The 117,551-nt window shown below is 43.3% G+C and overlaps 5 protein-coding genes, 3 long non-coding RNA genes and 3 pseudogenes across 15 annotated transcripts; 5 read left to right on the forward strand and 6 right to left on the reverse strand.

Annotated features, from left to right (window-relative positions):
* The first annotated feature begins 5,716 nt into the window (after positions 1-5,716).
* LOC146712181 (uncharacterized) lies at positions 5,717-15,900 on the forward strand. Its single transcript, XR_014919008.1, has 3 exons — positions 5,717-5,871; positions 15,243-15,296; positions 15,412-15,900. It is a non-coding gene; the product is annotated as an uncharacterized LOC146712181 (long non-coding RNA).
* On the forward strand, positions 6,376-11,506 carry LOC146712182 (uncharacterized). Its single transcript, XM_085452587.1, has one exon. It carries the CDS (start codon positions 6,376-6,378, stop codon positions 11,239-11,241), a length of 4,866 nt encoding a protein of 1,621 aa, XP_085308713.1. The 3' UTR covers positions 11,242-11,506.
* A 1,831-nt stretch (positions 15,901-17,731) lies between the features above and the next one.
* LOC146712183 (CST complex subunit CTC1-like) lies at positions 17,732-38,789 on the forward strand. Of its 6 annotated transcripts, none has more exons than XM_085451912.1 (25): positions 17,732-18,018; positions 22,467-22,551; positions 22,931-23,030; positions 23,106-23,328; positions 24,310-24,539; positions 24,616-24,745; positions 24,817-25,113; positions 25,194-25,316; positions 25,403-25,632; positions 25,753-25,897; positions 25,971-26,173; positions 26,246-26,415; positions 26,496-26,610; positions 26,711-27,116; positions 27,206-27,295; positions 27,611-27,748; positions 28,769-28,815; positions 28,948-29,033; positions 29,205-29,340; positions 29,617-29,685; positions 29,759-29,921; positions 30,124-30,179; positions 30,286-30,442; positions 31,150-31,270; positions 37,250-37,471. In XM_085451912.1, exons 1-25 carry the CDS (start codon positions 17,833-17,835, stop codon positions 37,399-37,401), a joined length of 3,858 nt encoding a protein of 1,285 aa, XP_085308038.1. In that variant the 5' UTR covers positions 17,732-17,832; the 3' UTR covers positions 37,402-37,471. The 6 variants fall into 6 exon arrangements, with proteins under 6 accessions (XP_085308038.1, XP_085308039.1, XP_085308036.1 ...); XM_085451913.1 differs by lacking the exon at positions 37,250-37,471 and adding an exon at positions 31,341-32,019; XM_085451908.1 differs by lacking the exons at positions 17,732-18,018; positions 37,250-37,471 and adding an exon at positions 22,664-22,820 and having other exon boundaries at positions 21,905-22,551; positions 31,150-32,019.
* Positions 32,885-34,089, reverse strand: LOC146712184 (uncharacterized). The gene is made up of 2 exons (XR_014919021.1): positions 33,292-34,089; positions 32,885-33,208 (listed from the first exon to the last, which is right to left on the reverse strand). It is a non-coding gene; the product is annotated as an uncharacterized LOC146712184 (long non-coding RNA).
* Positions 34,680-36,612, reverse strand: LOC146712185 (E3 ubiquitin-protein ligase TRIM21-like; annotated as a pseudogene).
* Positions 38,790-49,076: 10,287 nt separating the features above from the next.
* On the forward strand, positions 49,077-54,196 carry LOC146712186 (uncharacterized; annotated as a pseudogene).
* Positions 54,197-55,269: 1,073 nt separating this feature from the next.
* Positions 55,270-56,299, forward strand: LOC146712187 (uncharacterized; annotated as a pseudogene). Its single transcript, XR_014919003.1, has 6 exons — positions 55,270-55,277; positions 55,375-55,425; positions 55,514-55,559; positions 55,644-55,708; positions 55,785-55,887; positions 56,002-56,299. The product of XR_014919003.1 is annotated as an uncharacterized LOC146712187 (transcript).
* A 2,647-nt stretch (positions 56,300-58,946) lies between these two features.
* LOC146712188 (uncharacterized) lies at positions 58,947-60,425 on the reverse strand. The gene is made up of 2 exons (XR_014919014.1): positions 59,298-60,425; positions 58,947-58,982 (listed from the first exon to the last, which is right to left on the reverse strand). It is a non-coding gene; the product is annotated as an uncharacterized LOC146712188 (long non-coding RNA).
* A 1,996-nt stretch (positions 60,426-62,421) lies between these two features.
* On the reverse strand, positions 62,422-63,681 carry LOC146712189 (uncharacterized). Its single transcript, XM_085451953.1, has 2 exons — positions 62,628-63,681; positions 62,422-62,561 (listed from the first exon to the last, which is right to left on the reverse strand). The coding sequence occupies exons 1-2, from the start codon at positions 63,630-63,632 to the stop codon at positions 62,448-62,450; spliced, it is 1,119 nt and encodes a 372-aa protein (XP_085308079.1). The 5' UTR covers positions 63,633-63,681; the 3' UTR covers positions 62,422-62,447.
* A 7,565-nt stretch (positions 63,682-71,246) lies between these two features.
* Positions 71,247-75,931, reverse strand: LOC146712190 (uncharacterized). Its single transcript, XM_085451957.1, has 5 exons — positions 75,895-75,931; positions 74,286-74,630; positions 74,070-74,195; positions 72,249-72,566; positions 71,247-71,578 (listed from the first exon to the last, which is right to left on the reverse strand). Exons 1-5 carry the CDS (start codon positions 75,929-75,931, stop codon positions 71,247-71,249), a joined length of 1,158 nt encoding a protein of 385 aa, XP_085308083.1.
* A 7,893-nt stretch (positions 75,932-83,824) lies between these two features.
* LOC146712191 (protein NLRC3-like) lies at positions 83,825-107,078 on the reverse strand. Of its 2 annotated transcripts, XM_085451922.1 has the most exons (11): positions 107,033-107,078; positions 105,298-105,413; positions 105,094-105,213; positions 104,876-104,995; positions 97,443-97,521; positions 96,540-96,765; positions 94,535-96,341; positions 93,412-93,585; positions 90,344-90,514; positions 86,204-86,250; positions 83,825-86,046 (listed from the first exon to the last, which is right to left on the reverse strand). In XM_085451922.1, the coding sequence occupies exons 1-11, from the start codon at positions 107,045-107,047 to the stop codon at positions 85,517-85,519; spliced, it is 3,405 nt and encodes a 1,134-aa protein (XP_085308048.1). In that variant the 5' UTR covers positions 107,048-107,078; the 3' UTR covers positions 83,825-85,516. The 2 variants fall into 2 exon arrangements, with proteins under 2 accessions (XP_085308048.1, XP_085308049.1); XM_085451923.1 differs by lacking the exon at positions 105,094-105,213.
* Positions 107,079-117,551: the final 10,473 nt, after the last annotated feature.

A 117,551-nucleotide genomic window follows, 5' to 3' on the forward strand; every position in this document is an offset into this window, starting at 1 on the left:
AATGTTTGGCCACAGCTGTAGAAAACACTGTGAGTGTTGGTCAGTAATTACATTTAATTTCTCTTTGTGCAGGTGAACACTGTCCAATCTTCTATCTAAATGACTGCTTTGTCTTTAAAAAGGTGAAGAGCCTGAGGCCGGTGACCTTTCCCCGAGTACATCCTCACAGCGGCTCACAGGACCAGGCCTCACTCCTGTCCTGCCAGAGGAGAAGCTTCAGACATCTGATCAGTGGAGTATTAGTAACACAGAAAACTAAAGAGGACGTGTTACTTTCATCTTTATTTATTTTATACATCTGTCATTGTTAGACATGAGGTTCACTGAAATCATTAGTTTTGTCAGATTTCTCTCCCTCTTCCATGTGACTGTGTCAGCTCGTCAGCATCTGTTTGGGACGAGAATGCACCAGGAAGTAATGAAAAGTAGCATTAAAAGCAGGAGAGGTTCTTATATTACAGAAGAAGAGATTATTTAAAAAACTATCTCAGTGCCATCAATGATTTATGGCACTGAGATAGTCCCGTTCTACCTTTAAATACTCGAGAAACAACAAGTAGGCCTGCAGTGCGAGAGCGAAGAGACCTGAACACTGAACAGAATCAGAATACTTTATTAATCTCTTGACTACGTCATGATCCACCTGATCGCTCCGTACAGACAGAGGCTGAAGCTCTCCAAACCTGTCATGAGGACTAAAAAACTGTGGAGCAACAAGTTGCTGGAGGACCTTGGCACATGTTTACAGATGAGGATGAGTTCATGGACGCTGTCACCTCCTATATCCACTTCTGCGAGGACAGCATCGTGCCATCACGCACCAGGGTGAGTTATAACAGTGACAAACCCTGGTTTACTCTTAAACTCAAACAGCTGTGGCTGGAAAAGAGACAGGGACAGAGAGGCCAAGTACAGGTTCAGTAAAGAAGTGGACATAAACACCAGCACTCTGACAAGATGCAGCAGCAGATCTCAGAGAACGACTCTGCCGACAACTTCTTCTTGGCCAACACCGTCAACGACTTTTACTGCCCTTTTTATGAGCCATCAAGCAGCCTTCATACCTCCACCAGCCCCAACAATAGAGACACTTTGGACACTAATTTTTGATTAAAGTGTTGTCTTGCAGTATGTTTCGCACTAAGTACCACAGCAATTCCCTAATGTTGTAAATCCGCTCAATGTTTGGCAATAAAACCCTTTTCTGATTCTGATCTCGAAGGAAATTATGTAACAGCTGTTGACAGAGGAAGATCAAAGCTTCTTTAAACTGCGTGAACCTCAAAAAGCTAGCAGAGGGTCTGCTCTTCATCCACCAGCTCCTCTTCACCATGTTTTACCACCAGAGGAATTTGGGTTTTTATTTTTTCCTTTCTGTGGAACTCGTCAGACGTCCTGTAGGAGCAGACAGAGGAGCATCAGATGTATCCAGTCTGGTCTCATATTGACACACATGTAACATCACATGGTCCAGTTTCACAAAGAGAAGTGAACAATCAGCTGCATGGGAGATGTTTGGTAAATTTCATGTTTTTTAGGGTGCTGAATCCAAAAGTTATGTCAATTTCTCTCCATCATGTACAGTGTTTTTGCAAAACATGAGGAGTTTCCATCAAAAAAAGTACAGCAACGATAAAATAAAGGACCCATATTTTATTACAATTAACTATGTATCATTGTTCTGCGATTCCTCAACTCCTGCTATGAACAAAATAAACCTGTTGAGACATGATCATTGCTCATCTGATCATCCTTACACTTTCTATTTTTATGTCTCTTGAGTCTCTATCTTAGAAATACTTGAATTAATGTAAGAAATCATTATTGGATATGGTTTTCTGACTCAAATATAGAACAGCAGATTTCAGCTTGAAAAAACTTTATTACACTAAAAACATGAGTTTTGCCAGACAACCTGATGAGATGGCATTTTTAAATACTTTTTCCCAGTTTCAGTGAGAAAAAATCTATAAGAAACAGTAAATCAGTCCAGCAGTACTGGAGGAGGTCCAGAGGTGCACAAGGAGGCCACCTTAAAGATCTGACACATTTAAATCAGGTCTGGTTTTATTTCCATCATCCTTTAAGGAAGGTTTGGATTTGTTATGTCACTGTGATATTCACATCATGTCAGTCACCTCCACACTGAACACTTCACACCAGCTTTAACAACAGACAAAGAACAAGAGGAACAGAGAGAAGGAGGGAGGAAGAGGACATGATTCAGAGGAAGGACAAAGGAGAAGGGAAGGGACAAAATGCATAGAATTAAGGCCGCAGTTAGCCTGCGACTTTTGCATCCCCCAATTTTGGGGCAGGAATTGGCCGGGGTTTAGTAGTCTGTTGGGGCATTACGTGGGGATGCGCGTACTGCCCCAGGGGTGGAGAGTGGGTCATGCCATTCAAGGCAGCATTTTTGCAGGAGAAGAAAGCTCTCTGTGGGGAGCCATTGCTCCCCACTCCTAACTTTTCACTCCCATTTGTCCTGCAGACTTCGAGGGCTAGGGGCCGTTTCGTCCCAGCCAGTGCTCTATATTAGCCTTTCTCTCACATATGTAGCATGAGAGAAGGTATAACACTGTAGAAAAGGAGTGCCTGGCTATTCAGTGGGTGGTGCCGGGGAGACAGGTAAGGCCACAGGTGGAGGCATTTAGACTTCTCACAGTCTCTTCTTTTTATAGTGAAGCAAGAGAATATACAGTGGGGCAAAAAAGGTTCTGTGTTATTGTTTGCCATCAGTCTGACTGTGGCATATTCAGTGTTGTGTTATCAGGGGTTCTTCCAAAAGTGCAGTATTCATTCCTTGGTTCTGTCCGTGTTGAGGATGAGGTGAAGAAGCTTCTGTGATGAAAAGAAACTCAAAGAAGTCCAGACGCTTTTCTCTCCAAGCTCCTCAGACTACTGACGCTTGTTTCTCTCTTTGTAAAATGAAATTTAAAGTGAATTTTGAATCAAATGTTTCTCTTCTTTCTCCCTCAGAGTGCAGACATGTCTGCTGCCAGCAATCTGCGATCTGAAGATCAGTTTCTGTGCTCCATCTGTCTGGATGTGTTCACTGATCCAGTCTCTACACCATGTGGACACAACTTCTGCAAAATCTGCATCAGTCAGCACTGGGACATGAATCAGAGCTGTCAGTGTCCCATGTGTAAAGAGACTTTCTACACTCGACCTCAGCTGAGGGTCAACACCTTCATCTCTGAGATGGTTGCTCAGTTCAGACGTGAAGCTCAGCAGAAAGCCAGCAGCAGCAGCTCAGAGCAACAAGCTGCCAAACCAGGAGAAGTTCCCTGTGGACTTTTTGGTCGACTCCTTTGCTGTCTTTTACTTACTTACTTAATTAATTAAGAACTAATTTGTGCTGTATGTGTGTGTGTGTGTGTGTGTGTGTGTGTGTGTGTGTGTGTGTGTGTGTGTGTGTGTGTGTGTGTGTACGTGTGTGTGTGTGTGTGTGTGTGTGTGTGTGTGTGTGTGTGCGTGCTGTCATTCACTTGCAGGTGTTTGTACCATTAAGCTGTAATAACAAGAACAATAAATAAGAGATTAGGAACAATATTGAATCTATATATATATAATATAATAAATAATATATATAATTATATATATTATATATAACAATAAAAAATGCTATGATTCACATAAATAAAAATAAAATGGATGATGGATGAAACCTTATCAAGGCTCTCAGCGCCTCCTTTGTTCTTGTTGTAGTCCTGGATCATCAGAGGCTTCCTGTCCTCTGTGGTGCTGACAGCGGCGTCTTTGTGTAGGACGACAAGATGTCAGGATGACATTTCTATTCTTCTTGGGAACTTATGACACAAGAGTGTGTGTGTCAGTGAAAGCACATTTGGATGAGAGTCCTTCCTCTGGTTGATACCAGCTGAGGGGGAAGTTCAGGCTTGTTCTTCCTCACTGTCCCTACCATGGTGAGCTTTCTTTTCAGCAGCTCCTGACCACCTGTCTCCTGAAGCACCGTGCACTTGTGGATTACCAGCTTCTGCAGTCTTTTCCTCAACACTAACCCTCATATAGTGTGAATGATGTTGTGAAGCTGGTTAGGGTTTAGAATGTACGTGGTTAATGATGTGCTTTTGAACACACCATGTGTGAAATAGTCCCATGTGACCCCGTGGGGAGCTGTTTATCTTGTGCCTTGTTTCTCTCCTGTTCCCACCTGTGTTTTTCCCTCTGAAGAACTGGTAACCAGTGTGAAACGTCAGGGATGCTCGATCAGACCAGTGAGAGCAAACAAACCCAGCCCTCCCAGCTTATGGTTTAATCTTTATTGGGGGAGAAAACTTTTTAAGCCCTAATTTTGACAGGGAGTAGAGTCTTTGAAGCCTTTTCTGGATCCTCAGAGGGGATGAAGGAGGCAGAGGAGGAAGCAGAGATCGGTCTGTGTTTCATTGTAAGATAGAGACCTGGACTATTCTGGGAATGACAGCCGACTTTGGCCCATCGGTGGAGGATCTCATGAAGAGAGACGGCAGGGAGAAGGACAGTGTTTCATCGATAACAGCTCCAACACCTACAGTGTATATAATATATACATCAAAGTATATTTGCTATACTTAATGTATATAACATCATGTTCTTCTGTCCCCTTCACAGTGCAGGAGCGTGTCAGGATAGATTTCACTGCGTGTTGTATTTGTATAACTGTGCATGTGACAAATAAAGAAACTTGACTCTAATCAGCACAAACGAGGCTCTGACACATGGATTGTTTTTATAGTTTATTTAAAAGGATTAACCCCAAAATGTGAAAACAAGACCATCAACAGGCAAGACAGAGCTGACAATGTTACTGATGTCTGTCTGTAAATAAAGGGTGAGTGGAAACTAAAACTGGGGTTGGGAAACTTGCTGTGATCACTAACAGCTGCACGAGTTCTGGAGTCACCAATAAAACAAAAAGTATAAAAAAGGTTTAGCAAGCTCAGCATTACATAGATAAGGGATTAGGTGGGGATACTTTCAATGCAAACCCAGGATGAGAGCACGAGGTGAGGCAGAGGAGGAGCAGGGAAGTGATGAAGGAGGACCAAAAGGATTCTTCTGTATCTTTGGGTTTGCAGCAATAAGCAGGTGGATTTTTAATGTTTCTAACTGTTTGCACAGTTTCCATGCTGTTATTCTTTAGCTTTGGGGCCGTTTTATAATAGTTTTGTCTGAGGTGTTTAAGCTTCTATTTGTTCATCCACAATATTGTTTAGCTGATTCTATACGAGCTCGTTCCAGTTCTTTCAGTCAGTCTGTTGCTTCTCTCCCGATCATTTTCCCTGTTCCTCATAAATCCCAAGGGTGGGGCCCGTGGGTCCATGTTAGAGTCTGGACACATTTCCACCCTGAAAAGAAGAAATGACATTCAGTTACCTTTGTGTGCAGCAGAAATGCCTCCTGGGTGCACTGGAGATAGAAAAGCACATTCCTCACTTATTTTAAAGCTAAGCTCGGGTAATTTTATATGTGACTTTTTCTATCAGGTGAACAAAGTGTGCATGCATATTCACGCTAAAGTTAAATGCAGAGAAAGCGCAGAGTCTCTGCTTTCAGAAACAATTGGATTAGTTTCAATTGAGCGAACGGTTCAAACGTTACAGTGATTTAAAAACGTTGCAGAAACCTGTTGGATTGTGAGTTTCAGGCATTAAATGCAATTCTACATCCGGACACTAGAGGGCGCAGAGCGCGATGGTGGTACCGAGCAGTGTTTTGGGGCGCAGAAGAAGAATTTCGCAGAAAGAACTTCCTGTTGTGAAGCTAACCCCAGCACAGCATGTGTGTCGTTTGTGTTCACGGTTTAAAGAAGATTATTGTGTTTTCGTCTACTTGTTACCCAGGCTGACAGCAGCTTCACTGCCTCAGGTTAGTAAACATTACAATGAATGTGCACGGCGCACCTCACAGTACAGGATGTTGTTCGGTCATTCGCACATCAGGATGCGGGTCATTGTGTGTACACTGTGGCTTTAGGCTTTTATAACCAACACTCAGACGAAAACACCACCTGTAAATAGAGAAAGGAAACAGGAGCAAACAGTGAACACTGGTGTAGTCGACACGTACTGGTCCAACTCCACAAAGCACACCCCCAACCTTAACAACTGTGTACCTGAATCAAGTGAAATGCAACAGTTTACAAAATACCTAATTCGCAAAGAACTAGTCAGCACAGGTCTTTTGCAATTTGATGACAAACCTGAAAACTATTGGGCATGGAAAACCTCATTCATCAGCGCAACCAAAGACCTAAATTTGTCTCCAAGAGAGGAATTAGACTTGCTAACAAAATGGTTGGGTCCAACATCATCCGAACAGGCTAAGCGCATTCGTGCTGTACACACCCTCAATCCTGCTGCAGGTGCGAAGATGGTCTGGCAACGCCTTGAAGAGTGCTACGGCTCACCTGAGGCTATTGAGGACGCACTCTTAAAAAAGGTAGAGGACTTTCCCAAACTCACAAACAAAGACAATGTTAAGCTGCAGGAACTTAGTGACATCTTATTGGAGCTACAGTGTGCTAAACAAGATGGCGCGCTCCCAGGACTTGCTTACCTGGACACAGCTAGAGGAGTCAGGCAAATAGTGGAAAAACTTCCCTTCAACCTACAGGAAAAGTGGACAACTGTAGGAACACAGTACAAGGAGACTCATAGTGTGTCATTTCCTCCTTTCTCAGTTTTCACACAATTTGTCCAGCGGCAAGCGAAAATGAGGAATGACCCAAGCTTTGCTATGTCCAAGGCCAACACCCATGTCCCTTCTCCCACAGAAAAACTGAGGTCATATAGTCGCAAACCTACTGTGTCAGCACACAAAATGGACATTACGGCAGAGCCGGACCAGAATAATCTCAGTCCAAAGAAAATGGAGGAACCGGATCGCCAGTGCCCAATCCACAAAAAACCAAATCCACTCAAAAAGTGTAAGCTCTTTAGAGACAAACCTATTGAAGAAAGACAAGCCTATCTCAAAGAGCACCACATATGCTACAGATGCTGTGGGTCTGTCCAACACATTGCAAAAAACTGTAAAGCAATGGTTAAGTGTATTGAATGTGACAGCCTCAAACACTTATCTGCAATGCATCCTGGTCCTACTCTTGCCCCTAAGAGTACTACACCAGGAAACAACGACAATGAAGAGCAAATCGAGAGCTCACCTTCAGTCGAGTCGAAGTGCACAGAGGTATGTGGCCAAGGTGATAGCCCACGTTCATGTTCTAAGATCAGTTTGGTCAAAGTGTATCCCGCAGGCCAAAAAGAGAGAGCTATAAAAATGTATGCAGTAATAGATGATCAGTCCAACAGGTCACTGGTTAAGTCAGAGTTTTTCAGCCTTTTCAAAATCAATGCCAAACCCACTCCATACACCTTAAAGACTTGCTCTGGCAGAGAACAAACCTCAGGTAGGAGAGCTGTAAACTTCTTCCTCGAGTCTTTGGATGGAGAAGTCAACATCCAGCTACCCCCTTTAATTGAATGTGACTCTGTGCCGGACAATAGATCTGAAATACCCTCTCCAGAGATTGCCCAGCATCACCCACATCTTCTTCCAGTGACAGATAACATCCCACCTGTCGACCACCACGCCCCAATCCTTTTACTCCTTGGAAGGGACGTCATCAGGGTCCATAAGGTACGTGAGCAAATCAACGGACCCAATGATGCACCATACGCCCAAAGGCTAGACCTGGGTTGGGTTATTGTGGGGGAGGTGTGTCTAGGAAAAGTGCACAGTCAGTCAGAGGTCAATGTCTATAAAACACACACCTTAGATAATGGACGTGCATCCTATTTTGAGCCTTGCCCAAACACAATTCACGTTAAAGAGAATTATGGGGTCACTATGAATGCAACCTGCATCACAGACGATTTGGGACACTCTGTGTTTGTTAGATCTGAGGGTGATAACAAACAAGCCATGTCTATCGACGACAGAGCATTCCTGACAATAATGGACAGTGAAGTTTATCAAAACCAAGAGAACAGCTGGGTTGCACCTTTACCCTTTCGCTCACAGAGAAGGAGGCTCCCTGACAACAGAGAACAAGCCCTAAAACGCCTCTGCTCTCTCCGAAAGACTTTGGAAAAGAGACCAGAAATGAAAGATCACTACATCCAATTCATGCAGAAAATGTTGGATAACGACCAAGCCGAGCCTGCCCCTCCTCTGCCACTAAATAAAGAACATTGGTATCTGCCCACGTTTGGTGTATACCACCCACAGAAGCCACAACAAATACGAGTCGTGTTTGATTCAAGTGCAGAATGTGATGGAATTTCGCTCAATCAAGTGCTTCTTGGCGGACCTGATTTGAACAACTCCCTATTGGGAGTGCTGTTGCGCTTCCGCAAAGAGCCCATAGCCCTGACAGCCGATGTGCAGCAAATGTTTTACTGCTTCGTTGTGCGCGAAGACCACAGAGATTATCTGCGTTATCTGTGGTATGAGGACAATGACATTACAAAGAGCATAGTTGAGTTTAGAATGAAGGTCCACGTGTTTGGAAACAGCCCGTCACCCGCTGTTGCCATCTACTGCATGAGACAGGCAGCACAGCAGGGAGAACGAGAACACGGATCTGAGGCAAGACAGTTTGTTGAGCGTCAGTTTTATGTTGACGATGGTCTCACATCAGTCGCCACGCCAGAGGAAGCAATCAACCTGCTCACAAGAACACAAAACATGTTGGCAGAGTCTAACTTGCGCCTCCACAAGGTGGCATCAAACTGCAGTCAAGTCATGGAAGCTTTCCCTGTTGAGGATCGTGCAAAGGACCTGAAAGATTTAGACCTAGGAGTAGACCCTCTTCCAGTTCAGAGAAGCTTGGGACTCTGTTGGAACCTACAATCTGACAGCTTCACTTACCAGGTGTCAAATGAGAGCAAACCATTCACACGGAGGGGAGTATTGTCGACAGTTAATAGCCTCTATGACCCTTTGGGATTTGCTGCTCCCATAATAATGCAGGGCAAAGCATTACTCAGGGAACTGTCATCTGATGGAAAAGACTGGGACACACTCTTACCCCCTGAGAAACAGGAGAGGTGGGACTTATGGAAAGACTCTTTGCAAGCCCTTGAGAACCTCCAAATACCAAGGTGCTACAGCCCAGGTACGTTAAGCACAACGAAAGTGAAAGAACTTTGCATTTTCTGTGATGCCTCCACTGTCGCTATAGGTGCAGTAGTCTATCTGCGTACAGTTGACAGTGAAGGACAGTGTCATACTGGGTTTGTGATGGGGAAGTCTAAACTCGCACCCCGCCCCGCACACACTGTACCACGCCTGGAACTATGTGCTGCTGTGCTCGCAGTGGAAATGTTTGAGCTCATCAGAGACGAGTTAGACATTAAAGTAGACAATGTGACTTTTTACACAGACAGTAGGATTGTGTTGGGGTACATACACAACACCTCCAGACGATTCTACATGTATGTTGCCAACAGGGTTACGCGCATTAGAGCATCCACCCATCCGAGTCAATGGCATTATGTACCAAGTGAGTTAAATCCAGCTGACCAGGCCACTCGGTTCATTCCAGCAGCAGACCTGCAGAACAGTACCTGGTTCTCAGGTCCACCCTTTCTGTACTCTGACCCACACACAGAACCACACACTGGTCCTTTCACGCTCATCGAACCTGAAAAAGACAGAGAGATACATCCGGAAATAAAAGTAATGAAAACTACTGTAGCAGAGCCACAGTTGGGTTCTGACCGTTTCAAAAAGTACTCAAACTGGATCACTCTTTGCAGAGTCATAGCCAGACTCATTCATGTAGTTACATCCTTTGCACAAAAGACAAGTGGGCAAAGGGGATGGAAAGGTTTCAGTGAGACACCGAGCGTCCAAGAACTCACCCGAGCCCAAGCAGTCATTATTCGAGCCGTCCAACAAGAAGCTTACAAAGGGACGCTTGAAAACATTAAAGAAGGAAGGAAGGTCAGTGGCATATTTGATGCACTCAAAAAGCTCAATCCTGTAGTGGACAAAGACAGTCTCTTACGAGTCGGTGGACGTCTTTCCGCTGCCGATCTCACAGAGAATGAAAAGCACCCTCTGATTATCCCATCTACCAGCCACATCGCCATGCTAATTGTAACTCACTATCATGAACGAGTGGCTCATCAAGGAAGACACATAACTGAAGGAGCTATCCGTGGTGCTGGGTACTGGATAATTGGAGGGAAGCGGCTTGTGTCATCTGTCATTCATCGGTGTGTCACATGTCGCAAGTTGCGAGGCAAAATGCAGATCCAGAAAATGGCAGACTTGCCTGCAGACCGAGTCACCCCTGAACCACCCTTTACCACTGTAGGCCTAGATGTATTTGGGCCATGGACTATTGTGACGCGTCGTACAAGAGGTGGTTGTTCCCAGAACAAACGTTGGGCTGTGTTATTCACATGCATGTCAACTAGGGCTGTGCATATCGAACTGATAGAGACTATGTCTGCTGATAGTTTTATCAATGCATTAAGAAGGCTCTTCTCTATTCGGGGCCCGGCCAAGTTTCTGCGCTCGGACAGAGGCACGAATTTTGTGGGCGCTTGTAAGGAATTAGACCTAAACTCAGGAAACAAAGCAGTAGGAAAGTACCTGCAAGAGAGAGGGTGTGTTTGGACTTTCAATCCCCCTCATGCGTCTCATATGGGAGGCTCGTGGGAGCGCCTTATAGGCGTTGCCAGGCGCATTCTGGATGCAATGTTGTTACGAACTGAACAAACACGTCTTACTCATGAAGTGTTGTGCACCTTCATGGCCGAGGTGATGGCAATTATTAATGCAAGGCCTCTTGTTCCCATATCCACCGACCCTGACAGTCCTGCAGTACTCACTCCAGCAGTGCTACTAACGCAGAAGATGAGTGCTGTGTCCGCCCCACTTGGGAACTTCTCATCAGGGCAGCTGTTTGGGAAACAATGGAAACATGTTCAACTCCTCGCTGACACTTTTTGGAAAAGGTGGAAGGGAGAGTATTTATCCACCTTACAAGGTCGTGCAAAATGGACAGAGACTAGACCTAATGTCAAAATAGGAGATGTGGTCCTGCTAAAGGACCTCCAAGCCAGCAGGAACGAATGGCCCATGGGACTAATAGTAAAAACATTCCCCAGCAGCGACAAGAAGGTCCGAAAAGTGGAAGTGCGGACTGTAAAAGATGGGACTGTTAAAATGTTTCTCAGACCAGTTTCAGAGATTGTTGTTTTGCTTGCAGAGACTGAATGAATATTCTTCAATGCTAGATGATGTTTGAATATGTTGTATTGATGTTTATTGTGATATAATGTGTGTATATCAAGCGGGGAGTGTTATGCCCTTGAGTCAAAAGTCAGCGGTTGGTGTGTGTGCTGATTGAGCCACATAAGCAGAGTGATAAATAAGCTCAGAGTGAGACATCATTGCCACAAGAGATCTTTGTATCCTATGTGCGGAAATGGAGCGAGGGAGCGCTCTGTTCACTAACCTATCTTTGATGTACCCTTTCGTTTATGATGTCGTGAAAAAGTGCTCCGGCAGTTATTAAATAGGGACTAGTTCATGTTCACGCTAAGAGTGCTCTACACGTTCGCACCTCGGAAAACGTTCGTCTTTGTGAGTATTGACATGTGTAGAGACAGTCGTTATGTGTGTTTACATGGAGCGAACTGTATGCTGATGTAATGTACATGTTAAGCTAGGCTAATCGGCAAATTGTTATTAAGATGTGTGTTAACCAGCAATTCATTTTCATTTTTTCTCATGTTCTAGTTACATAAAAACAAGAAAGTCAAGCCTTGTGTGGAAGACCTCTTCTATTTGTTCGCTAGCTGTCTAACCTCACAGGGTCACGTGTCGTGAGGGCAGCATAATTATCACTAAATCAAATTTAACACACGTTTGTAATGACGCTAATTCAGTTTACAATAGGGTTCATTCGCTCAGTCAGCAGGTGGCGGTATCCTCGTACACTGGGGAGTACACTGCCATTAAAGGAACAGAAGAAGAAGAAAACCCCTGCACATGCGCGGTACGGATCGGGTAGAACCGATTTGTACGGTCTGACTTTGCACATGCGCAGTAAGGATCGGGAGTCCCGATCCGTCACTATCTTTTAATTTTTTTATTTTTGTCTACATTATATTAAATGTTTCATTAGCGGAAACATGTTAAGAGATACTTGTTATTCTTAACATCTTAACAGATACTCTGACCTGTAACTATCGTAAAATGCTTCGACCGGAAGTAGACACCTTTCGCGCATGCGGGGTACCGATCGGGTTTCCGGTACGGATCGGGTAGTGACACCTGCGCTTCGCTGTTCCACTTGAACCACGCAGCTAGCAAAATGAAGCGTAAAGTAGGGCTGGGTATCGTCACTGATTTCTAGAATCGATTCAATTCCGATTCACAAGGTCCCGAATCGATTCGATTTAGTTCGATTCGATTTAAATCTGGGAAATTTTGACAGTCAGAAATATAATTCAGATCAGTACATTTACATATTTTTGTATCAATAAAAAGGAAGCTGACACACGCAAGACTTTATCACAGGTGTGAGCGTCACAGCAGAGGCCTTTGTGTCAAAGTAGCTGAGGATAAAACACAGAAAAACATGAAGGAGGTTTTCCTGGCCTGGGATTTTATAAAAATATTCTGCAGTACGTCAAAAACGAAAGAAAACCATTAATCAACATATGAACATTACCTCTGACGTTACAGCGGTTTTATTAGAGACACGGCTAAGCGTTTTGCATTTTGAATAATTTTAAAAAGTTTAAATTTGTTCAGTATTGAACGGCAGAAATGAGGTTTTCTTTTCGGAAGAATGTAAAAGGGAAAAAAACAGCGGCCGACAGCGCTGTAAGCAACAGTAGACTTGTGCATAACAAGCAAGCGAATAATGAAGAAAGGGAAACTGTTCTTGAAGTACAGAGAGAGAGAGAGAGAGAGAGAGAGAGAGAGAGAGCTGCGCATCGCGATGGAAGCAAAACAGTAAAAGTGAATTCATGACGATGTTTATGTGAAGCGTTTGGATCTTCTTTTGCTGCTGGTTCGGTCAATATTGTTTGGAGAGAGATCAAACTAACAGCTTTAGAATCAGCGCATAAAGGGCGTGAACACAAAGCGCCGACCCGCCGACAGATCAGAATCAGCGAGCTGTCGGCTTTCAGCCCCGACCGTGAGAAAGGCGCCATCTAACTGATTCTGATCCGCGGGTCGCGCTGTGTGTTTAAGTCTATGTGCAGAATCCCTGTACCTGCTCTCATTTACTGTCTTAGCTGTTTGGTGGTTCTTGAAATTTTGTGAGATGTCACCTGAGATTCTGGCATTTCGGGCAAAATAAATTTATATTAAAAATCGATTCAGGATTTTAATGAATCGATTTTACGTTATCCAAGCCAGAATCGATTTTAATCGATGAATCGATTATAAAAACCCAGCCCTAGCGTAAAGTACTGTCGATGAAAACAAAGAGAGAAATTATTGATAAATATGAGCGAGGTGGGAAACTTAGTGCTATTGCACGCGAGTATGGCCGAAATCCTTCGACCATAGGAACAATTCTAAAACAAAAAGAAGTCATCAAAGCAGGTAAACCTTCAAAGGGCACCACCATCATGTCCAAAAGGAGGACCCCCATACACGACGAGATGGAAAGGCTTCTCCTTGTTTGGATTAAAGACAAGGGAGAGACTGGCAATACCCTCACAGAGACTGTCATTTGCGAGAAGGCGTCCTCAATTTATAATGATTTAGTAAGTAAGGCAGCTTCCGATGAGCAGCCAACGGCATCGACGTCCTCGCAGGAGGCACCCCTAACCTCCCCAGAGTTCAGGGCATCGCATGGGTGGTTTTATCGGTTCAAGAAGAGGACTGGCAACCACTCCGTTGTGCGTCACGGCGAGGCAGCAAGTTCCAATCACAAGGCTGCCGAAGAATTTGTTAAAAAATTTGAACTTATAAATCAAGAAGGCTACATCCCCCAGCAGGTATTCAACTGTGACGAGACTGGCCTCTTCTGAAAAAAGATGCCGCGGCGTACGTACATCACCGCGGAGGAAATAAAGATGCCAGGCCACAAGCCCATGAAGGACCGTCTCCACCCTCGCCCTGTGTGCTAATGCCAGTGGGACTATAAGGTCAAGCCACTCCTAGTGTACCACTCAGAAAATCCGCGTGCCTTCAAGAAACACAAAAACTTTAAAGGAGAGGCTCGAGGTTATGTGGAGGTCCAACCCCAAGGCCTGGGTGACCCGACAGTTCTTTGTCGAATGGGTCAACTTGGTTTTTGGCCCTGCTGTCAAGAAGTTCCTCGAGGAGAATGAGCTCCCCATGAAGTGCCCTCTGATCATCGATAACGCCCACCCCTCTGGCCTCGAGGACGATATCCTGGAGGAGTTCTCGTTCATCAAGGTTCTCTTCCTCCCTCCCAACACGACCCCTCTCCTCCAGCCCATGGACCAGCAAGTGACCTCTAATTTAAAGAGACTGTACACGAAACACATGTTCAAACGGTGTTCGGACATAACAGAGAGTACGCAGCTCAGCCTCAGGGAGTTTTGGAAAAATCATTTCGACACCAAGAACTCCGTCTCCAGCCAGCATCTTCTCACTCAAAAGGCGCGATGGCTGCTTCGATTTACGAAAAACCGTCGGGAACAGATTAATTTCGTAAGTCGGGGTTCCACTGCAGTGTGTTGCTGTGACATTTGTGAGGTTCCCTCAGACACACTCCGCCAGTCTTGTTGCTGTTAACAACAAAATATTAAAAAATCCACCATCTGTTCCACCGTCACCAGTTAATCTGGAACACCGGGTGATTTAACGCTACTCTGTGTTCATACTTGGAATTATTAGCATGTTATTGACTTGGATACTATATTGTTTTAAGCCTTTGTGAATGTTTGTTCATTTTAAAGTGAAAACGCCATCTGCTTTTGGCACAAAACTATCGAATTTGCAGCTTCGGTTAAGTGGGATGGTTTGTCAGACATCACTGTAACATCATCCTACAGTAGGACCGTTTGTCAAACAGTGGTTACATGATGTCTGGAGACTTTCTGGTTCAGTTTTGTTTGTTTAGCAACTTCTGCTCATTTACGTAACTGCTGTTTTAGTCATGGCTTGTTTTCTTTGCGTTTGCTGGTTGTAGAAATGGTTTCTATGAAGCGTTTCTTTTAGCTGAACGAACTGCTCGTGTGCGTGCATGTTTTATACATGTGCTAAAGTTAAATGTCTTTGTGCAGAACATTGTGTGCTTTGGAGAAACAGCAGAGGATCAACAAAGGTTCAGTTTTAAAGTAGGTACTGCTCTGTGTCCAGTGTAGCGACATAGCTAGCTTTGCATCATACCGAGACACGCTACTGGTGCTATAAAGTGATGTGCAGAGTTTGTCTCTCTCTTTGTATTTGCAGTCCAAACAACATGGATAGAAACATTGTGTACTGCCTGCTGTGCAACAAGCCCCAGCTGTTCATTTGGAATCACCTGAGCGGAGTGTGCCTGAAACACGGCACAGCACAGGAGAGGGAGCAAGAAGCTTCCAGAGCTAAAGCCTCCCAGAAGCTGTTTTCCAGGGAAGGTCGACTCTGGAGCTTCTCGGAGCTGCAGGAGTTTTGCAAGGACGCAACATCTTGCACCAAACTCTGCAGTCGCCTTCAGAGTCGTGGCTTTATCATCACAGACACTCCCCAAACCTGCCCAACACAGAGGTCTGATGAGCTTGTTGCCACTCTGGCCAGTCCAGCTGTGGCTCCGGTTGACTCGATCCATCCCTGATGGAGTCTCCCATAAATCCTTTGGCTGGACATTTGACTTGTCTTTATTTTTCCTTTGTTTGATGCTTTGCTTGGCTTTTGTTGTGTCTGACCTTTTCTGATTAAAAACAAATTGAGCTCACAGGACACCATGTTGCCTCAGCTGATGCAGTCCTCTTTGCAATAATGTTTATTTCCAAAGGAATTTCTAGAAATTCAGAACAGTAAAATTCACAGAATGAATTAGAAGATAACTCTGATGTAGTTAAACTAAAATCCTCTGTGGGGGTTAGTATATAAACTCTTAACACCTAGTTAGCATGAATAAGTGTTGAATGATCAACTCCAGACAGATTTGGTATTCAACACTAAGTCAGAGTTAACGTTCCAACTCTCCAATAAGAGTTAAATTAACTTATAAAGACACTTTAAAAGAGCTGAAATCAAATCTGACAGTCTTCATTTGGACATGTTGGATTTGCTGTGTGGTAAGGCACCTGGGCCAGATGGCTTTCTGACTTTACAAAACCTTCCCAGAAGAAAGAATAATTCCACTTTTTAACATGTATGTAGAAGCATATCACACAGAGGCTCTCCACCCACTGTGAGACAGGCAGTGAGTACTGAGAAACCTGCTAAACCTGCAGAACACTCATCATTTAGAGTCTGACGGGGGTTGACACTAAAATACTTTAAATGTTTAGCATGAAGATCAGAGCCTTGGATCCCACATTTGATTCGCTTTGTACCAAAGCATCAAGGGTTTCACAATATAAGAAGGGTTCTCATATAATTCATGAGAGATGTGATGCTAACGATGCAGCTTTATTATCACTGGACGCTCGTCAGGCCTCGGACAGAATAGACTGGTCAGATTTATTTAACCTTCTCCCAAGATATGGATTTGGAAATCATTTTCTCAGATGGGTTCAACTTAACCCGTCACATTGGAGCGTTCCACTCATCAGGGGTGCCCGTTATCTCCAATGCTATTCATTCTGACTATGGAACCTCTGGTGATGACACTTACAATGAGAGCTGTACTATTTGGTTTCCAGTTAGGAGATCGAGAGCAGAGATTGGCCCTAGGCCCTAGACTGGCTGTCTGTTAGCCAAGTTGCAAAATTAATGCTACAAATGGAGCTATTTAGACGATTTTCTGGCTATAAATGATTCAAAATCCTCCTCCGTCCTATTCCTGAACAAGGATGAAAGGTTATGCAAAGTTTTTATATTGAGTCACGTCCTCTGCCTCCTCCAAAAGAATCCTTTCAGAAGTTAAACGATATCTTTAATTGGTTAATTTGGAATAACAAAGGTCCTAGATGAAGACTTGGCTTGTTGTACCTGCCATATCAAAGAGGGGGTTACAATTCTCTGATCTTAAACTGTATCACTGGTCTGCACAGGTGCGCTCAGCCACGCTCTATTTTTCCACTGAGACACCTGCAGCCTGGATAAAAAGTGAACAAAAAACAGTGACAAACCTTCAGTTTGATCTGCATCTATGCTCTGCAAGCTGAATATATATAATTTTATTTTATTTTAAAGTTTCCACTTGACAGAAATGTGTTTTTGTTGGAGATTGCCGAGGTTCGCACGGTGTCATCCTCCTGAAAAGGAAACACCTTGTGGCGTCAGGTGAGCTGCAAAAGGTGCTGTCAGTCACATGACCCTGAGCCTCAGCAGGAAGTCTGACCCCTTCATAATAAAAGCATGTTCTTCACCTGCACTAATCAGGCTGAGAACACGCTGGGCTGGAGTCACGTGATCGACTTGTAGTTCAAACACAGCTGTTTCCTTTCCTGAGTTCTTATCACATCTCCTAAACACATTTCCTCCACCTCACAACGTTTCTATCAAGGAAAAGTGCTTAGGAAAGGAGGTAGGAGACCACTGAGTGTATGTGAACGTGAAGGGCTTTTATTGTGAAATGCGGGGTAGGGAAAAGTTGTTCCGCACATGCGCGGTAGAGATCCTGCCTGAGCAGAGACTAGTCAGTTTAATAAGTTTGATGATTTGTTTAAAATACAGAACAAAAGTAAACAAAGTAGGACGGTAGGGCATCATGGCGGCTTTATGAACGGTAAGAGGCGGGAACACGGGGGCGACGGTCAGAGGGAGGACATCAACAGGAGGAGGACCGGAAGCTGTTTGAAAGCCGTGAGCGGGAGTTTGTCAGCAGGGGGAGAAACCGGCACCCGGAGCGAAGACATGGACCCCCTGCAGGAGCTCCTGGACCGGGTCAAGCCCAGCACCGAGGCGGTGAGTCCCAGTCTGACCCTGTTTGCCCGAACTGAGCGATAAATAACAGTCTACGTACACGCACAGCCCTGCGTACGTAGACTGTCTGCGTCATGACGTAGGCAGAGTTCAGTTCAGTTCATTTTTATTTCAAACATTTCAAACATGTGCCTTCACAATCATTACAAAATATCATTCCAGTATTTGTTTGAAAAGGAGTAGGCTGAAGTATTTACTTATTTGTCCCTACCCCTTCAAGTTTTACCTCTCATTCATTTAATTTTTTTTTGTCTTAAATTAAACAAACAACATATGAAACATATGAAGTAAAACAAAACATAACATACATAAATCAAAAACAAGAAATTAGCAAGCCCCACCACAGTATAGTTTCTTTCATATGAAAAATACAGAATGTGTATATTTGCAGATACACAAGTTATGGAAAAACAACAAACCAAAACAAAACAAAAAAACAAAAAAGAACCACAACACCATTACCAGCTACATTACCGTCCTGGGTTAACCCCGTTTTCTTCATTCTTATACTTATTTAAAATTAGGTTTTTATATTTTACTTTAAACTGTTTTATGTTTTGACTGTCTTTCATTTCTTCTGTTAGACTGTTCCATAATTTAACTCCTGCAATTGACATAGTTCTTAAAGTTGTTCTAGCACTTTGTATTTTTAAATTCCATTTCCCTCTTAAGTTATACCCACCTTCTCTTTCTATGAACAATTTACAGATTTCTTTGGGAAGCAATTTATTTCTGACTTTATACATTATTTGCGCTGTTTTAAGCTTCACCAAGTCTTGGAATTTAATAGCTTGCATTTTGACAAAGAGTGCATTTGTATGGTCCCTGTACCCTACATTATTTATTAATCTAATGGCCCTTTTCTGTATTATAGTTATTGTTTGTGTGTTACTTTTGTATGTGTTTCCCCAGACCTCTACACAGTAGCTCATATATGGCAGTAGTAAAGCACAGTATAAAATGTGCAGTGCTTTCTGATCCAACATATGCTTTGCTTTCCCCAGGACGGCAATGCCCCGTGCCAATTTCCCCCAAACATAAGTAATGTGTGGCTTCCAACAGAGCTTGTGGTCAATGATCACCCCAAGAAATTTTATTTCATTTACTCTTTCTAAATATACATTGTCAACACATATTTCTACTTCGATGTTTTTCTTTTGGTTTCCAAACAACATGAATTTGGTTTTATCTAGATTCAATGATAATTTATTTATATCAAACCACTTCTTTAATATCGTTAATTCCTGTGTGATCATCTCCAAAACCTGTGGCAATTCCTCTCCTGAACACAGTATGTTTGTGTCATCTGCAAATATTACAAACTTTAAAATCTCCGATACTCTGCAGATATCATTTAAGTACATAATAAACATTTTTGGACCCAGTACTGAACCTTGAGGTACTCCACAAGCTATATCCATCAAATTAGATTTATATTCATTTATTTGTACATATTGTTGCCTATTCCCTACATAGCTTTTTAACCATTCCAAAACCACTCCCCTAAACCCGTACTTTTCCAGTTTTTTTAATAGAATTTCATGATTAACAGTATCAAACGCCTTCTTTAGATCTAAGAAAACTCCGAGCGCATACCTCTTATTATCCATACATTCCGTTATCTTTTCCATTAAATCTATCAGTGCCAAAGCTGTTGATCTGTTGCTTCTGAACCCATACTGACTATCTGTCATTAATTCATATTTTTCCACAAAACTGTCAAATCTTTTTATGAAGAGTTTTTCCAGTATCTTAGAGAACTGGGAGAGTATTGACACTGGTCTATAGTTTGTAAAATGATGTCTTTCACCGGTTTTGTAAATGGGAATAACTTTAGCAACTTTCATTTTTTGTGGAAAAACTCCTTTTTGAAACGACAAGTTGAATATATATTTTAATGGTTTTACGATACCATCAATAACTGTCTTTACTGTTACCATATCAATATCATTCCAGTCTGTACTGGTTTTGTTCTTAAGTCCTCTAACCATGTCATAAATCTCTTTCTCTTCCACTGCTCTTAAAAACATTGAGCTACTATTCCTTTCAATATTTTCACCAGTGTCCCTTTCTATTCCATCAACCTTTATTTCTTCTGCCAGTTTTGGCCCTATGTTTACGAAGAATTCATTAAAGCCATTTACTATCTCCTCCATGTTATTAATACTTCTTGTCCCTTCTATAAAGTACCCAGGGTAATCATTATTCCTTGATTCATTTTTGATTATTCTGTTTAATACATTCCATATATCTCTTGTGTTATCTTTATTGTGTTCTAACCTTTTAATGTAATACTCTCTTTTACAGGATCTCATTATATTAGTTAATTTATTTTTGTAAGTTTTATACTTCATTTCAGTTTCTATTGTTCTCTTTTTTTATGAATTCTCGATATAGGGTATTCTTTTTTTTGCTGGCATTTTGTAGTCCTTTTGTCATCCATGGTCTTCCTGCATAGTTGTGTTTCCTATTGATTTCAATTACTGGGCAGTTTTTATCAAGTAATGTGTTAAATGTTCTTAAAAATCCTTCGTAAGCTTTATTAACTTCTGTTTGTTCATATACAATATTCCAATCTTGCTTTAAAAGTTCATTTCTAAGACAATTTAAGGTCTTCTCTGTTCTTATTCTTTTGTAAATAATCTTATGTCCATCGTTGTTCACTTTATAATGGCATTTATAAGATGCAAAGACTGGTAAATGGTCACTTATATCATTGATTAACAGCCCACTTTTTATCTTTCCTTCTATTATATTTGTAAATATATTATCTAATAGAGTTGCACAATGAGATGTTATTCTGGTCGGTCTTGTTATCAGTGGAAATAAACCGATGCTGTACATGGAATCAATAAATTCTTCTGTACTCTTATTATGATTTGGATTCAATAAGTCAATATTAAAGTCCCCACAAATAAACATTCTTTTCTGATTTATATTTGTAAATAAGTCCTCCATATTATCCTTAAATATCTCAATCTTAGATCCTGGTGTTCTATATATACAACTGACAATTAGGTTTTTCCTTTTTTCTATACTTATTTCCACTGATAAACATTCCATCACTCCATCAATAACAGTCGTCATTCTTCCCATTCTTTTGTACTTTAGGTTTTTATCAATGTAAAGTGCCACCCCACCTCCTTTCTTGTTGATCCTGTCTACATGAAGGAATTCATATCCATTTATTTTAAAGTCTTCTTCTTTTCCAGGAGTTATCCAGGTCTCCGATATGGCTATCACATTGAATGGCTGTTCAAACTGTTATGTAGTCTTTGATGGATTGAAAGTTTGCATATAAGCTTCGACTATTAAAGTGAACCATTGTTATACCCTGTTCTACCTTGAATTCCTTTTTAAGTTGCTCATTTGTATAATAATTGCATTCATTTGTCTTATTGTTAAAGAAATTACAATCAGGATCTATGTTGCTGTCATACATCAATGTCTTATTTTCAATATCTATATGAGTTGTTAGTTGAAAATTGTCAGACATCTGCGTTGGTTGTGCACTTGGACGGTCACATCATATTTAGCACTGCTTTGCATTTATCAGTTATATTTTTCTAGTTCCGTCATCTCTTTGATGACTAGAACCTTAGCCTGCTCTGGTGTTCCATTTAACTTAATGAATATTTTACAGTCTGACGTCCAAGTTGACTGTATTTTCTTCTGTTTTCTTAATATTCTTGCTTGTCTTGCAATGTCTGCATTTTTCTTGATTAGGTGTTCATTTAAATAAACATTTGTACCTTTTAGCTTTCTTCCTTGCTTGAGCAGTTCTTTTTTCTGTTTTCTATTAACAAAATGAATGATAATGGCAGGAAGAGGATGGCATCCCTCAATATTTTTACTGTCCATTTTGATACCTTTGCTTTTAAAGAAGGCCATTACCTGCTCTTCCAAAGAGCGTAGCTCTTGCTCGGGTGGCTCCCCTCTCTCTGATGCTGCTACCCGTGCGTATGTCTGATGCTTGGTTTCCAGTCCTGTCACTATCACATCATTTACTCTTGAATATTGTTCCAGATCTGACACCCGTCCTTCCAGCATAGCAATCTTCTTGTCCTTTTCCTCGCTCTGCCTTCTTAGTTCTTTAATATCATCCATTAAATTGAGTATCAGATTTTGTTGTTTTGAAATTGTTGTTATTTCTTCAGACATAAAGTTTAGGGATTTCTTTATGTCCTCCAGTTCCTCCTCATTAACGTTGCTCCTCTTAGGCGGCATCTTAACGGCGTTAAGGCCCGCTGGTTGCGAAGCACCCTTGAGGGTTGCCGAAACCCGGCCTGTCCTGGCAATTAAGAGCAGCAGCCGATCGCTGTTTCGAGCTAATTCTATAGCAGAAATCCACACAGAAAAGAGAATATAAGGATGTGAGCCTGTTCTACATTTATTATTGTGACCTCCGACCTGCTGCTTTGTTTCTTTAGGAGTCCCTGTGGTTAAAGAACATCTTCACCTCCATCTCTGAACACCTGAGTCCTGTGGTGTGTAGCTCCGCCCCCTCGCAGACAGGTGAGTTCCTGTTTGTTTGAAACAGCTGGCTGATAAATCAGCTGTACTTTAAATCCTTAATGACGATGTTCACTTATGAAACCAAATACTATTTAAACCATTATTTAAACAGTGAAAGCAGGGCTCACCTGCCCTCACAGGTGTCATCAGAGCAGTCCAGTGTGTAGATGTGAGTGTGGTTCAAAGGTCAGAGCCATGAAGGTGACCGACTGTCAGTGAGGAACAGGGAGGACTAAGAGTCTGAGGATGAAGAGCAGCTGCTTCCTCAGGTGGTCCCACCTGTTGACACACCAGCTCTGGTGTCCACTTCAGGTGTTCTCAGTGGGCGGGGCTTCAGTTGTTTATGTTTGTGTTTACCCTTTAAACTTTGTTTTCCCAGGTAACCACGGTGACCTCAGCCTCTTCGATCTGAGCATGTGTGCGGTGCAGGCGATCCAGCAGCAGATGTGTGTGGCCCACAGCTTACCTGTCAGCTACAGGTAACGCCCGCTGACATCATCGCTGTAGCAGGTCACGTGACCTGGCCTTACCGCTGTCCTCCCGTCTGTCCGCAGGCTGCTGTCCGTCTCCCAGCTCGTCTCCCAGCAGCACCTGGCCTGCGTCAGCAGCCTGTCCTGGAGCACCAATCAGCAGAGAGCCTGGGCCAGGGAGGCGGAGCTCGCCGTGCCGGGTCAGAGGGCGCTGCCGAGGGTCAACCTGCTGCTGATTGGCTGTCTGAGAGAAGGCCCTGACGGAGAGTACAGGCTGACGGACGCCAGCGGCAGCGTCATGTGTGAGGTGAGTCAGAGGGGGAGGAGCCTAACCTTAACCCATGGTCCATCAGCTGGTTAGTTCTCAGGAGCTTCTTCACAGCAGCGTCACTAAACCGGATCTGGTCAGAACTGATGGTAACGAGGTCACAACAAACTGCAGGTGTTCATGTGCAACGTGAATGAAATCGAATTCCTCTTTAATTCAGCTCATTCTCTGTGCAGGGACACAAGTGCTGATAGAGTCTGGTCATCACACGCTTCTCTGCTGATGTTTACATCAGCATGAAACAAGCAAACAAGCTCAACAGCTGACTTTCATTTCTGTAACTCAGAAACATCAGGACTTGTTAAATGTGAGCTGTGTTTATATGGATTCACTTAGCTGATCGATAAGTAAGGATGTAAAGACAGAGTCTGTCAGCAAGTGAGTAACTGTGCTGGCACAGACGTGATGACAGCAGAGCTTTATAAAGATGTGGAGCCTCCTCCTCACATAAAGTATACAGATAGCATCACCTGCAGTAACCTGACAGATTACAGTCAGACAGCTGCAGCAGGCTCAGTGTGGTCCTAGCATCACCGCACGGATTAATGACTCACAGTACTTGAAATGTGCAGTTCTCTTGTGTTCTTATTGCTATTTATTCTATTCTTCCCTTTTCTATACTCTGTATTTGTATATGTGTATATTTCTGCTCACCTTCTGTAACTTCTGTCGGTGCTGGGCTGTTGGAAACCGAATTTCCTGGAGGAACGCAGCCGAGGGATCAATAAAGTTTCATCTAATCAGATCAGATCAGATTAGATTAGATTAGATCAGATCTAATCCAATCTAATCTAATCTGATCTGATCTAATCTAATCTGATCTGATCTACTGCAGCTATTAAACAAACGGCATCACTGCAGATCAGAGCTGATGAAGCTGTCATCATCAGTACAGGCTTCCAGCATCCACCCAGGACACACTCCGCCACTCTCTCACCCGCGTCTCTCTCTCTCATCCAGTGCCTGTCTCTCTCGCCCCTGTGGCTCGATCGTCCCGTTTTCCTCCCTCACTGGAACTACATCCCCCACAATGCATCGGGCCAGGAAGAGGCCGCAGGCTTCTTGGAGCTGATTGGCTCCCCTGTCCTGTTGTGTCCTGGTGCTGAGCAGGGATTGGCTGTTGCTCCTGGAAGGGTGGAGCTAAGCGGAGCGGTGGGAGTCGGAGAGGCCGGCAGGCTGCTGAGGCACAGGTGGGTCACATGACCTCTGAACTGCAGCGGAGTTTCTGAGCAGTGTGTGTGACAGATGTGTGTGTGTGTGCTCCAGGGTCAAAGGTCAGCGGCTGAGCGTGTTCGGAGAGGTGGGCTCAGTCTGCCCTCTGCTGGCCGTGGCAGGAACGACCTTCTTTTGCTTCACGCTGACGGATGAGTCGCGCTCGCTGCCCGTGCTCGTACAGGTACCAGCTCTCTGAGGATGATGATGGTGAGGAGGGACGATGAAGCTCAGTGTGTGTGTGTGTGTGTGCAGGACAGCAGCCGGCTCAGCTGGATCCAGCGTGTGTGTGTCGGGCAGAGCGTGTGTGTGACAGCTCTACGTGTGTGTGCGCTACGAGGCTGGAGAGGAGACAACATCCTGTGTGTGACGAAGCGCTCCGAGCTGCACGCCGACTACACGCACACACAGGAACACACACAGGAACACACACACTCTGAGTCCCTGCTGTCACAGCCTGCTGAGGACGACTGTGAGGAGGCGGAGCATGAGGAGGTGGAGCTGGACCAATCAGCTGTGAGGATAAAGCAATCCAAAGTCATCAGCTACCAGGTGAGAGTGCTGTGAGCTCTGATTGGCTACCACAGGTTTGTACCTGTGTGCTGATTACTAAGCCTCCTCTGCTGTGATAGGGCACGGTGACTGAGGTTGTGAGTGAGGGGGCGGGGCTCTACGTGCTGGATGGGAAGGTGGGTCTGTGCGTGGCCTATCAGCCGGCGGCGAAGAGGAAGCTGAGGGCGGGAGACAGAGTGGAGGTGAGTCACATGATGTGACATCATCATGCCCGTTTGTGTTCGTGGCAGCCACGACTAATAAAGTTTGATGGTTCCTCCTCCTGCAGTTGCATCACGCCCACTTCCTGTACCGGCCCTGCCCGGACTTCCCTCCCAGCATGCTTTGCACCTGCCTGCGCTCCAGCCTGAGGGTGACGGCCTTCAGCAGGGCGGGAGGCTCGCCACCCGACAACCGCTGCCCGGGAGATGGGGCGTTACCACGGTTACTTCTGCAGAGAAACACAGATGTGTCCGATTACCTGTGGACCTGTCACCTAAGCTCGCAGCTGGCACACAGGTGAGGCTCCACCCACCACCACCTGTCCACAGTCAGAGACAGCAGAGCCTAACCTTTGTCCTCCTGTCCTCCGCTGGCTCTGGCTTGTTTCCTGGTCCTGGTTCTGGTCTTGGTCCTCAGTCTGGTCCAAGGTGTGTGGAGGCAGCAGTGTGTGTGCTTGCTGTCCTGGAGGCTGATGGAGACTCTGAGCAGAGCTGGAGGACGAGGACGCAGAGACATCTACGCTGAGATGCTGGACGAGCCTCACACCTGTCCTGTGACGCAGGTAGGTCCCACTCTCACCTGTCTTCCTTACAGGTGAGAGTGGAGCATGCTCAGTGTGCTCTGTGTCCCTGCAGTACAGCGTGTCCTCGGCGGTCCGGCAGTACCTCGGTGTGTCGGAGCTCCTGGAGTCCCTGCAGACTGGCTGCTGGTCTTCGGCCCCTCTGAGCTCTCTGCTGCCCCCTGATGGCTCCAACTTGACCTACGCCCAGATCAACGGGTTCCTGTCCTGGTCTTGCAGGACTCTGTCCTCCGAGCCTCGGGGTGGAGACGCTGTCAGGTAAGGTGACAGCAGCTCCCACATGAAGTCGTGTGATTACGTACCAATGGTTTTTGCCGGTTTGTGTGTCAGGCAGCGCCCCCTGCTGCTGGTCGGCGTGCTGGAGCTGCCGTCACAGACGTCTGAGTTCAAACACTCGATGCAGCTCAGAGACGCCGCGGGAGCTGCAGCCTGCGTGCTGACGGAGAGCAGCGAGGAGGAGGAGGGAGCGCAGAGGGCGGTCTTTAACAGCGCCTGGATCGGTACAATGCACGCACACAGACACACACACAGGGACACACAGCTTTATTCTTTAATGTGTGTGTGTGTGTGTGTGCTGCAGGTTGTCTGGTGGGTGTGGTGCAGTTCACCATGGTGACAGAGAGATTCCTCCAATCAGATTTCCCCTCCTACCAACACCTGGACCAGGACAGGTTCATCACACACAAACACTGCAGGTACACACACACACAACCTGCAGCATGCTGACTGCTCATTGGTCCACTCTCTGTGATGTAAGAGGGCGTCTGATTGGTTCAAGGTGTGAGCTTCCTGCAGGGTTTACCTGCAGTTCTCTCTGGACCACCTGCACATCCTGAGTCCATCTGTTGCCATGGAGACACACCTGAGACACAAGGGGGAGGAGCCAGGAGGGGATGTCACTGCCAGGAAGCAGACAGTAGAAGAAGAAGAAGAGACTGCTGGGAGTAAGAGGAGGAGAAGAGGAGAAGAAGAAGCCAACTCCGGCAACCCCTGGCCCTGTGTCTCCATGGTGATCAGGGTGGAGCAGAAGGAGGGTGTGTCCTGGAGGAATACAGGGGCGGAGGCAGAGGATCAGGAGGCAGGGCTGAGACTGTGCTTCTCAGTGAAAGCTGCTGTGATTGGTCCAGTGGTCAGCTGGAGGCGGGACCCAAAGAATGAGCCAATGACAGAGAAAGAAAGTGAACAAAAGCAGGAGAGAAAGGTGAGAGACGCACCTGTGTGTGTTTACCTGAGCTCACCTGGATACACAGTTACATGTGTGTGTGTGTGTGTGTGTGTGTGTGTGCGCAGGTGGTGCTGGTGTTCTCAGGTGTGTGTACGCGGTGGTTTCCTGTCCTCCAGCCTGGATGTTTCTACAGACTCATCGCCGCTAACACTCAGGTATCAACCCAGCTTTGATGATGTCATTAAGGGGCGTGGCCAGAGGTCGGTCTCTGCTCTCTGATATTAGTACACATGAACACGTTTTTCAGCTTTAACTGTAGTTGTTCACACACTGAGGTTAATTATGGAGTTCCACAGGGTTCAGTGCTTGGACCAGTTCTGTTTACATTATACATGCTTCCCTTAGGCAGCATCATCAAAACACAGCTTACACTTTTACTGCTATGCAGATGACTCCCACCATTCCTGTTTGTGGGGAGTTGATCTGACCTGAATCCTTGCAGCTGATTGGCCCATGTGTCTGTCAATCAGGATCCCAGTGTTCTGATTGGCTGTGGAGTTTCTGAGCGCAGTGGGGTGGATCTCCACGTTGAGTCAACCCTACAAGTCAGACGTGGTTGGAGATTCCACACTCTGACACGCCCACTGCTGCTGCCCACCTGCAGACAGGTAACACTCGGTTTGCTCCCCGTCTTCCTCCAGGACCCTTAAACTTTTTTTTTAGAGATTGACAGACCATGTGACTTTCACGCATTGCATTGTGGGTACAAGTGGCAACAAAATCAAAACACTGCATTAAGCGCTAGCATTTCCAGCACTTTGGGGTCCTTCGGGACTAAGTAAAGAATACAAATACAGGCCATTTACCGTTTATTTAGCTGTTGTTAAATATTTTATCTCCTGTACAGGCCAACACAATCTGTTTGTTGTTTCAGGTTGTAGTGTTACACAACATTTTCAGATCTAATATAAATAAAATGAGTGTTTCGTAATTCATTCAATTTATTGTCTTTATTTATAACTGGCATCATTGTTTCATTCTATTATAGAATCTTACAAGAAAGAGGCAACATTGTAAAAATCCATCATTATTAGCTGCTTCCTGAAAAACAAATCAACAATGCAAAGAAAAAAAACTTTGCTAACAACAAACTGGAAAACAGTCATTCATCACTTGCTTGCTTCAGTACAACCCTTGGGCACATATATGCGGACGTTTCGTGGCTGTTTCGATATCGCTCTCTCTCTTAACCAATCAGATCTGGCTGTGGTAGCAGCTTTAAACTCGGTATGACCCAGGCTGATAGAGGGGCCAGTCTGGATCACATTCCTGCATTTTGTTTCTGGTTTTCCTACAAAACACAACAAACATTAGCCCGCAAAGCCACAGTGAACAAAGCAGCATAGCAACGAATTCAATTCAAATCAATATAAGACTTATTTGTAACCTACATCATCAATCATGTTGTGATAAATTACGTAATAACTCCAACAGAAGACTTAATAATACAACACAGTTAATAATACAGCAGCTTCTTGCCATTTTTGTGTTTCTTTTTATTACTGTGTGACTGTTTTCGTGTGAAAGCCTGCGTGCGCTAGTACCGCTTGCCACTCGTTCCCACAATCCTTTGCGGTTTTACCCCTGAATGACGTCACATTTTCCATCTCTATTCTCTGTGTTTTCAGGCCGTCCCACCCACAGTCTTGTCCGTCTCAGAGGTCTTAGACTGCAGGTAAACTGCTCGTCCCTCACTGAGTCGCCCCCTGTGGCCATCTGAGGAACTGCAGCTGCAGCCTGCTTTAAACTCTTACTGGTGTGTGTGTGTGTGTGTGTGTGTGTGTGTGTGTGTGTGTGTGTGTTTCAGCTCAGAGCTGGTGTGTTTTCAGGGTGTGGTGTCTGAAAGGATCAGTGTGAACAACAGGACCGCCCACTCTGGACACACACACTCAGGTACAAACACACAGGTGGTTTGTGTATCAGGCTTTTCTGCTGTGAAGTTGTAACATGGGGATCTATGGAGGTGACTCACTGCTGCCTCTGCTGGACACTAGAGGAACTGCAGGCATCAGTGCTTCAGGTCTGAGTCTCAGGTCTGACTGTTAGCTGAATGTGTGTGTGCAGGTGTGCGTCTCACTCTTTGTGACCAAGCTGGGAGGAGTCTGCAGGTGTACCTGGACCTAAGCCACACCCCCTACCCACCTGGCCTGTTGCCGGGTAACACTCTGCTGTTGTCTGGTTTCCAGAGGAGGCTGTCCAGGTGAGACACACATAGACAGGCTTATAAATGTTTGGACTCTTTATTTGGACTCATTTCCAACAATGTCAGCCCCAATAAAGTTCTGGATCATCTTGCATCAATAGGCTGCTGGTTTTCTTTACTGGTTTCAGGTGTTACCAGCAAAATAGTTGTTTGATCATCTGGAAATGTACCCAGATTTATTTATTTAGACAGAGATCTTGACCCCCCAATGTTCAATACAAAGTCACGCCCATGGTTACGTACCTGTGCGGTTTACCTGTGTGTGTGTTTCAGGACAGGAAGTGTGTACTGCACGTACTTACCTGTCAGCTCCATAACTGTGGTCTCCCTGGGAGACACCAGGTAAGTTTACAGGTAAAGTCTGGTTCACGTGTTTGTCGTGCTGTTGTTTATTTGTTTGTTTGGTTTCTATCAGCTCGGCCCAGCCTCCTCCTCCTGCTCCCATCATGCACCTGGGTGAGTGGGCTCTGAGCAGCAAGCAGAGGTGCGCTGTGGGACAGGTCAAAGGTCACGTGGTGTGTTTCCTGTTCCTGCAACTGCAGTGGAGCTGCTCGCTGTGTGGCAGCGTGTACACACAGGTACTGCATAAAATACACACAGTGTGTACAGGATGTGTTTAGTGTCAGTTTCTCGGGTGCAGTGAAAGTACTCAGAGTGCTTCATGTGTTGTTAGCGTGTTGGTGGCGTGTTAGTGTTGGTGCAGTAAGTAAAGTGTCGTTTTGGAGGAAACTGCTCACGATTTCAGGTGTGTGTGTTTACCTGTTGCTCTCTCTCTCTCAGGGCTGCAGCAGCTCTCAGTGTCACTCGACCTCGTCAGTGTTTCAGTCCAAAGCAAAGTAAGAGCAGCTTCCTGTTGAGCTCACCTGCTGATACGTGTTAATCACCTGGATGAGTCAGGTGACAGTCACATGATCAAACCATGTGGCTCTGCTCTTCGATCAGGCTGGTGATCGATGACGGGACAGGTGAGGCTCACGTCTGGTTCTCAGCTGCTCTGGTTCCTGCTCTGCTGGGATTGGCTGATGCTCAGTGGGAGGGGCTTCAGAGAGCTCTCAGGGTCAGAGGTCACATCAGAGTCTTCCCTCGTGGGCAGAGCCAGGTCAGTAGCACCTGTCAGGTGTATGTGTTTACCTGTCACAGGTGAGTCACGTGCTCATCGTCGTCTTTAGACTTTATTTTGTCTTTAAAATTTAAGATGAGGCTTTAACTGTGAAAGGGCACATCCTGTTTGCATCCTGGTAACAGCTCCGTCTGCTCACACCTTACTGCTGAACTGGTTTGGGGGCGTGGCCACTTCCACCTTTAAAAGTCTGTAGGTGTGACGGACCCACGCTGGGCTCACGTGAACAGGAGGGAGGGGCCTTACAGCCGTGTGTTTCAGCGAGACTCAGGTCGTGCCCCTGACTCCACCCACTCGACCTGATGAAGCAGCAGGTGGTGTAGTTCTGAGGGTAATCAGGGCTGACTGTGAATGCCACACCTCCCACATGGAGGGTGGAGACCACAGGGGAGGGGCAGGACAGCGAGAGGCATTTAGGACTCGGGTCACACCAGGAGAACCCACAGGGCCCCTCCACCCACAGGTGGAGCTGTGTTAAAAGACCCTGCAGACTGAAACGTCCTATGGTCAGAGGAGGTGAAACGAGAAGAAGATGCAGCTACAACCCAAAGAACAGCGTCCACACAGTGAAGCACGGTGGGGACGCTGTGGGGGGGCCACCACAGAGAGAAACAGGCGTCCTGCAGGACGTTTCCACAGGGCCGAGCCGTGAGTCTGCAGAGACATAACCTCTGTGTCTGTCTCAGGTGTGTGACGGGGACGCTGACGACTTCCTCCTCCACTTCCTGTTGTGTCTGTGCAGCAGCGATGTCATGATTCGGCCGCTCAGCCTCACCTGCAGGAAACACACCAACCAGAGACCAGAAGGTAACCCCACCCTCACACACCACCCTCACCACCCTGACTGCAACCTTCAGAGTGTGTGTGTGTGTTTCAGAGGTGAGGAGGTTCACTCGAGGAGACAGAGAGTTCCTGACCAGACTGGCTCCTCCCCTTCAGCTCACCTGTCTGCACCTCCACCCTGACTGAGCTCCACCTGCTTCGTTCTGACTTCATCTGTTCTACGTGTTCGTACAAATAAAACTTTATAGTTCCTCCTCCTGTCACACGGTATCTCACCTTCACTGACCCTGACGCTGGTGATCAGGGTCAGAGGTCACACGAAGCTCTCTGGGTTTAACAGATCATGTGACCCTTCTACAGGAAGTGATCCCTGTGAGTGGCGCCCACATCGGAGACGTTCTCAGATGGTGATTCATGAAACCTAATTGGTAAAACTAAACACTGAACGTGTTTCGGTTTGTTTACAGAGGTCAGACGGTGAAAGCTTCAGCCTGACCAGGAAAGAATCAGTCCTCTTTAAATCACACTTACTTTAAATGAATTCCTCCTCACCTTCATGTGTTTTGTATTATTGCATCTTATACTGAAAGAGTTCATCCATCGACACATTTGAATCCTGCAACATTTCACCGTGTCAGTTTGTCATGAATTGGACTATTTTAGGATTTCAGTTCATCTTTCCAATAAAGCTGGCAGCTCTGAAACAGCTGTTCTCTCTGAGGCTGTTTTGCATGTAAATAAAAGTGAAATAATTAAATGTTCTGTGAACAGACCGTCCAGTGGAGCTCCTCAGGGCTCTGTGCTTGCACCACTTTGTTTTCTATGCTAATGAGTGTCAGAGCACGTCAGCATCAGTCCTTCAACATGGTCACAGCCTCTGATGAAGGTGTTCAAATGTGGCTTTTAATCCAGGTTTACACTTAAACAGTCTCCATGAAACGGGCCTCTGCCCTCATTCATCCTGGAGATCACTCGTCTAAACCAACCAACATAAAGAACGTGATGTTTTCAAAGCGAACACGTACACACAGTTGTTATGGAGACGATTAAATGTAGGAGCGATGATTCGTGAAATCCTACATGTGTGTTCTAACATGCTTTAATGATGGCACGAGCTGACAATGAATAACATAAAGTTAATAGTTAATCTGCAACAAAACTTTTTCACCGCTTCAGTTTTTGGTCTTTTCCACATACGGTTGTTGTTGTCATGGAAACAGAAACCAATCGGGCCTTGGATGGACGTCGGGAGTTCTTAACAGCAGCTCGTTGTTCATTCTGATGTTGTTTTTTAATTATATTTTATATTTAATATCATATATTGGCCTTTTTCAGCTTTATCTGAAGGGCCACAGGTCAGACTCCAGCTGGGCCTGCTGCTCTCAGCCTCACTCTGAGGAAGCCCACAGTCTGTCACAGTGGAAACTACACCGGGGGACCCCATCCTTGGGGTGGACCCATTTTTGTTGTAGCGTGTTTTGGGGTTTAAAAGCCACAGAGACGCGGTGCTTAGAAAAAATGCATTTCAGCTGTGCTGATGCTCCTGACACGTTGGAACGTTGGGTTGTGTTGCGTGGTTGAGAGGAGGCGGCAAAACACCTAGCAGGCTAGTCGGAAGAACACACACCCACGCTGGTATCGGTAATCCACGGTGGTTCTTTAATACGCCTTCTTCAACAACCATATAAAAGCCCGGCTGAACGGCTGCGGCTCAACAACATAACGCCCAGCGTTCATACAACCCAAGCGTTGCAAACAAAACAAGAAGAAAACGTAAATCCGTCCCTCGTTAAGCAGAAGCGTGCAGGCACGTGTCCTCATAATCCCAGAGAGAGAGAGCAGCGGCACAAACTGATGACACCATCAACCCTCGACTTGGGTGTCTTAAAGGGACACCACACCATAGTGGCTGTCACAACGTATAAGACCTGGAAACCTGCATTCAGCTGGACCTGAAAAACACTATGTCCAGATAAACACAATCAACTTTTGGAGAAAAATAAAAGATTCTTCATCAGACTAACAACTAAAAACATGACACTTACCTTAACAGTATGGGCTACATCAAATATATTCAAGACCGACAACAACACTTCTCACTGCTGCTAATTTTAACAAAACTAAACAAAAAGTAGAAAAAGGCAATTCACCAAGTCTTGAAAAGTAAAACTGAAAAATAGAAACACAGAATAAAACATCCATCCAGATCTTTACCACCAACAACATAAAATCTATCTTAATTAAATGGCCAAATTCTCCAATAAATGAGCAATAATAAAGTAAGAAAAAATAAGACATTCAATTTATGGACGCTCAAATTAACAGAGCGACATTAAACGCACCTCATTGCCTGCCGTAGCGTTCTTCGCAGCTGCACTTCACCTCAAAGGTCGGTTAATACATCGGATTGAACTTAACCAAAGTCCAATTAAAGGAAAATAAATGTTTCTAACAAATACAATGAAGAAGATTAAAATAATTCACTGTCAGTTACTGTCGCTGTGAGTTTGACGAGGTCAGCTGCTTCATTTGGTTCTGCCTAAAGTTCTCTCAGTGATCCAGTGTTTATATGATAAGATACGTGTTTAATGCAGAGAGTTGGAATTACAAGTTGGTAAGAAGCTTTTTAACAAAGGTTTGATTTAAGCTTTAAGTTCAAAGGTGAAAGAAATTTCACGTTTGATGAAGGAAGATCAAGGCTAACAAGGACATAGGTCAAAGGTCAAAATAAGGTGAGAAAATATAATAGATATATATAATCAATCAATAAGGTGAAAATATCAGATAAAAGGGTTTTTTTGGTTATAAGGAATAAAGAGGTCAAAGGTCAAAACAAGAGACACTGGTAGAGGCCTCAAATCATTGTTACTGAAGAAGGAGGAGTTCTTTAACAGTACGACATTGATAGAGTTTGTTTGTGTGTTTGAGAGTTCAGACTGAAAGGGAGCGCACAATCGTGTGTGTGTCTGCAGCTGTTGTGTTGTTGCTGCATCGTTGCCTCAGGGGGAAAGTTGTGTGTGTGTTATGCAGACTAGCAGAGACTGCAGCTGTCAGCAGCCACACACACTTTCTATTCTTCAAATCAAATCACAGTGAAACATGTTCACTGACAGCTCAGCTTCAGCATCGTCTTCATGCTGTGACTGCAGCCGTTCAACTCTGTTTGTCTTTAACCCAAATCATCACAACATGCAAATATAATCATCAAAATGATGTGACTGGAAGGATGCAGCAGTCTGTGCTCCACCTTTCTCCTCCACACCTGCAGGTGGAGAACATGGATGCATGAATCTCTACAGAGTTCTTTGAATATTATCCGTCTCATCAGTTTTCAGTGAACAAAACTCCTCACAGAGCCAAAATAAGCAGTTTGTATCCAACATAACTCAGCTGGACTCTGATGCTCCGTATAACAGCCACACATGAGTCTGGATTCACTCAAAGCATTGAACAAACTTTATTGGAAATGAAGCTTTTGGACATTTGTTCTCTGATATTTGCTCTTCAGCTCGAGTCTCCATCAGTGGGAACATTTCCTGATTCAACTTTTCTTCTGTTCAAATCAAACTCCATGAGAATCAAAGTGTGAATCAGAGTCCTGATGATCAGATTCTATAGAAACATGGAGACTGTAGAGGATTTACACTCAATATGTTCATTTGTTCCCTTCAAGAAAAATCAATCATTCATCCAATAAAATCAGTAGTTGATCAGTTTGATTGACAGGACAGATGATCAGAGGTGCAGAGTTTTTACCTCCATGATTCATATAGGGACTGAAGTATGGGTGGAGTTTGTGAGTGAAGGAGCAGCCAGTAAAGGAGTAGATCAGAGCTGCAGCACCTCCTCATAATCCACAAACACCCCCACCTTCTCAGGACCAGGATGGAGACAGAGGGGGACTGAAGGACCAGCAGCAGCTTTGTACTCATTTCCATTTCTCAGCACTACAGTCCAGAAACCATCCTGAGGACTCGCTGTGATTTCTCCCTTCCTGTTGATCGACTCTGTGGCCACTCCTAAATCCCACTCAGTCTTTCCTTTAACCTGAACCTCAAAGTAAAATCTGCCTGAAGAGAAACTCTGCTCTCCTAAAACCATAACACAGTCAGAAAATCTCTCTGGGTTGTCTGGAAGATTCTTCTCCACATCAGTATCATACACTTGTTTTCCATCATCAGACAGGATGAGGTCAGGATGAGCTGTATCAGGATCCAGAGTCACATCCACCTCATGCTGCTGCACCCTCTGCAGCTCAGCCTCAAACAGCTTCTTCTTCATGGGTTTCCAGACTGTCTCCTCCAGCTGAGCCACAGCTCTCCCCACAGTCCCCTCATATGATGGTGGATGAACTCTGACCTCTGTCCAGTCCTTGCTGGGTGGAGCTTTCAGGGAGGAGAAGCTTTGGAGGAGGTGGAGGTGGTCTTCAGAGCGTGAGAGCTGCTCCACCTCAGAGCTTCTCTCCATCAGCTCAGAGATTTCCTGTTCCAGATCTTTGATGAGACCTTCAGCCTGTTTCTCTGTAGCTTCCTGTTTGTCTTCGATCTCCTTCATGAGCTCCTTCAGGCGTCTCTCAACAGACTCCATCAGAGCCGTGAGGACCTGAACACCTTCTGCTTTCTGTCTGTCTGCAGCATCTTTACTCATCTTCACCGACTCTGTGATCTCCTGAATCTTCAGTCGTCTCTTCTGGATCATCTGCTGAATCTCAGCCTCTGTCTTCTCCAGCTCTGCCTTCTTTCCTTCATATTCTTCTCTCAGAGGAACAAACTCGTGGTTCTTGTGGTCTAAAACAGGGCAGAGCATGCAGACACATGTCTGGTCGGTCTTACAGAACAGCTCCAGGAGTTTATCGTGCTTCGTGCACATCCTGCCTTCCAGGTTCTCCACAGCATCAACCAGCTGATGTCTTTTCAGACCTTTCAGTGTCAGATGAGGCTCCAGGTGAGTCTGACAGTAGGAGGTCTGACACACCAGGCAGGACTTCAGGGCCTTCAGTCTGGTTCCAGTGCAGACGTCACAGGGAACTTCTCCTGGTTTGGCAGCTTGTTGGTCTGAGCTGCTGCTGCTGGCTTTCTGCTGAGCTTCACGTCTGAACTGAGCAACCATCTCAGAGATGAAGGTGTTGATCTTCAGCTGAGGTCGAGTGTAGAAAGTCTCTTTACACATGGGACACTGACAGCTCTGACTCATGTCCCAGTGCTGACTGATGCAGGTTTTGCAGAAGTTGTGTCCACATGGTGTAGAGACTGGATCAGTGAACACATCCAGACAGATGGAGCACAGAAACTGATCTTCAGATCGCAGATTGCTGGCAGCAGACATGTCTGCACTCTGAGGGAGAAAGAAGAGAAACATTTGATTCAAAATTCACTTTAAATTTCATTTTACAAAGAGAGAAACAAGCGTCAGTAGTCTGAGGAGCTTGGAGAGAAAAGCGTCTGGACTTCTTTGAGTTTCTTGAAGACGTTTCATCAGAGAAGCTTCTTCAGTTCTCAGAGTAACTGGTGGAGACCCAGCAACACACTCAGACACAAACTGGTTCATCCAAACACAAACCTAACATCGTAGTGTCTGCTGTACAGTGCAGCGTCCAGATGGACAGGATCAACGTTTGGGGATGAAGATAAATACAGTCGTTACAAAGATGTGAAATTGTTTCTCTGTTTTACAGAAGGTCCAAGATTCATCCAGATCATTTGTATACTTGAATAAATCAGTTTGTTGGATATTTTCCATCAATCACTGTGAAGTAAACTTCGACCTTGTTGGTGACTGAATACTTCTTATTGTACGTCCAGATCAACGAGCCATTAATATTAAACAGTGACTGTTCCAGTAGAGCTGACAGTGAGGAGGACGATGAATCACAAACCTCAGAAATGTGTTATTAACTGTTGATCCAGTATTTTAATGGCATTGATGAGAACATGTTTATTCAGAGGTGTCTGTATATTTGGTCCATTTGTGCGTCAGTAAAAACTGTCCTGTTTTCTCTCACAGATACTGGAACATCCTCACAAACTCAGGATGTGGAAGAAGATGAACTTTTCCAGTCACTCGCTGGGATACATCATTCATGTTATTCTGGATCCTCAGAAAACATTGATTTATTTTTGTGTTTCACATATTTGTTTGTCCAAATCAAAGATTGATGTTAGTAGAGAAGAAGCCACCATGATAAAGCCTGTGTGTGAAAACGAGATCAGTGGATTTGATCAAAATCCCATTTAAGGAGGAATTCTGTCCTCCAGTTTGTTTAAATAAGCTTTGGGATTAAACAGCATCATCTATGTTTGTGTCTGATGACATGTTTGATCCAGGTCAGCTTGAATATCACAGCTGATGTGTGGAACTCTGACATGTTTAAAGCCTGATTATCAGGATGATTCAAACACATCTGTCTAAATAATGAGATTCATGTTTCCACACAAAGTTATAAAGTGCAGCATCGACTGTTTTCTGAATGATTGAGGATCATCTGTGACTCTTACAGGATACACTAAGTCAGATAATCTTTGTAAAATGTGTGAATGACTTTTTGAAGTACTGACCAAAATCTGCTGGTTTACAGTATCAAAGGCTTTATATCAATAAAGAATAAATAGGTGTTTTCACGTCTGTAATCCTTATGATCAATCAGATCCAGAATCAATCTAAGAGGAACAGGAAGTGATGAATAACCAGGAAGTGTGGAGTCAGTCTGAAGTCCAGAGCACAGCCTGAGTCCACAGTCCTGAGCAGAGCCACAGTGAGACTGAAGCAGCAGCTCGATGCTCCTACAGTGGATCTGTGGTTACATGAGCAGATTTCTATGGATCCAGTGTGACTGTGATGAGTCCTGATGAAGTGAACAGAGTGAAGATTTGTGTAGAAGCAGGAAGTGTGATCAGCTGCACTCACCACTGTTGCTGAGAGGAACCTGATGGACTCCAGTGAATCTTCTTTTAGAGACAAACAGGACTCGACTGCAGCTCTGCTGCTGCTCTCTCACACTTTCACTTCTGCAAAATGACGTTGGGCTTCTTGTTTTTCAGGTGTTGCTCCGCCTCTTCCTGCCTCTCCCTTTACAGGAATCAGCCGGTCTGTACTCAGTGACTGTGTGCAGCGGGTGGGAGGAGTGAGGAGTGGTGTGTGGGTTCACACAGTAATGACGGCCTCAGGTGATCAGGAGAAACTCACCTGGATTTCCTTTTTCCACAGCAGACTGAGAGCTTCAGGTGGACCCTGAAGGAGGTCTCAGACACAGGTGGTAAAAGTACACACAGTGTGTACTGAAGTAGAAGTACTACTGTTAAAAATACTCCAAGTACTGTTTCAACTTCTTTACTCAAGTAAAAGTAAAAAGTAGTGGCTGTGAAATGAGAGTAAAAAGAGCTGATTGAAGAACATTTCTAACACGTGTTTATACAAAGCTAACTGAACCATGTGCTGCATCAACGTGATAATAAAATAATATTATTCACTTTGTTTCTAATAAATATTCCCAGCTTGAATCAGACAAGTTGAACATGAGCAGAGAAAAAGAAGCAAATCCAAATATTCCTGTGTTCAGTTTTCTCCATTTACAGGCCGACTGTGCCTCTAAACAGGAACATGAGCAGGAAGAGGCTGAAGTGGATTCAGCAGGTGGAGGATGCCTAACATCAGCTGGAAAGATTTACTGTGACGTTTGTTTGCTGTTTTCACCTCGTGCACGAGAACATCACCAAATAAACTCCAGACAGTTTTTAATATTTCACTGTTCAAGAGCAAAAAGACTGACGGACTGTGTTTAAGGCCACCTCACAAATGTCACACATGAAATATTCAGTGTTTATTTGCTGGTTTGTTGGCAGCAGCTCCTTAAAGTCTGTCACACATCTGTTTGACCGTCTCCAGTTAATCTGAGACACCAGTTAATCTGCAACAGCAGCATCAGGCGGCTCAGCTGATCTCTGGTGTGTAGCTGCTGTGCTGCGCTCCCATTCCTCAGTGAAAGCAACAGCAGAACAAAAACTCTCTCGATCCACATGTTTGAAAAGAAAGCTTTTAAACAGATGAACACACTCAGTAAAGGACAAAGAAAGAAGTAAGAAAAAATTAGAGCAAAGAGTAAAAGCAGGAGCAACTGAAACAGGCTGCATGCTAGCTGACGCATGCTAGCTGACGCATGCTAGCTGATGCATGCTAGCTGACGCATGAGCACTAGAACTGTTCAACTTCATTGTTATGATTTTAGCACCGAGTTACATGAAATCCTGCATCAAAAAGAACAACACAGCGATCACAGACATGTTTCTGCCAACAAACCAACATTAACCCAGAAAAGCCTCTAAAACAACCTGCTGTGGTTTGGAGTAGAGATTCCTGAATTTACTAGGTGCACCTGAAGGCAGCACAATTTAAACCGTAAATAATGATGTAGGTGCGCAAATCCTTTTCAAGCATCACAGCATCAAATGAGCCGGCTTATGTTTGTTGCACTTCTACACCAAGTTTTACGCTCGCGTTTCTTCGTTGCTGATTTTTGTTCCACAAACCAAAAGAACAAAGATTCAACCTTTAATATATTTTCATGTGTGTTTCAAGCACTGTGACATATCACACACACACATGCTGAGTGTGTCACTGATAAAGCTGTGACACAGCAGCTCACTCAGTCCAGTCCAGGTAACAGACTCACCTGTTAGCAGCAGCTCTGCCCTCACAGAGCTCAGCTGCTTATTTCAGTCAGCAGGAAACATTAATATTATGGACTACAGCCGTCTGTCAGGGCCGTTCAAGGACACAACGTCACACACAGGTTTAAACTGTTAGACTCATGAATACCCACAACGTTCGATGCACATTTATCTTTAACAGGAGCAAACGGCCTGATCAGATAATATAAGAACTCATAAAAGAAGATCTAGTTCTTGCATTTATTACTTCCAGGCTGGACGACCATAATTCATTATTATCAGGACGTCCTAAAAACTTGCTGAAAAGCCTTCAGTTAGCCCAGAGAGAGTTTGTTTCACACTGGTTCCTGTTCTACCCGCTCTACTGTGGCGTCAGCTCCCAGTCTGCAGTCAGGAGACCTTCTAGCTTTGACATCATGCTTTAAACTCTGAAAGATTTCATTCTGTTTCCTCCAGAGAACTCCCCAAACCAGCAGAACAAGAAGAACCACCGAAACCAGACCTGCTACAACCAGCACGAGGGTGGAGGAGGAGGGAGGAGCGGAGGAGTCTGTTACAGGCCAAACAAGAGCAGGAGAGTTCACAGGATTAGAGGAGGTGCAGGTGTGGAGATGAGGAGGAGGATCTGCAGGAGACATGGTGAAGCTGGTTCAGTCAGCTTATTTTTACTTCAGGTGAGTTCAGGTCTTTATACAGGATGTGATGTCATTATCTGACCTCTGACCCTCAGAAAGCCCTGAGGAGATTCTCCAAACACATCAGTAGCACAGGAGTAGAGACCTTCATCAGACTGCTGGACGTTTGTGATGATGAACTCTGATTTATTTCCAACATGACTTCCATTAAAGAAGAAATGAGCTGTGATGATGTCACCATTGCTCTGTCTGCAGCGCAGTGACATCACTTCCTGCTGGCACAGGATCTGGAGGGATCTCCAGGATCAGAGCTTTATTGGATCAGCAGACACAAACAGAGTGATGCATAAATCTGTGACTGGCATCAAATGTGTTTGTGTTCTTGTTGGAGCCTCACTGATGGTTTCACTTCATCAACTCACCTGCAGACAGCAGCAGCACACACACCTGCAACAGGAGGTCAGAGGTCAGTGAGAGTCAGAGGATACTGAGGGTCAGAGGTCAGTGAGAGTCAGAGGACACTGAGGGTCAGAGGTCAGTGAGAGTCAGAGGACACTGAGGGTCAGAGGACACTGAGGGTCAGAGGTCAGTGAAGGTCAGAGGTCACTGAGGGTCAGAGGACACTGAGGGTCAGAGGTCACAGAGTGACACAGCCTGAGTGTATCATCACCATCATAGTTTATTTATATAGCACTTTAAAAACACACAAGGCTGACCAAAGTGCTGAACAATAGAAACATAATAGATACAATAAGAATAATAAATAGGATAAAATTACAAACATAGCAAAAACAATAAAATGTAAGTAAATACAAGTCAGTTAACCACTGAGTCAAAAACAAGCAAATAAAAATGTGTTTCTCTGGATTTAAAAGCAGCACTGATGTCGACTGCCTCGTGTGAAGAGGAAGATTATTCCAGAGGAGCCACGATGGAGAACGCTCCGTCTCCTCAGTTTCAGCCCTGATTTGGGGACTGAGAGCAACGGCCGCTCAGCTGACCGGAGCGAACGAAGAACACGGTGAAGAACAGTTCCTGTTCTGTCAGTGACATACAGGAAAGACAGACGATGCCAGAGGAAACATGGACTGGTTTAGGAGGAAGTAGCACCAGTTTAGTGTGATGGTTTAGTCAGAGTGGGAGCTAAAAGTGAACCTATAGACAGAGCTCAGAGGAGTGTGATGGTCCCCAGTTCCAGAAACGGTGGCAGAGCCGAGATTAATAACAACTAAGAGGATATTTGCACAAATGGAAGAAAGCAGTCTTACATATTTGTTTAATATGTGCGTTGAAGGACATGTCCTGGTCAAAAATGACTCCAAGGTTCCTCACAGTGTTACTGGAGGCCAAGGTAATGCCATCCAGAGTAAGAATCTGCTTAGATACCATATTTCTAAGCTTTTCAGGGCCGAGTACAATAACCTCAGTTTGATCTGAAGTAAGAAGCAGAAAGTTAGCGGCCATCCAGGTCTTTATGTCTTTAAGACATTCCTGCAGTTTAACTCATTGATTGTATGAAATCTCCCAGAATAGATGGTTGGAGTGTTTTCTAATCATATTGTGTTGGGAAACATGCACATGTAAAACGTTCCAGCACATCGAGCTCTGTGACCAACACTTGTGTGTTAAGAAGAACACTTGTATAACAATATGGTGTGAAATGAAAACTCTGACGTTCAACACAGCATTGTTTCAGTCATCGACACATTCCTGCACTTTAGCTGATGTGTATCATGTGGCTTGATGGAAACCTTTTGAACACAAGCTCACACACACAGGTGTACACAGACACACACTGTGTCGTCCTGGGCTGCTGACACTAAACACATCGTGCATTATCAGTCCAGTGTGCTGCTCAGTAGGATTCAGTGTTTATTAGTTACTGTTACTGGTGCACATGATGCTGCTGCTGTGGTTTGCTGTGGTTTACCAACAACACGGCACCGAGCTACCCTAAGGAACTGCTTAAATCGTACGTTCCTGCCTGATCATCTACTCAGTTACTCTTGGTGCAGCCTGGATCTCGGCTGAAGTCTAGAGGTGACCGGGCGTTTGCCCTGGCTGCACCAGAGTTGTGGAATAACCTTCTGATCGTGATTCTTTTAAATCACGGTTAAAAACCTGTTTGTTTAATCTCGCCTTTCCTGCTCGTTCATGCTCGCACCTTAGACTTACTCTATTTTCCCTTATACATATTTTTAATGCCTTGTGCTTTCATTATGTTTTATATTACCCCTGTGTATTAGTGGCATTGACCTGTGAGTATATTTGATACTTTGCTGAGGCCTCATAAGACTCGTGTTACTTCCCTGTGTCTTATGTTAAGCACTTTGGTGTACCGCTGGTTTTTAAATGTGCTCTATAAATAAAGTTGTTGTTGTTTCCTTGGTGTGCTGGTTTCTTTTTGTTTCTTTTTGCTTCTTTTTGCTTCTTTTTGTTTCTTTTTGTTTCTTTTTGCTTGTTTTTCTGCAGGATGGGATCAAACAGATTTTAGTCTTTTCTCTCTGTCCCTCTTCTCCTCTATGTTTCTCTCCTTATCTTTACTTTGTCTTTCTTTTGTCTCGGCCCAGTCCTGTCTGTCCTGAGTGTAATAACTCAAAAGTAAAACAAATCTATTACATTTAGCATAGCAAAGCCATAATGATTCCTTTGCGAAATAACTGTGGGGGCGTTTTTCTTGGCTTTCAGATTGTTCTGATTATTCTGATGGTTACAGGTCAGGACAGGCAAAAGAAAAATGGTGTCAGCTGCATGTCAGTGAAACTGTACACTTACCTCCTACTGATGACATCAATGAGATATGATACCAACCACTACACCTGCGACACCTACAGCCTGCTCTAATGGCTCTAACAGCACATCATGATCACAGCATTGAACACATCATACATTTGGGCAGGTTTGTAGAAATGAGAGCTGCTCAGTCCAAACTGGCTGAAAGCCTCCTGTCCTGTTGGAGTCTGTGCTGTGATTGGTTCTCATGTAGTGCTCTTCTACACCACCTGAACTCTTACTTTACTCAATATTTACTGGCTGTATGAAACTCGCCTCACACAAACACTTCTTTCTGTGCTTTTTCTATCAAAGTGCTTTCTGTCTAACGCACACACATCCACAGTCCAATGCATCTAACTTTGTGTTCGCGTCCCGCCCGAGGATATTTAGCATGCAGCCTGGAGCCGCCAGGAGTCAAACTACCAACCTCCAGGGTCTTAACAGGTGCCCGCTCGACCTCCTGAGCTGTGAGAGTGAAAGGATGAAGGTGGGACTCAGGAGCAGGAGCAGGGAGGCAGCTGCAGCCTTCATGCACTGACTGAGAGACGCCTCCAGCTTCCCTTTGATCTCATCGGGTGTGTGCTCTCTGTGTGAGTATGCTGCTGTGTTACTCTGATGAGTTGCTGAGGCTGTGATGATTAAACAAGCTGTTATCATCATGAAGAATCCCCTCCACCCTCTGCACCACCTACTGGACAGTCTAACAGGTAACTTTGCTGCCTGACACTCTGCACGCATCGCCTGCATCCACCAGTGAGACAAACGTCTAAATCTAAACTCTCGTACAGAACTTAAACCCTTTGCTTTACTATTGAATTGTTCTTGTCACGTTCAGATTGTGGTGCAGTTTCAAAGTGACACAAAAATCTGTTGGTGACTTTAAATCTTGTCAAAGCACAGAGACGCTACGAGCCCCTCACTGCTCCTCACAGAGACCAGAGGAGGGTGGATGAACTGTTGGTGTCTTTGCTGATGGGTTAGATGAGACGTCACACAGAGGGTCTGTTACAGGGATGTCAGGGGGTCCTGGTGTCCCACAGCAACCACACATGGCAGCAGGTCATGTTATTGATGGCATCATTGTGTAACTGTGTGTGAATCAGGACGTATTAAAGAGTCTCCTTTACTGTCTGAAACTGTCCAAAGCTTCCTGATCAACACTTCCTGCTGCACTTTCAGATCCTCTCTCTGCTCACAGGAGAATCAAACCACTGACCTTTGACCTCTGACTCCTCAGCGTGTTTGCTCTGCAGCTTGTAAACGATGACATAATGAAACATGTCGTTACAATAATGTCAGATGTTGGTGTCGCTGACGTTAAAGTCACAGTTGTAGATCACGAGAGCAGAAGTGTCGTGTTCAGGTGTGACGCAGCTGCTGTCATTAGATTTAAATAGAAGCGAGCGTCCAGCCAATGAGATCAGTCCTGCTCTGTGTGCTCTCTCCTGGTTGGTCTGTGGATGTTGTCATTACAGGTTATTTCAGTGTGGTTGGGGGTGTGGCGTCCTGATGGTGTTCCTCCTTCAGCTCGGCTCTGTCGGGGTCGTAGGTCCAGTGTTTGAGTTTCTGTAACTTCTTCATGTTTTTGGTGAAATGTTCCTGGTTCCTGTTACCATGACGTCTCAGTGTTGTGTCTCTGGGCTTCTTGTAGGTGACGTCTGGTTCTTTTGTCCTCCTGGTCCTCTGTGAGTTTTGTCCTTTGGTGTCCCTGTTATGAAGTCAGTCAGGTGTCTCTGTTTGGGCACCTGTGTGAGGTTAGTCTCTGTGTTATTGTGAGTCTCTGGTCTCGTGCACTTTGTGTTGTCCTGATTCTCTCCTGCTGTGTGTTTATTGTCTCCTGTTGTTCATTTCATGCTTCACACTCGTGCTGTGTGATCTCTCACACAGCATGAGTGTGCTCTGTGTTTCTGTTACACTTCCCTAGTTTCTTCATTTAGTGCATGTTGTTGTATTGAGACTAGTTTGAGTTTATCAGGCAGTCGCATTCATGTTTCCACACTTTCATTCATTCATTCACCTCAAAAATGAATTGGAGATTACTGATGGATGAGTGAACAGATCAGAGACTCTGTAGAGTTTAACGTTTTTAACCTTTCGAGTCATCGAGAGGCTCCATCAGCTCAGTGGTGAGGTTGTTGTCAAAGCCCTCAAAGCCCTTTTAACCAATAGAGCTCATCCAGGTCTTTAACAGAAGCTGCAGGTTAACTCTACAGATCCAACAGCAGCGTGATAAAGAACGATACATTCGTTCAGACTACAATAAACACATTCAGTTACAGAGTCACAGGTAAGGGTCTCATACTGTGATGTAGTGCAGGAACTTTTATATTTACAGTAAAGTAGAAATGAAGCTGGTTAAAGACAAAGTCAGACTGACATTGTGTGAGAGAGGAGTGCAGACTGCATTAATAACTAACATGTACACTATAAACACAACTGCATGAAGGTGAAATACAAACCATGTTTGGGCTCTTGTGGCTCACAGGTGAGTTCAGGCTGAAGACTCGTCATCCAGACTGATGGAGAGCAGCAGGAAGCACTTCCTGAAGTAGCACTAAAGCTTGTGAATGAATTGTTTCACAGCACGTGCAGTCCCATTAAGAGATTAAAGACAAATAAAAGACTTTAAACGAGCCTCACATGTACAGGTAGGGAGTGGAGTGAAATTAAAATGGGCTAATGTGCTCAGACTTGTTGCAGTTAAAGACGTGCTGCAGCACAAGCTGCAGACTCATAATGGATGCATCAGTAACCCCACAATAAAGTGCGTTACAACAATCCAGCCTAGATGCAACAAAGGCTGTTTGCATCAAACAGGAAGTCGCCCCGTGTCTTTTATTGCTAGGAAGGAAGCTTTTTATGCAAGAAGGGAGCAAGAAGGTGAGATGTTGAGGGGATCCTCACATGCATTATTCTCTCTCATGGACAAAATGATTCAAAGCTGTCCAGAGAGACGAATCCCCGATGCTGCTAGAATGCTTGGTGATCAATTAGCTGAAGGTGGTGATGGACACTTTCATCTTCTTCCCGTGCTAAACCACCATGCTTAAAAGTGTTTGAGTTCACTGAAGGCTCAGCGTGAGCAACATGTTGTGAGGAAGTCTGTTGTTGCGTGTTGTCTTCACTGATCTCTGATGTATGTAAGGCTCTGGTCTCCTTCTCTGTGGTCCTCTGATGCTGTGTTGAAGCTCTCTGTGGACCAGGGTTGTTGCTCTGACTGCAGCAGCTTTCCTTTGGTTTGCTGGTGGTGTGCGTGCTGATCCAACATCAATGTGCTGTGACTGGTGAACAAATGCACATGTGTGTAACCATGTTATTGTAGTTTTACTTTGTCTGCACTAAATGAGTCAGTTTGGCCTCATTTTCACCAAACAGAAACTTGTTTCTGTGACTGAGTTTGATCTCATCTCCTCTGCACATGTTAATGTGACTCATCAGGTCCAGCTGCCCATCAGGAAGCTTCTGTGTAGAACAAAGGAGGTGAAACGGACTAACTCGGTGGGGGAGGGGCTTCCTGCTTCCAGGAAAAGGTCCGGCTGTGTATCCTTGCTGATGGTCATCATCAGTGTGTGTGGAGTAAACAGCTATAACACAGTGGTCAGCACAGACTCCTGACTCCATCACCTTCATCCTGAGCTGATGGAGTCCTGACACCTGCTCAGTGTGTTTAACATTTTTCTCTGTGTGTGGATTTAAATGTTTGTCCGTTTGTCCTGCAGCGTCAGCTTTTGGTCCTGCACAGTGCTGCGACTCTCAGCTTGTGTTTCTATCCTGCACGTCTCTACATGATGCTCCTGAAACTGTTTCCTTTCCTGCTTCATCTTTTTCCTTAAAAGGAGTTTAGACCGCGAGTCGTTGCTGATAAAGGGAAGTGATGGACTTTCAGTCTGTGCTGGTGATGATGAGCAGCTCTCAGGCAGGACCAGTATCATGGGCATGAACAGAGTCAGGATCAGCTTTACCATAAACACAGACAGCTGACAGATGTTGATGTGATGAGCTGTTGATGCTACATGTCTGCTGTGTGCTGCTGTGATTGGGCAGCTCTGCATCATAGGTCCACCCAGCAGCGTACACAGGCCTTGAAGGGTGGAGAAGGAGGAGCTTATCAGAGCGCACTGGGATGTGATGGAGCTGTTGTGCAGTTGCCATGGTGATGCTAGCATAGTATAGTGTGTATATGTGAGGACTCAGGAGAGGCCCTCTCTCTCTCGCTGTCTTATTTCTTGTGCTCGGCCTCGTTGTGTTGAAGCTCTGACAGCCTGAGGTTACTTTGCACAGACTGTTCATGTCTTTATCACAGAGCAAACTCCAGCAGAGTCAGCAGATCCTCATCTCCCCACCACACGTGTTTCTGTGGTGATGCTTGAGTCAGAGTTGGTACATTTTCAGTCAGCGAGGAGGAAAATCCTCTCAGTGGTTCCTACTGAATAATGTTAAAGAGGAAACGTTTCATTAAAGTCAGAGTTGTGATTTTCCGTGTGTAATGTTGCTGCTACGGCGATTTCCTCCACCCAAACTGAAAGCAGCTGAGTGCAGAGGCAGGAAGATGAAAGCATCACCGATGAACTTTAGTTACACGCAGTAAGAACATGACTGTGACTGTAATCTGATTACTGAATGGATTAGAGTATCAAGGACACGCCTGAATTCTGTCTTTGTGCTCATTGTTGCTCTCAAACTGTGAAACACCGTCAGCTGACAGAAGAAAAACTACACCTGCCAGTGTAAACATTCATTTACTGTAATGATCATCCCTGACTGTCGTCCATCACCGTGTGTTGGTGATAAAGTTTATTTATAAATCTCCTAACTCACACGAGTGTTTACTGCATGTTTCAACAGCTTTAACTTTATTCATATATATTATTAATATCAGCCTCCTTTCATGTCTCGTGGACCGAACTGTTCAAACAACGTGGGACAAAAAGGCTTCAACTTTTTTCACAAGTCATGATTTTGGGTTATTCTGGAAGCATTTTGACTGAATTTACAGGTAATATATTGATTAGAGTTCATTTATTCTTTCGGTGTTGTTGTCTCTGTTTCCTGGGGGAGGACGTGCTGGATTACATCTCTCGGGTGGACCGGTGGTGTTGGGAAGACGGAGGTCTGGGCTTCTCTACTTAGAGCACACGAGCAGATAATTGGAAGAAGAAGAATCAGGAAGTTGAAATTCTGACTTTGTTTTTTCAATGGTAGAAAAGATGTTTCAGTCTTCTTTGGTCCTTTCCCCTCACACACTTAGATTGCTCCTCAGAGGCAGGGCCGTGCAGTGACGTTTGAAGGGGCTCAAAGTTAAAAAACCAGGCTGGAGAACAACAACACATTCATCAAGAACCTCATATGGAAGCACATCATGTTACATCACTGTGATCATGTGGGGACGATGCAGAGCAAACGTAGCCGGTGTTTTACCTGATGGGTACAATGTTGCTGTCGGTCTGAGACATTACAGAGTCCACAGGAGAGATGGGAGCTGATTAAACACGTGTTATGAGATAATAATAAAATGACAGTGCTTGGAAACACAAGGCAACAAAACTGTGAGAAATCAACTCTGCCTGTGAATCACTGTCTGACTCTCTTCCTCCTTCCATCTTCTCTCCACGTGCTGCCCATCTGAGAACACTTTGCTATTGTATTGATCTGTTACTTAAGTATCCACACATGACACCTTTACACCTGATCCATAATAAAGTGATGATAGAAAAACATTATAGAAACAGAGCCCTGCAGCTTACTGTGAAACTAAAGATGTTCCCTAAAACGGTGCACAGACCTACAGACCCCTGCCTGCTGTACCCAGTGAGCTGGCAGCTGACGAGCATCACACAGGTGATGTTTGTCGTGCTGTTGCACACACAGCACGCTCGTCTGTTTCAACTCATCAGTTGCCACAAAACAGCTGAACGTGTCCATAATAAGCTGACACTGCTGTGTGTTACAGGCTACAGTGTGCGCTGTTCACCTGCTTACTGGTTTCCTTTGCATCAGTCTGTCTCCCAGTTTGTCCTACAGCTCTGCACCACCCATGTGGCTCTTTGTGAGCTCGTTCCCACCTCGTAACCAGTGCGCTCTGCCGTTAAGAGCGATCATTGGTTAATGGTAGTCATGTGACTGCTGCGAGCCAGCTCATTTTATTTAACAAATTGTGATTAATAGTTAAATATTATTGTTGAGGGGCACAGACAGGACTCCACACACACATGAAAAGAAAAAACCCTCAAGAAAAGGCCACTGGTGGGACCCATAAAGAAGCGCTCAAGCCCCTCCCACCCCCCATGCCTGCTTAGATATGCCAGATGTTCTGATGTGCTGATGAATTTGAAGTGATTTAGTTTGAGGAACTGATCTGGAATTGCTCTAAAGATTTTCAGTGTTTGTTTGCAGCCTGGTGAGCCTCTGTTTTTATACCCGTCATGTTCCTGACGCGATGCCAGATGATGTTTCTGCAGCTCTTTATTTTTATTCATATAAAACATGGAGTTTGTTGTCATGTTTGCCTTTTGCTGCCAGCAGGTTCAAATCAGCCTTTTTTAATATTTTCTCAGTTTAAACATTTGATGTTTTTTCTCAGTCGTCTTGAGATTTTGTTTCATTTCTGAGATCATCACATTCTTTCAGTGCCATGATCCACAGACAGGACAGACTCAAAGACATCAAACTCATGTTTGGATCTGTGTTCGTTCATTATCTGATGCTCGTCAGCTGCAGAAATCCTCTCAGGAAAAGAGTTTCAGCTTTTCTTCAGGGTCACAGTGATGCGTTCAGGAACACCTGTGAAACACAGCAAACTGAGTTCTGCTTCTCTCAGTGGGACGCTCGAGTGTTTGGGTCCCTCTGTGGTTCGCTTTGCTGGCCTCTAGTGGGCACGAGGTGAACTCATCATGTTGGTGTCAGCTGTATTTGACAGCAGCCACCAGTCTGCAGTTCTGTATTTGAACCTTTGAATCTCCACAAGTGCAGATATGAAACACAGCTGGGAATGATTCTTTTTGTGTATGTGGACGTAGTCTGTGGGTGGCAGTAATGGGGGTGCCCCACCTTTTCCCCTATGACAGCCTCCCCCACTTAACCCTGAGCTGGACAAAGAGAAAACGACGTCTTGTATTTGGCAGCTGTTACATCAGACACTGTGACACAAACACCTGATGACTGAACAGGTTTCCTGACAAACTCATTTTTATTTTGCTCTGAGACATTTTCACTCACACAGCCAAGGGCGCAGATTTGGCACGGACGGAAGGGACGTGTCCCCACCAATAATTTGATCTGTTCGAGTAAAGAAAAACAACCCAATAGAAAGAAAAAAAACGATCTCCCAGCGGTGCAGAAAGAGTTAAATTACATTCTTTACTGGAGTGCTACGTCATGTGACAAATATGGCCAATGTGATTGGCTGAGCCTTTCAGGGAGCTCTGTTTAGTTTTAGCAGCGGCAAGCCTGCGCTGTGAGGAGGAGAGGAGGATGGCAGCAAAGAGAAAGAACCTGGATATAAGAAAGTATTTTTCAGAGAAACCTGTAAGTCACAAACTCAAGCTCACTCATAAAATGTGTCCGTCATAGTAACGTTACAGGCTATGCTAGGCTTTGGCCCACATCAGTCTAAAACTGTATGTAACCATGAATAACGTGTTTTGTAAACTGCACAACAGGCAGCACTGTTAGTTCTCTCAGTCTCAGAGCAGCGTTTCTAATTTTGATTGAAACTGTCAGAGGAAACGGAGCCTCGAGCAGCCCGGATATTAGTTTACAGAGGCTGTTAGAATTATATGTCTAACATTAAAATGTTGGTGACACAATAATTTCATCCTAATGGCACTGATATATTCATAGGGTTCATTTTTGAGACAAAATATCATGAGGTAGTCATGATTTTGCAAATATTCCACCTTGTAGTGCAGTTTGCACAAATTGTTGTAAAAACGCACTCAGCCTACAAACATTACTGACGAGTCAAGATCTGCACAAAGTGACAGAAACACTGAAGCAGCTCCACATTTTATTCTTATTGTCATGTATGTCCTATTTGTCAGGTGAAGAACCAACACAGCGCTCAGAGAGCAATGGTGACACAAGGTCACAGGTGAAACTGGATGATGACGTGGTGGTTCATGACTGTATTTGAAGCACATGTGTGACTGCATGTATGTGGAGTGTCTCACTGTTATTGATCAGGTGACAGAGGCAGCTCTGCCATGTTGTAGCTCGGAGGTGAAGAGGTGAGCTCACAGGTGACTGACTGATGATGTGGTGCTGTAGATTAACTAGTATTTATTATCATGACAATTATCAGGCTGCTTTTAGTCATCCCAGTATCCTCAGTTGGGGCTGAAAGAAGCTTCAGTGCTCTCAGAAGACTAAAAACATGGCTAAGGTCAACAATGACTCGAATGAGATTAAACAATGCTGCTGTGTGTCCACCAGGAGAGACTGGACAGTATAGATGGAAAACCAATATGCCAGCAGTTTATCTCAGTTAACGAGAAGAGCAGGCCTGTGTTTGGCTCCTTCACATAGTGGACATTGAGTTGTTGTGTGGGACACCAGTAGTATTAATGTCTGTTGCTGTAACAGTAGCTCATGCTTAGAATAGAAAATCCCAACTCATTGATCTGATCGGGGCAATAGTGTGGCTAAAATATTGCATAATTTTGCTGACAGATCTTTTACTTTGTGGTAATCTTAGATGGACATAAACCACCAGGTCATTCAGTGCTAATGTATCAGAGATGTTCAAATCAAATCAAAATTTATTTATATAGCACATATTAAAACAACAGTGTTGACCATAGTGCTTCACAGTCAGTAAAAGCATGAGACAGTTAAAAAAAACAATAAAAGAGGACAACAAACAATAGGTAACAACACAACAAGCTAAAACAGCCAACTAGACAGAATCAAAAGCCAAAGTAAAAAAATACGTTTTAAGACGTGATTTAAAAGACTGGATCGACTCGGCTGTACGAATATAAACAGGGAGGTTATTCCAGAGTCTGGGTGCCACGGATGCAAAGGCCCGGTCACCTCTCGACTTCATTCGAGATCTAGGTTGTGCTAGGAGCCTGTGATTGGACGATCTAAGTGCTCTGTTGGGATTGTATAAGTGGAGTAGTTCAGAGAGATAGCTGGGCGCTAAATTATTCAGAATATTAAAAGTGAACAAAAGAATATTAAAATCTATACGATATTTAACAGGGAGCCAATGTAGTTTGGCTAAAATTGGAGTTATGTGTTCATGGATTCTCGTACCTGTTAAAAGGAGAAGGGTCTGGCTGCAGCCACTGTGGAGCTCCACAGTAACCGGATACACGTGACCTCCACACTAACCGGAAACACGTGACCTCCACAGTAGCCGTAAACACGCATGGATACCGTGGAAGTCTTGCAAATTGATCGCAAAGGTTGGGACAGAGTCTTTCTTAAATAAATTTGCCGTTAGTGATTTCATAATTCTAGGAATCGTCTAGTTTTCGTACAATGATCATGTTGCCACTTTTTTTGCGTTACAACAACATTCCTTCTTGTTTTAATGTTTTTTCATTGTGCTCCATGGCAGAGAAACACACAGATCAATATCTCATTGTCGGCACTGGGTCAAGCTGTCGTAGGTAAGTACATGCATTGTCTCATGACCAGAACGCTACCATTGTTTACATGTTAGGTTTGTTCCTATCTGTGAGTATATTCTTTTCTTTGTGTACCTAGCCCCACAGGTGTGCAATAAACCCAGAGAAATCACTGAAACGGTGTTGAACCCAGCACCTTCAATGTCTGGTGACACTGGTAAAATTTCTTATTTTGAATAGTGATTGTCATATATAGGTGAAATAATAATCTTGCATTCATTATCTTGTTGTAGTTGATGGCTCATAAACGAATTTGTTACATGCTGTTTCAAATGAATTTCCTTCTATAGATAGTGCTTATTTTTCTTGCATTTGTATGTATTTAATGTGCATTCTATGTAGTGTTTTGTCTGAAACCTGTTAAAATCCCTATAGGACCTCAGGAAAGAGTTGACAACAAGAAAGCCAATAGAAGGTCTCAACAGATGCAACTTTTCCTGACCTGTGTGGACCACCGTGCGAACTCTGACAAAGCCTGAGAACATTTTGGCCAGCCGTTCATCATGGTGTTTTGTACCGCACCCTGGCCAACAACAGCTTGTATGTTAAAGTTTTCAGATGTTGCAAAGTGCAACTTTTAGTGCTTATCTGATTTGGTCATCCACAGTCTATGACACCTCTCTGTTTTTTTAGCTCAACTATGTTCTGGACATCAGCAGACCCAAAGATGAGCTGATTGTTGAAACGTCTTCTGGATGCCTCATGCGGGCAGATTTTTGGACACTGGGTTTAAACAAACAAATGGAATCGACTGTAAGTATTTTTTTTCTATGAATATGAAATAATAAAGTGTACATTCATTTTTTTCATGATTTTTTCTGTTTCAGATTGGAAATGGCTGTTTTGAGCTTATCACTAAAATTGTCCAGTCAAAGGTACTGTATGTTGTATATTATGATTGTCAAGCTTTAATTTAGAGAGTTGTTGTTTTAAATGTTTTTGTTTACATTCTAGGGGATAAGCATTTACATAGAAAATCTGTATGTCACCCGGACTTGGCTTGCACCCTATGGCTGTGATCCATTGCAGTCCTTTCCTGTAAGTGTACCGTCCTTTAAAGAAACAAGCAAGTAATCAAAATGATTTTTTTTATAACTTTGGTGAGAGTTCATATACAGGATACTTAAAAAACAATTCTGTTTCAGACTGATGCTCAGAGGATGCACATCATAGTTCTCCCTCTCTGGACCCCTGGTCATTTCCAGTTGTGTGTAAGTCTTGTTTTTTACACATACAAACTGTTAGGATTTTGCTATGTGTCTGAGATGTATTCAAGCTTTTATGACGCAGTTTCAAAAGTCTTTGATTGTGATCGCTTGCAATGACATTGTTTTCAGGTTTGAAGTCATGGCTAACTGTCTTTTAGGTACTGAAGCCACCTAAAAGAGAAATCCTCTTTCTTGACCCAATAAACACCAAGGCAGGATTTGGTGGCCAACAATATGTTTCACTTTTGAGGTCACATCTTTATAAGCATTTTTGGTTTGTTCCGGAGTTTTCAGGAACCTGTTCAGTGCATCCCAGATCATGTTCTGCTGATCTTGAGTGTTCACACATACAGTACACTCACATGCTTTTTTTATAAACTATATCAGCAAGTTTCTGTGTGGAGTTTGCATGTTCTCCCCGTGTTTGCGTGGGTTCTCTCCGGGTACTCCGGCTTCCTCCCACCGTCCAAAGACATGCAGCTTGTGGGGATAGGTTAATTGGATAATCCAAATTGCCACTAGGTGTGAATGTGTGAGTGAATGTGAGTGTGAATGGTTGTCTGTCCCTGTGTGTTGGCCCTGCGACAGACTGGCGACCTGTCCAGGGTGTACCCCGCCTCTCACCCTATGACAGCTGCGATAGGCTCCAGCGCCCCTGAAAAGGATAAGTGGAAGCGAATGGATGGATGGATGGATATATCAGCATGATGCTTCAACATTTTATTCTATTTCTCATCTTCACATTATGATCAAGTCAGTGATGCTGTCTTTAGATGACTTTCAGACATAAATAGGGTCTTCAAATGTTCTAGTTTAACATAAAAGACCATTAAAAATTAGTTTATAAAATATGCCAACCTTAACTTAAAGCTGTAAATGCTTTATTTTGACCAACTGTGAGCATGTGACTGTACTTTTTCATTTTGTTATGCTGTTTTGTTGAGGTCGTGTTCCTAAGGCCTGTAGTTACAGTTGGTGCTATTAGCAATAAACATTTCACACCCATCATCATGACATCTGTTAACTTGTGAATGTAACTGTCTTTAAAAAAAAAAAGGTATCTTGCAGTGAAGATCATTCCCGGGCAGTGGTCAGAAAAAAAGAGCTTTGACTTGAAGGTATGTGCTAGTTTAAGTGTATGGTGAATGATATGAATTACACTAGTCTTCTTTTAAGGGATTTTATTAACGAGCCTTTATTTTCAATGTAATACAGGGTTTTCCAAGCCAAGACGATGGAGTTGACTGTGGGATCTTCATGCTGATGGTAATTTTTCTCTTCTCTTCTTGAGATTCATACAGAAGCTAATTTAAGCTTCTAAAAAAAGGACATTTTTATTTTTTCTTCCAAATAGTCTGCTCTGTACGTGGCACTGGATGCACCATATTGACTATACTGTAGTAAGTATTCTATTTACTTTCACAGCAATGGAATCTTGAATCTTTTGAAAGTTGTTAAATATGTTTCATATTAATATTTTACAGTCAGACATGCCCTACTTGTGTAAATGGTGGTGCTTGCTGTTGATGGAGAACTTTGATCTCAGGAGGTATTTATATTTTGACTTCTGTTTTATGTTGTGTCAAAGTTTACACACCTTAACAATATCAACATTTTCTGTTAAGCTCTGGCAAGCTATTTGCACACTGGAGAGAGGAAGCCAAAGCTGTGCTTGCAGGACAACACGTGCCCATTGTCAGACTGAAAAAGTTCCAGGAAGTCAGTCAGGTCAGTATTCACTTTAAACAGTAATTACATGGTTAGTGACATTTGAATAACTGTTAAAAAACTGTTGTGCAACAGAGAAATAACTATGTTTTCATCCCCGTTTGCCTGACACAGGAGCCAGCAGTTGTTGAAGATCTGCGTCCTGCTGTGCAGTGGGCACTTTTCCGTGGACACGTAACAATGCCAAAATATCTGTCCTTAAATCAAGGGGACCAGCAGAGGGTCTTAAGAGACATGTCAGAGGAAGAAGACACTGGAGCAAGGGACTTGTTCCTCTTTGTTTTTCAGTTTGCAGAGGACATGGAGCTCTTTTTGAAAGCATGTGCTGATGAGCAGGGGCTAAGGGTCAGTGCTATGTCTGACATGTAATGGACAAATGAAGGCACTGGCTGTGTTTGTTTGTTTAATATGTCGTTGTTGTTGTTGTTGTTGTTTTTTGTTTTGTTTTTTGCATAGTACAAAATTCCAATTAAACTTATTTCAAAATGTTGTTCACTTGATTCTGTGTCCATACTTATAATAAAGGATTACAGTGTAACAGCATTAAATGTAAATGTAACAGCATTTTTTTAAACTTGTATTTTCAAAATAAAAAGCTTATTGTTGATATTAACAGTAAAGAATTGTAATCAATAATATTTTTATACATTTTAAACATTAACACTCTGGGCTCTATCCTGGCCATCTGTGGACACTTCACTTATTCTTTTTTTTGACTACTGCACTGGAGTGGACCAAAACAATGACACGGGTTTGATCTTAAGGATCTAATAGTTGTGTGTTGTGCATGACATTGCCACACAAATATGTATTTGCAAGATAGAGTAGAATAAATATTACACAGGCTGCAGTGAATTTCTGTTGATACAGACTATTGAGCTTTGAGTTTCCCAGTCAAACTTAGCTTTGAAGCACATGCTAAAAACACTTTTACTCTTGTACATTTCATAACAAGACACCATAGCCAAAATATTAACAAAATATATATTATTAAAAAATTCAAAGCTGCACATACAGCAACAAACACCGTTAGTAAATGTGTCCTGGAGTTTCTGCAGGTGCAGAAAGTGCTGCTGCTGTAAGTCAGCCTAACAGCTTCCAGATCACTTTTCTGGAAAGATGGTAGGAAGGGCATCACTGCTCATTTCTACAGTCTCCCAGATCTTGGAATACAATCCCTTTGTACCATGAAACCACGTCGCAGTACTAGGAGTCCACTAAAACCTATAAAGAGAGTGATCCTGGAAGAAATGGGGCACACACTAGTGACCTCAACAATTGCAAGACAGCCTTTTCCCCGATGCTCAGATGGGGAAAAAAAGGAAGTTTCATGAAAACATTAGGACTTTATCACCGTTTTATCTGAAAAGTTAATGGTAATATATAACCTAACTGGCTATAAAGAGTAAAAAATTTAGATACAATTTTGATGAAAAGGACTGGTGCTATTTTAAAGAGTCACGTCGGTAAAAGTAGAAAAATGTTTTAAGAAATCTACATTTTATAGCATTTTGTGAACATACACAAAAAGTGGCCATTTTTGGCAACAAACAAGCTGAGAGAGTTTTATATTTTTTGCTCTCCTTGAACAAAAATAATAGTGCATAATAATCAATGTTGATGTTAATCAATTAGATGTCCCAGACTCTACTATTAATAATACAGCAGTCCCTCGTTTATCGCTGGTGTTACGTTCTAAAAATAACCCGCGGTAGGTGAAATCCATGAAGTAGCCAACTTTATTTTTTACAATTATTACAGATGTTAAGACTGTAAAACCCCTCACTACATGCTTTATACACTTTTCTCAGACAGGCATAAACATTTTCACACTTTTCTCTTTTGTTTAAACACTCATAGAGCTCAAACCTTCGTAGAAACATAAGTCCAGTATCATGGAATGAAACCTAAAGGTGCATTTGAGGGTGCAAAACGTTTCGTCGGCATTGTTGTGTTTGTTTGGGAGAAAACTTACAAACATACAGTACAGCACTTCAGAGTTACACTGCTAGCGAAGATATATGTAAATTCGACAAGCTAAACGCATTCTGTACTGTACAGCAGGAGTCCCGAACCTTTTTGCACCACAGACCACTTTAATGTCAGACAATATTTTCAGGGAACGACCTTTAAGGTGTCGCGGATAAATACAACAAAAGAATTAAAAAAAGAAACTGTGGTATTTTGTAAATATAATAATAAACGTGACTTGAGCTGTGTGCCAACAACAATGACATCCTCCTCTCTGCTTCTTAATGCTCTCTGGTCGCTATGGTAACGCGTAAATTGTTCTTTCAAAATAAGACACACAACTACAACCATACATTTCACATCGGAGGATCAACTATCGCAGAACGGTACCAAAGGACTCACGGACCGGGACCCGTCCGTGGGCCTATTAGGGACCGCTCCTGTACAGGAGACACTGGACTAGATTGATTGACAATGGTCTACAGCAATCAGAACGCACAACACGATGTACTGTAAAACAAATAAATAAATCAGCGAAACAGCAAGTGTCGCGGAAGGTGCGCCGCGTTATAGCGAGGGACCACTGTACACTTTTGGCCACGAACAATTTAGGGGATGGTGAATTTTTTTGAACAAACCCAGAGTGTTAAAAACCCCCCACTTAAAACCATTTTTATTTCTCAGCAGCATCAATAGTAACAAAAACGCAATTTAGTTTTCGCTGTCAAAGTCGATTTAACTGAAGTTACGTGTTTCCGGTTACTGTGGAGGTCACGTGTTTCCGGTTACTGTGGAGGTCACGTGTTTCCGGTTACCGTGGAGGTCACGTGTTTCCGGTTACCGTGGAGGTCACGTGTTTCCGGTTACTGTGGAGCTCCACAGTGGCTGCAGCCAGGTGCTCTTGGTTAAAAGACGCGCAGCTGCATTTTGAATTAACTGGAGCCGGCAAAGAGAAGAGTGTTGGAGGCCCGAGTAGAGGGAGTTACAGTCGTCCAATCTGGATATTCTGCCCTCACTAGGGTGTGAAGCTGGTTTCTAGCTTGGCAGATAGCTAACAGGTCCACAATAAACATCCAGGAGTCAGCGGATACGTTTTAGATGTTTACTGTTGAAGCACTGTAAAACTGGTACAGAAACAAAAATAAAATATTACATTTCTGCTGTAATTGCATTTTCTTTACAACATCAAACATTAAGCCATGCACTACAATGTATATAACACATAAACACAAACTTATCCAAACCCTTTCACTGGTTATTAGGCCCACGCATTTAGCGATTAGCTTAATGCTAACATTACATGGGAAATCCCATAGACGGGCTAACGTGTTAGCATCGCGGCCGTTTTACCTCACAAAAGAAAGTTTTCCACACAAACCTCTAAACTGCTACACAAAACTATCGCGGGAAAGCTTACAAAACAGATAGCAACTACTTACAGGCATGTGCTCTCTCAGGCTCAGCAAGAAAAAGTGAACAAAAAGTGGAACAGACAACAGTTTGGCTATAGGACTGTTTTTCACTGGTGAGGTACTACGGCAAGTCTGCTGGTACAAAAAACACACACCCAAATGATCATGCCTGCCTTAAAGGGGCAGCACACTGGATGTAATAAATGCGTGGATAAGCTTTTCAAGGTCCTTTAAAGGAAGGAACGGCTTTGCTTTAGATATCTGACGCAACTGGTAAAAGCTGTTTTTTTATGTTGGTGTAATGCAACTGAAGTAATGTTGTTAAGTCTTTGAACTCATATTCGTTTATTGTCATGACTGTATTTCAGGGCTGGACTGGCCATCGGGCATACCGGGCATTTGCCCAGTGGGCTGCTCGTGATTTTTCGTTTTTATTGGCCGATGGGGTTTTCTTCCTTTTCTTTTTTTAACGGTATAAATGAGTGGTGGTGGATTGGCCAGTTGGTCATGATCGACTCTGGGCTGGACCAATTACAGCCGAGGAGGTCAAACTTTAAAGTTAAGGTGAAAAGGAACGGGATTTGTGCCGTACTACTTCAGCTAGAAAGTTGCTAATTCAATCATGAAACTGATCAATGATCAGCTGATCGGCTTTTCTCTCTGCGCCAGAAAGAGGAAACCAGCGGAGGTCGAATTAAACAACAGCAGCACGTTTAAGCTTGATCAGCTGTTGTTAGAATTTATTTAATATTAATTTCTAGTATCAGCTGATGTTTGCTGGAGCCACAGCTGTAAAGCTGCTGGTCATGATGTCGGTTTGGATATGTGGTGAGAGGGAAACATGAAGATGAAACCAGGAGATGTCCTTACTGAATCATCAGAGCTGTGATGGAGAAACAGGTTTACCTTTCAGGTGACAGGAATGAGTTGAAGGGAAGTTCTGAACTGTTTCTGTGTGCTACTGTTTAGAATACCAGAATAGGGAAGGTGGTGTAGGTTTAAGTTTAATTATAAAGGCTTTAAAGGATTTTTGACTTTTCCTGTAATACCATGGTGGGCCGGTCACTAGTCAAAATGCCCATATTTTGTGCCAGTCCAGCCCTGCTGAATTTGAAGTTATTTTTATTTTTGTATGATACCTGATTTATATTGAATATGACTGAAGTAAACTAAAGTCTAAACTACTTAGTCATTTGTTTAATTGTAATTTAGCATTTGTTAAGATTCAATATTGAGGAAGGGTACAAGAGGTGATCGAAGAATAACCACACCAATCCGGCCGGGTGAAGTCAAACGATGATTTTAATGAATACACGCGTGGGAAGACAACTCTGTACGCAGACAGGAAGTAGTCTTCGACTTAATCAAAGCATGAACAGATATTTTATAGCATCAGGGTTTGTTTACTGACGCCCCTTCATGCGTCACAGATACATTTTATACATAGATCAGATCAACATCATCATGACTTTTCACCTAGAAAATCATCTTCTATTTTCATGACTAGCCCTTCCTGTCTACCTTTCAGTTCTTGTCTTGTTCCTCTTTCTTGCCGAGACACCAAGAAACGGTTCCTCTTTTACCAAGACAATTTTGCAGTTACCGCCAAACATAACTAACCTCTCCTCTAAATAAATCTAATTTAAAGTGTGTGTGTGTGTGTGTGTGTTGACCTCACATGCTCTTTGTGTCACCTCTTCACCTACTGTCTGTGTCTCGTCCTCAAATGCTCTTTCTCAATTCACCTGTTGCACTTCTGACCTTTTACCAGACCAGAAGCTCACTGAGACTATGTGTATGTCTTCTACTAAATAAATGTTTTAATCAAGAACCTCTACTAAAACCTTAATATAAAATGATCTGATATATAAGTGTTTTGTAAGCATGTATTGCGATTCCTTCTATGGCTCCAAGTCACTTGCACAATAGATTGTCCGAACATCGCGCCGAACAAAGCTTCCGACCCCCAATTAATTGACCGAGCTCCAACTCTTTAATAAGCACAGATATGCATTGTGTATAAAATAGTCATAACTGCTTAAGGCCTTCTTAAAGCTATCTGTTACATTGTTAAAGCCTCGTCTTAGCCTGCGGCTCAAAATAACTTCCTGCTTCTTTCTACATACAACTTCCTGTCAGCCTGCAACTCAGTCTTTCTGAAAGAGACACTGTTTAAACCTTGGAATGCAATATCCATGCTGCAGATTATATTATTAATGCAATGACAATTATTTAACAATAGCAGTAAAATAATTTCCCTCCTCGACACTCCCCCTTTTGACCTCTGGAACACCAGAGGTCACAATACATTGTGTCCTCACGCAGACCCTTCTCTGGTGGTCTCGAACCTCGAGATCTCCAGGATCCTCGCCCCTCCTGTGGTCGCCGAGATCGATCTTCTGCAAAGGAAACAAAACACCTTTCCTGCATCTCCCTAACTTATCCTATCTGGGACTCTTTAATCAAAAGCCTGATCCTAATTATCTTCTTAACTTATTGACTTGTATTTATGTATACTCTTCAACGTTACTCATCACTTTAAAATTCTTTTAAGCGCTGGTTTCACGTCCAGTTGCTCGCTCTACTTTCCCTTATCTGATCATCAACATCCTGTGCACAAGTTGTCGCTGCTGCAAGTTAATCTACTCCAAAAGAAAACAACCACTTTAATCAATTAAGTTTAAGCATATAAGCAATTACTCCTGTATACATTTCATCATAGCTAAATGCTGCCTTGAAACAACTCCTATGTGTTAACACTAACTTCATTTTAAAACCTCACATTTCCTATGTTATCACCTGTTTTGGTATAACCTTTTTATTTCATTTTGCTCCCTTAATGTAACAATGCCTTCTAATTCTAATGTATCAGACTTAACCAAAATATATGCTTTCCTTCCTCTTTGGTCCTTCTTTAAGTTCAGTTAAAAGCTAAATGAATTTAGGGCCTTTTGCCTGGAATCAATACTGTCATGTGTGTTTCTTAACTCTGTGTCTGTAAGCGTGTGCAATCCTTCATGAACTCATATTATCCTCACAGTAGATTGGCTAATCATAGCGCTAGCCAAAGGCTCGTGACCCTCCAGAGACAAATTTGAGCCACAACTCCTTTAAAAGCACAAAATGCAATATGTATAAACTAGTTATAACTGCACCTGAAATACAAAGTTAACATCATCATAAACATCTTATGGTCATCAAAGCAATGGGCAGGGCTGCGACCCAATTTAGCCCTGTCTGCGCACAAATTTTAGCCAACTTGTTTTTCAAATTTAGGTTCATCCTCTCTACCTTTCCTTGAGATTGAGGATGAAAGACCGTCCCGAACTTATGTTGCACTCCCAACATCCTCTCTACCTCTTGCAAATCTTTATTCTTGAAGTGAGTACCATTGTCTGATCTAATTCTCTTGGGAAACCCATGCCTTGGAATGTAATGATTGATTAAGCACTTAATCACGCTTTTCGCGTCTTCACATTTGGTCGCCCATGCTTCGGGCCATCCAGTCAAAACATCCACACACACCAACAAATACCTCACCCCACCTGGGCCTGTATCAATCATGTCGGTATAATCAATCACGACCTCTTCTCCTGGCCTTTCTGGCATGAGAAACTTACCAGCTTCAGGTTTTACTGCTGGCTTTGGGTTGTGTGCCCCACAAATTAGGCACGTTCTGGCCTTTTCCAGTATCATCCTTCTCAAATCAGGATGCCACCATCGGCACAAATTTCTCTCCATCTGTTTCACTCCCACGTGACCAAGCCCGTGAGCCTCATTCACCTTTTGTTCCGCCATCTTGGCCGTTAAAGCGGGACGCCCATCTGGCCCCCTCCACAAACCGCCATCTTGCCAGGCTCCTTTGTTTTCCCACACCCCCTTTTCCTCTGGGGATGTCTCCTCCTGAGCCTGTCTAACTTCTTCCATGCTGTTAGTGCTAACCTCCTCTTCTGGGGTTACCTGCACCAGTTGTCTCTGTCCTTTGTAGCCCGCTGCTTCCTTTGCGGCTTCGTCAGCTTTCTGATTTCCTCTTGCCACCATACTGTCTGCTTGTGAGTGGCCTTTGCATTTTATAATACTTACCTCGTCTGGGTCCTCCAGGGCCTTTTTGTGACAGATGGGTGCATTAGTGGCCGTTCTGAACCCGGCTCCCTTCCACTGAGCCAGTTCCACATGAGCTGCTCCAAACGCATATGCTGAGTCAGTGTAGATGTTCACTCTCATGTTTTTAGCCAACCTCAGGGCTCGAGTTAGGGCTATCACTTCAGCTCTCTGGGCCGACTGTTGTCCCTCGATTTTTCCTTCAACCTGGGCTTTCTTAATACAGTCATGTGGTTCTCCTGACCCCATTAGGTCTGCCATATTTATTCCTTCATGTGTGAATATCAGATTTGGCGCCTCTAAAATTTTGCTGAACCCTTGTTGCGTCAGTGGAGTCATTGTGAATGCCTGTGAGTTCACATAGGCCACTACACTGTGTGTAGTAAGCACTTTCAGTGGGTGTTCCCTCACTATATGTGCTGTTTTCTGAATTATCTTTGCTACTCCTGCTGCGTGTTGTGTGCATGTGGGATGCCTTGCTTCTGTTAAATTTAATCTTATGCTGACATACATAAGTACATCCCTACCTCCCCCTTTTTTCTGAAACAACACACCATTCACAACTCCCTTTGTTTCTGAAACATCAAGATAAAATGCCTCATCATAGTTAGGTGTGGCCAGATCTGTGGCTCTTGACAAATCCTGTTTTAGTGAAATGAACGCTGTCTCTGTGTCCGGCGTCCAAGGCAATTCAGCCTTCAGATTTCGAACACCAACTTTCTTGATCAGGTCCCTTAAAGGGGCCGTTTTACCCGCATAGTTCGGAATGAACTGCCTGCTGTAACCTGTCAAGCCAAGAAAGGAAAGCAACTCCTTCACAGTTCTTGGTTTTGGATGTGTCAGAATTTGGTCTCTGTGTGTGTTCATTAACCCCACTGATCTGTGTGCGATCACCCGGCCCAGGAATGTTACCTCTGGCCGGACCAACTGCAGTTTTTCTTTGCTCACTTTGAAGCCACACTCCGCCAATCTGTTCAACACCACGAGCGATGCTGCCGTACAGGCCGCTGCTGACGGGGCTGCAATAAGAAGATCATCAACATACTCTATTAATGTACAGCCCCCTGGCAGTTGACATGGGGACAATGTCTCTTTCAACACCTGATTAAAAATTCCTGGTGAGAGTGCAAAGCCTTGTGGTAGGCGTGTGTACCTAAATTTGCGGCCTCTGTATGTGAATGAGAAAATGTCTCTGAGTGACTCGTGCAGTGGGAGACAAAAGAATGCATTCGCTAGGTCAATACATGTGAACCACTTTTGGTCTTCAGTTTTGTGCTTCTATTATGGTCTGTTAAATGGTATGTCAGACTTCAGCCGGAACAGGACAGGCGAACAGTTAGCTAGACCTACATCTGTGGGCCCTGCGGACCACAAAGTACCAGGCAATTTTGAGAGCTCAGCTACTGCATCAGGATGATCCATTCTTTCCCTGCCATGTATTCTGGAGATTTCTTTATGTTCTAAGATCACTGCATCGTTGGACAAACAAGTTATGCGATATATTTTACATTTTGGTGCATACCAGACATTTGGAATTTGGGTGCCTTGCCAGCATGCGTTGTCCAGCGCCCGCTTGACCATTGGTCCCAGATCTCTTGGCCCATGACCCTCGTGGACCGCCAATGTAATGTGAGGGGCTGAATCCTCTCCCACATTGTACCAAGGCAGTTGTTCATCAGTAAATTTCACAGCCGCGGCCACACCTTCTGGTCCAACATAAATGTTATGTGTTTGCACATTCCACGTCTGTCCCTCAAGATCAGACTGGAACTGTTCCCGATAGATATCATTATCTTCCCTATCATAAAAGAGTGTAACGTGGAAAGGATCTCGCGGGGGGGAATAGACGGCCAGGCTCATTACCCAGGGTTTCCATAGCTGATAATGTCTCAAAATGCCTTCTTCCACTAGCCTCCCCCAGTAGATTTCGGCAGTGGGTTGTTCAGAGTTCTGGACTAGATATTGAGTCTTTGAAGGTGATCCCAGTTTCACAAGCAGGTCCCTGCCCATGAGATTTTCCAGGCACCTGTCAGGACACCACATATTGGTGCTTCAAAGTCTGTTTTCCCAGCTGTGTCAATGCTGGATCATCATCATTGACAGCATAGGTTCTGCCGTCCCCACGCTGTTCAGTTTCTCCGGGCTCCATCAGTATTGCTCCCCCTCCCAGCCCCAGTCGGCTACTGGGTACTGGGGGGCTGGTGCTGCATTCGGGTTTGGAGCTTGATGTGCTCCCCTGTAAGCAACTCTTTGTCTTGGGCCTCCTCGTGCCTGGGGTTGATAGCCTCGCCTCTGATAATTTCGCTGCGATTCAGGGCATTCTCGGGACCAGTGTCCTTCTGCTCCACAGCTGTAACAGCCAGTCCAAGACACACTGCCAGGATTCCCCGGATTCCGAGCCCTTTGTCCTCCCCTCATGGATCCACCACGCCCTCTCTGCGGTCCACCGGTCCCCCAATTCCCTACGGGTTGACGCTGCCTTGGTGCATTGGCGGGCCAACGATCATCAGGGTAGAGACCCGGATCCTGATCTGACCAGTCAGGCACAGGATCGGGCTGAGACCTTGCCACCATTATTTTCCTTGCGCTCTCTTTATCCTCTTTCTTTCTATCACCTGCCTTGTTTCTCGCCTCCGTCAGCTGTATCTTTACCAGCTGCGCCTGTGCCTCCTCCAACTCTTTCTTTTGTTTGTTTGCCAAATCCTGTTCCTGCTGAAGTCTGTGGGTCACATGTCTCTCCCACTGCACCGAGTCTGCAACGGCAAAATCTGGGTTCTTTTCCAAGTCAACTGCAACCTGGTTGGGCAGCCCTGCCAGCACTGCCGAACGAAACCACGCTCTACTTTCACCCTCCTTCCCCGGATGTATTCCTGTTCCTAACAACCATTGTTCCTTTGCTTTAGCTAAACACTCTCTGGGTGTGTTTTTAGGATCCCAAATAATTTTTGGAATGGCTCCAAAGTTAGGAGTTGGGTCCTTCTCCCGAACTGCATCTGCTAAGTCACTCTGCACCTCATGATATTTCAGGTCATTTGCATATCTGGTTGTTTGAGCTATCTGCTCTACATCTGCTAACCCACCACCCAGCATACAACGTCCGGCCAAAGTGCGAAAGTCGCCCAGCGCTAATTCTTCTCCTTCCCAATGTTCTCCCTTGGTTATTGGTGGAAGTTGTTTAACCAATGCTTCCAAATCTCTCACCTTATAGGCGCGATAAACTGGTTCGTTCTTTGGACCTGCTATCAGAGGCAGACTTAAACCAGGGTCAGGAGCTCCTTGTTCAAAACTCACTCTTCTACTTCTGATGACGTCGCACGGTCTTCATTCTCCTCTTCTGGCCCTCCCTGCATTACTCTCTGTTTTATAACCTCCAATGCCGTTAATGCCTCTATGGACGCACGTAGGGCCTCATGCATTTGTCCATACACTTCTCCTTCAGTTTTTAACACCAAGCTCAGAGGTATTTTATCACCCAGCCCTTTCTGTTGGGATGTAATAAGTTTGCTTACCTCAACCTCCATCGCTTGGCACTCTTTCTCTGCTGATTTTAGTGCTCCAGGTGAAGCCAAACGAATAGCTTTCTTAAGCTGTTCAAGCTGATCCTTCAGAGGTTTGCATCCCCTTTTCCCACTAGGTGTTGCACCCGAGCTGTCAGCCATTCTCTGAAACACAGACTTACCTCTTCCAATGGCGTTGGTCGACTCCACCTTCTTGGTCTAGGTCACCCAGACACGCTTAACTTTCGGTTTCAATCTTCGTCTCGCTGTTCTCGCAACCACTGGCTCCTCTTCCCCTGCTCGGTGATACACAAAGTTTAACCCAGCACTTTAGACGCTGTCCTCGCGTTCTCAAGCGTTGACACTCAATCAAAATTATTCGCCCTCAAAGTGTTAATATATGACACCAGCAACCCTTATGCGCAACGCGCTCACCTCCGTATACTTACCTCTCCAATAGTTCCTCGGATTAGTGTTTTTTCATTTATTTTAAACCCATTAACGGCGCTGCGCGTCCCTTATATACTTTACAGCAACACACCCTCAAGGGTCCCTCAACTTGTCCCGTACTAATAAGTCTAAAACCAAGAAATCACCTTTATGACATTATGTCAAAGCTTTCTCCATGTTGCACAGCCTGCCACAGGTTTAACAAAAAAATCGCTGCCCGAGAAGGCTCCCACATATCAAACGCACACGCACACATACAATTTCAACCACGCACTCTCAAGCACATTTGTCTCCTTTAAATCTACTAATCGCTTGGAGACATCTCCACAGATAATTACATTATTTCCCAAGCAAGCATATCAGAATCAAAACCGTCTAGTACCGACTCTACCATAACCTGAGCAAAGTGGGCGGCCTCTGTGGGCTCCCAATTTGGATCATTTTCATGCTCAGTCATCTCCTTTAAGCCTTGAAATAGAAATAGACAACGTTGTATATAGGCATTTAGCTCATGCAGCTCAATCTCGGACCACACTGTCATCTCATAAGGTGAAACACCTTCCTCAGTCACTATGTGACATTTACAGGTCACCTCTAGTCGACCCTCTTCCTCTGCAATTTGTATGTTACAGGTTGCAAAATAAATCACAGGCATGTTTGCTTATTCTATTTAAACAACGATTTTACAGTATTAAATGGGACTGTTTAGTGCATGGGACACAACACAATCATTTACTGTTAAAGCGACAAATGTCAAACAGGTTCTAACAGGTCCACTTTATTGCGTGCTCATTGAGTTACTCCTATCAAAGCTATTTAACAAGTTCAATTTACACATACTCATTAATCTGTCACGCTTACTAGTGGCTCATGGTTGCTTAAAGCCTATGTCTGACTTGACCACAGAGTTAGAGCATCATTCAATCCTCTCAGGATGACCACTCCACTTACTCTGCATCCAGTCAGCTCATGAATTAACAACCCTTGCAGACTGTACCCCTTTTATTTTTTGTTTATGCCTTCAAATCCACCTTAAATCTTCTTTACCTAAACGTTGGTTTTAAACACAAACAATTCTTATATTCTATTTTGAAACGCTGTCACCATTCATATATTTACAATGTTATTATTTACTAAGCCAGCATTTTAATTGCAGACATTTATCCACATTTGCAAACAATAGTTATAGAGCTGAATGACACACAAAACCGAAAGCATAGTCCTCTCATGCGCTCTGCATCAGCTGCCTCATTTGCATGCACACACACTCTTCATCTAAGAATAGCAGCAGGCAGTCAGTGCATTGCTGACTCGACCCACAGAGATCTTTTTTATTACAGAGACGTCTTATATTTACAACTGCACAGATTTTATGCCTTTTAACACCTACCGAATTTCGAAAAATTTAAGTTAACGGTCTAACCGATAAAAGTCCAACTTTTTTGTAATCAATTAACCAGTATCTGTCCAACAGTTTCTGGCCTCATCTCTAAAGTCCCTAACTCAATTTAAAAGTGTCCAACACCCAAGGTCCAACCTTTGCTGCCCAAAAAAGCGCAGATTACCGTTCCAAACGGTAAAGTGGTCCAACCACTAGCTATTTTGGAGGTTCCCAAGTTCTCCCCGGTTGCCGACCGTACTAACCCTATTCGCCGATAGGTCAGGGCCAAGCGTCCTCGGCCAGGAGGGAGCATTACCTCCGAGAACTGCGCTTCCTACCAGTCCAACTGGCGTTCTTGAGTAATTTATAATACTTTGGAACAACAGTAAAACACCCAACAAAGTGTAAGACTGAAGCAGGTCCAACCTTATAACCAAAAAATAACCAAATTCCCTAACCTACTAAAATCATTTCCAGCAGTCCAACTGCTTCCCGCGGTCCAACCGCATTAAATCCTTTCCAGCAGTCCAACTGCTTTAAATCCTCAGTACTGTCATGAGATTCTCATCAAAATCAAAACAGACATCCACCAGTAACTTCAGTGAGTAGACTTAAATTTTATCATTTCCAATTTGGCACACTTTGGAAATAATTCAACAGGTAGTGCCTTACCTTTTGGATAAGCCGGCTTATGTCCACTCACTTAGACCACTGGAATTCATGTCTGCCCGTCAGACCACCTAAGACCCCGGATTTCTCCGTCTAAACCTCCAACTCTCCCTCCTCAATAACCGGACGAAGCCCCCAAATGTTAAGATTCAATATTGAGGAAGGGTACAAGAGGTGATCGAAGAATAACCACACCAATCCGGCCGGGTGAAGTCAAACGATGATTTTAATGAATACACGCGTGGGAAGACAACTCTGTACGCAGACAGGAAGTAGTCTTCGACTTAATCAAAGCATGAACAGATATTTTATAGCATCAGGGTTTGTTTACTGACGCCCCTTCATGCGTCACAGATACATTTTATACATAGATCAGATCAACATCATCATGACTTTTCACCTAGAAAATCATCTTCTATTTTCATGACTAGCCCTTCCTGTCTACCTTTCAGTTCTTGTCTTGTTCCTCTTTCTTGCCGAGACACCAAGAAACGGTTCCTCTTTTACCAAGACAATTTTGCAGTTACCGCCAAACATAACTAACCTCTCCTCTAAATAAATCTAATTTAAAGTGTGTGTGTGTGTGTGTGTGTGTTGACCTCACATGCTCTTTGTGTCACCTCTTCACCTACTGTCTGTGTCTCGTCCTCAAATGCTCTTTCTCAATTCACCTGTTGCACTTCTGACCTTTTACCAGACCAGAAGCTCACTGAGACTATGTGTATGTCTTCTACTAAATAAATGTTTTAATCAAGAACCTCTACTAAAACCTTAATATAAAATGATCTGATATATAAGTGTTTTGTAAGCATGTATTGCGATTCCTTCTATGGCTCCAAGTCACTTGCACAATAGATTGTCCGAACATCGCGCCGAACAAAGCTTCCGACCCCCAATTAATTGACCGAGCTCCAACTCTTTAATAAGCACAGATATGCATTGTGTATAAAATAGTCATAACTGCTTAAGGCCTTCTTAAAGCTATCTGTTACATTGTTAAAGCCTCGTCTTAGCCTGCGGCTCAAAATAACTTCCTGCTTCTTTCTACATACAACTTCCTGTCAGCCTGCAACTCAGTCTTTCTGAAAGAGACACTGTTTAAACCTTGGAATGCAATATCCATGCTGCAGATTATATTATTAATGCAATGACAATTATTTAACAATAGCAGTAAAATAATTTCCCTCCTCGACACATTATATAACTCACATATAAAACTATCAATTGTAATTTTAAATGGTTTAAAAGCATGTAGAATAGCATATGTAGACAAGTACATTTCTCCTTTTTATCAAGAAGCAAAGACAAAAAGGAAAAAAACTGAATCATTCGTCCCCACCAATGCCAAAACGAAATCTACGCCCTTGCACACAGCTGTGTCCAGCAAGCTCCACCCACTGCTCCTAAAAAGGTGTGGTCAGTGATGGATCTCAGCTTCCCGTGCCCCTCCCCTCCCCTGCAGCCGAGCCACAAACATCCACAGATACACACAGTGTTGTTAACGGTTACTCCACATGCACATGACACTGACACACCTTATATTTGGTCAGACTTACAGAAACAGCCAACAGTGCACTTTCCAAGAACACAGGTTTGTCGGAGTTTATACATTAGCTGTGTGATCATACTGAGAACACACAGGACTCAACAGGCCTCAGTATCAGCTGACAGCATCTTCAGCACCATCTGTTCACTGATGTCCTTCACTGATCAATAATCAAATAAACACATCAAACTGATTGATCAGTGATCAGAGCAGACGGATCAGTGGAGCTGATCCTGATGGCCTCTGCTTATTTCTCGGCCTGATTTTTCCCTGCAGAGGAAACAGAAGAGTCACACCTCACACACACACACACACAAACATGAATGAACTAACTAACCTTTGACTGTGAGCAACACCCTCTTGTATCTCCAGGCCTCCTTGCTGTTGACCTCACATCCGTATCTCCCAGCATCTCCCACTTTGAGGTGTCTCAGGGTCAGACTGAGGTCTCCAGACTTCAGAGCGTCTTCATTCATCTCAGTGCGACCTTTGTAATGGTCGTCCTGTTTGTCGGGCCAATCAGAGCCGTTCTCATACACGTGGACCTTCATGTATTCTGGTTCATAACATTTCCACACCACTTCACTGTCGTCAGGCAGGTTTTCTGTGGTTTGAAAGGGAAGACAGATGGACTCCGCCCCCTCCTCCTCCTCCACCTGACACTCTGAGAGGACAACAAACAACGTGAGCATGTTAACATTTTACTTGTTATTGATGACACACCAGTCGTGGACTTTATGTTTTTACTTAATCCCCCAGTTTTTATGTTGATTCATAAAAGCTGAATCAACATAAAGCGTCTACAGCCTGTTCATAGCCCAGCATCATCCTTAAACCATTGGCTGTCTGAGCGGTGTGTAGACTCATGTGGGTCTCTGAGATTCTGATGAGGAGAGACAGCATCTATCCAGCTTTGGAAGAAGCATTTAGGGAAATCTGTATGCAACACTGAGACCAGGATGTTTCCGGCTCACACGCCTCTCTGCAGACACCTGCTGCTGTTGTAAAGGTTTCCATTACTCGTCTCATTTTAGGACATTGGGAACGAGCTCAGGGTTTGTTTTTGCAACACTATAGCTGGGCTGATAGAGTCAGAGCTCTGAAGTCTTATGTCTGATTCTCTTACACTCATCTCATCTCATGAACGTCCTCACAATATCTGAACCACTACAAAAATGAATCAGATTTACAGTTTCCCACAAACTTATCTTTGAGCCTGGTTGATGCTTTAACTGCTGACATTTACCAGTTTCTCTCCCACAAACTACTTCAGTCATTACAAACCACTGACTTATCAAACACAATCTGTGAATAAGGATCATCTGCATACTGACCTTTGACTTTCAGCTCCACTTTTTTCTCCATCAGGACTTTTCCCTCCCTGCTGTAGGCGGTGCAGGTGTAGGTGTCCCTGTCTGTGTGTGTGGGGTATGTCAGGGTCAGACTGAGGTCTCCAGTCTTCAGCGGGTCTTCGATCATTTCTGTTCGGCTCCTGTAACGTCTGTGCTGTTTTTCAGAGTCTTCCTGATACACGTGGACTATCCTGCCATCTCTGTCCTTCCACACGACTTTATTTACCTGAGACAGGTGAACTGTGGCTTTGCAGGGCAGCTTGGCAGACGTCACACCTGAACCCACCTCCACCTCACGAACTGAAAGAACAACCAAGCACAACATGAGCTGCACAGCATCAGCAGCAAACTTCCTTTGACAGGATGAAGTGAAATGTTTGCAGTAAAACATGTTGGACTGGTTCCAGTCTGAAACGTGTTCCTTTGCTCCATGAAGAGACTGTGCTGTGTTTGGTGTCCAATCAGCAGCAGAGCTGAACTGAACGTGTCTGCCAGATACCACAGAGTCAAAGCTTTCTGCGTCTCATGGTTTCACTCCAGTCAAAGCTGTGAAGAGTGTAAAAGCTCGAGGGAGAGGTGGACACAGTGTTTCTGTAACACTCATCACACATCTGACTGCACTTACAGTAAACCATGGACAGCGTAACACATGGACCTGCTGTCCTGATGTTACTCTGTGTTTTCTGAAGTCCTGCTTCCAGCCTGGAGATGAGCTTCTTCAATGGTTGTCACAGCTTTTTCTATCCATGGGGCCTTTTTTCTTTAACTATTATAAGACTAATCCATCTGACCAAGAGAAGGATCATCAGAGGAGAGCTGAAACTAACAGGTGTGGTTATTGATTGCACCTAACTGTTATGTTATCAGTCAGTTGCATCATCAGTGGATAGCAGGATGGACACTCCTGCAGGCACTTAGAGCTCAGCGCGTCTCCTCACTACCAGCTTTAGTTACTTTCTGTTAGCCTATTGTTGAAATCTCCCAATTCTTTGAATCTTTGGGCTGAAGGAAGGACAATACTCGGTGTATAAATGCTCAATCAACAATCATTTATTTCCATACAATTCAACACTTATGAGCATTAGAACCATCATGATGGGGAGACATGCCTGCAGAGGGTCACAGCAAGTCTCAAAATGGTGACAGGTTGCTCAGCTTCTTATAGCCTCTAGCGGCCCCCACCTAGTCGTAAAAGCCTAAACATTCACATTCTTTCTCTCTTACTAAGTTATGACCTCGGCTCCTTGTTTCTCTGCTCTCTGTAAGGTGGGGGTCTGTCTCTTCTATTATCGGCACAAGGTCCTCTGCACACAACATTCTCTTCATGATTCAGCAGTATGAAATGTCAAGAAACAGTGTAACACATTCAACAGTGTCGAGTAATACAGGTCAATCCAATAGATCTAATGATTTTCACACTCTTTTAAGTCAGAAGTATAATGCAAACTAAAACTACATACTGATCACACCATCTAAACTAAAGGATAATATATGTCCTACAGCTGTTATCATAATTCAACTACTTTGATTACATATATAAGGTAACATATGATAACAGAATAATATCACACTATAATGATAATACCAGAAACTTTGGCCCTTCAAACAAAGAGTCGGTCCAGACGTCTTGTACAGGATAACTGGGATTTAACAGTTCGTGGTAACCATCAGTGATGTAAAGATCACTAACAACTCATTCAGGACAGAGACGTCAGCTATGGTGCTGTCAAATCACCAAATCAAACTTTGCTGATTACCTTCAAGGTTCTGATATTTCATCAGATGGTCCAATAAAACACTCACCTTCTTTGTTCTTTAACGTTTTGTATCTACAAGACAGCCATGCAGCAAGCATAACAACCAGAGGAACCAGAGGAACCAGGACACCTGAGAGGACTTTGAACCAGACTGCAGAACGAGGAGGAAGTTCTGTGATCGACACAAAACAAACAACCTGAACATCAACCAACAGATTTTTAGAACTTGCCATTAGCATGCATCTGACCTGACAGCACTGACCTGTGACCTTCAGGTCTACATAGGTCTTGTTCCGATCTTGTCCATGCTTGCGGTATGTGCAGGTGTAGTTTCCACTGTCAGAGACTGTGGGCTTCCTCAGAGTGAGGCTGAGGTCTCCAGTCTGCAGAGCCTCGGCTCTCAGTGATGTTCGACTGAAGTAACGAATATTCTGATCTTTAAAATCGTCACCACTCGGCAGACGCACGTGGACCGTTGGGTCCTTGAGCTCCTCACGGTCCCACACTGCTGCTGTGGACTCAATGGTAACATCAGCTTGTACCTGACAGGGCAGCAGGACAGACTCCACCCCCTCATACACCTCCACCCCTGAGGCATGCTGGGAACCTGAGGATAAAAATATAAAGCAGGTGAGTGCTGTGATTTTGTAACAGCTGAGAGACACAGGACATCAGGTAAAGTTCCAAAGAGTTTCCTGATGGTTCACGGATGAACTAAACAGGTAAAGAGGAGCCGACTGAGTCAACAACCAGGAAAGTGAGTGACTGAGTAGAAGCAGACGTCCTCATGTGCAAACATGTCAGCCTGTCTGACTCTGAGCCGTCCCTCTGATGGACACAGCTCTGATGCTGGAACATTTTGTGGTGGATTTGTGTGTGACATGTATACCTATATAACTATATAGACTATCTATCTATGTGCACTGAACATAGATATTTTAACTTTCACGCAGTCTTAAGCACATGGTTTATTAAGGGGGTACAGTAACAGTTGATGTACGGGGAGATTTCTCCTGAGTAACTCAACCTCCCCAATACACACTCGTCTTTCATGCAGCACAACCAAAACAGTTACACTGTATGCGTGTCTGTGATTATGTCATACGATATAATCACACACACACACACACACACACACACACACACACACACACACACACACACACACACACACACACACACACACACACACACACAGTGAATTTCCTTTCAGTGTGGAGATGATGCAGCAGAATTTAGCTTTGTGTTGGGTTCTGATGAAAAACAATCAGTAAGGTTTCGTTTGTATATTTACAACAATTATTGCAAAATGAATCAGAATAATCTGAACGAAGCTGACAAATATGTAAAAGATGCCACTGTGACATGAAACAGGTGAACAGCAGAGATGCAGTTTGTTCACAATAAGTTCAATATGACCTAATGTTATATTAACAAAGTTACCATTGAAATGTTAAGATACTGAAGTAAAAAACTGAAGACACTTACTTCAACCTTCAAATATAAACAGCTTCTAAACAAACTGCTGTGATGTTGTGTTTCATGAGTCATCAACCTGTTCTTCATGAGCTGCTTCAAAATGAATAAAACACTGAGATCTGAGTGAATGTGTGTCAGTGCTTTATTCATGATGAACTAAAACCTCACTGAGCTTCATAGTTCTCAGTTATTTGAGCCACATGGTGGGATCCACCCTGCATCACCCGAGCAGGGAGGGCTTCATTCAGCAGGACAGAGAGCAGACATCAGTGCACTGCATATATAATAACCTGTGTGTGTGTGTGTGTGTGTGTGTGTGTGTGTGTGTGTGTGTGTGTGTGTGTGTGTGTGTGTGCGCACATGCGTGCAGAGTATCAGAGCAGCTTTCTTACCGAGTAAGAGGAGCATCAGCATCAGTGGCATCTTCATAAATCTGATCCTCAGTCAGACACACGCAGCAGCACTGCAGACACTCCCAGAGGCTGCTGCACAAACACCAGCTTACTTTCACTTTCATTTTCATGCAAGGGTTAAAAATTATTGATTTTTAGTTTGAGATTTATTATTATTGTTGTTTTTCTGTCCTGTTCAGCAGCTTTAGAAGGAGAATTATGATCTGAATGCTTCGTCAGTTTATTTATCTTGTATGTGAATAAATAATATGTATTGTGTAACAGTGTTTGAGCTGACAGGCTGGGAGGGGCAGATTATCAAGAAGAAAGAACAAGCTAGAGTGAGAAAGAGAAAAGAGGGAAAATGTGCAGTAAAGCTGTTCAGAGGCTCTGAAAGCTAAAATCATCTGAGAGTCCCGATCAAAAGTTTAAGACTGCTTGAAAAATGTCAAAAAATCCTGTTTTGCTTGGTTGGATCTTAACAAGGTTCCAAGTAGAGCTTCAACATGCAACAAGAAGAAATGGGAGAAAACAGTTTTTGAGCCTGCAATTTATTTAAAACAATGCTTAAACTGAAACAGGCGGTTTTACAGCTGATCAAAAGAAAAGAAAGAAACACAGAGACTAAATGCACACAAGGAGGTGATCAGGGGAAGTAGAAACACACGAGGAAACAGCTGACTGGAATACACCTGATGACCAACGTTCCCTCTAATGTTTCATGTGTCTGAACACACAAACTGAGCGTCCCTTGGACCACTGTGAGCGACAGCAGACGTGTGCACTGTGGTCACGCCAGCATCCAATCCATCCAAGTTACATGTTTATTAAAATAATCAAATTACAGCATTTATGTTAGACTACTTTTAATTAACTGCTTTAGCCCACTTACAATGAAAATAAAATCTTGTTCCTGACCTGTGCAGCATGTTAACACTATTGGAAGTAAAAATAACTTGAACTCCAATTTTGAAAACACAACTTTATTATTATTTTTTTCTTAATCTTTAAATATAGTAAACATACCTTGTGTGCCACAGACTGCTCCCAAACACGAGGGGACAAGTAATACCTCTAAAACACTTAAGTTGGCTTTATTAAACGTTCGATCTTTAGCTGGGAAAACATTTTTAATTAATGATTTAATCACTGAGCACAGCCTTGATTTTATGTTTCTAACTGAAACTTGGTTGGACCAAAGTAACAGTGGAGCTGTTCTCATCGAGACGACCCCTCCTACAGTTTTATCAGTGAGGCCAGGGTGAGCAGGAGAGGAGGAGGGGTTGCTGTCTTATTTAATGAATCATTTCAATGTAAGCAGCTATCTCCTGGAAGTTTTCAGTCTTTTGAATATGTGGCTTTACAGCTGAAGGCCCCATCCAAAGTTGTGTTTCTTAATGTTTACAGGCCTCCCAAATACTGCACAGACTTTTTTAATGACCTCAGTGAACTGCTGTCTGTGATCTGTGTTGATTTTGACTGTGTAATTATTGCTGGGGATTTTAACATCCATGTGGACAACCCTCAGGACAAAGGGACTAAAGACCTGAGTAACACTCTGGGCAACTTTGGGCTGACTCAGCATGTAACAGAGGCCACACATAATAGAGGACACACTCTTGACCTACTGATCTCCAAAGGCCTGAGCATTTCAAAGGTTACTGTGTCTGATGTGGGCCTGTCTGATCATTACTGTGTTTTCTTTGAAAGTAAAATCTCAGCCCACACAAATATATCAACAACAGTGATCACAAAACGGTGTATAACTGAACACAGTAGTGCAATTTTTAACCAGGTCTTCCCATTAACACCTGACCTGCCCAGAGGGTCAGTCAATGAGCTCGTCAATAGCTTCAATGCTAACATGTTAAATGTAATGGACACTATTGCTCCCATTAAGGTGAAGGTTATCTCTGGAAGGAAAAAGTCTCCATGGAGAAACTCCACACTAGTGAAAAATGAAAAAAGAGAGTGTAGGAAAGCTGAGGGCAGATGGAGAAAAACAAACCTCCAGGTTCATTATGACATCTATAAAGAGAAACTTCACAATTATAATTTACAACTGAGGAGTGCAAGGAGGTCCTACTTCTCTGACATCATCACTAAAAACAGCCATAATGCTCGGGTCTTATTTTCTACAGTTGACAGGCTAACGAACCCTCCTGTGTCAGTGGCAGCTGAACTTCATTCGACCATGGCCTGCAATGACTTTGCCAAATTCTTCACAGACAAAATCCAAAAAATTAGACAAGCAATTGGTACATCAACAGCAGATCCAGGATATGTACTGTGTCCACCAAAAAACTGTTTAAACACCATGAAACAGTTTCAACCTATTAACAGCAAAGACCTGGAGGACATCTTAGGTCAACTGAACTCCTCCTCCTGCTGTTTAGATGTCCTGCCAACAAGTTTTTTCAAAAAGGTCTCAAAGACTTTAGAGTCAGACCTGTTACAGATCGTCAACTTTTCTTTATTATCAGGTGTGTTTCCAGAACCACTAAAAACTGCTGTAATCAAACCTATACTGAAAAAGGACAATCTTGACAAGACACAAATGAACAACTACAGGCCGATCTCAAATCTCCCGTTTTTAAGTAAGATCATTGAAAAAGCAGTTTCCCAACAGCTCAGTTACTTCTTAAAACAGAATAATTGCTACGATGCCTTCCAGTCAGGTTTTAGACAGAACCACAGCACTGAAACCGCTCTGACCAAAGTGTTTAATGACATATGTCTGAACACAGACAGTGGAAAAATGTCAGTCTTAGTTTTACTGGATCTCAGTGCAGCATTTGATACAGTTGACCACAACATATTACTCAAACGACTGGAGAACTGGACAGGTCTTTCAGGAACTGTACTAAACTGGTTCAAAACATACGTAGAAAACAGGAAATACTTTGTATCAATAGGTAACTTCACATCTGAGCAGACAAGTATCACATGTGGAGTTGCCCAAGGTTCCATCTTGGGACCCCTTCTGTTTAACATTTACATGCTCCCACTGGCACAGATTATAAAGAACAACAAAATAAACTATCACAGCTATGCAGATGACACACAAATATATATCACAATGTCACCAGGAGACCGAGGCCCTGTACAGGCTCTTGGTAAATGCATTGAGGAAATTAATGACTGGTTGTGCCACAATTTTCTCCAGCTAAACAAAAACAAAACTGAGGTAATAGTCTTTGGAGCCAAAGAAAAACGATTACAGGTCACCAGAGAACTTCAATCTATACATCTAAAAACCACAAACCAGGCGAGAAATTTGGGTGTAGTGATGGATGCAGACCTAAACTTAGAAAAACACATTAAGACAATAACAAAGTCAGCTTACTATCACCTCAAGAATATATCAAGGATAAAAGATCTGATGTCTCAACAGGACCTGGAAAAACTAGTCCATGCATTCATTTTTAGTAGGCTTGATTACTGTAACAGCATCTTTACAGGTCTACCTAAAAATCAGTCAGACAACTACAGCTCATTCAGAACTCTGCTGCTCGAGTCCTCACTAAGACCAAAAAAGTGGACCACATCAGTCCAGCTCTGAGGTCTTTACACTGGCTGCCTGTCCGTCAGAGGATAGACTTTAAAGTTCTGATGCTGGTCTATAAAGCTCTGAATGGTTTAGGACCAAAATACATCAGTGACCTCCTGACCCAGTATGAACCTTCCAGATCCCTCAGGTCATCTGGATCCGGTCTTTTATCAGTTCCCAGAGTCAGAACCAGACACGGAGAAGCTGCATTCAGCTTTTATGCTCCTTATATCTGGAACAAACTCCCAGAAAGCCTCAGATCAGCTGAAACACTCAGTTTATTTAAATCCAGGTTGAAGACTCACCTGTTCTCAGCTGCATTTGAATAAAGCACCAAATCCACACTTTAAGCTTAAATTTCAAAACTTACATTTAACTACTGATTTTATCTACTGTTCTGATTTATCTGTTTTGATTTTATATACTGTTTTGTTTGTTTGTTTGTTTGTTTGTTTGTTTGTTTGTTTGTTTGTTTGTTTGTTTGTTTGTTTGTTTGTTTGTTTGTTTGTTTGTTTGTTTGTTTGTTAAGTGGGTTTAGAGCTCTGGGTAGCTCCCCAGCTGGGTCTAGACTGGGTCTAGAGAGTATTTTAAATTCAGGGAATTTAAAATAGAAAGTAGCTCGTCCACAGAAGGACTGGTAGCTCCCCTTACGATAAGGGTTCAGATCGCGCGAACAGGTGTGAAATGTGTGTGTTTAGTTAGTTTGTTTGTTTGCTTGTTTTAATCAATTTTAAATCATGCTTTTTATTTGTTTTTGTTTCTAATGTCTCTGTAAAGCACTTTGAATCACCTTGTTGTTGAATTGTGCTATACAAATAAATTTGCCTTGCCTTGCCTTGCCTTAAATAGTATCATCAACATCAGTACATCTGTACATCAGTTGAAAAGCTGCATCAAAAATTCAAGTAAGGAGTTACTTGTCCAATGAAGCCTTCAATAGGTGGACTTCATTTTTAAAGCAAAAATCTGAGTAATTTTCAAGAAGCGACATTTGTGAATGAAAAATTTTGGAACTATAAACAAGTTGTTAATCCCAAATTCTATTTTCTTATTTTCTGTTTGTAGGCCAAACCTAATTACTTGAAAGGTTAGAGAAGGGCAGTCAATATTTTTAGAGGTTAACCAGGACTGAAAATCATCCCACAAACATCTGGAACTCTCACATGAATAAAAAAGGTGCTCTGTAGTCTCAATATCACTGTTGCAAAAAGTGTGTTCGTATCTATACTGAATTTCTTGTGAAGACAGTCGTTGGACGGGTATATGGCATTTAAGATTTTAAAGTGATTTTCTTTTGCTTTTGGTGGAATTGGAAAAGAAAGATACTCAGTCAAAAACCTCGAGTTATAATCTTTAAACAAATATTTTCTTTTTAATTGAGAAAGAAAAAGTTGTTTGGTTAGAATTTTGCATGTCTTTCCTTCAAATTGACGATCATCAATAATTAGGGACGGCTCACAAATTATAGCGGAAGAACAGGTTAAACTGGCTTTAGCCATCTGAATCATTGCAGGGGGAATGGCTTTCACAACTTTAATGAATTTACTCTGAGTACATGATAAGCCATAATTATCTATGAATTTATTATATGATAATAATAAATATATATTTTAATATTTAATTTAAATAAATACTTATTTTCCACCCTGATTTATGAATAAATTCTTTACAAATCCTACCATGTGGATTCATGGATTTTTTTTCACATTCTGTCTCTCACAGTTGAAGTGTACCTCTGGTGCAAATTACTGACCTCTGTCATCATTTTAAGTGGGGGAACTTGCACAATCGGTGGCTGACTAAATACTTTTTTGCCCCACTGTATATATATAATAATAAAAACTGCAAAGCTAAACTTAACCCTGGTTAACCCTGGTAGTTAACCCTTAACCCTGGTAGTTTGCCCTGGTTCAGCTTTGACAAAGTTGTCATCTTGTACCCTGTCAGAGCCCTGTATGCTTGCAGAGACCCCTACAGTAGGGCAACATGCAAATGTCCAAACCTTTGTGTTTTAGCTTTATTTATGTCTTACACAGCATCCAACTCTTTAGCTGACTTAATAACTTCAGCTAAAGTGAATAGTTAGTCTAATTCATTAGTGCAGCATTACTGGATCACCTCTGTTTGAAGTGATATAACGTGATGTACAACTATCACTGAAACAGCAAACTTTGTAAATAAACAAACAACACTTCTCACAAAATGTGTTCTTTATACCTGACTGTATACCTTCAAGCCTGTAGTTATATTTATTATCAGTTAGAGCCCCTCCTCATTGTTCTTCTTTGGTGCAACCCTATAAATACAGTGTACCCCTTTTGCCTCTCCCCTTTTCTACAATTCCCCAGTGGGAGACGTGGGTAATTCGTATGGGACTCATGGAGCATCTCTCTATGAGCACTCAGTGCTTTAAACAGTGCGTCCCAGTTTAACCAGCAGCCTTCACACCACACATCACACAGACATGGAAACTTCAAACCCTCAGACTGAAGACACCATCAGAAATAAACAGATTGTGATGAAGATGAAGAACTGGAACAGTTTGCTGTGGTTTCTTCTGTTCCTGTCAGAAATAAGAGTCTGGCAGCACTTTGCTCTCCTTCCACATGTTTAAGGAGGAAGTGAAGACGAGTGAGTCAGTCGTCTTCCTCTGTGGGCCCAACATCAGGCAGCAGCCACGTATTTGTAAAAACCCAGCACACTGCTTCAGAAACACTGAGTCCAGGTGACCAGAGTCATGTGATCAGTGAGGTCTTCACTCAGGACGTCACTGCTTCAGGACCTGATTCAGAGGTTTATAAGGACGTGGATCATCGGTGCTGATGTTGTGTGAGAGCTGGTGAACCATGGGGAACATAAATAAAAACCAGGCCATCAGCAATTTACCTCTCAGTTCTAAAACCTACATAATACACTATACATATAGTTATATGGGTTATAGTATGTTATAAATAAATGTAGCTTCACGCTGCACTTCATATGTTTTTCCACTAGATGGCAGCACAGAGGCCTGTGTTGGAAAGCTTTGAGTAATGAAGCGTTTTCAATCCAAGCTTCAGAAAGCTTCATGTGATCATCAAGGAAGCAACCAGGAAATATCTGCTGTGTGTAAAAACAGCAACACAAGAATCCAGGATGAAGACAAGAAACTCAAAGCTCACACACAAAACAGGCGGAGCTAATTTTGTGACGAGTTTCTGTAAAAACACCACAGAAGTGAATCATCAAAGTTTCCATGTGAGCTGATGATGCTGCTGCAGAGTTTCTGTGAACCTCCTGTGACCCCGCCTCCTCATACAGAGACATCTTATTGGCTTTATTCATTCTGCTCAGCACAGACGTGCTGCACCCTGGATCCCAACAAGAGCTCCAGTTGGATCCAGTTTGATCCAGTTTCTGCAGTAAATCTAATGACGGGCGTCTGTCTCTCCTTAAGCTTTTCTGCCCACAAGGAGAGCTCTGCCTCCTGCCGCTCACGGGTCGTGTCATTCTGTCAGGCATGTCGTGTGTGGAGGTGAGGAAGACATGACCCAAACGCTGGACTCACGGTGCAGGATAATGGTGTTAATGGTGTTTTATTGTAGGTAGGCTGGATGAACAGAACATGAACTGAAATGACTGACTGGGTGACTGAACTGAACATACATGCGGAGAGACAACATCAACATCAATGACACAACAAAGAACTGGAGGAAACTGAGGACTTAAATACACAGACTGATGCGGATGATAATGAGAGACCGGTGAGTACACAGCTGAACATAATCTGGCTAACGACATGAGAGACGAGCTGATACGGGAAAAACAGGAAGTGAGAACAACATTGATGTGGCAAAATAAACTGAACATGAACAAACTGAAATCACTGGGTCAATGACCCAGCAACCCTGACAGTTGCATTGCTGGCTGATCCCAAAAGGTTGATTCTGCTCATCTGGACGTTTTCAGTGGGAGAAACATTTGGTCACTGATCCAGGTGACTTCTTCAGTCTTAGCTGACTGCAGGTTTCCAACCTTATAAACAGCACATTTGCACAATGATTGAAACTAGCAGCAGTGGTACCTGATATATATTATAGTAATAAAATACATAGACATATATAATACATACTAATGATGAAGGAACTGAGCTCACAGTCCATTTTTCATTTAGTGAACTACTCAGTTTATTTTGGGGGGCTCAGAAATGCTCACTCTGTTTGTACATCACTTATTGTCAGCAATAGACTCATTCTGCTTTGTGGAAATAAACATGTGACATTATTTCCTGTGTTTTTGATGCAGCGTTTTATCAAACTAGAGCTGCATGATAAACAATGAAACGGCTTCTAAAAGTTTGACGTCAAAGAATAGAATGAATAGAATAGAATGCCTTTGTCACTATACAGTTGTACAATGAGATACAGAGCATCTCTGTCACCAAATTCCAGCATATTCTTCACCAGGACCCTTTGTGATATTTTTCATGTTTCATACAAACTAAAGTGATACACAACATACGCAGTGCTAAACACAGATATTTACATGTTTCTAAGAGTTTGATAACGAAGCTGTTACCAACATCCTGCACCATGTTCTTGTTCTTGTTCAAAATGGGAAAAACACAAGACTAGTTTCAAATAAGCCGCATGCATTATGATCCCTCAGTACAATATAATCATATTCTGCTTGAACTGCATTCAAAACAATTGAGCCAATATTTTCAGCTTATATGGCTGAAACATTTTGAAATGATGAGCTTCCAACAATGAGTAAAAGATGTGGAGAGTTTGGAAACATCCCATTAAGAAAGAGAAATCAAACATTTGGATTCATTTTAATGAGCTCAGACTTGTTGAAAATGCAGAGGAGCTGGTTGTGAACTGAGCTTCAGAGAAAAACAACATATTGATATTCACTCTGAAACTTTGAGTGTAAAAAGACAGAAAAACAACATGTGGATCCTGTAATAATGGGAGCTTCCATCTTTAAAGGACTGAAGAGGAAGAAGTTTACAAGGAATCATTTAGAACAGTTTCAAACATCAACTGATTGAATCCATGAATCTGAAAACGTGTTTCTGAGTGAAAGAGACAGACATGTACAGACTGAACTATCTGTTCAACAGTCAGAGTGTTTCTCTAACAGGAGGACACTCTTTACACTAGGGCTGCTCGATTATGGCAAAAATGATAATCACGATTATTTTCACTGACATTGAGATCTCGATTATTTGACGATATTTATTTAACAATAACAACGTGTTGAATAATGACTTTAAAGATTGTCAAAAAAATAATATAAAATAGTGCAAATACTGATAACAGTGCAAATGTTTGCAAAATAAAAATAAATGAAAAATGTAAACATCTGTGTTTAGTGAACTGTGCAGTGTTGCTCTGTGGTGCAGCTACAACACTGTAGCAAAGTTTACACACTATGTCTACTTGATCCACGTCTGACCCCTCAAACCCATAATGTTTCCACACCACTGAAGTTTTTTTTACCTCTCTTTTCAACCAATGGCAGTCACTCTCCTCTCCAAATAACTTCGGCTTAGCTTTCCGAGCTTCCCTCGGGTCCGCTTAATTAGCGGTCCCCAACCCCCGGGCCTCGGACCGGTACGTGAATCGTTTGGTACCGGGCCGCGAGAGTTGAGGCTCAGGTGTGAAATGTATAGTTTTCAGGGTTTTTATCGGTTTTCAGCGTTATTTTGTTATCATTTTTATCATTTACTCGGTTTTCCTTGGTCTTTTCACGTGTGTTAGGAATAAATTTTCTTTTTTTCGGTACCGGTACTAGTTTTATTTTGTTGTATTTATCCGCGACACCTTAAAGGCCGGTCTATGACAATATCGTCGGGCATAAACCGGTCCGTGACGCAAAAAAGGTTGGAGACCGCTGCTCTTAATTGTTGTGACGCGTGTTCGAAATGCAGAGAGGTGTGCTCGATTTGCCACACGGAGCAGCGCGAGAGTAAAGCACGAGGGAGGGGCTAATAATCGGCTCGGTCATTTTTAATGATCGTTGAAAGCCCAGATCGTAATCGAGATTAAAATTCGATTAATTGAGCAGCCCTACTTTAAACTCAGCTCAGCACAGGGACACTGAGGAACCAAGATACCTGAATCTAAACCCAGGATAAAGAGTTTCAGTGAATGTGGTGCTGAAGGTGTGAATATGAATCAGATTGTCAGAGGAGACTCTGTAGAAGGACAGAGTGCCGGCAGGAACGTCCACATACACTGCTACTCTGTTAGAGACAGAGATGGAGGAGGAGATGGATGATCCTCTGCTATTGTGCCAGACAGAATGAGGACCATCATCGTAGCAGATCAGGCTCCAGGACTGATCATTGTAACCAAACCAACAATCTTTACTGTCTCCTTTCCTTCTGATTCTTCTGTAACTCACTGACATATAAACCCCTCCTTTCCACTCGACCTCCCAGTAACAGCGACCAGTCAGACCATTTTTACACAGCAGCTGAGGCCAGTAATCAAATCTGTCTGGATGATCAGGAAATGACTGAACCTCCTCCACATGTGCCACCTTCCTGTTGTTGTCAGACAGTTGGAGTTTTGTGTGTACTGTGTTTGCGTCGACTGTGAGTTGACAGGAATCTGATGGAGAGAACAAACACAATCCAGCTGCAGTTATTGATCATCTGTTCATTGATTGACTCCTGACATCAGAGATGTAAATGAGTGATGTGACAGTTTGAAGATGGTTGAATGTGTGCTGCTTTGTTTTCATGAATCACATTAAAAACCCACTTACATTTCCTCAGACCTGGTCTCAACCACTGGACTCCAGCAGGCTCCACCCTGAAAGGAGGGGGGGGGGGGGGGGGGCGGGTGTCAGACCAGCACAGTCTCTTTCAGCATACACAACTGGACATTACATGGCTCTCATATACATACTGTTAGACACTGATAAAGGAACAGTGCAACATTTTCACAAATACACTTATGAGGAAAACATTGAGACAACAGTTTATCCTGCCCCGGATAGGGTTACTGAGGCCCACAGCCAGAAGAGGGGACATGGGCCCATCCTCCTGCAGGCCCACCACCCGCATGAGGTGCCGTAGGGGTCGGGTGCATTGTGTGCCGGGAGACAGCCAGGAGCAGATGCCCTGGCGGACCGATCCCCGGCTACCAAAATTGGCAATTGGGACATGGAATGTCACCTCTCTCGTGGGGAATGAGCCTGAGTTAGTGCATGAGGTTGAGAGGTACCGGCTAGATATAGTCGGGTTCACCTCTACGCATGGCTTGGGCTCTGGAACCAGTCTCCTGGAGAGGGGGTGGACTCTGTCTCAGTCTGGCGGGCTGGGGTGTGTATGCTACTATCCCCTCGGCTTGCTGCCTGTACATTGGGGTTCTTCCCGGTGGATGAGAGGGTTTGTTCTCTGCGCCTTAGGTTCAGGGAACAAGTCCTGATTGTCATCTGCACTTATGCGCCGAGTTGCAGTTCAGAGTACCCAGCCTTCTTGGAGTCCCTGGGTGGGGTGCTCCACCTGAAGACTCTGTTTTCCTACTGGGAGACTTCAATGCTCACGTGAGTAATGACAGCGAGACCTGGAGGGGCGTGATTGGGAGGAACGGCCTCCCTGATCTGAACCCAAGTGGTGTTTTCTTATTGGACTTCTGTGCAAATCACAATTTGGCCATAGCAAACTCCTTGTTCGAACATAAAAGTGTCCATAAGTGCATGTGGCACCAGGACCCTCTAGGCCACAGGTCGATGATTGATTTTGTAATCGTATCACCAGACCTGCGACCATATGTTCTGGACACTCAGGTAAAGAGAGGGGCTGAGCTGGGGAGGACGCTGGACAGACCCAGTGCGCCTAAACATGTAGTGAGGGTGTGCTGGGAACGCCTCCCAGAGGCCCCAGTCCGTGAAATCTTCAACACACACCTCCGGCAGAGCTTCAACAGCATCCAGAGGGAGACTGGGGACATTGAGTCCTAATGGACCATGTTCAGCATCTCCATTGCCAAAGCTGCAGCATTGAGTTGCAGCCGCAAGGTGGTTGGTGCCTGTCGTGGTGGTATTCCCCAAACCAAATGGTGGACACAAGAGGTGAAGGGAGCCACAAGGCTGAAGAAGGAATCCTGTCAGGCTTGGTTAGCCTGTGGGACTTTGGAGGCAGCTGACAGGTACAGACAGTCAAAGTGGATTGTGGCTGAGGCAGTGGCTGAAGCAAAAATTTGGGTGTGGGAGGAGTTCGGAGAGGCCATGGAAAAAGACTTTTGGACTGCCTCAAAGAGATTCTGGTAAACTGTCAGGCGTCTACCAGTATTGTGGATAGTGTTGGTGGAGCGCTGCTGACTTCGACTGAGAAAATAGTCGGACGGTGGAAGGAATACTTGGACGACCTCCTTAATCCCACTGACACGTCTTCCTTTTTTTTTTTTTTTTTTTTTTATTGTTTATTTTATTTTCACTTACTGAATACGGGACAGACTTGACTGGGGGAAAGAAGGGGAGAAAGAAAGAGGGAAAGAGAAACAGCTGAGAAGAGGGACGGGGGAGAAGGGCAAAAACCAAAAACCAACAGAATGGGCAGAGAAAAAAAATGCATATATCAATCACCTGGGTCACCTGTTGAGAAAGAAAAAAGAAAGCAAGCAGAAGAGAACAAGAGTAATAGAATAAACAACATCACAATGATATATGGGAATATGACAGTAAATACTAAATGTTAAACATTATTGTGCAGCACATAAGATCAACAGAACACAGTGTGCTTTGAGGTAGGAGCCAAAAAGGGTGTAGTTTGTGGGTGTGATCACCCGTGTGTACACCTGTGAGCATGGACGCGCTTGTTTTTTTAAAAGGTTCCTTCATGTAATAATCTGCTAGAGGGTGTGGGGGGGCCATAGCCCCGTCCTCCAGGGCGTGAAGCAGGTGTGGAGGAGATCAAAACTCCAGACATCCAGAGGCCCCCAGAACACAAGAGACCAAGGAAGACCAACAGAGGGGCAGCCGCGCCACTGTCCCGGAAAGAGCTGAGGAGAGTCCCAGATGAGGGCTCACTCAGCAGCCGCGGAGCAGAAGCCAGGGGGAGTTGCAGTGACGCGCCCGTGAGCTCCGCCGGCAGCCAGCTGCGCCTGAGTGACCGAGCCCCAGGCCGAGAGGCCGGGGGCACCCCACCTCCGAAGTGGCCCGAGCGAGCCCCAGGCACTGACACGTCTTCCAAGGAGGGAGCAGAGTCTGGGGATGAGGGGGATGACCCGCCAATTTACGGGGGCGAAGTCACTGAGGCAGTTAAACAACTCCTTGGTGGCAGAGCCCTTGGTGTGGATGATGTCCTCCCCGAGTTCATGAAGGCTCGGGATGTTGTAGGGCTGTCCTGGTTGACACGCCTCTACAATGTTGCGTGGAGATCAGGGGCAGTACCCCTGAACTGGCAGACCAGGGTGGTGGTCCCCATTTTTAAAAAGGGGGACTGGAGGGTGTGTTCCAACTACATTGGGAATCACACTCCTCAGCCTCCCTGGGAAAGTCTATACAAGGGTGCTGGAAAGGAGAGTTCGTCCGCTAGTCGAACCTCGGATACAGGAGGAACAATGCGGTTTTCGTCCTGGTTGCGGAACACTGGACCAGCTCTTTATCCTCTCAAGGATACTTGAGGGGGCATGGGAGTTTGCCCAACCAGTCTACATGTGTTTTGTGGACTTGGAGAAGGCATTCGACCATGTCCCTCGGGGTGTCCTGTGGGAGGTGCTATGGGAGTATGGGGTGTCTGGCCCATTGCTACGGGCTATTTGATCCCTATACAACCATTAAGAGCTCGGTTCACATTGCCGGCAATAATTCGGACTTGTTCCCTGTGGGGGATAAGCTCCACCAGAGCTGCCCTTTGTCACCAATTCTGTTCTTAATTTTTATGAACAGGATTTCTAGGCGCAGCCAAGTGGCGGAGGTCTTTCACGTAGGTGGTCTAAGAATCTCATCTCTGCTTTTTGTGGATGATGTGGTTCTGTTGGCTTCATCGGTTGATGGCCTCCAGCTCACTCTGGAACGGTTCACAGCCGTGTGTGAAGCAGTGGGAATGAGGATCAGCACCTCGAAATCCGAGGCCACGGTTCTCAGCCAGAAAAGGATGGAGTGCCCACTCTGGGTCGGGGACGAGTTCCTACCCCAAATGGAGGAGTTTAAGTATCTCGGGGTCTTGTTTGTGAGTAATGGGAGAAGGGAGCTGGAGATCGACAGACGGATTGATGCTGCAGCCGCTGCACCAGTCCGTCGTGGTGAAGAGAGAGATGAGCGCAAAAGTGAAGCTCTCAATTTACCTGTCTGATCTACGTCCCTACCCTCACCTATGGTCACATGCTGTGGGTAGTGACCAAAAGAACAAGATCACAGATACAAGCAGTGGAAATGAGCTTCCTCCGAACAGTGGCTGGTCTCTCCCTTAGAGATAGGAGAGGGTAGGGAAGTTCAGCCATCTGGGAGGGGCTCAGAGTAGAGCTGCTTCTCCTCCACATTGAAAGGAGCCAGCTGAAGTGGTTTAGGCATCTGACAAGGATGCATCCTGGGCGCTTCCTGGGTAAGGTGTTCTGGGGGAAAGACTCAGCTGAACATTTCTATCTATTTCTTACCTTGGCTCATGTGATGAGGCACATAATTAATAATGGGTCAACGACCCTTTTTAGGGATAACCAAATTTTAAATTAAATTAAATACCTAAGTCTCTCCAAATTTTTATTTTAGAACTGAAGAAGCTTCTCATATGAAATGTCTGCAAGAAAAAGCCCAGTTGCTCTTTTCAAGCTCCTTAGATTGTCTGTAATGAGCAAGCACTTCCCTTCATTTGTGACATCTGCATGAAACAATCAGGAACTGAATGTAGGACACAGCAGATGTTTTCAACTTTTCCTCCTCTATCAGACATTCTCTCCATACCTGAGAGTGTCTAGTCTCCAATGTGGATCCTTCAGTCCAGCCAACAAACTCTGGACTGAGTTTCCTGGATGATTGTAGCTCAGGTCCAGCTCTCTCAGATGGGAGGGGTTGGAGCTCAAAGCTGAAGCCAGAGAAGTACAGCCTTCCTCTGTGATCAGACAGCCTGATAGACTATATAAACACACACAAAAAAACCAATACATTTGTTAAAACTTCACTAAAGGCTTATTTTCAATTATTTTTATGGATAAAATACCCATTCAAATTCAAATTTTATTTGTCACAAACAAATGAATGATAGTCAAATGCCAAGTCCACAAGATACATGTAGACTTGTTGGATAAATTCCATGCACCCTCAAACACCTGAAGAAAACTTTGTGAGATTTCTTGTTTTATTTGTTTAAGAAGAAATAGACAATTTCATCAAATTCTGATATGTAATATTGTAATATTTTTTTTTTATAGACCAAGGAAAACCAGTCATAACAGAGAATTTACACAGTTAGTAGGTAGTGTGCAATTTAGACATTTTTTGTTTGTTTGTTTGGTGTGTGTGTCAGAACAGTTGGACAATGATGGAATGTCACACACACTGCTGTTACGGCTGCCGTCGTGGGCTGGGATTATGACATGTAAATGTGAGTGTGCAGGTGCGCCTCCAGGAGTGGTGGATCCCGAAGATGGTACACCAGGAGTATAAGACGGCGCGGTTGAGGACGGCAATCATCCATCCTCGGTTTTACCCCAACCAGCTGGGGCTGCGACATGCCCTGTGTTGCTCTGCAAGTCATGAGGAAGTTCGAGTGGATCGCCTTTTCAGTTGGGTACAGTTTTCTCATGTTTAGTTAGTCAGGGAGGTAAGTGATTGTTGTTTAGTTATGTTTTTGGGGGCTACGTAAGCAATCGCTCCTCTGAGTTAACTTCTCTTATTGTTGTTTACCGTTCGAGAAGCCAAGCAGGAATTCCTCCGTGTCAGCCCAGCTGATCTTGTTTTTGGACACACGGTACGCAGGCCGTTGCAATTACTTAAAGAGAAATTATTGTCCGAATCGCATCGGGTGGAGGATAATGTGTTGGATTATGTGTGTGCTTTTAAGGAATGTCTCTCTCGTGCAGTTGGCCCGCGACCACTTGAGGCGAGCCCAGGGCATTATGAAAGCACGTTTTGACAAGAAATCCGTGGTTCAGAATTTTGCCCCGGGGGAGAAGGTGCTGGTTTTGCTTCCAGTGACTGTGTCTAGCATTCGAGCTCAATTTTCTGGTCCTTATGAGGTGGATCGGAAAATAAGTGATACTATGTCATTAAAACGCCTGATCGGAAGCAAAAGTTGCAAGTGTGTCATGTTAATATGCTCAAATGTTATGTGTCCAAAGAGCTCGCCACCGGTGATGTAATTTGCTCTGGGCACCACAGAGTACCACCCACAAGACGATGGTTTGATGGAAAAAAGTGGCTGTATACTGGGGGCTCGGAGATTGGAATTGCGAGATGTTGGCCACTTTGGAGTCCTCCTGCTCTCATTTGCCACCCCCTGCTCATAGGGATGTCCTTGCGTTAGTGAAAGCTCATCAACCTTTGTTTTCTGACTACCGTAGGCAAACATCTGTCCTGTGTCACGACATCACGGTGGAAACTGACAGGCCGATAAAACAGCACGCTTATCGTGTAAACACCACAAAGCGGAGCTTGATGCAGTAGGAAGTTGAATATCTCATTGAGCATGGCCTTGCTATTTCCAGTCATGACGCGTGGAGCTCGCCTTGTATTCTGGTAGCGATAGCGGACAATATTTCCAGAAAGTGAATGCGGTTACCAAACCAGACTCGTTTACGCTCCCGCGGATGGAAGATTGCCTCGATCGTGTTGGTTCTGCTCAGTATGTTACAAAGCTGGACCTATTAAAGGGGTACTGGCAGGTTCTATTAACACCTAGGGCTTTGGAGATCTCTGCGTTTGTAACGCCCGATCACTTCCTCCAATATACAGTGATGCCTTTCGGGTTACGTAATGTGCCCGCAACGTTTCAACGCCTTATGCGGCAGGTGCTGTGTGGAGTGTCTAAGTGCGAGGCATACTTGGACGACGTGGTTGTCTATTTTACCTTGTGGCCTGAACATCTCGCAACACTTTCTGAGGTGTTTGGGCGGTTCAACGATGCCTCCCTCACGCTCAACCTTTCTAAATGTGAGTTCGGGAAGGCTACTATTACCTATTTGGGCAAGCAAGTGGGACAAGGGCAGGTATGGCCCGTGACTGAAAAAGTTCAGGCCGTTGTGGACTTTCCAGTGTCACAAACTCGGCACACGTTGCGTCGCTTTCTGGGCATGGTTCTATCGGGGGTTCTGTAAAAACTTTTGTTTTGATTCAGGGGAACACATTTTTTCCCTTGTAGTTTTGGCATTGGCTACGGTCCACGGTAGCCTGTGTTACTGTTCTTATAAATAAAAAAATAAAAAACACCCGGTAACCAGATAACATATCGTCTCTGTCTTCTGTCGGAGGGATATTAAAATATGTTATATAGTTTCGTCTGGCTTGATCGCAAATGGTGTTCTATGACTTTTGATGGTTATAACCCTTTATACTTTTTATATATGAAATTTCTGCACAAATTTTGGTCCTATTGAAATGAATATGAAACTACAGTCCATCTAGTGGTATGAATGGCAAACTACAGTCATGGTGCGTTTGGCTTCCTCTAGTGAAAGAAAGGTAAACTATACTCAATAGCAGTACATTTTTGCTCTAGTTAATATTAGCGGCTAAAGTTTTAAATGATTTCTTAAACATGTTGGTGATTTAATGCTAAAAAATAAAAATAAAAAACATTGTTTTTAAGTGTTTTTTGTGAGATTTTAGGTTGTGTTAAGGCAGTACGTCAAAATGAAAAAAACAAAGAAACTGCCAATTTAAACGTGAGGTTGTGTTGAATAGAATGCCAACAAACGAGACATTTTCTTTTAATGTAAAAGAATAGAAAGGTCACATTACAGTTAGTGAAAAATAGCCAGTTACACTTTTGATTTCTGAAGGGTAAATGACTGCTTGACTGTCTGAGTTCTAACCTGAGAGTTTCCAGTGTACAATATGGACTCTCCAGTCCTGCAGACAGAAGTTTCGCTCCCAAATCTCGCAGATCATTGTTACTCAGGTCCAGCTCCATCAGACTAGAGGACGGGGAGGTCAGAATTGAGGACAGAGCCGCACAGCTTCTCTCTGAGAGGTTGCAGCCACTTAGTCTGAAACAATTATTATTGAAAATAGTTTTATTGTTTCATGTAGACAAGAGAAATACACTTCATACAGGGAGTGCAGAATCATTAGGCAAATGAGTATTTTGTCCACATCATCCTCTTCATGCATGTTGTCTTACTCCAAGCTGTATAGGCTCGAAAGCCTACTACCAATTAAGCATATTAGGTGATGTGCATCTCTGTAATGAGAAGGGGTGTGGTCTAATGACATCAACACCCTATATCAGGTGTGCATAATTATTAGGCAACGTCCTTTCCTTTGGCAAAATGGGTCAAAAGAAGGACTTGACAGGCTCAGAAAAGTCAAAAATAGTGAGATATCTTGCAGAGGGATGCAGCAGTCTCAAAATCGCAAAGCTTCTGAAGCGTGATCATCGAACAATCAAGCGTTTCATTCAAAATAGCCAACAGGGTCGCAAGAAGCGTGTGGAAAAACCAAGGCGCAAAATAACTGCCCATGAACTGAGAAAAGTCAAGCGTGCAGCTGCCAAGATGCCACTTGCCACCAGTTTGGCCATATTTCAGAGCTGCAACATCACTGGAGTGCCCAAAAGCACAAGGTGTGCAATACTCAGAGACTGAATGTCAGAAATGTATATTTGTGAATGTGGAGATGTTATATTGGTTTCACTGGTAAAAATAAATAATTGAAATGGGTATATATTTGTTTTTGTTAAGTTGCCTAATAATTATGCACAGTAATAGTCACCTGCACACACAGATATCCCCCTAAAATAGCTAAAACTAAAAACAAACTAAAAACTACTTCCAAAAACATTCAGCTTTGATATTAATGAGTTTTTTGGGTTCATTGAGAACATGGTTGTTGTTCAATAATAAAATTATTCCTCAAAAATACAACTTGCCTAATAATTCTGCACTCCCTGTATCATTTTGTTACAAAAGTCTTTAAAATGAGTACATATTTACTTACAGAGCTTTGTTGGCGATGTTGACCACTGGCAGCAGCCTCAGAAAAGCCTCCTCTGAAGCAGAGTATTTCTTCAGGTCAAACACATCCAGATCTTTTTCTGATGACAGTAAGATGAAGACCAGAGCTGACCACTGAGCAGGAGACAGTTTGTCTGTGGAGAGACTTCCTGAACTCAGGGACTGTTGGATCTCCTCCACTAGAGAACGATCATTCAGTTCATTCAGACAGTGGAACAGACTGATACTTTGCTCTACAGACAGACTGTCATTGATCTTCTTCTTAATGTACTGGACAGTTTCCTGATTGTTCTGTGAACTATTTCCTGTCTTTGTCAGCAAACCTTGTAGGAGAGTCTGATTGGTCTGCAGTGAAAGACCAAGGAGGAAGCGGACGAGCAAGTCCAGGTGTCCACTTGGACTCCGTAAGGCCTTGTCCACAGAACTCTGGTAGAAGTGTGTCTCTGCAGATTCTCTTGTTTCACGTGTCTGGGAGGTTGTTTGCTGTTCTTCCAGCAGATTGACTCCAGAGTTGATGAAGGTCAGATGGACATGAAGAGCAGCCAGAAACTCCTGCACACTCAGATGGATGAAGGAGAACAGTCTTTTCTGGTACAGTCCACTCTCCTCTTTAAAGATCTGTGTGAATACCCCGGAGTACACTGAGGCCGCTCTGATATCAATGACACACTCTGTCAGGTCTGATTCATAGAAGATCAGGTTTCCTTTCTGCAGCTGATCAAAAGCCAGTTTTCCCAGAGACTCAATCATCTTCCTGCTCTCTGGACTCCAGTGTGGATCTGTCTCAGCTCCTCCATCATATTTGATCTTCTTCACTTTGGCCTGAACCACGAGGAAGTGGATGTACATCTCAGTCACGGTCTTGGGCAGCTGTCCTCCCTCTCTGGTTTCCAGCACATCCTCCAGAACTGTAGCAGTGATCCAGCAGAAGACTGGGATGTGGCACATGATGTGGAGGCTTCGTGATGTCTTAATGTGGGAGATGATCCTGCTTGCCTCCTTCTTATCTCTGAATCTCTTCCTGAAGTACTCCTCTTTCTGTGGGTCAGCAAACCCTCTGATTTCTGTCACCATACCAACACACTCTGGAGGGATCTGATTGGCTGCTGCAGGTCTTGTGGTTATCCAGACGCGAGCGGAGGGAAGCAGCTTGCCCCTGATGAGGTTTATCAGCAGCACATCCACTGAGGTGGACTTTCTAGGGTCAGTTAGGATTGTAGTTTTGTGGAAGTCCAGAGGAAGTCGACACTCATCCAGACCATCAAAGATGAACACAACCTGGAAGTCTTCAAAGCTGCAGATTTCTGCTTCTTTGGTTTCAGTAAAGAAGTGATGAACAAGTCCCACCAAGCTGAACTTTTCCTCTTTCAGCACATTCAGCTCTCTGAAAGTGAATGGAAATATGAACTGGATGTCCTGGTTGGCTGTGTCTTCAGCCCAGTCCAGGCTGTATTTCTGTGTTAAGACTGTTTTCCCAATGCCAGCCACTCCCTTTGTCAGCACTGTTCTGATTGGTTCATCTCTTCCAGGTGAGCCTTTAAAGATGTCTTCTTGTCTGATTTTTGTCTCTGGTCTGTCTGGTTTCCTGAAGGCCATTTCAATCTGTCTGACCTCATGTTCATCATTGACCTCTGCAGTCCCTCCCTCTGTGATGTAGAGCTCTGTGTAGATGTGATTCAATAGGGTTGGGTTTCCTGCTTTAGCGATCCCCTCAAATACACACTGGAACTTCTTCTTTAGTGTAGATTTAAGTTTACACTCACTCCAATAGACGTCTCTATTAGAAGTTCCTAAAAGAAAGAATAATTCAATTCAATTTTATTTATATAGCGCCAAATCACAACAACATTCGCATCATTGTACAGCAGAATAGACAACAAATATCAGTCCAGAATTTTTATATTTATGTTTGACTATCACTTTAGGGTTAGACATTAGTAAACAACCTGTTCAACCAGCAGCTTAAATCTTTATAGAAATCCTCTTACTCTTGTGCAGAAGGTCAGCTAGCTCATCCTGCTTCATTCTCCTTAAAAAGTCCAATGTGATCTTCACAAATGCCTCTCTGCTGCTATTCCTCTGCTCCTCGTCCTCACCCACTTTCTCTTCAACCGTTCTCTGACCTTCCAAGTATTTCAGATAATCTGGACTGACAACTTTTTGAATCTTCTTCAGTTCATTCTTCACAAAAGTGATGATGTTGTCCTGCAGTAGCTGGAATAGAGTATTGTGTCAATTAATATGTTACATTACAACCTCAACTGGTGGTGAAGTGGAAGAAGAGAGGAACAATGAACAGAGGGAGACCAGGAACAACAGACAGAAATAGCCAGGAGATATGAAGGTGTTGTCATAATCATATTTCTGTTGCAGTCCACAGCATATTTTGATTCTGGAAACAGAGTGAATATTGCTACATCATGGTAATTGTAGTCAGTATGTTCAAGGGAGGTTGTTAAATTGGAATGTTTAAAAAAACAAGCAAAAAAATAAATCAAATTCTGAGATCAGATAACTCAACTTTGCATTGTTTAGAGTGGAATAAATGCTATAATAATATGATAAATTACTTTTTCTAAAGTTTTCCAATCATTTATCCAGCTTTCATAGTTTATTAGACACTACCATGACAGCCAAAAATTAAAGGACATGTCTGTAGCAATATGTGTCAAGGTGGTCATGGGTATAGATAAAATTACAAACACATTTTTTTGACCAGCCCAGCTGCTAAAGCTCATTGTTTATTTGAAACAGTGTTTAGTTGTGCTTCTAACTTGTCTTATCTTGCAATTAATACTACGAAAAACTAATACTTGCAATATGTTTGAAGTATAAATAGCCATTCTTTTTGAGAAATTACTGAATAGAATAGATGTTGAACATGTACAGACCATAAATATGGAGTCCAGCTGTGTTTGATGCTGCTGGGTAGACTGACTTCTGGGAACCTCTGAGCTCTGCTGGTCCACTCTGTGGAGGAATCATGAAGAATTAGTTCAACACAGGAGAAAGTATAATTGTCAGAGGCCATAAGAAGATCATTTGTAACCTTCACTAAAGCTGTTTCTGTGCTGTGCTGAGCTCTGAAACCTGACTGAAACTCTTCAAATAAACCATTCCTCTGCAGATGATCTGTTAGCTGTTTGACAACTACTCTTTCAAGGATGTTTGACATGAAAGGAAGGTTGGAGATTGGCCTATAATTAGCTAAGACTGCTGGGTCTAGAGATGCTTTTTAAGTAAAGGTTTAACTACAGCCAGATTGAAGGCCTGTGGTACATAGCCGATTATTAGAGATAGGTTGATCATATTTAAGATTGAAGCATTAAGAGATTAGAGATTACTCTTATTTTTCATAAGTGCACAAATCGTACTCCAGAATAGATTATTTTTTGCTTGATTCTAAATTTATGTCTAAAGTTGTATGCTCAACTTATCATAACATATTGATCTCGGATCACTCTCCAACCTCTTTAGTCCTGGACTTCTGTGGTACGAAACAACAGGGTAACTGGCGTTTTCACCCGTCACTCCTGTGTGAGACATCCTTTTGCCAATTTATGACAACTAAAATATCAGATTTCTTGGAAGCTAATGATAAACGTTTCTGATTCGATTTTATGGGAAACATTTAAAGTGGTAATGCGAGGAGAAATTATTTCTTTTGAATCTTCGTTAAAAAAAAAAAGAACGCTGTTCGAAATAGAAGCTGAATTAACACAGTTAGAACAGGACCACAAGGCCTCCTCTTGTCCCTCTTTTTTTCCAAGACATCATTAAAAGGAAGTTTGAGTATAACACAATTTTATCTAGTCAAGTAACAGATCAGCTATTTAGGATCAGACAGAAGCATTTTCAGTTTGGAGATAAGCCCCATAAGCTTCTTTCTCGGCAGCTAAGAGGCCTACAGGCCAGTAGGGCTATACACAAAATTTAATCAAGATAAGCGAAATTTTAATTAGCCCTAAAGCTATTAATGAGCGATTTAGAGAATATTATGAAGAGCTCTATATGTCGAAATCTTGGGGCAATATTGCTGATTGGTTAGGGAAGCTGGATCTCCCGAAAATGAATGACGCTGCACGAGAGGCTTTAAACTCAGATATTACTATTGAAGAAGTTTCGAAAGCTATTAAGTAATCCCCCAATGGAAAGTCCCGAGGCCCAGATGGGTTTGGCATTGAACTGTATAAAAAATACTCTGAAAAGGTGGCCCCGCTTTTATTGAGAATGTTTAAGCATTCTTTCCATATTCAAAGATTTCCCCGTACGCTATATGAAGCTAATATTTCTTTTTTATTGAAAGAAGGAAAGGATGAAACAGAATGTCCCTCTTATCGACCTATTGCTTTGTTGAATTTGGATATGAAAATTTTCACTAAAATTTTGGCAAACAGATTAAATGGACATGTTGGATGAATTATCCATCCGGATCAAACTGGGTTTGTCCCCCAGAGGTTTTTCTTCTTTAATGTTCAAATGTTGATGAACACTATGTATCATAGGCACTAGGGAGCTTCCAAGATCGCAGTACTAAGCTTAGATGCTGATAAGGCGTTTGACCAGGTCGAGTGGGCCTATATGCTTCGGTACTGGAGAAGTTTGGTTTAGGCGAACAGTTTATATCATGGGTTGATATGATATATAGACATCCCTCTTCTTCCATTCTTACTAACCAAGATAGATCAGCGCCTTTTTTTTTTTACACCACGGGACACGACAAGGCTGCCCTTTGCTCTTCGCAATTTCTATTGAACCTCTTGCAGTAGCCATTAGGAATGAGCCCTCTATTGACCCTGTCCGATTGGGGAATATCAAGCACTACATTTCTTTATATGCGGATGATGTTGTTTTGTTCTTGTCAAATCCTGAGCAATCGGTTCCTGTACTTTTAGATGTGGTGAGGTCGTTTGGGGAAATCTCAGGTTATACAATTAATTGGCAGAAGAGTGAGTTTGTGGCTTTAACTGCAATTTTGAAAGTTTTGCCTTTTAAAATTACAGACAGATTGAAATACTTGGGTGTTATTTTGCCTAAGGTTCCTAAATCGATGTTTAAGTTGAATTATCTTGAACAAGTTGAAAAATTGAAAAAGGACATTGAGAAATGGAGGGCTCTACCTATTTCCATGGTAGGTCGCATTAACGTAATTAAAATGATTTCCCTTCCTAAATTTCTATATTTATTTTTAAATTTACCTATTTTTTTGAATAAGCAATTTTTTAAAGTGATCGACTCAGTAGTATTACCATTTGTTTGGGGCTTTAAAACTCACAGGATATCAAAAGTTCATGTATGTAAGTCTAAACTTAAGGGTGGATTTGCTCTGCCACTGTTTCAGTTTTATTATTGGGCTGCAAATGCTAGAACTCTTGTTTACTGGCAGGAAGGGTACAAAAAGGTCATGTCTGCCGATACCGCACCTTGGGTGGTCATAGAGAGTGGTGGGGTTGAGAATAGTTCCCTCCCTGCTCTTCTTTTTTCATCCTCTAATCCACGAACCAAGGTCAATAATTTTATAGTTTCGAACTGCGTTAAAATCTTTAGTCAGAACAAAAAAGGTTGTGCTCTACCAGACACTTCGATCCATACTCAAATATATTGTAATCATGCATTTCCACCCTCATGTTTAGACGCCTCTTTTGAGGTCTAGACACAGAAAGGTATTATTACTGTCAAAGACTTATTTATTGACAGGCAGTTTGCATCATTTACCCAGTTGCAGAACAAGTTCTCTCTCCCCGCATCACATTTCTTTCATTATTTACAGATAAGAAACTATGTTCGTCAGAGTATTCTTAATTTTCCATCTCTTCCAGAAGAGGGGTAAATTTTTACACTCTTCTGAGCTCCGCGGATTCTAAAAAGTTGGTTTCTGGTTTTGTGAAAGCTTTTTCTGAGTATTTAAATTTTGAATCTGACTTTTTGAAGATGGCATGGGAGGAGGAGCTTGGTTTGCAAATAGGAGATGAGGTGTGGGAGAGGAGTCTGTGTAGGATCCATTCTTGCTCTATAAATGTAAGGCATCAGTTAATTCAATTCAAAGTGCTTCACAGACTTCATTATTCAAAAACTAAACTGTACAGGATTTGTGATATATGATCGTTGTAAACTTGGAGAAGGCTGTCTCACTCATTTATTTTGGACTTGTCCCAAATTGCTTAACTATTGGTTGGACATTTTTAAATGTTTTTCTGGTATTTATAATTGCACATTAGAGCCGGACCCAATAATTGCATTGTTTGGAACTTCCTCTTCCCTTTTACACCTCAGCCCTGCTGCACAAACTACAGTTTTGTTCGGAATGGTAATTGCTAAGAAAATTATCTTGACTCTCTGGAAGTCGGATATTGTACCTCAATTCAAAATGTGGCTGACAGAACTGACTGCACTATTGCACATGGAGAGGATAAGGTACACATTAGCAGACAAACTTAGTAATTTCTTTGATGTGTGGCAGCCATTTTTAGACCATGTATTAAAGCAAAGTCCTGTTTGATCGATCACCAATAACTCGGCCTACCACCTTAGCATTTTATTTCTGTTTATTGCCAGTTGAAGTAATTTTGAATAATTTACAGTAGTAATTTTACTAGTAATACTACTTCAACTGATGTTGAAGTAGTATTTTTGTCGTTGCAGTGTAATATTTTGTCTTATTTGTGTGTTTTAGCCCTTGCTGTTATGTTGTCTGTTTTTTGTTTTTCTAATGATAAAAATTTTATTTGTGAAGAAGTTCATGAAGTCATTACTAGTTAACGTTAAAGGGATGGTTGGCTCAAAAGAGCTCTGACTGTTTGTCAGCCTGGCTACAAAGCTGAAGAGAAACCTGGGGTTGTTCTTATTTTCTTCAATCAGTGATGAATAGCAAGATGTTCTGGCTTTGTGGAGGGCTTTCTTATAAAGCAGCAAACTATTTCTCCAGGCTAAATGATGATCTTCTAAATTTGTGACACGGCATTTCCTCTCCAGCTTACGAGTCATCTGCTTTAGGGTACGTGTTTGAGAATTATACCACGGAGTCAGGTACTTCTGATTAGAGACCTTAGTTTTCACTGGAGCTACAGTATCCAGTGTTAAACATAGAGAGGAGGCAAAGTTATTAACAAGATAATCGACCTCTGTTGGAGTAGCGTTCAGATAGCTGCTCTGTTGTGTTGGTACAGGGCATTGGAGATGATAACAGTGGGTGGATTATATTCTTAAACTTAGTTACAGCGCTTTCATCAAGACATCTACTGTGATAAAGTCTACTCTCCACCGCTGTGTAATCAATTATTGTAAATGTTATCAGGAAATGATCAGACAGGAGAGGGTTTTCAGGAAACACTGTTAAATGTTCAGTTTCTATGCCATATGTTAAAACAAGATCTAGAGTGTGATTAAAGTGGTGGGTGGGTTCTTTTACATTTTGAGATACTTCAATTGAGTCTAATGAAAAAATTATATGCCATGTTGAGGCTGTCATTTTTAGCATCTACATGGATGTTAAAATCACCCACAATAATTACTTTATCTGAGCTGAGCACTAAATCAGATAAAAGGTCTGAGAAATCAGACAGAAACTCTGTGTAAGGTTTATACATAGGCTGGTGTGAAAAATTGCTGCCACACCGCCCCCTCGGCCTGTGATTTGAGGTTTCCAGTTCCAGGTCACTGTTCGTGTGGTCGAATGGCCGGTCAGCTGAGCAGTTTTGCATTCTTTTCTAACTTTAATGCTCTTTCCATTGTTGTTTTTCGCCGTCTACTCTGTACATTTCGTATTCTTTCCTTTTTCTCATTTTTGTGGACTTGTTTCTGACACTTCGACATGACCCCAAGGCTCACCTACACCAGAGAGTCCCTCATTCAGCTGCAGCTGCAGCCCAGGCTCCGGCTTTTCCGCTCTGCTCCTACAGACTATTTTCGCGAGGAAATACTCTTGGACACGGAAATCAAAAAACTCACAAAAACAAGGTAACCAGGAGGGGATTAAAGAAGAAGGGGTGAGAGCCAGACTCAAGAGGGAGACACACAAACAACGAGCACTCCTGTCCATTAACCTAATGTGTGTTCTCTCTGCAACAAGCTGGACGAGCTGCAAGCCTGCGTCAACCACTTGCATGAGTGATGACGACAGCACGCTGCACATTGATGGCTTTTCACTACCTCTTCATCTGGACGGAGACCATGAACGCACCATAAGCAACATGGCGGCGGCATGTCTGCATGTAAACAGCAGCTGGTGCTCTACAGTCATTGTGAGGGAGAAGCTGTGCACTACAGACATCAAGCTTCTGGCTGTTTCCCTGTTCCCAACTCTGGATAGTCATATTTTGGGGGGGGGTTAATAAATTTGTCCATATTTCTAGAAACGAGAGCTGCTCCATCCAAAGGATGGGATGAATGACATCTCTCTTAAAAAGACCAGGTTTCCTCCAGAAAGTCTCCCAATTATCTAAGAAGCCCACATCGTTTTTTGGACACAACTCAGACAGCCAGCAGTTTAAGAAGAAAATGTGGCTAAACATGTCACTCCTGGTCTGATTTTGGAGGGGACCAAAGAAAACTACAGAGTCCGACATAGTTACACACGATTCAATATTGATTTTAGTGACCTCCGATTACTGTCATTACTGCCGACGTGAATTATGATTTTACTGAATTTACATTTACAGTTTGCCAGCAGTTTTAAATTTCCTTCAATGTCGCCTGCTCTGGCCCCTGGAAGATAATTGACTATGGTTGCCGGTGTCTCTAGCTTCACATGTCTGAGAACAGAATCACCAATTACCAGAGTTTGAGCCCCGGCGGGTGTGTCGCCGAGTGGGGAAAAACAGTTAGACACATGAACGGGTTGGTGGTGTACCTGGGGCTTCTGTTTAGGACTATGCTTCCTCCTCACCGTGACCCAGCCGCCCTCTTTCCCCAGCTGCTTGGGGTCTGCCGGGGAACAGGTAGCGGGGCCTACGCCATCTTCGGCTGCACAGGGGCCTGCTACAGGGGCCTGGCTAGCTACGGGTGTATCGGGGGGGAACCAAGTCTCCAATTCAGTAATCCTGGCCTCCAGAGCTGCAAATATGCTACATTTGTTACAAGTATCATTACTGCTAAAGGAGGCCGAGGAGTAACTAAACATCTGACACAATGAGCAAGAAAGTGCAGGAGGGACAGGTGAAGAAGCCGTGGTGCTAACGAGTCGGCTACGAGCTAAACTAAGCTAATGAAACAGTAGAGACACAGTGAGTGAATACTTTGGCTATAAATTATTTGCTAAGTCCATTAACTATTGCACCTCCTCTCTATATGCTGACGAGACCCACCACAGTCGTGTCATCGGAAAACTTGATGATGTAGTTTGAACCGTGCATTGCTGCACAGTTGTGAGTCAGCTGAGTGAACGGCAGTGGGCTGAGCTGAGCCCTTAGGGGCTCCATTGCTCAGTGTGGTGGTGTTGGAAATGCTGTTACCGATCTGGACTGTCTGAGGCCTCTCCATCAGAAAGTCTAGGATCCAGTTACGGTAGGTGTTCAGACCCAGCAGGCTCAGTTTTCCAATCAGGTGCTGAGGAACGACTGTGTTGAATGCTGAACTGAAGTTTATGAACAGCATTCACACATGTGTCCTTATTGTCCAAGTGGCTGAGAGCAAAATGTAGGGTGGTGGCAATGGCCTCGTCTGTTGACCAGTTTGGGCAATAGGCAAACTGCAATGAGTCCAAGATGGTGGTAGCAGGGCCTTAATATACCTCATAATGAACCACTCGATGCACTTGACCATGATGGGTGTGTGTGCAACAGAAACACCTCCTAGAACATCCATTCTGTACATTCTGATTGCTGTGTTTTTTGAAACAGTCCAACACACACCGCTTCACATATGAACATAGAAATGTGTGTGAAAAAGAGCTGAGCTGACATTAAACATGATGGAGATTTATTCACAAACACTGAGTCACAGCAACATTTACACACACATTACCTCTCTGCAGGAGGACACGTGCCTGATTTAAAATTAATGATTTTATTTCACTGGTGTTTCTTCACAAAGCAAATATTTCATTCTGTTGTGGCATTTTATTTCCAGTAATTCATGCAGTATTAAAATTTGTAATGTGAAGGTTCCTCAGCCGGATCCCAAACAACTACATTAACCACTTTGGAGAAGACCAAATTTTTTTTTAATATGTTTTACTTCTGGTTTGCTTAAGGCGATTTTCAGTTGTTTAGAACCCAAAGGCTTGTTTTTAAGAGACAGTTTAAAGGGGATTGAGGGAATGACGTGTTTGCACTGCAGTTTATATCCAACAACATCAAGCAGTTAAATCAAAGAGTTCACAGCTCACCTCACTGCAGCAGACAGAGGCTGGACTTTAAAATCAATAATGTCAGCTTTAGACCGGTCACTCTTTAAGGAGACAGAGCTGGGTCCAGGTTCATGTTTGCATTTAGTTCCCCGTTGGTTCCTGTGAATAATGATGGAGCAGTGAAGTGTTTGCACTACAGTTTATGTCCAACAACATCAAGCAGTTAAATCAAAGAGTTCATGTTACTAACAGCTCACCTCTCTGCAGCAGACACAGGCTGGACTTTAAAATCAATAATGTCAGCTTTAGACCGGTCACTCTTTAAGGAGACAGAGCTGGGTCCAGGTTCATGTTTGCATTTAGTTCCTCGTTTATTCCTGTGAATAATGATGGAGCAGTGATGTGAGTGCTGAGCTGTGACATGGAGAAGAGTCATGGACAGTTAGAGATGGTCATCTCACCTCTGAGCTTTGGTCTGGCTCTCATGTTCCCCACACAGAGTGCTTTTAGAGGGAGGGACTCCCTCCTCTCTGTCCTCACACTGATCCATGCTGCTCAGCTCACACACACTTTCTACCTGCAGAGGAAACACAAATCATTCATGTGCACATCAACTGAAATCCTCCTTTCCATCATGTGTGCCGGGGGGGGGGGGGGGGGGTCTCTGTGCCCTGAGTGCTCACCTCCTCCTTTTTCCTTTTATATGAAAGAACTTTCTCGTGGGAAATTCAGACCTACCAGCTTTAGTGGCTACATATACTGATGTCTGAAAGTGTTTTAAATTATCCTTAAAGTCTGGCCTTTCCACTGAGTTTGGTTCTATAAACAGAATCTATGATCATCTCCTCCAACTGATGCTGTGGAGATTCAGAGAAATAAATCTAGCATAAGAAGAGAGAAGATAGAAAAAAGAAACTGATCTTATCTTTTGTTATTGGATTTCTCTGTTTGGGAAATATTCCACTCATTCCACTTAACCTGGGTAGTGAATTCAATCAGAGCTTTTTTTATCAAGTCCTAGAGACACTAACATGAAAACATGTTGAGCAGCTCTCTGACTTGAAGAACACGCTTTAGCGTCTTTTGAATTTTTGTGTGTTGGATGTTGATGGTGTGTGAGCAAACTTTTAACAGTTATTTCAGTTAACTTAAGTCAAAAATGATGTTAGCCTTCATATAGATGTGATCTCCCTTTGGACCTCAAAGCTGAGCCTCACATGTTTTTGGTCGTGGGATTTTGATACAGCAAAGCAAAACTGTCAGAGTTTAAATACTCATGCTTGAAGATGAGGAATCATATGCAGACATTAGATACAGAAGGACTTATAATGTGGAGGGAGCTGCTTATTGGGGTTAAACCCAAGAAAAAAGAACACAAGCAGCTCCCTCCTCTATGTGACATCATACTCATGAGGAGGGAAACAAGCTTTTTTTATGATGTTGGGTGCTTTAGCCAAGGATACTTCATAAAAGTTCAAACAAACAAAACTAGTAACCCCATGCAGCACAGCTGACCTTTGTATCAACAATAACAACATGCTATTTAACAGAGCCATATAAAGACTAACATACATCAGTAGTTTATTTGATTTGCACCCTAATTCACTGATCTGATTTATGTTATGTAAATAGAAATGCCCCACGTCCTGTTATAACGCTAAAGACAAACTGCTAAAGAAGGAAACAAAGCAAACTTAGAGTTTCTTCAAACGCACACCAACTACAGGCTCCACGCCACACCCGGACACTAAACACGGACACACAGGTGAGCTGCTTCCTGGAAGGAGGCGGGTTTAAACCTGAAGCTCAGCTCAGGAGGGTTGGAGCGGAGCCAACAGTTGATGTCTCCACTTTCTTCTTCTTCTTTTTTGAAGAACAAGTTGAATCTATACCTAACACACATGTAAACAAAACATTCGTTTATGATGTCCGCTCTCCGTCTGCTGCTGTCCCTGCGAATAAAAAGTCCCGGAGCTCTCCGGTCGAGCTCAGGCAACATTCAGCGTGTTTTATCTGATCACACACACTTAGAGAAAATGGCGGACACACACTCGTTGAAAAACGTTACACACTGACTTTAATGGAGAGACCGGAAATACAAACACAGTTTGTTGTGTGAAGAAATCCAACATGAGCTGAACAAACAGTAAAGTTCCTAAAGACAAACTGTTAAAGGAGGAAACAAAGCAAACTTACAGTTTCTTCAAACATACACACCAACAACAAGGTCCACTCCACGAAGCTCAGGAAAGTGAAAGTAAACTTTGAGCAGGACGGAAACACCCAGAGAGGCGTTTGAGGACACTCACGAGCATCGAAACACTGTGTGCTGCGTTCAGGTGCACCTCAGAAACTCCCAGATTGTTGGCAGGTCGTGATTTATTTCGGTTTTCCTGTTTGAAGCACAAACATCATGCATCACTTTGTTGTTCTTCTTCCTGCAGCGTTTGAATATTTCAGCACTAAACGGATGTTTGTTCAAAGCTCATTTCAACCTGTTGAAGTCATGAATGAAAGTGCAGACTGAGAGTGGATCACATGATGTTTGAGGTGTGTCATGTGACATGTTCAGTATTGTCACATGTCTAGATTGTCCCTGATATCATAACTGCTCAAACACTGATGATTATATTTGAAGCATTATTCCTGATGGCAGCAAAGTTTGAATGGAGCTCTCTGTCTGTGCTGATTTGTCGCCCTCTGGAGGTCAAAGCACAAACTGCATGATGTCACTGTAACCACCACAGTGACAGGAAATGATGCTAACGGCTGTCGTTAGGCTCACTGACAGCAGTGCTGATGTGTTCATGTCAAACACTGGATCAGGTCAGACTCCTTCATCCTTCTCCAGCATGAGGCCGCCCTCAGACCCACAGGAGCTCTGACCTTTGACCTCCTGACCCTATCCACTTCAGTCTCTTTGCATCTTTAAATGCAAATCCATCCAAACTGTAGCCGAGCACCAAAAGCTGGAAGTTGTTATATGAATGATGATCATAGCAGAGTTCCTGTTTCCAGCTCAGACGTGTTAAACGCTGCTGCTGTGCTACATTTGTCATTTCCTGCTTCCATGTCAAAGTGCTGAACTCATCTTATCACTTTAATGCAGTAAAGCAGGAGCTGTAAGTCTGACATTTATTTAATGTCATCACAAACACACACAGCTGGATCAGCACCCAGACAAAGGGCTGAAAAAATCAGCATTTGATTATTATTATTATTATTATTATTATTATTATTATTATTATTATTATTATATATCCTGTTTATGTGGATGCACTTTACTGATCACATGACTCTGAGGGATGTTTCCAGCACCTCGCTGAATCTGAGCCATGAAGATTTAAAGCAGCTCTGAAGGCAAAGCAGGTCTGAGCCTGTGTTAGCAAGCTGTACCTAATAAAGTGGCAGCAAGGACTCAGTCAGTTATGATCAGAGCCAGCAGGGGGCAGCACAGAGAGGCGAGGCGCTGTCAGAGAAGCAGGCTGACATCAGACTGGTCATATTCCATCATCTATACCTGAAATAATCATCAAACACATGCAGAGCAGAAACATGTGGAAACATCTGGAGCTCAGTCTCAGTTTGACCCCTCAGAGGTTTACCTCAGTCCTGCTCCTCTGCTTCCTGTTTACAGCGCACATCATGCTGTGTACTGAGAGTCATGTGGTCAAAGCGAGGCCCTGGTACTCTGACAGAGAGCTAGCACAGTCATCCTAATGTATATCATCACTACCAGAGAGCATTCAGCTTTCACAGCAGCCAACATCCTGTCACACTGAGCATGTGCAAACACAGCAGCCAACATCCTGTCACACTGAGCATGTGCAAACACAGCTCTCAGCCTCCATCACTCACAAGCTCAAGCCTCCACTTAAAAGCCCAGAACAAAGCTTGTGACCAACACAGCGCAGACAGAGGTGATGTCCACACTCTGTTTCTGGGTGGGAAACTCACCTGTGGGCGTGGCTGTTCCTCCCCTACAATCTCTGATGTCACAGCTGCTAAATTAGACTGAAGCCAGACTCAAACAGAAAACAGCCTCAGAGACTCAGAGAGAGCGCTGCTCCATCTCTGGACCGTAATATATATTCCACCACTATGCTGCAATGCATCTTGGGATAGGGTGGGCCCACCTGTCATTCAAATCCAGGGAGAAGAAGGACACGTTTGTGGGAGCCTGGGAGTCTGGACGGCCTTCGTGGCCTCGCTGTGATGTCATGGACCTTCAGAGGAAGCAGAGGCTGAATTGAAACACACCTGCTGACTTCCTGTGTTCTGCTCTGACAGCTGCCATGTGTCACAATGTGGATCATAAAGCTATCAAACTTCACTCAGCTCCAGTAACACCATCAGTGTTTGATGTCCAGAGGATTCATCAGCTTTAACCATGATAGAAGCAGGAAGTTAAGATGAAGATGAACCATGTTGTGACTGAAGGACAAAGCTGAAACATACAGATGTGTACAGATGTGTGGAAAACTAAGCAGCAGCCATGTTTGGAGGCTCACTGAAGTCCTCCCAGCTGACAGTAGAAAAGTCTGATTTTTACTGTGAAAGCCACAAACATGTTTAATGAATCATTTTTAGAACTTAGAGAAACTGTTCATGTCCAAGATCTTTCCAAACACCAAATCTATACAAGCTTTACATGAAATGAAGCAAAAGTAAACTCAGGTATTATCTGTACAAATACTTTAAAGTGTTCCAACAACAATCAGGTGCATATACAATAAGGCAAGGCAAAGCAAGTTTATTTTATATAGCACAATTAAACAACAAGGTGATTCAAAGTGCTTTACAGAGACATTAAAAAACAAAAACAAATAAAAAGCACGATTTAAAATTGATTTAAAAAAACAGTAGATAAAAATCAGAACAGTAGATAAAATCAGTAGTTAAAATTTAAATTTAAAATTTAAGCTTAAAAGTGCGGATTTGCTGTTTTATTCAAATGCAGCTGAGAACAGGTGAGTCTTCAACCTGGATTTAAATAAACTGAGTGTTTCAGCTGATCTGAGGCTTTCTGGGAGTTTGTTCCAGATATAAATGGCCTGTATTTGTATAGCGCTTTTCTAGTCCCTAAGAACCCCAAAGCGCTTTACACAACCTGTCATCCACCCATTCACACACCCATTCACACACTGGTGATGGCAGCTACATTGTAGCCACAGCCGCCCTGGGACGCACTGACAGAGGCGAGGCTGCCGGACACTGGCGCCACCGGGCCCTCGGTGGAGCATAAAGGAGCATAAAAGCTTAATGCAGCTTCTCCGTGTCTGGTTCTGACTCTGGGAACTGATAAAAGACCGGATCCAGATGACCTGAGGGATCTGGAAGGTTCATACTGGGTCAGGAGGTCATTGATGTATTTTGGTCCTAAACCATTCAGAGCTTTATAGACCAGCATCAGAACTTTAAAGTCTATCCTCTGACGGACAGGCAGCCAGTGTAAGGACCTCAGAGCTGGACTGATGTGGTCCACTTTTTTGGTCTTAGTGAGGACTCGAGCAGCAGAGTTCTGAATGAGCTGTAGTTGTCTGACTGATTTTTTAGGTAGACCTGTAAAGATGCTGTTACAGTAATCAAGCCTACTAAAGATGAATGCATGGACTAGTTTTTCCAGGTCCTGTTGAGACATCAGATCTTTTATCCTTGATATATTCTTGAGGTGATAGTAAGCTGACTTTGTTATTGTCTTAATGTGTTTTTCTAAGTTTAGGTCTGCATCCATCACTACACCCAAATTTCTCGCCTGGTTTGTGGTTTTTAGGTGTATAGATTGAAGTTCTCTGGTGACCTGTAATCGTTTTTCTTTGGCGCCAAAGACTATTACCTCAGTTTTGTTTTTGTTTAGCTGGAGAAAATTGTGGCACAACCAGTCATTGATTTCCTCAATGCATTTACCAAGAGCCTGTACAGGGCCTCGGTCTCCTGGTGACATTGTGATATATATTTGTGTGTCATCTGCATAGCTGTGATAGTTTATTTTGTTGTTGTTTATAATCTGTGCCAGTGGGAGCATGTAGATGTTAAACAGAAGGGGTCCCAAGATGGAACCTTGGGGAACTCCACATGTGATACTTGTCTGCTCAGATGTGAAGTTACCTATTGATACAAAGTATTTCCTGTTTTCTAAGTATGTCTTGAACCAGTTTAGTACAGTTCCTGAAAGACCTGTCCAGTTCTCCAGTCGTTTGAGTAATATGTTGTGGTCAACTGTATCAAATGCTGCACTGAGATCCAGTAAAACTAGGACTGACATTTTTCCACTGTCTGTATTCAGACATATGTCATTAAACACTTTGGTCAGAGCGGTTTCAGGGCTGTGGTTCTGTCTAAAACCTGACTGGAAGGCATCGTAGCAGTTATTCTGTTTTAAGAAGTAACTGAGCTGTTGAGAAACTGCTTTTTCAATGATCTTACTTAAAAATGGGAGATTTGAGATCGGCCTGTAGTTGTTCATTTGTGTCTTGTCAAGATTGTCCTTTTTCAGTATAGGTTTGATTACAGCAGTTTTTAGTGATTCTGGAAACACACCTGATAATAAAGAAAAGTTGACGATCTGTAACAGGTCTGACTCTAAAGTCTTTGAGACCTTTTTGAAAAAACTTGTTGGCAGGACATCTAAACAGCAGGAGGAGGAGTTCAGTTGACCTAAGATGTCCTCCAGGTCTTTGCTGTTAATCGGGTGAAACTGTTTCATGGTGTTTAAACAGTTTTTTGGTGGACACAGTACATATCCTGGATCTGCTGTTGATGTACCAATTGCTTGTCTAATTTTTTGGATTTTTTTCAGTGAAGAATTTGGCAAAGTCATTGCAGGCCATGGTCGAATGAAGTTCAGCTGCCACTGACACAGGAGGGTTTGTTAGCCTGTCAACTGTAGAAAATAAGACCCGAGCATTATGGCTGTTTTTAGTGATGATGTCAGAGAAGTAGGACCTCCTTGCACTCCTCAGTTGTAAATTATAATTGTGAAGTTTCTCTTTATAAATGTCATAATGAACCTGGAGGTTTGTTTTTCTCCATCTGCGCTCAGCTTTCCTACACTCTCTTTTTTCATTTTTCACCAGTGTGGAGTTTCTCCATGGAGACTTTTTCCTTCCAGAGATAACCTTCACCTTAATGAGAGCAATAGTGTCCATTACATTTAACATGTTAGCATTGAAGCTATTGACGAGCTCATTGACTGACCCTCTGGGCAGGTCAGGTGTTAATGGGAAGACCTGGTTAAAAATTGCACTACTGTGTTCAGTTATACACCGTTTTGTGATCACTGCTGTTGATATATTTGTGTGGGCTGAGATTTTACTTTCAAAGAAAACACAGTAATGATCAGACAGGCCCACATCAGACACAGTAACCTTTGAAATGCTCAGGCCTTTGGAGATCAGTAGGTCAAGAGTGTGTCCTCTATTATGTGTGGCCTCTGTTACATGCTGAGTCAGCCCAAAGTTGCCCAGAATGTTACTCAGGTCTTTAGTCCCTTTGTCCTGAGGGTTGTCCACATGAATGTTAAAATCCCCAACAATAATTACACAGTCGAAATCAACACAGATCACAGACAGCAGTTCACTGAGGTCATTAAAAAAGTCTGTGCAGTATTTGGGAGGCCTGTAAACATTAAGAAACACAACTTTGGATGGGGCCTTCAGCTGTAAAGCCACATATTCAAAAGACTGAAAACTTCCAGGAGATAGCTGCTTACATTGAAATGATTCATTAAATAAGACAGCAACCCCTCCTCCTCTCCTGCTCGCCCTGACCTCACTGATAAAACTGTAGTTAGGAGGGGTCGTCTCGATGAGAACAGCTCCACTGTTATTTTGGTCCAACCAAGTTTCAGTTAAAAACATAAAATCAAGGCTGTGCTCAGTGATTAAATCATTAATTAAAAATGTTTTCCCAGCTAAAGATCTAACGTTTAATAAAGCCAACTTAAGTGTTTTAGAGGCATTACTTGTCCCCTCGTGTTTGGGAGCAGTCTGTGGCACACAAGGTATGTTTACTATGTTTAAAGATCTTTTAGAGTGCAGCTCTCTGTGTTTTGACCAGGCCACATGTCTTCTTCTGTCACCTAAAAGTACAGAGATTTTAAAACCTTCTAGTAAACAGGGTCCCAGCTTCTCCTGGGAAAAGTCACCACTGCCATAATCCTCACAGCCCGGACCCTCCACACATCACACATCAGACTGCGGAGACAGAGCATGAAGGTGGTAAGGAGGAACTAAGGGGGGTGAGGCTGGGCAATGTGACTTCGATTGGGACAAAAAGGGATTGGGCCGGGGGGTAGATCTGAGCCCAGCATTGACCCGCTCCATCATCTCCTCAGTGAATTTCAGGTGAGGGGAGGAGGGAGAAAGGGAGGGGGAGGAGGGTGATGGCCTGTCAGGGGTTTGGGGGGCTGGGGAAGATCGTGGTCCCTGGTCCTGGTCCTGGTCGTTGGTGTTGTTGAGAGAGTTGGAGGCAAATAGGGACCCCTCTTCTTGCCTCTTCTTGCCTCAGATGTCTCTCCTTTCTGAGGCTCTTCCCGGGTGGGGGCAGATGAGGCTCCTCTTCAAGGTTTCTGCTGGGCTTTGTCTGTTCTTGGAGTACTGTTTGTTCCTCTTTATGAGATAACTCCTCGTTTATCTCAGCCTTGGCACCAAGCACAGATGGATGACGTATGGAATAAAACAAGTTGGAGGTGAACAGTTTCACCCCTGACTTGTTAAAATTAAATCCATTTGCTTTAAACAGATGCCTGCGTTGAGGATAAGGAAACTATAAAAATGTTGCTGTTTCTGTTAAGAACACTTTAGTCCTAATGATCTATAAGTGTCCAGAAGCTATCGCAGGTAAGCTCATACGCAAAAAAGAGAAAAAATCAGCATAAAAATCAATAAAAGAAGCAAAGCATTTAAAGAGCAAAGAGAGGAAGCCCTTAAGCACCTTCTTCGCTGCCGCATATTCTTTTCTTCTTCGTTGTATCTCCGGGGCATAATCAAGTACAAGTACTTAAATAAATAAATCATTAAATAATTAATTAAAACTGTCAATAATTATTTAAATGTGTTATTAATTAATTAAATATGTCAATAATTAATCAAATGTGTCAATAATTAATTAATTACATGTGTTGTAAATATTTATGTAATTAAATATGGTGTATTTAATTGATTCATTATGGCAGTCCTGGCGTTCCTTACCTCGGGGATAAACTACATGTTTTATGGCAAATGTGAGATGAGCCTTTGTGGTGTTCTTGGTCAGCAGTGGTTTTATTCTTAGAACTCTCGCATGGAGGTGATTTTTGCCCAGACCTTAAATAAGTTATTCAATTAATCCCAATTCAGGGTCTGCAGCCTTAAAGGCCGCATTTTAAGGCCGATTACATCAGAGCGACGCGACGAAGGCTGTCCCAATTCAAAGGCTATACATATATCATACATATACATATATCATACACATACATATATCATACACATACATATATCATACACATACATATATCATACATATACATATATCATACACATACATATATCATACACATACATATATCATACACATACATATATCATACATATACATATATCACTGACTTTCAGCTTGTTGTGTTTGTGGATATATGACTGACTTTAATTATTAACCATTCGCACATAAATAAGTGACGTCATATTCAGTACTTTTGACAGTTCACTCTTCGGCCGCTCCATCTTATTAGGGAAATTCCACATACATAAATGTAAATTTCAAAACTCAACCCCATCATTTAATTTGTTTTTGATTGAAATTGAATATTACTTAAACTCTCTTAAATTAACTTCCAATAAAAAAGGTTTCTCATTGATTGAAGTTCATCCAGAAATGTTTAACGAATGAGCTGTCACAACTTTCAAGTACAAAGTTGTTATGAAGTCTGTCACATTCCCCCCTTTTTTTCCCTTTTTTATCCTTTATTTATTTATCCTTCTTATTTCATTGTGCTGTATATTGTTACTCTTATTTGCCTTGTATGTCTACTGTACAAACTGAACTGGAATGACTGACTGTTCGCTTTATAAGTTCAATAAAGTTTGGAAAAGAAAAAAAACCTCTTCGGCCGATCCCTTCCGTATTCCCTGCCGTATTTTGCAGCAAAATTATCCACACCCACCGCCGCGCTATGAATTGTGGGATATATGGGACCACGAAGCGTGCACCGGACCACGCTTGATATTTGGGGAAATCGACGGCGCATTTGGAGTATTGCATTTGAAGTACACTTCGATTGGGACAGCCGTCGTCGTGTGGCGGTGACGTAACCGCACTTAAAATGCGTACTTCAAGCGTGCAGACCCTGAATTGGGACACAGCTTGAGAGCTTCAGGTGGACCCTGAAGGAGGTCTCAGACACAGGTGGTAAAAGTACACACAGTCTGTACTGAAGTAGAAGTACTACTGTTAAAAATACTCCAGGTACTAATTCAGCCTCTTTACTCAAGTAAAAGTAAAAAAGTACTGGCTGTGAAATGAGAGTAAAAAGAGCTGATTGAAGAACATTTCTAACACGTGTTTATACAAAGCTAACTGACTGTGTGACTAACTAACTGACTAACTGCTGTGGTTTGGAGTAGAGATTCCTGAATTTACCAGGTGCACCTGAAGGCAGCACAATTTAAACCGTAAATAATGATGTAGGTGCGCAAATCCTTTTCAAGCGTCACAGCATCAAATGAGCCGGCTTACGTTTGTTGCACTTCTACACCAAGTTTTACGCTCGCGTTTCTTCGTTGCTGATTTTTGTTCCACAAACCAAAAGAAAAAAGATTCAACCTTTAATATATTTTCATGTGTGTTTCAAGCACTATGACATATCACACACACACATGCTGAGTGTGTCACTGATAAAGCTGTGACACAGCAGCTCACTCAGTCCAGTCCAGGTAACAGACTCACCTGTTAGCAGCAGCTCTGCCCTCACAGAGCTCAGCTGCTTATTTCAGTCAGCAGGAAACATTAATATTATGGACTACAGCCGTCTGTCAGGGCCGTTCAAGGACACAACGTCACACACAGGTTTAAACTGTTAGACTCATGAATACCCACAACGTTCGATGCACATTTCTCTTTAACAGGAGCAAACGGCCTGATCAGATAATATAAGAACTCATAAAAGCTCATTTATGTAAATCTCTGCTTGGACCAGTGAAACAGTCTCACACTGATTAAACACCATCACTACTTCAGTAATGACAGAGGGGCGTAGGCGTGCTCGTGGGACAGCTTCCTCCAGCTGTGGAAACCAGATGTGGAAGCAGACTCCCTGATGTTGCAGTCCAACACCAGTGTGAGCAGAGAGGACTCAGCTGCTGGGCGGAGCTTATCTTCCTGTCCTGTTCAAATCCAGCATGAAACTCTTCTTATGTTCCCTCTTCAGTCTGATCCTGTCTAACAAACATCACTGTTCACCTCCTCCTCCCTCTGTGACTCCTTCATGTCCACTTTACTCCTCAGTAAGTCTCCACAGCTCCAAACCAGCTCTGCATTCAGAGTTAGTCCACGTTCTCACCTCCATCTTCAACCTTTCCTCAGCCAGAGTGTTGTGTCTGTGCTTCCACAGGCCCCGCTGGTTTACAAACTTGTTCCTGTTAACGGAAACAAGACGAACAGCTTTTACTTGCTAGCAAGGGAGGACCGCTCGGTGTGTCAGGAAAGCACTGAATCCACCCACAGACGACCTTTTACTGAACACAGTTACAGTACACACAAGCACCATCCATTGTAACCCCCCTATGGTCAACAAACATAAGGCCCTATGTGTGTGTGTGTGTTTGGGGTGCGTTTGTGTGACCTCCTGCCCACAAAGGATGATAAAGCAGGAAGCTTACTAAGCAGCAAACAGAGCCCTCACATAGATGAGCCTATAACAAAACACTGCAGCCTCCCCACCAACAAACTGGCTGGAGAGGTGGTCAGAGACAAAGGAACGTCTTTGATCAGGCTGCTTGAACCAAGACTTACAAACTTAAGTAACACAATGACAACATTTAACAACTTGACTCCAACACAGAGCACTATCCCCACATGCTTCAAGACCACAACCATCATGCCCCTCCCCAAGAAAAGCCCAGCCACTAAACGCCTGCAGACCAGTCGCACTGACTCCCATCATTGCAAAGTGCTTTGAGAGAGTGGTGCTGGCCTACATCCAGAGCAACATCCCAGACACTCTGGACCCCCTGCAGTCTGCCTACCGGCCCAATAGGTCCACGTCAGACGCCATCGCTGCTGCCCCTCACTACTCCCTCTCCCACCTGGAAAACAAAGACCTCAGGGTGCTTTTTGTTGATTATAGCTCCGCCTTCAATACAGTCATCCCTCACAAACTCATTCCCAAGATCCTCAGCAGCTTCTACAGCTGCACTGTGGAGAGCACACTGACCAGCTGCATCACTGCATGGTACGGCAGCACTACTGCTATGGACCAAACGCCTGCAGAGAAGATGATCAGGACCCCGCTGCCCTCTGCATCCACCATCGCAGAGTCCAGAGGAGAGCTGCCTCCATCCTCAAAGACCCCACATCCCCCCAACACGGCTGTTCACACTTCTACCCTCAGAACGAAGGTTCAGAAGTTCAAAATCCAGAACATCCAGACTCAACAACTCCTTCTTCCCACTGCTGTCAGACTCTTGGACAGCTGACCTGTTTTAACAGTAATGTTTGCACATCAGGTCATCTTTCATAT

The sequence above is a fragment of the Copadichromis virginalis genome, linkage group LG3, assembly GCF_057382275.1.
Source record: "Copadichromis virginalis isolate Kocher_CV1m ecotype Utaka linkage group LG3, C_Virginalis_male_GT1.1, whole genome shotgun sequence".
Lineage (NCBI taxonomy): Eukaryota > Metazoa > Chordata > Actinopteri > Cichliformes > Cichlidae > Copadichromis > Copadichromis virginalis.

Coding starts and splice junctions, on each gene's coding strand:
- LOC146712182 (XM_085452587.1), top strand. CDS start 6,376: ATGGTCTGGCAACGCCTTGAAGAGTGCTACGGCTCACCTGAGGCTATT.
- LOC146712191 (XM_085451922.1), bottom strand. Junction 90,515..93,411: donor TGTACACTGGAAACTCTCAG/GTTAGAACTCAG, acceptor GTGTTTATATAG/TCTATCAGGCTGTCTGATCA. Junction 86,047..86,203: donor GAGACCAGGTCTGAGGAAAT/GTAAGTGGGTTT, acceptor TCTCTCCATCAG/ATTCCTGTCAACTCACAGTC.
- LOC146712183 (XM_085451912.1), top strand. CDS start 17,833: ATGAACGGTAAGAGGCGGGAACACGGGGGCGACGGTCAGAGGGAGGAC. Junction 24,746..24,816: donor CGCTGCCCGTGCTCGTACAG/GTACCAGCTCTC, acceptor GTGTGTGTGCAG/GACAGCAGCCGGCTCAGCTG. Junction 30,180..30,285: donor GTGTTTCAGTCCAAAGCAAA/GTAAGAGCAGCT, acceptor CTCTTCGATCAG/GCTGGTGATCGATGACGGGA.
- LOC146712190 (XM_085451957.1), bottom strand. CDS start 75,931: ATGAAGATGCCACTGATGCTGATGCTCCTCTTACTCG. Junction 74,631..75,894: donor GCTGATGCTCCTCTTACTCG/GTAAGAAAGCTG, acceptor TTTTATCCTCAG/GTTCCCAGCATGCCTCAGGG. Junction 74,196..74,285: donor TGTAGACCTGAAGGTCACAG/GTCAGTGCTGTC, acceptor TGTCGATCACAG/AACTTCCTCCTCGTTCTGCA.
- LOC146712189 (XM_085451953.1), bottom strand. CDS start 63,632: ATGGCAGACCTAATGGGGTCAGGAGAACCACATGACTGTATTAAGAAA. Junction 62,562..62,627: donor AGAATAAAGATTTGCAAGAG/GTAGAGAGGATG, acceptor TCTCAAGGAAAG/GTAGAGAGGATGAACCTAAA.